The following is a 111,579-nucleotide window of genomic DNA, read 5'->3' as shown; positions in this document are numbered from 1 at the left end:
CTAATTCAATTTCGTTCTTGGAATCAGATCCATTAGAGCGGGCAAATCGAACTAATCTTATTAACTGATGGCAATTCCCATGCATAGGAAATTATTTAAACAGCATACTATTAATTATGAAATGGAAGGAAAATGCAGCTCTGTTTATGCAACTAACCATTAAGTACATAAGTGCTGAGTGAGTCAGTGCAGTGGAGAAAACCAAAATCCTGTGTATACATACACTGACCAGGCATAACATTATGACCACTTGCCTAATATTGTGTTGGTCCCCCTTTTACTGCCAGAACAGCCCTGACCCATCATGCACTGTGTATTCTGACACCTTTCTATCTATTAATAGATTAAAATTATGAAATAAATTTGCGTATCAGTGATAATATGAAGATAACACTTTTTTAAGAGCTCATTATGGAAAATACTGACCATGAATTAATGACCTTAATTCAGATCTTTTTAGTTTTTAGGTAGTGGTACATATACAATACACTGACCACTCAACCAGGCAGAGCAGTGGAAACATCAGTGAGGCAGATGGTAAACAACGCAGGCTGAAAAAATTTTATACTAGATGAAGGCAATTTTACACTTAACCGCACATTGTTAGGACCACACTGGGAAAAGATTCTATATTTTCTTGCTTTATTGGAACATTCCTCTTTTGTATGAAGTGTGCACACCTGTTTCCTAAACCCACTCACAGCCACTCCCAAAGGAATTTCTTCAACATTTTTTTCTATTATTATCTTTCACTGATTATCTTTCACTGATCCTTTGAATGAATCCTCCATTGAGACCAGCACTGTGTGAAACATCACATTCAGTTACACATGACTATTCACTTCCATTCAGGACACCGAGGGGCAGTTTACAGCCTATCAGTGATGATCGCCAACTGACAGACGCTGATCTACACTCATTTTTGGATGCATCTCCCATTTTATTATCAGCCTGGAAAATGTTGCTAAAGATATAGTCATTTGTAACCTTTATGTAGGTGAATTGTGCTCAGTAACTGAAGACTTCATGTTGTCTATACACCGACCAGGCACAACATTATGACCACTTAATATTGTGTTTGTGCTGCCAAAACAGCCCTGACCCGTCCTGCACTGTGTATTCTGACCCCTTTCTATCAGAACCAGCATTAACTTCTTCAGCAATTTGAGCAACAGTAGCTCATCTGTTGGATCGGACCACACGGGCCAGCCTTCACTCCCCACGTGCATCAATGAGCCTTGGCCGTCCATGACCCTGTCGCCGGTTCACCACTGTTCCTTCCTTGGACCACTGTTGATAGATACTGACCACTGCAGACCGGGAACACCCCACAAGAGCCGCAGTTTTGGAGATGCTCTGATCCAGTGTAATCCTTACGCTTGTCCATTTTTCCTGCTTCTAACACATCAACTTTGAGGACAAAATGTTCACTTGCTGCCTAATATATCCCACCCACTAACAGGGGCCATGATTAGATCATCAGTCTTATTCACGTCACCTTTCAGTGGTCATAATGTTATGCCTGATCAGTGTGAATGACAGGAATGGCAAAAAACACAATAGTGTTTGAATGTGTGATATTCCACCTTATTGACAAGAATATAGGGCTTGTTATGGAGTAGAAAAACCTGACAGAACACATACACTGTCTACACACAAGTCACCCTTCGGTTTATTCAGACATGCACTGTTATTACAACATTTTTTATTTACAGACATTTGAAGCACTCTTGAGATAGGCTCATGCAAGGTTTTATGAGCTTCACTTTGATCAATACTGAATAGCTCCTGGCATTCCTGAATAGCACAGTTAAGCCATATTAACTACAAGCATGCTTCTGGCTTTTAGATGCACCCGAAAGAGCGATTGACCATTCTATGACATCTGATAGCTGGACAGTGCTGTTTATGCTTGTGGAGGTGTAGCCCAATGAATTCGTCACACAGTGGTCACATCCATCACATGGCAGGCTCCATGTTGGGACCAATTCTGCTGAGGACCCTGAGATAAAGGTCAAACGCTCAGGCTCTGTTGTGTTGTTAGTATGCATGACTATTTCAGACAAATTGGACTACACAATAGATATAAAAGAACATTTCAGAACACTTTTAGTATTTTATCTACAGAGTAATGTGAAAGTGCTTGACATTTCTAATCAATAAGCCTAGGACAAGCCCAGGGCATATATCAGTAGACATATTTATTGTTTCACAAAGGCAATGTTCTCTCTCTCTCTCTCTCTCTCTCTCTCTCTCTCTCTGTCTGTCTCTCTCTCTCTCTCTGTCTCACTCTCTCTCTGCCCCCCCTTTGCTCTCCCTCTCTCTCTCTCTCTCTCTCTCTCTCTGCCCCCCCTTCTCTCTCTGTCTCTCTCTCTCTCTCTCTCTGCCTCTCTGTCTCTCTCTCTCTCTCTTTCTGCCTCCCCCTTCTCTCTCTCTCTCTCTCTCTCTCTCTCTCTCTCTCTCTCTCTGACCTTAATAAAACACACTTATCTTTTGTTTATACAGGGAATACTCATCATTAGTGATTAGTGTCACTTAAATCGCTCTCACTTAAAGTCATTGTGAGGCTGCACAGGGTTATTTATTATTTTACTTCTAAATGTTCAAAATGCATGTTCACTCATGTCAAGCTTTAGTGGCAGGTGCTTCCACATTTGGCAATCTACATGAAAATGAGCAACAATTAATTTATAAAAATAGATCTTGTGTTCATGTGTTATTATATAAAAAGAATCGACTATTTAATATATTTCTATGTGGGGATGCTATATACTTTTAATTTTAACACGTATTTTAAACACAAAACATTTCATAATCAGTGTATTTCCTGAAAAATATATATTTTTAAACGATCAGCATGTTTATAATTAATATCTGATGAAGCCTGTTGAAGAGAATAACAGCACTGTGACAAGGTAGAGAGAACGTGTTTTAATGGATGTTGGATCCCTCCTCCATGGAGAACAATTCCAGCTTGTTTATCTTTGTCAAAAATCCAGATTGTTGAATGTTATCCCTGTTTATCAAGCCAGAGATGACAGTGTCAAAGAACAAATTCCTGAGGAGCCATTGTGAGTAAACATCTGACCATCACAGCCATATATGGACCTTCTCCAGACTGTTGCCACAAACTTGGAAGCATACAGCTATACAATATGAGTTTATATGCTGTAGTATTTACAGTTTCACTGACTATCTGTCCAGAATATGCAAGTTCTCTAGAGCTAGCTGCAGCTCAGACTGTGCATCAGTTACCTTTCCTATCAGCTTGCTCATTGGTCATTCTGATGTAGCTTATAGTTAATCACAGCGTAATAAACTGAAGTCTGTCACTGTCAATATGGAAAGGTCATGAAACCAATTAAGCCATCGCCTATATTGAGCCTGGGATATTGCCTCATCCACTCTATATCCTTCTTCACACAACTGTAGTAACAGTGATTTGGCTGAGAGAGTGACAGGTGTCAAAATGCAAAGTGGATCCAATTCATAAAGCTGCTTATTGATTCCATTGACCATCGCACCTTGATATTTTGCACCACATTCTTTGATACACTCGTTCTTCCATCATCTCCTTTTCTATTACGTCACTGAGGAACACTTTGTACTCTTTGTGGAATGATTCCGTTCTCTTAAGTTTCCTTTTTCAGCTCGGAAGACGTTGCATGGTGGTTATCGGGCGTTAGCACGTCGTCTTTATTAAAGGTTAATGTTAAGCATATAATGCTCATCTGTTAGATTTGAGTTGGACTCGTTTCCAATTTTAAGAATCCTCTTGTCCATTAGTGACTTTTCACATCTTTTCTCCGAAGCTTTTTCTTCAGAATCATGATTATACGGATTAATCAGCGAATTTTAGCAGTAGGTTTCCTAAAATCGGTTTATGTTAGCAGAATAACACTGATTATTGGAAATTTCTCTCTTGACGTTTTTTTTTTACTTTTGTTACTCAGATTATATGGAAGAATTAAGATCAGGATTTTCAGATTGGATGACGAGTTTATTCGCCTCGTGTCCTTCATTGCAGAACAGTAACAGTTTTTATTGCAGGTCATTCTAATGCCCTTTCTGTACTGTATAACTTTTACTTCCATGGCAGAACACTATAAAGAAAAGCAGAAAAATGTTTTTGGAATTAATCTCCAGAGTGCTCTTGTAGCAAAGCTTTGGCTAAAGCCCTTTCATAATTGCTGTCTGGGGTGATATAAAGACAACTCCTGACAAGATGTCAGGGAAGGCTCTAGGGTATTGTTCAAGAAAATGTGTAGACTCTCAGCACTGCTATCAGTTTAAAGTTCAATGCCATACTCTTCAAACTGTTCTGGACTTTAAAATGTTGCCAATATCAGGATTTCTCTCTGGGGAAGGCTAAAAAGCTTGATGCTGCTTCACTAGCAAAGATGTTATTTTGACATTGGAGGATTTTTGATATACATTACGTGTATCAGACTGATTAGGAAGCTGTTCAGACATCCATCAGTACTGGAATAGGATTGAGCTGGATGCCGTCCTGGAAGTGAACACTTGGGGTTTGTCCCATAGACAAAGGGCATTAGAGATTTCATCTGAAAAAATAAAGGCATTCACTGTCTGAAGCATACTTGTTCATTGATATCTCAGCTAAATAGGCATTCATGGCATCTTCACCATCACTTCGCAGGTTCAAAGTAGGTGGCTTTACTGATAGGTTTGTTCCAGGTCTTCTTTGATATTCCACATTAAAACTTCCAGTTCAGCTCAAAAGGCTTCCAGCTCTGTGGTCAGTTCCTGAACTTTATTTAGTGCGTGTCTCTCCTTATTCAGTGCCTCCTCTTATCTTCAAGGTCATGTTTTTCTTTCAGTGCAGCCACCATGCCCATGCACCCCACTTTGAATTCTGCTTCCACTTGTAGCCTCGCAGATGAAAATGAAAGCGTCCTTGACCTAGATTACCTACTAGAGACCTGAGACATACTGGCTATAGATCTCCAGAAACTTCAATTTCTTGCGGTTCAGCAACCTTATATACTCTAGACAGAGCTTCAGAGAGAGAAAGGCATTAAAAACTGACCTTTTAGATTTAAAACATTCAGATTTGTCTCCTCTGATTTGAAATCATCAGCAAATTTACTCCAACTTTTCTTTATTTCCTGCACACATCTTCCATAAGCCCAGGCATTATATTCTTTCTATTGGTTAAGTGTGCAAGCTTTGTTCATCAAGCATTTCTTAATGTAAATTAATCTACATTCTCATCTGAATCCAGAACTATGTTTGAGAGGTATAACTTTACTTAATCTTCAAATTGTTTTTTTTCCCCTAATTCAGAATATGGATGAACAATGATGCAGATGTAACGAACAGGCTCCGGATCCGGATCTCCGTTTTAAGCTCGATCGCCCGCAGTAGCAGATCAGACCCAAACACAAGGATCCAGCACATGCAAAAACTAACACATCTCACATTAAACATAAAAGAAACAAACCATAGCTATGACATGAAAACTTAGAAAACCTCAACAAAACATGACTATGCTATAAAAACCTGGATAACACGGCGTCCGGCCTTATGGCACACACTGTCAACAGTTGTAAAGATAATGACTGACCAAGATAGCAGGGCAAACATATATAGAGCAGCACATCAAGGGAAAACAAGGGACAGGTGAGAAAGGTAGAAAACACATTAGGAAAGGGCGTGGCACTGCTTACATGGGAATAACACAGTGATACATAAATAAACCTTTTGTCAGGACCCCCTGGTGGTCTGGCAAGGAACTGTCCCAGTAACTCCTGGCAGCAGAATACTACACATTCTATGTACAGTGGTAAGAAAAATTATGTGAACCTTTTGAAATTTCATGGTTTTTAATATTTGATATCAAATTTCTGATCTCATCTTCATCTCAAGTCAAGTCAAGTCACACTATCAGCTACTGATATTTCTTATGAGCATGAGCATTGTTCATATCCATGAAGGGTGTGGTGATGACTGTGGGTCACTTCAAAAAAGTACGTTTTTTCTGTGGACAAATGGACGCAGAGTAATAGCTACTGAGCTTGCACACCAAGTATATTTTCTGGATACAAGAAAAGGAAATTATGTGAAAGCAATGGGACTTCACTCCCTCACTGTACATCTGAGCTCGTGATTTTTGGACGACACCCCATAACTCATCTGCACCGAAATAATCGAGACTGTGAGCAGCAAATGACTCACACTATGATACCTTTCTCTTCTCTCAGCAGCAAGCAAGACATAATCTCCTTGTGTTTGTACATCTGCATGTAAAAAGCAGTAAAATAGCACACAAACGCATAAACCAGCCAAACAAAAGAAGGTTCCTTTCTTTTTTTGGAAAAATTGAGACCACCAGCAGCAACCATTACCATTAAAATCAACTATACAGAAATAATCTGAACAATCTGAGCATAAGCATCATCATTTGTGTATGTATATATATATATATATATATATATATATATATATATATATATATACACACAAGAGATTGAAGGAGAAGTACAGTGGCCGAGAAGTGCAAAACACAATAAAAAATCCAAAAACACAAGGACAATTCGGACAAAGCGGAAAAGGTAGGTATAGTCTGCGAATGGAATTCTTCCCTCTGATTGGACGAGACATCGGTCACTCAGGATCTCCAGGAAGTCCAACAGTAGCTGCAGCAGTAGAAAGTGGATTGGTGTGTGTATGAACACAGCTCTGCTCTTATAGCGCTCCTTACATCCTTTAATCTGGAATAGTTTTCTCTTCCAAACGTACCTGGTGTGTTTTTAGAGATCGCAAACTAATCTTTACTCCATGATACGCTATCAGTATCTCCAACATCACACCATATGAACGTCCTTCATCACAGTAGCGCTGAATGAACTCCATTTTCTTTATAAATATAAATATATGTGTTTGTTATTGTCTTTAAAAGATTTAAAGTTGCACTATCGGGGAAAAATAATGGTTTAAAGTGAAGGCAGAACTCCACACATGTACAAGAAATACAGTTAGATACACAATTTCCTACTTCCTGTATATCCTGAGTGATCGATGTCTCGCCCAATGAGCGGTAAGAATTCCATGTGATCTATGTATTTGTTTTGCATGTTTTCAGTGTGTTTTTACTGTGTAAACAGGTTTCCTTTCACCTTCCAGAAACATGCCAGTAGGTTCATTGGCTACTCTAAACTGAGCTTAAGCGGTGCACTATAATAATATAATAACACCTCATTCTGAAAGAAAATGAATGAATCACTGAATGACGTATTATAGTAAATTGCAGTCTTCTTCAAGGCACCAAGACTTCATTAGTGAGTGTTTGTCTGACTCCTTTGTCCCCTTATTCTTCCTGAGTACTAGCACTATATGTCAACCATTGTGTGGCAAATAAATGCATGTAATTATAATGCTTGAACAAGGAACCAACCATTAATTTTCTACTTGGCCCCCTCTATATAATTGTATATATATTTAATTATATAGAGGTCACAGAAAGTGACATATAATCTATAGTCGTGCATTCAGCTTCAGTAACCACTTTATCCTGCTCAGGGTCACAGAGGACCAGACCTTATCTTGTCAGTCCTTTGCAGGGCAACATGTACACTCATTAATTTAATCCAATTACCAGCAATGGTGAAGTGGGGAGAAAAATCCAGCAGTGACCCATATGAGCATGGAGAGAACATGGAAAACTCTGGTCAATCTGTAAAACCCAAGCTCAGGATCAACTTGGAAAGCCTGGAGTTGTGAAGCAGCAACACTACCCACTGCTTCACCGTACCACCTGACTCCTCTATAAGCAGTAAAACATTATATGCAAATGAACTATACACAATAAAACATACTTTTTCATTGTACAATTAGCAGCTTATACCATAATCAATGCAGTAAATAATGAATGGTTGAGTAGCCTTTTTTTTGTCACAGGATTTGAGTGCAGGGTCAGCCATGATGCCACGCCCCTGAAGGAGGGTGGGTTGGAGGGCCTAACTCAAGGCTGGGACTTGATCAACCCCGTTGATTGATCTTCCAATCACCAACCCAGAGGCTTAACCACTTGAGCTACCACCACCCCAAAGGTTTTCACATATCCCACCTTATTTGGAAGGGAAGTCAGGGTCATGGTCATCCTTGATACAGCACCCCAGGAGCAGGGAGGGTTAAGGGCCTTGCTAAAGGGCCCAACAGCAGCACCCCTGACCATCCAATCAGTGACCCAGAGCCTTAACTGCTTGAACCACCACTTCTCTAAACGAGAAAGGGGATCAGAAATTATGCAGTCGATATTCCCACATTTGGGGAATTCACAAAGGTCAGCACAGCCTGAGTGCAATGTCTAAGCCTCGCTTTGGGCAAACCACCTCCTTGATCATGGTATTGCCCCTGCCAGATAAGAATGGGTCAATTCCATCCTCCTTATTTTGAACATCGCTATTTCACAGAGCAAAGATGGACAGAGAAACAGCAAAGCTATTAGTCTTAAGTGTGAAAGTCAATCGGGGTTTCATTTGTTTTTGCTCTCGAAAGATATGAGTTGCATTGGATCTGATAGCACTTAGTGTTTGAGTGTGTGTGTGTGTGTGTGTGTGAGAGAGAGAGAGACTAGAAAGTGTTTAGACTCATAAGAAAAAAAAACAAGTAAAAAATTCATTTTTTTCATTTTCCCTGGAGCAGAGTTCATGTGTACTTCAGAAGACCAAAGCAGTGGTCATCTTCACCTTGTCTGTGGACCTGTTCTGGATACTTCCTTAACCATCTTTACCTAAATCAGTGGAGGATCAATGTTGCACTGCATATAGGCTTTTAATACATATTGAAATATGCTTTCAAATCTGAATGTCTCTGACCCAAATGTAATGAGGCTGTGACACAGATAGTGGTGCTTTGGATTCAGCAGGAGCGCTGGGAAGGTGTGAGCTCAGAAATCAATGTTAACACTCAGATACGCCACCTGATCTGAGGTAATTACAGGTGCAAATTTGTAACCTACAGTTTGTTGCGGAGGAAATATTAATGTCAATACAACACCATCAATGCTGGATTTTCTGTTCTGTCCCCAGGTGAAAGAAATAGTACTCATCAAAAGACACATCATGTCCAGACAAATTCTCTCCGCTTTAGCTGATTTCAGGAGGTTTTTTGACGGACAGACGGACGGACGGACGGACAGACGGACGGACGGATGGGCAGAAGAAAGGAAGGAAGCCTTGCTCAAGGGCCCAGCGGTGGCAGCTTCAGGGATATTGTTCCTCTGGTTACTCCTTGCCTTTGCCATTCAGTTCGTTAATGAAAAGTCAAAGAGCAGAATAGCAAGTGAATAATTTGTGTAGTATAATTAATGAATTTAAGAGTGACTTTAAATACACCTTTGTTCTTTTATTTTATTTCTACTCACAAATGACCGATTTTAGAAAAGTGCCTCAAGAGGGAGAAGAAATATGATAAGAAATTGAAGAAAGTCTTTCATGAGGAGAATAAATTCAGGGATGGTGTGTCACGTCTATCTTGCTGGAGAAAATGTTCCTTGTGTTTTAGCTGAAAATAATTAAAAAGCAGCTCTGTAGCTAATCAAGCTAATTGGTCAAAATCAGCACAGTAATGGGCAGCTAAAGTGGACAAAGCTTGAACTCTAATTTAAGTAGGAAGCAAGATATCGTTCAGAAATTGTAGTAATGAGTAAGAATAATTGTGTTGTACAATAATGTGAGCAATACAATACAAAGTGAGCATAAAAAGCTAAAGCCACCTACCCCTTACCTTGCTATATCTGTAACTGTTCCTAACGTATCGTAACAATTTCCAAATATTCCAATAAATTGAATCGTATTTTTAATAAAATAACAACACAGGAAACCTCTACAGCATTTTAACACACAATCTCAAGGTTTCAGACAATTTCAATGTGTTTAATTGTTATTATTATAATATATAATATTATATCAAATCCAGTAAGTTTCCATATCTGAATATTAGGAACAATAAAGATTAAGACAGAATAGTGTTAGTTACAGTGTTAGTGTTGAAATAACTAACAAAAGGCATTTTATGTGGCTAGGACAACCTACATTAAGTAGCTCTGTGTTGTTTTATGTAGCACCAGGGTTCTTTTTTTCAGGGTCCATTGTTGCATTTCACTATGCACTGCATCAGCTATATACACCGATCAGCCATAACATTATGACCACTGAGGGGTGAAGTGAATAACACTGATGATCTCCTCATCATGACCCCTGTTAGTGGGTGGGATATATTAGACAGCAAGTCAACATTTTGTCCTCAAAGTTGATGTTAGAAGCAGGAAAAATGGACAAGTGTAAGGATTTGAGCAAATTTGATTAAAAGGGCCAAATTGTGATGTCTAGACCACTGGATCAGAGCATCTCCAAAACTGCAGCTCTTGTGGGGTGTTCCCGGTCTGCAGTGGTCAGTATCTATCAAAAGTATTCTTTAAGTCCTGTAAGTTGCGAAGTGAGGCCCATGGAGCTGGCAGCTTACAGGACTTAAAGGATCTGCTGCTAACATCTTGGTGCCAGATTCCACAGCACACCTTCAGGGATCTAATGGAGTCTATGCCTCGATGGGTCAGGGCTGTTTTGGCAGCAAAAGGGGGACCAATACAATATTAAGCAGGTGGTCATAATGTTATGGCTGATTAGCATATGGTTGACCTGACAAAAGAAGCTTTTAGACTTAATTTGACTTGACTAATCATGCAAACAAACAAAAAAAACATTCTCTGTGACAGAGGGCAGTTTTAAAGTGTATTATTCACACTGCTTTTGCAACAATAACACAAACACTGTGTTTTACAAAAGTACAGAGGGACTGTAGCATTGTCATGTGGCTACTGTTAAAACAAAGAATTAGAAGCCCATAAAATGCTTTTTTGTCAAAGTAAAGATCTAATAAAAGTACTTTTAACAGCAAAAATCTTCTTCTTCTTGTTCTTCTTCTTTCAGCTTTTCCCTTCAGGGGTCTCCACAGCGAATCATCTCTCTCCACCTATCCCTATCTTCTGCGTCCTCAACACCCACTAGTTTCATATCCTCATTTATTCCATCCATATACCTCCTCTTTGGCCTTCCTCTTTGCCTCCTGCCTGGCAGCTCCATGTCCAACATTCTCCTACCAATATACTCACTCTCCCTCCTCTGGACAAGTCCAAACCATCTTAATCTGTCCTCCCTAACTTTGTCCCCCAAACATCCAACATCAGCTGTCCCTCTGATGTACTCATTCCTAATCCTGTCCAACCGTGTCACTCCCAAAGAGAACCTCAACATCTTCAGCTCTGCTACCTCCAGCTCTGACTCCTGTCTCTTCCTCAGTGACACTGCCTCTAAACCCTACAGCATGGCTGGTCTCACCACTGTCTTGTACAACAGCAAAAAATGTTGACATGGTCCAAACCTTAAACACTTGCGTGTCTTAAAATGTTGTGATTTTCAGGGGAAAAAAATAGCACTCGAGGTGATTTATATGACTCAGACAGCATGTAGCACTGATTCCATGTCCCTGACCTTTAACTCCTAGCATTCTCCTGCATATATTGACCTTCACTTGGAAAATCACTCATTTGTTAATATGCCAAAAAGGGACAACAGTGGCATTCAGCGACTGACGAGACTAAAGACGGATTCAGGTTTGTGTGCTAAAGCTGAAAGGCCATCAGATATCAAATATGGAATCCCATCTCTCTTGTGGGGAGGCAACATCCTGTAGCTATTTAAACTCTGCTACAGTACTAAAACCAAGCTTCTTAATTTACACTAATATCATTTAGGGCATAGCTGACCATTCAAAATGGAGGACAAGGGGAAACAAAAAGCATTCTAAAGACCATGCTTATTGTTCTGTATGTGAGGGATATTTGGTATATTTTCAGCAGTAATAAAGATTATAACAATTATCCAGAAAGAGAGAAAGTACAGTGGGATTGTGGGTAGAGTTTTATGCATGTTCTTCCCTTCAAAAAACACAAATAAACAAAAGTACAATACCAATCATGACGTCTGCTCATAATAATCACTACATGCTGGTCTCTCTTTTCTCTTCCATGTAAAGACATAAGATGTGACATGAAATATCACCTGGAGTTTTTAAATAGGCCTTTCATACAATAGTGCAGCACTGCTTTAGAAAATAAGACTTACAGAGTGCTTATAAAGCCCTTATGAAGGAACCCATAAAAGATAAAATGTATTATGTTTTTTTTTTATGAATACAAAATGTCCTGATGAAATACTTTTGAAGCGTTAAAAAGTGCAGGAGAATTTTAAGCACAAGCGATCAGAATGGGTGTGTGATTAGTTAGGCGTTGTAGTGTATAGATCAGCATGCACACTAGAATGTTAATCGTAAAAGTCTTATCTTTTAACCACTGGAAAACAAACACACACACACCAAAAATCATTATACACACATACACACACCCCAAAAATCATTATACACACATACACACACCCCAAAAATCATTACACACACTCACGCGCACACACATACACACACTCACATACACACACACACCCCCCCACACACACACACATATATATATATATATATATATACACCCCAAAAATCATTACACACACACATACTCACACACACACAGAAACAAAAACGCATATTCATACAGTTGTGCTCAGAATTATTCATACCCCTTGGACAAATCATCATCATCATCATCATCATCATCATCGTCTCCTGCTTATCCATAGCCGGGTCACGGGGGCAGCAGTCTAAACTGACAAATCAACACTTTTAAATTTTTTTATTGTTAAAAACTACTTTGGCGAAACTTCCATTGTATTCAATATATATTAGTTGCTAAGTACAACCCTACATATGTGTTAGCTAAACTTTATTTGTATACCAGTAGATATGTTCAGAGATTCTCTTTTGAGCCTGTTCAAAATGAATCATACCCTATTCCCAATTCCTTCTTTTGTGAAAGTGCACGTGGTTTCACACTCCAGTGACTATAATCAATTTAATCAATTTATGTGTAATCAATTAAGGCCTAATAATGTTAAATGGTAACACCTTTGAACATGAAGTTCAAGATGTTCAACACATCAACACATTCAAAAACCTGGATGGGCGTGGCAGGAAGCGCAAAGTATGCGCTAGAGGCGCTAGAAAGATCTGCCGCGATACAAACAACAACCCCCGTATCACCAGCAAAGCTTTAATAGACACCCTCAACCAAGCAGGGGAGACGGTATCAAGATCCACCCTTCAGAGAAATCTGCAACGATGTGGTCTCCATGGACATCACCCCAGAAAGGCACTACTACCCAGAGACACCGGGATGTCCATCTGGCCTTTACGAGGAGTCACCTAGATAGAGATCCGAAATTCTGGTCATCCATCCTCTGGTCAGATGAAACTAAACTTGAGCTCTTTGGACATATGGGTGTTGCATATGTTTGGCGTAAGAAAGTACAAGCCTTCAATCCTAAGAATACCATCCCACCGGTCAAGCATGGCGGTGGTCACATCATGCTATGGGGATGCTTCTCTGCCAGTAGTACAGGTAACCTTGTTAAGATAGATGGTATCATGAAAAAGGAGGACTATGTCAAAATTCTTGATGAAAACCTGGTGGCGTCAGCACACAAGCTCAACCTGGATCTACCAGCAGGATAATGACCCGAAGCATATGGCTTGAGTGGTCAAGCAATGGTTCCGCAGCAGACCTGTAGAAATCTTGTGGAGACCTACTAGAAGCGTTTGCAGGCCGTCATTAAGAACAAAGGCTTTTCTATTGATTATTGAACCATTGTAATATAAAGGGTATGAATAATTCTGAACATGGTGATTTTTGAATATTTGTCAATAAAAACCTATGAAATGTCATATTTCTTGAAATATGACATTATTATTTCTTCAGTTGTTTGTCACATATTAAATATATGAAAGTGTTATAAAACTCATTCATCACAGAAGACAACTCAAAAACACTATAAAAACACCAAGGGTATGAATCATTTTAAGCACAACTGTGTGTGTGTGTGTGTGTGTGTGTTACAGTATTAAAATGTTTGACCATGAAACAATCTGAGATCATGTTGTCATTCTCACTGAACCCTTGGAGGTGAATGAGAGTCTCAGTGAGAGTTTCAGTTTGAGATCTCACCATATGAATACAGCATGATGGACCATTATCTCCAAATGACTTCTTTACACTGCACTATTCCACCAGCCATTACACTCCCACACACTCCTCTGTCACTCCAAACGTTTCTGATCATTTCAGTAAGCTCGAAGCCTGAGCAATAACATGTATCTTCCCTTCATCCCCTTGTGTAAACACTGCACCAGGGCTCATTTCACTAGCACTAATTTGTATTTTAAATGACTTTTAAGTGTTTGGTGAAGACAGGAACACCGGAAGTATCTTAGGTGTAGCACTTCATCACAAAAATATACCACTCACTGAAACATGGCCACAGATATCTTACTCATATCAAGACCACATCAGTTTTGATAAGCAAATCCAATCCATTAATCACTGCAAAAGCAGTATCATGACTGCAAACATGAAGGACAAGTGAATTGCCCTACTCCTCACTCTAGACCAGGGATCCTCAAATCTGGCCCACGAGATCCAGTTCTACATCACTCTCATGTTTCTACTGTCCATCTTATCATCTAGGCTCTCTCAGAATATTGCCCATGTGCCACATTTGATGATGCAACAGCGGGAAAGGAACAGAAACACAACCATTCCTTCAGCTACAAGGAGGATTGAGTGTGGATTGTTTTTTTTTTTTTTTCATTTCACTCTCACAATGCCTTTGACCTTTTGCCAACCTGAACATGCAGTTTCTGAGGTGGGATTCACTAATTAGTGAATATAAAGCAGGGTTCCTCAAATCTTGCCCTGGAGGGCCAGTGCACTGCACAGTTTAGCTCCAACCCTGATCAGACTCCTGTGATTTTCTAATGATCCTGAAGACACTGATCAGTGTGCTCAGGTGTGTTTGATTAAGGTTAGAGCTAAACTCTGCAGGAAAGTGGATCTCCTGGGCCAGATTTCAGGGATCCCTGATTGTCATAATCCCTGCTCCGCTGCCTCACACGGACCCTGCTACTCCAGTTCCTGGTTTTCTCCTGCGCTCTCTCTCCCCCTCCGTCTCGTGCCTGCTCACGCTGCCACTCTAATTGACTGATGACTTTCACCTGTGCACCCCTCTCTCCCATATAAGCAGCTACCCTGGGCTTGTTTCTCTGTCAGATTGTGCTTTGTGCCTGAGAACCAACACTATACTACACTACACCATACCATACCATACCATACCATACCATACCATACCATACCATACCATACCAGAACCAGAACCAGAACCAGAACCCCTGTAGGCATCTGAACCTTGCTACATTTCTGACATATCTTCTGCCTGATCTCTGCCAGCCATGAGTACCTGATTAGACCCTGGAACTGTTTCTAGATTAAGACTTGGATCCTGTTTATACCTGAAAACCTGTTCTGTCCAATATCTGGTTCTGACCCTGCCTGTATTATTAGATCTGGATTCTCTCTGCCTGTCTGTCTGCTGGAATCTGTCTGCCTGCCTGAATCTGTCTGCCTGTTTTCTGCCTGCCTCTCTGTTACCATAGCCATCAGAACATCTCTCTCTTCTGTCTGCCCTCTTGGATCCCCTTAGCACTCACTCACTCAACCCCAGCGTGATTGCACTACCATTTCTGGATTCTCTTTAACAAACTGACGAGCTTCTGCAGTCCACCTGCACGCTGAAGAGTCCTCACCCTGAAGACCATTCTTTTTTTAATAACATTTTACCTTTTGTCTTTATTTCACTCCTGGTGTTATCACTGAGTCCTCAAACCACCACTCATGTGATAAACACCTTTTGTATCATATTTGATACATCAAGCCTATATGGCAATTTACTGACCTCAACAATGGTTATTTTAGAATAAAAGCATAAGCTGTATTTGGAACATTTTCAAACATGTATTTTGGTTATTCTTGGGTTTGCTTTTCACAACCTTTTTATTTCACCTTGCAGAAGACAAAACTGTTTCTGTCCTTGTTCAGGCAAAGATGGACTTTAGATTTCCCACAGAAGACATGAGTTGTATACATCATGTTTTTCAGGATAGATAGTATCAGTGGTGCAGAGGTCTCAGAAACTTGTGTAGCAAATGATATAATTGGCTTTATGTCAAATGATTCAAAATTGTATCACCTCTCAGAAATTGCATGATTTATTTACACAGATCAGGCATAACATTATGACCACCTGTCTAATATTGTGTTGGTCCCCCTTCTGCTGCCAAAACAACCCTGACCCTTCATGGCATGGGCTCCACTAGATCCTTGAAGGTGTGCTATGGTATCTGGCACTAAGATGTTAGCAGCAACTTGCAGGACTTCAAGAATACTTACAGGACTTAAAGGACACTTTTGATAGATACTGACCACTGCAGACTGGGAACACCCCACAAGAGCTGCAGTTTTGGAGATGCTCTGATCCAGTGGTCTAGACATCACAATTTGGCACTTTTTGGTCAAACTCGCTCAAATCCTTGCGCTTGTCCATTTTCCTGCTTCTAACATCAACTTTGAGGACAAAATGTTGACTTGCTGCCTAATATATCCCACCCACTAACAGGTGCCATGATGAGGAGATCATCAGTCTTATCCACTTCACCTGGCACTGGTCATAATGTTATGGCTGATGGTTGTATTTTGAGCTTGTTTTAACCACAAAACTTGTCAGACTTTAAAACAAATTATGTGCAAAAAAGGCAAAATAATTCCTACCTCATTTAATAACTAGTTCTTGTTTAGTCATCACAGTGGCTCTCATCTCAGCAAGCTGCCAAGACGGGTTGCAAATGTTTAAAGTTTCTCATGTCAGCATTGTAGCATTCTTTCATCTCAGACATAATGCTCTGTGTTGATGTGTAGAGTCTCTGATGCTTCTAACGTATGCATTGTTTTCACTCCCATCGCCTCCTTTATGCATAATCTTCAGTGAGAAAGCAACACCGTAACAGTGCTCATAGCTTATCTTTGGCCGAACACCAGCCTTTTACCATTCTCATTACACCAGAGCTGAAGTGTGGACTTTTCAATAAGACTTCTTTTGAATAGTTACAAAACCTACTGTAGAAGTTTATTTCTAAATCCTTGAATGTTTAGGCTTTGTAACTTGAAATAAACCTTTTCCATGTTGTTCCCATGAGCTGCTAGGGAGGGTTTTTCAAGAAATACATACACTATACATGACCTTGAGGCATGGAGAGGAGAGGATGGCGGAGAAGTGAGTAGACCTGACGTGCTAAATTGCTTTATACATGTTTTAAATGAAGCTTCGACATCTAGGTTTTTGTTTGTCTCTTTAGTGAACATTTTCATACCTACCCCTTCATATTACCTTAAATTAATATTTAAAATAAATCTATTTCCATGGCAGTATTTGAATTGGAGCACGGAAATCGAAGAAAACTAAATGAAGTGATTTTCCATAAAATGATGCTAGGTTAATGCTCTCATTATGCAAAGCAAGTTTTATCTCTCTGACAAACTAGATAGATAGAATTATTTATAACAAATTATATTTATTTTTTTATTATGACTGTGACCAATAGGATTCATATTTAATTGAATATAATATTTGCACTCTTTCACTTTACTTAAGGACAAAACCCTCAGAAGTAATACACTTGAGTGGAGCAAAACCAAAAATGCTGATTCTTCTGATCTGAGAAAACTACTGATATTGGATTATTGCAACTTTTTTAGATACTGACCACTGCAGACCGGGAACACCCCACAAGAGCTGCAGTTTTGGAGATGCTCTGATCCAGTGGTCTAGCCATCACAATTTGGCCCTTTTGGTCAAACTCACTCAAATCCTTACACTTGTCCATTTTTCCTGCTTCTAACATCAACTTTGAGGACAAAATGTTGACTTGCTGCCTAATATATCCCACCCACTAACAGGTGCCATGATGAGGAGATCATCACTTCACCTGTCAGTGCTCAGAATGTTATGGCTTATTGGTGTATAATGTCAACAGGAAACTGGTGTGCAGGATGAGATCTCTCACATGTCAGCCATCCCAACATTTCACAATTCTAGTAATGTGGGCTTGCTTCTTTCTCTCCCTCAGACACCACTGCTTCATGGATGGCAGCTCATCAGCTGAAACTCAATCCCAGCAAAACTAAATTCCTGTTCATCCCAGGTGCTTCATCCCCAGGTAGAGATCTTGCGATCTCCTCAGACAACTCGCTGTCCTTTTCCTCACAAATTGCTAATTTGACACACTCATATCGGAATCTCCTTTACAATATCATAAAGTTTCAGCCATTTTTATCCACACGGCCCACTCAGGTGCTTATTCAGTCTCTTGATAATGACTGAAATAATGCAAACCTCTGCTGGCAGGTCTACCTCTGAGAGCAAATGATCCAAAATGCAGCTGCACAACATATTTTCAACCTTTTAAAGATCTCCCAGATCACCCTATTGCTGCACTTCCTGTAGCTACACAGAATTAGAATTAAAACACTAATGCTTGCCTGCAAAGCAAAAAAAAACAGACCATTATCCTCTTACCTCAAAGCTTTTATCACACTATGCACTACACCACACACCTTCTAAATCCTCCAGCACCGATCAGCTGGTCCTACTACCTCTCAGGGTACAAGCAAGGTATGCTTCAAGACTCATCTCTGTTCCAGGAACGAGGTGGTGGAATGAACTTCCTATCAGTGTCAGAATAGCTGACTCACTGGCTATCAGCAAGCAACGGATGAAGACCTACCTCTTCCTAAAATATTTAAACTAGCTCTTGTTTTTTCTTGTTTGCTTTATTAAATAATAATGTTTGTATGTGTGCTCTATTACCTCCCAACAGAGTTGGGACTAATGGTATCCTTAGTCTGTGACCTTATGAACCAGTATTGATGTATTTGTATGTCGTTCTGGATTAATGGCGTAAATGTGAACGAAATAAACCTTTTCAGTGTTCTTCCATTAAATGTTCAGATTTTAAGATTGTAACTTGAAATAAACCTTTTCTTTGTTGTTCCCATGAGTTGCTAGGAAGAGTTTTTCTATTTGAGAATGATTAAGAATTACATGAACTTAAGGCATGCATGTACATGACATTGCCAAAAGTATTGGGACGTCTGCCTTTCCATGCACATGAATGTATGTATGGAGTTGTCCCGCCCTTTGCAGCTTCAACTCTTTGTTTGAGTGTGTTTATGGGAATTTCTGACCATTCATCTAGAAGCGCATTTGTGAGGTCAGACACTGATGATGGGTGACAAGGCCTGGCTCACATTTGACAGACTAAGAAAGTATGAACAAGGAAAATAATGTCAACAGGAAACTGGTGGGCAGGATAGAGTCTCTCACATATGTCAGCCATCACAACATTTCACAGTTCGAGTATTGTGGGTTTGAGTGGTGAATGTAATAAGCAGTGAGCTTGTACCATGTCCATATCTCATCTTTTTCTGTCCATTATTACTGCTTATTTTCCACAATGAGATCTAGATGCATTTGCTGCACAAAATGTCACAAAAGGCACAATATGGCTATCTCTGAACCATCAGATTGGAATAAATGTGAAAAAACAACTATACAATTAGACAGAAACCACTGAACAGAAATTGAAGCTAAAACAAAATCTCTCTATTATATATAAATAATACTATAGCATTAGCACCTTACTGATAATATGTGATTTCTGTGATCTAGAATGCAGTGACAGAATAAAATTAGTATATTCAGAGATAGCATTATAGCCTTAATACACTCAGTGCCACATTTACCCATTTTGTGTATACATGGTAGGGTTGAGAGCAGGAATTGCAATAATGCTATTCATTTTCTATGTTCTGTATTCAGGCAGTGGTGGTTTCAGTAGTTGAGGCTCTGGGTTGTTGATTGGAGTTTTTAGGCAATATAGCAAGGCCCTTAACCCTCTCTGCTCCAGGGGTGTTGTATTATACCTGCCCCTGCTCTCTGACCAGAACCAGACCTGACTCAGCTGGGATACGCAAAGTAAAGGACTTCAAGAATACTTACAGGACTTAAAGGACACTTGATAGATACTGACCACTGCAGACCGGGAACACCCCACAAGAGCTGCAGTTTTGGAGATGCTCTGATCCAGTGGTCTAGCCATCACAATTTGGCACTTTTTGGTCAAACTCGCTCAAATCCTTACACTTGTCCATTTTTCCTGCTTATAACACATCAACCTTGAGGACAAAATGTTGACTTGCTGCCTAATATATCCCACCCACTAACAGGTGCCATGATGAGGAGATCATCAGTCTTATTCACTTCACCTCTCAGTGGTCATAATGTTATACCTGATCGGTGTATATTACTATAAAGCTGATTTGTGACAATGTCCATTGTTTAAAGTGCTCATTTGAAGTTAAATTTAATTAAACCTGCCATCCACTCATAAGAAACATCTGTTTAACATATTAATTAATTAATATGTTAAACAGATGTTTAATTAATATTATATTATAATAATAATAATATTATATTATAATAATTATATTAATATTAATTAATATAATATTAATTAATATTAATTCCATTTATTTGGCCCTTATATAACTCATTAATGATAATGCTACTTTCTGTTTGGCCATAAGAGAAGAGGTTCCCTATTGTTTTATACCTTATGTAATCTCAACAAGTTTTTCTACCACTCAGATGCCTGTTTTTCTCTCTCTCTCTCTCTCTCTCTCTCTCTCTCTCTCTCGCTTCCATCCATTCTTCTGCTAACCAATTTTTCTTATAATGCTGACGTGTGGCAAAGTCTATTTTCAAAATGCTTCAAAATTAAACCAAATTGGACTGAAACCAGAGAAACAGTACCATATGTGTGGAAATGGTTGTTAGAATGTTAGATGACGGCATATGTAAATCCATGAGCTAAATACGGATTGCATCAGCTTACAATCAGTTGTATTTTTGGAATGTTTTTATGGTTATCTTAGCAAGATTATGCACTGCAGCGTTCAGTTTACACACAAAGATTTATTACACGACAGGAGCATTTCAATTCAACATGTTTTTTCGACACTGTAGGGGTTTTTATGTCCTTTCCATTTGCATTCATACAGGTGCAAGATTACATTGTGCAAGACACAGGACAAAAACTGGTTTAATACATTTAATTCATAACAAAATATGCACAAGAAACTCAAATCACATTTTTTTAGAACAGACAGAGCAGTGCATGGAGAGGAGCAATGGGCAACTTCATCCACCACTGCTCTCTGTAAAATAGCACACTTAAGAAAGAGAGTGCAAGTATGCTTGAGAAACCCATTCTCATCTGGGTCACCGGAATTTAATATATATAGTCAAGAGTAATTGTGTAACCAGGAATTTAACCATTGGTGAATTTAACCATTTCTAATTCCAGGAATGACTCTTTAAACACCCCAATAATATACCATGTAATAAATGTAAGATTTCTACACAGACTGCTTATAGTAAACATAAACAGTATAGCAGTAGAATAAATTGTGTTTCCTGTGAACACAAATAATCTAAATCCAAACAGATAAGATATTTAACCATATCATTGTATACATGTTGCTTCTAATGCAGTAAAAAAAAAAGAGTCATGAGCAGGTCATGAGGCTGAATTACGGATTGTGTGAAATGTGCACTAGGAACTGCAGCACTACAGCTCAATGATGTATCCCAATCTCATCCCAGTCTCATCGTAATACTTCCTTTAGTGCACCTGGCAGTCCACAGAAAAGTCTGGCATCACACACACACACACACACACATCTACAGACAATCCTGGTTAATGATGCCATTATGGCCAGTATTAAGTGGGTGAAATAAGTGAATGGAGAGCTGGGGGAAGGAGAACATATTGCACTAGTTTTTTCCTCAGAGCAAAAAAAAAGCTGATTTTAGTGCCATTCAAAATGAAAAGGATTCACTAGCATGGAAGACATAGATAGATAGATAGATAGATAGATAGATAGATAGATAGATAGATAGATAGATAGATAGATAGATAGATAGATAGATAGATAGATAGATAGATAGATAGATAGATCCATCGATCAATCAGAGCATCTCCAAAACTGCAGCTCTTGTGGGGTGTTCCCGGTCTGCAGTGGTCCAAGGAAAGAACAGTGGTGAACTGGAGACAGGGTCATGGGCGGTCAAGGCTCATTGATACACGTGGGGAGAGAAGGCTGGCCCGTGTGATCCGACCCGACAGACGAGCTAATGTTGCTCAAATTGCTGTAGAAGTTAATGCTGGTTCTGATAGAAAGGTGTTACCTTAAAGAATACACAGTGCAGGATGGGTCAGGGCTGTTTTGGCAGCAGAAGGGGGACCAACAGGATAATGTTATGCCTGATCGGTGTTTATACATATATGCATAGACAAACTAGGGTCATCTATGAATTATGCACATTTATAATTATATTATTATGAGGAGAAGATGTAGCAGAATGTACAGAACAGGGCAGAACCGTGGAGTGATTACAGGCACTGGATCAGAGCATCTCCGATGGTCCTGTATCTCTTCCTGGATGGAAGAAGGTTAAAGAGTTTGAACAGGGTGGGGGGAATCCTTTATGATTTTGTGTGTGGTGAAGAGACTCAGTGGCAGGAAGTTGGGTACCGTTGATGCGTCAATCGGTTTTCACCACCCTTTTCTTTCACACACTGTGGAGCTGCCATACCACACTGTGATGGAGCTGAAGATGCTCCCAATGATGCAATGACTACAGTATATACAGAAGAATGAAAACAGAATGTGGTCCTTTACATTTGTTTTGTTTCACTAGTATTAGTGAATTATGCATGCTCTGGAAAACTGGTGGTAAAACAAAGGATACTATAATGCCAAGCTTATGGCTGATGTTAATTGTGGTAGCCATGCATCCTGCGTAGAAAAAGTAAGGCACTGTATGTGAAATATTGCATACTTATGTAATATTCTATAGTCATTTACGAACTACTGTTTGTGAAGCTATAAAATCTATAAAATGCCTGTCAAGGTAAATCAACTGACTCTAGGTTTATCTCCATCTGGCACATATCCGAAAACTTGATCAAACTATAATGTTATAGTTTCGTTTTTAATTGCTAGTTTAAGTACTTCAGGAAGATGTTTGTCTTTAGACATTGTTTGAAGACAGCTGTTCAGACTTCTAGGGAAGTTCATTCCACCACCTAGGTGCCAGAACAGTGAAGAATCTTGATAAATTGATAAAAACTTTCTTGTACCCTGAGAGATGGGGGGATCAGTCAAGCAGTGCTGGAGAATTGGACACACAGATGCATTGTGGATCATTTGCAGAGGTTGAATGGCGGTCAGAGGCAGACCTGCCAGGATTGATTTGCAGTAGTCCAGTCTCTAAATGACTGGACAAGCGCCTGAGTGGCTTTTGTGGTTAGAAATGGACAAATTCTTCTGATATCGTAAAAGAGAAATCGACATGAGTGGGTCAGATTGGCAATGTCTGAGGAAACGGACAGTTGATTGTCCATGGTTACAGCCTAAAGGTGAGATCAGGAAATTGTCCAGGGAGATTGCAAAATCCTAACATGAACGTCGCATGGGATGAACAGCAGTTCAGTTTTGTTGGGATTCATTTTACTTTTTTGGAACTGTGTAAACACCCCTGCCAAGGACCAGAGAATAAATATCATCCTTCTGCACAAACTGTAAAGTCAATACAATAAATTGAGTTTTTTTATGATCATCAATGAAATCTAAATCTCAGACTGTTCAATAATGCACCCAGGCACAACATTCTGTATATGTTTCTTCTACTGCTGTAAAGAGGTTCATCAGAAGGTCATGATGCTGGACTGCATATTGTGTGAAATATCCATTACGTGGGACGCAGTTCAATGATGCATCCCGATCCAAGCCTTCTCTTGTCACTGTAATATTCCCTTTAGTGCAAGTGGAGGCCAATAAATATTCCTGATCATCGTAAAAAATCATCTTTTCCAGTAAGCCTACAAATGCTAAAATACTAAATGTCAAAAATATCCAAATTACTCTAGTGTATATCTCTACATTAGTGTTTGTAGTTAACCTGGAGACCCACTTGAGAATTCTTGTGTCTTTTGTCCTGGGAGAAAAAGTAGAGAGACTTTAGCAGACATACTTGTCCAGCTCCAATCTCAATGCTGTCTAAGAGAAACTAGAGAGATAATAAAGAAACCTCTTTCACCTGCCAGACGGACATCCACTGATGTGCAATCCAGAGGTTATTACTTTTACTCCAGATGTACAGTCCCCTCCAGATGTATTGTAAGGGAAAGATCAATTCCTCTGTTTTTGGTGTACAGTGAAGACATTTAAGGTTGATGTCCCACCCTTTGCAGCTTTAACTTTAGCTTTGCAGGTTTAGGAGTGTGTTTATGGGAATTTTTGACCATTCCTCTAGACGTGCATTTGTGAGGTCAGGCACTGATGTTGGACGGTCATGTTGGAACAGGAAGGGGTCATCCCCAAACTGTTCTCACAAAGTTGGGAGCATGAAATTGTCCAAAATGTCTTGGTATGAAGCTGAAGCATTAAGAGTTCCTTTCACTGGAACTAAGTGGTCAAGCCCAAAAACAACACCTGAATTCAATGATTTAGCGGGATGTCCCAAAACTTTTGGCAATATAGCGTTTCTCCTTTGGTAGATAACACTTAATATTTGGTTGAATATCCCTTGCATGCAACAACTGCATCAAGCTGATGACCCACTGACCTGATCACCAACCTGATGCCTTCGTCTTTTGCGATGCTTGTGTGTTTCTCCTTTCTGCTCTTCAGGAGCTGAAATGCATCTTCGGTTTGGTTAAGGTATGTTGATTTGCTTGGTCAGTCTAGAACCTTCCACTATTTTTCAGTTGATAAAGTCCTTGTTGTGTTGGCAGTGGGTCATTGTAGTTTAGATGAATTTCACTGCAAATTGCCAGATAGTGATTATGTGGAATTCTGAATTCGTTCTGCTGCTAACATCATGTTTTCATGGGATTAATAAAGATGAGTGAGTCTGTTCCAGAAGCAGCAATGCCTGCCTTAGCCATGACACTACCTCCACTGTGCCTGACCCATGAGCTCATATGTTTTAGATCCTCCTTTTTTTCCTCCACACTTTGGCCTTGCCATCATTTTGGAAGTGGTTAATCTTTTGTGGCTCATCTCTATATTTCTTTGCTAATTCCAATCTGGCCGTTCGATTCTTAACGCTGATGTGTGGTTTGCATCTTGTGGTATGGCCTCTATATTTCTGCTCTTCGGAAAGCGGATTTTGATATCTTCACCCTTCCCTGTGGAGGTTGTTGTTGATCACTGACTGTCATGTTTGGATTTTTCTTTTTCAGTTCTGACAGTGTTTCTGTTATCAACTGCTGTTGTTTTCCTTGGCTGACCTTTTCACTGTCTGGATGGTTTCTTTCCTTATGATGACATTCCAAATGTTGTATTGACCATGCCTGATGCTTTTGCAATGGCCCTGGTTGATTTTCCATTGAGAAAACAATGCACTGTTAAACATGCCACATTAGTAAAATTATCTAACTACCTCCTCTAGAGAAGTGGCAGCTCACTGGTTAAAACTGTGACTGCTAATCGAAAGCTTGAGAGATCAATTCCTGCCAATGCTGGGCCCTTGAGCAAGGCCTTTAATTCTCAGCTGCTCAGTTGTATAAAGGAGATAAATGTAAGTTGCTCTGGATAAGGGTGTCTGCTAAGTGCCATAAATGTATCCAACTTCAGCATTTCTTTTGTTTTGACTGCCTTGTTTTGAATGCCTGTACTAGCTACCCATAATTGCATTATTATTTCCAAGACTAATAAATACCATCTCACCACACACAACCTTGGGCTTCTCTTGGACAACCAACTATCCTTCGCATTTTATACCATTGAGTCATGCAGGGTTGTCTTTACATCATCTGAAAGATTTAGCCATTTCTATCCACAGGGGCCCATCAGCTGATTGTTCAGTCCATTATCATTTTGGGACTGGGCTACTGTAATTTGCTGCTGTTATACACACCACCTAAGCACTGTAAATGATCCACAATGCAGCTGCCTGGCTTTGTTCTCAACCCAAGTTCTCCTTTTGCTATGCTCCCTCTGAACAGATCCAATTACAATTCAATTAAGCCCACTCTTGTACCCATCTATCAGGATGCAAGGAAGACATGTATGAAGGATCTCCTCTGTTCTGGCACCCAAGTTGAATAAACTTCCATCATGAGTCAGTTGTCAGCCTTAAACAAAGACTAAAATCCTAGCTTTTCACAAAACACTTTAATTGGCACTTTGTTTGCCTATTGTTTAAAAAAAATCCCTGTCTGTTCAGGCTGAATAAACGCCCCATTTGGATGCGCTTTTTTATGCATTCTACAAAGCAGTTTTGTAAGCAGCTCTGGATAAAGCCATCCTCTAAATACTGTAAATGTGAATATGATGATAATCCTTTTTAGACGCGTGGGTTTTCTGTTGGAGTGTTATATTGTTCCTCGCAAGACGTAGGACTATATTTTCATTATCAGAGCAAAATTAATACATAATGTCAGCTCATATATTTTTAGTATCTTTATGCCTATTTTATTGTAAGTGGTATGTGGTAGAGAGTGGCTTTAATGTAGACAGGTGTACTGTTGGGGTTGTGATGTTGGATGTGGTTAGGGGTGCTTCTAACATTACATTAGCGCAGATAAGCTCATCTCAGTCCTCAATGCAGTGTCATGACATACACAGTAAAATGATTAGATTTCGCTTAAAGGTTTAGTGGTAGAGAGATCCAGCAGGCTGAAAGAACTTGGACATGACGACAACAGATCTGCCAGCAAATTCCATTTATCTTCTAAAAGACTTTAATAATAGAATAGTTAATATCTTAAATAGCTATGATTGCTTAATTCATTTCACTTGACCTATTTAGTCTTTTGTCCATTAAGTCTGGGAAAAAGCTTGTTTCAAACAAATTGTGAATGTTTGCTAACATTAAAGCAACACATGCCTTAGGATTTAGAATTCTGTCTGCCGGGAGTAGATGGAATGAACCATCCTTCACTGTCCAATTCTGTTCTGGAGAGAGGGAAAGATGCTATCATAGAGTAGGCTTGAAGAGACAGCCATTTATCATTGGACTTTCTAATTGACTTAGCCACATGTCTGGCAGAAAAGGAAAAACAACTTGGAATAAGAATAATCTCCTTCAAAAAACTACACTGACCACACTAGAGCACCAGTAATGCTTCTATAGTGTGCATTCTCCTGACATCAACCATTGTCCCATTTCCCTCAGTAATTGGGTGGATAACACTTATTGAACCAACCTCTCACTAATGCAATGAGTTCACAAAAATCTGATGGTTTTTACCGAACCACTTCTTCTATTTAGGTTACCATTCAAGCTAAGCCTGCTATCTCTTAGTACTTATCGACCCCTGAGTGGCACAAAAACTTCAAAGATCATCTTCTGATCAAAGCTCAGCAACTGAAATCTAAAAGTTCATGGACATCAAGTTCAAGTTCATTTCACGTTTTGTCACCATATGTCTGGTCATCCAAATCTTAGAATTGTCCTAGCTGCAAATGCAAAACAAGATGAAGTTATAATCTGGTCTTCAAAAACTTCCCTTTTTTGAAGGCGAATGAAAGAAAAATTGTGGCTGATAAACAAAATTTCTTTTTTGACAATGAAAGAACATAATTTCAAATTTCAAATGATGCTGTTTTAAACAAAATATCTTGAAGGTGGTGGCCACCGTTCTCTACGCACTGATGCAACCGATTTCTGACGTTTCCCTCTACACGTTCCATGTCCACCGGGAATTCGGGCTATTTCCTGCCGAATAACATTCTTCAGCTGAAGCAGATTTGTGGTGATGTTTAAAAACCTCTGCCTTGAGGTATCCCCATAAAAAAAAACCACAGGGCGTTAGATCGGGCGAGCGCGCCGCCCTCGGGATGTCACCTCTAATCGAGATGAGCCGTCCGGGGAACATTGCCCTCAAACATGTTGGAACGTGTAGAGGGAAACGTCAGAAATCGGTTGCATCAGTGCATAGAGAACGGTGGCCACCACCTTCAAGATATTTTGTTTAAAACAGCATCATTTGAAATTTGAAATTATGTTCTTTCATTATCAAAAAATAAATTTTGTTTATCAGCCACAATTTTTCTTTCATTTGCCTTCAAAAAAGGGAACTTTTTGCGCCCCACCCTGTATGACTAATCATACATTGGAACACCCCTCCAAATCATTGAGTTCAGGTGTTGTTTTTCAGGGGTTGGTCTCGGCCCCTTAGTTCCAGTGAAAGAAACTCTTAATGCTTCAGCTTCATACCAAGACATTTTGGACAATTTCATGCTTTGTGGGAACAGTTTGGGGATGACTCCTTCCTGTTCCAACATGACCATAAAGAAATGGATGAGCGAGTTTGGTGTGGAGGAACTTGACTGACCTTCAACCCCATAGAACACCTTTGGGAGAAATTAGAGCGGAGACTGCGAGCCAGGCCTTCTCGTTCAACATCAGTGCATATCAGAGTATAAACCTATTAAACCAGTATCGATGTATTTATTGAAAGGACTTTTGGAAAAGGACATCTGCCAAATGCAGTAAATGTAAATGTGAATAATTATATGTGGGTGGATTGACCTCGGTTAAGGTTGCATACTCATTTGCTCTATAAGAATTGTGTTTTGAAATAAAACATTAAATTACTTGTAAGTTATAGTTTAATTTACAGTAAGGCAGTAGCGTAGCTATGGGTGGGCCTGGGCCCACCCACCTGTCAGTCAGGCCCACCCAGTTGGTTGCTACAGAAAAGATTGCTTTGACTACGGCGATTGCTGGATACCTTTGTCCGTATTAGGTTTTTTGGCACGTCATATGTTACTGCTGTGAGTCAATTTTTGTACTTTCTGCGCGAGAGCGCCCTCCGGTTTCGAGGCAGAATGAAACGTCTCTACGCTCATGCCGCCCCTCTCCCTCCACACCGAGCACATTTCACAAAGGGTCACCGAAGTTTAGTTGCACATTAAACTAAAATGGAACAGAGCAACTTACTAAAGTTTGTGTCAAAAAGACGTTGTGTGCAGCCGGAGGAGAAAGATAATCCCGATGTTCAGGAGCCATGAAGCTCGAGTAGTAAGGAGCTCTGCTAGCAGCACTTTATTCTCCAGCCTGTACCTCCCCTACACACCAGTGAGCCAATCTACATTTTCCTACTATGTAGTTGTATAGTCATTGTTGTTGATTTCATGTGGTTTATATGGCCGTTGAGCCATATATCGGACAGTTTATATACTGTCCTGCTGATTTGATAATGGTGTTGCGGCGCGTCTGTCAGATGTGCGCACGCGAGTGTGTATGTGTGTGTGGTGTGGCCGCCGTGCTCATGCTGTTCTTATTGTTATTTTCTTAACATTGCTTACAATGACATACAAGCTTATGCTCTCATTAAATGGTGGTTTGCATTCAAGCAGGTGTAGTTATGTTGGCTTATTTTGATAAAAGATGCAATTTAGGCTAGGCCCACCCAATTTTCTTTGGGCCCACCCACATTGTGATTCCTGGCTACGCTAGTGCAGTAAGGGCTTTAGATGTAAGTGTCCTCCTACTATTTAGCAGTCCTATCTTCAGATCAAAGCTTTGGCTGCTTCACGTAGTCTGAATTAACTTTATGTTAGTTAGATTACTAGAATAAGCATCATGTATTTTGTACATTTTGGTTGCTTTATAGTCTCAGTGATGAACCTGAGTGATTCCTCATAACAGCTAGATGTTGAGTTTAACCTTTAGAAATGCCTTTGATAAGGAAATGCCAAGATTCTAAGTCCACTTGACAAAGGCACGATCAGAGGTAGTGAATCAATGAGTTGCAGCAAGATTGCAAAGAAATATTAGGGTTAGGGTTAGTGTTGAGGTTAGATTTACAAAAACCCTGTGGCAGGTGAAGGACTGACAGGGTTAGTCTGTTGACTTCAAAAGAATGACCTGGGAACAAAAGTAAGAGGATATTTTTATTTTAAGAATTTCCTGAACTTATTGTTGGACAGAACATTGCATTAACTGCCATTAATTACCTCTTGCTCTAGTTCTCCTAATTCCATTTATACATCATTACACGATCCTGCTAAACCTTCCTTTTGTTAGACCCTGATTGCCAGTGCCTAAATCTATCTTTCTAAGCCACAATTAATCCATGAGACAAAAGAGAATCCCCAAGCAGACATCCAAAGGCGTTCACAGAATTAATTTTCACTTCTAGAATTTTGTGAAGACAAAGGAGCTACCAAAAGAAGTTTAAACTTTACTCCAGTGTATCCATTATTAAAAAGTAGAAAGAATGTGGCACAACTGCTACTCTGTCAAGAGGAGGACATCCACCATAAGACCATAAGTGGCCTGTAAGGAGGGCAAACAAGTGAGGTTCACATTAGCTGGAGAGATCTATGGCTCAGATGGGAGAAGTGGTTCATATCGCAACCGTAAACCAGACAATGCTGAATGGTGAGAATAAAGCTCCTGCTATAAAAGAAACAGTGGGTAATATGGTGATTTTCCGAGAAGAATGGAAATGTCAGGATCCAGATGACAGAAGGACATCTCAGAGGATGTGCAGGTGTAATTGCAGTCAAAGTTTGTTCCACTTCTTCCAAGTTTTGACCATTTTTATGCAAACAAAAAATATCTGCTTTACTGTGTAAATCAAGAGGGTGTTTAGTGCCAGGCACAGTATCACTGTATTGAACTGTATCATTTAAATGCAGTCTCATGATTATGAAGGTAATTAATGATTTACACACATATGAAATGTTACTTATGGTTATTGGCTAAGGCTTGTTCAAATTCTTGTAGCTTTTGCATGAGATTAGATGACCATATTCTCTATATATGAGATAGAAGTCTCTTCAATATCATAACACACCCTAATCTTGAAGTTGAGTCATGCCAACATGTTAGGTTTCTCTATTCATCTGAGCAGCTTCGTCAGTCTGAGGGAAGTTGGAGGATTCCACAAGAAGATCAAGGTCCACAGGTCCACCAGGAAAGCCGACTCTTCACTTTCACAGACAACAAACCCTAATACCATGTTGCACATCACAGTGAACTCCTTGTTTCCTTGTAAAACACGGTTTGAGTCAATTGCATGTAACATAAATTTAGAAATGTCAAGAAGTTGAACCAATTACTTCCATCCCAACAGCATTTGCCACAGAGTCACGAACTGGCAGTGTAGTGCCTTGCAATTTAATTTTCTCTCTCTCCCAAAGATGATGCTAAGAATTTCAAAATGCTAGATAATAAACTTGACATGACTCTCCACACAATGAATCAGGCTGTAAACAGGCCATGTTCGAATGAGGTTTTGAGCTCAATGAATTCATCATCAACATTTTTACAATTTAAATCCAAACCACAGCTTTGTTTATGACAAGATGCTCTGATTGTGTGTCAGTGTTCAGTATGAGTCTCAGATTACGGCATCATTTCCATTTTGATATTCAGCTTTAATGGGCACTCAGCTCCAGTGACAATATAGTTTCTCTTGTTGTAAATCCTTGTGATTAGGTTTACTGGGATTTGATTAAAAACTGTTCTGGTTTTCAAAAAGATAATATTAAAGCCACCTGCATAATATTGTGTTGGTCCCCCTTGTGCCATCGAAACAGCTCTGACCCGTGGAGGCATGAACTCCACAAGATCTCTGAAGCTATGCTGTGGTATCTGGCACCAAGACCTTAGCAGAGTCTTTATGTCAGCTAGTTATGATATGGGACCTCCAAGGATCAGACTTGTTTGTCCAGCATGTCCCACAAATGCGTGATCAGACTGAGATATGGGAAATTCGTGGGCCAAGTCAACATCTTTTCATGTTCCTCACACAATTTCTTGGCAGTATGGCAGGACACATTGACCTGCAGAATGAGGGGTGTACTTGATATGCAACAATGATTAGGTGAAATGGAAGAACAGGATTCAATCGATCTATGCAATGCTTTCAAGCTTATCATGTTTTAGAATTTCCAACAAATATTACGCCTTTAATCTATCAACAAAATATTTACTTCTCAAATTTCAAACAATAATGCTATTGATATGTTTTCTAGGTCAGAGGGACAGCTTATGTTGGACGTTTGGGGGACAGAGTTAGGGAGGACAGATTAAGATGGTTTGGACATGTTCAGAGAAGGGAGAGTGAGTATATTGGTAGGAGAATGTTGGACATGGAGCTGCCAGGCAGGAGGCAAAGAGGAAGGCCAAAGAGGAGGTATATGGATGGAATTGATGAGGATATTCATCAATATCAGAGGCTAGTGGGTGTAAGTGTTGAGGATGCAGAAGATAGGGATAGGTGGAGAGAGATGATTCGCTGTGGAGACCCCTGAAGGGAAAAGCCCAAAGAAGAAGATATGTTTGCTAGGTGTGAGGAAGCGGATGAGGAGGATGATCTTTTACTACCATCTGGTGGTAAAACTTGATAATTGCAACACAATACCAGAGAACATGGATTGGCTGAGATTTAAAAGTTCAGCACTGACAAAACACCTCCTATTTTAACTAATTAAAAGATTCCTTAACACACATCATATGGCCAGAGGTCAGGTACTGATGTGAGGAGGCCTGGGGTGCTGTCAGCATTAAAAATCATCCAAAAGTGTTCCTTAAGGTTGAGGTCAGTTATCTGTGCAGGCCCTTCATGTCCCATGGCAAACCATGTCTTCGTGGACATCACTTTTGTACAGTGTACATAAGCTATAATACACCAATCAGGAACAACATTATGACCACCCGCCTAATATTGTGTTGGTCCACCTTTTGCTGCCGAAACAGCCCTGACCTGTCGAGGCATGGACTAAACTAGATCACTGAAGGTGTGCTGTGGTGTCTGGCACCAAGATGTTAGCACCCATGGAGGCCCCATTTTGCAACTTATGGGACTTAAATGATACTTGTTATAGATACTGACCACTGCAGACCAGGAACACCCCACAAGAGCTGCAGTTTTGGAGATCCTCTGATCCAGTGGTCTAGCCATCACAGTTTGGCCCTTCGTCAAACTCAAAGCTCAAATCCTTACGCTTGTCCATTTTTCTTATTCACTTCACCTTTCTCTGCTCAGAATGTTATGCCTGATTGGTGTATATGGTCTATGCAATTCATAGACCTTTTCTACATCATGCTGTGATTGGTCCATACTGATAGATAGATAGATACAGTGCCTTGCAAAAGTATTCACCCCCCCTTGGCATTTTTCATGTTTTGTTGCCTCACAGCCTAGAAATAAAATGGATTGTTTGCATCATTTCATTTACAGAACATGCCTACAACATTGAAGATGTGATTTTTTTTATTGTGAAGCAAACAACAAATCACAGAAAACGTCAGCGTGCATAACTATTCAACCCCCTAAAGTCAGTACTTTGTAGAGTCACCTTTTGCGGCAATTACAGCTGCAAGTCACTTTGGATAAGTCTCTATGAGCTTGCCACATCTTGCCACTGGGATTTTTGCCCATTCCTCAAGGCAAAACTGCTCCAGCTCCTTCATGTTGGATGGTTTCCGCTTGTGAACAGCAATCTTCAAGTCTGACCACAGATTCTCAATTGGATTGAGGTCTGGGCTTTGACTAGGCCATTCCAACACATTTAAATGTTTCCCCTTAAACCACTCGGGTGTTGCTTTAGCAGTATGCTTTGGGTCATTGTCCTGCTGGAAGGTGAACCTCCGTCCCAGTCTCAAATCACAAGCAGACTGAAACAGGTTTTGCTCAAGAATATCCCTGTATATAGCGCCATCCATCTTTCCCTCGACTCGGATCAGTTTCCCAGTCCCTGCTGCTGAAAAATGGTGTTCTTGGGGTCACATACATAGCTTTTTCCTTGGTGACCGAAAAGTTCAATTTTTGTTTCATCTGACCAGAGCACCTTCTCCATACATTTCGGGAGTCGCCCACATGTCTTTTGGCAAACTCAAAACGTGCCTTCTTATTTTTAACACCAAGTAATGGCTTTTTTTCTGGCTTCTCTTCCATAAATCCCAGCTCTTTGGAGTGTACGGCTTATTGTGATCCCATGCACAGATACACCAGTCTCTGCTGTGGAACTCTGCAGCTCCTTCAGGGTTACCTTTGGTCTCTGTGCTGCCTCTCTGATTAATGCCCTCCTTGCCCGGTCTGTGAGTTTTGGTGGGCGGCCCTCTCTTGGCAGGTTTGTTGTGGTACCATGTTCTTTCCATTTGAAGATGATGGATTTGATGGTGCTCCGGGGGATCATCAAACATTTGGATATTTTTTTATAACCCAACCCTGACTTGCACTTCTCAACAACTTTGTCCCTGACTTGTTTGGAGAGCTCCTTCATGGTGTGATGCCTCTTGCTTAGAGGCCTCTGGCGTCTTTCAGAAACGGTGTGTTTATACTGACAGATCATGTGACACTTAGATTGCACACAGGTGGACTTCATTTCACTAATTATGTGACTTCTGAAGGTCATTGGTTGCACTAGAACTTTTGAGGGGCTTCATAGCAAAGGGGGTGAATACATATGCACATGCCAATTTTCAGATTTTTAATTTTTAAAAATTCTTTTTTATATATATTTTTCTCATTTCACTTCACCAACTTAGACTATTTTGTGCAGATCCATCACATAAAATTCAGATAAAAAAAACATGTAAATTACAGGTTATAATGTAACAAAACATATAGATAGATAGATAGATAGATAGATAGATAGATAGATAGATAGATAGATAGATAGATAGATAGATAGATAGATAGATAGATAGATAGATAGATAGATGCAACTTTATTGTCATTGCATTGTACAGGTTCTAGCACCAGAAGTGCAAATAGCAGAATTGTGCAAATGAACAAGTGCAGATAAGTACAGTATGAAAATATATGTACATCAATAAATAAAGCCAAAAATGTGTTATTGATCTCTTTAGATCGAATAATGCTTATTAACCCTATTATCTTTGTGCTTTGCACAAGCCTTTAAGTAGCACTGGCTGCAATGTTTAGTTGTTAATTCCAGAAGTACAGAATCTCATCAATTGTCTGTGTTAAAACAGCCAAAGACACAAATAATGAATTCATGAACCAGCTCATTTTGTATGTTGAATAATTTGTGTTGTAAAAAACGCTAAGATTAGTGCTGCTGTCCATGGTGCTGACAGAGCAAAGGACAAATGCAGTAAAAAAGAGCACAATGTACACGATACACGATAATTATTTTTCATTTCATTTCATTATCTGTACTGCTTATCCGATCTATCCTCAGGTCACGGGGAGCCTGTGCCTATCTCAGGAGTCATCGGGCATCAAGGCAGAATACACCCTGGACGGAGTGCCAACCCATCGCAGGACACACACACACACTCATTCACTCACGCAATTACACACAATAATTATTTACATATATTATTTTAGTGATCAGATTTCACTGATGCTTATCCAAAGCATAACAACTATAGGACAGGACATAACTGAGCAGCTGAGTGGTAAGAGTCTTGTTCAAAGGCCCAACAGTGGCAGCTGTTACTGGTGCTGAGATCACAACTTTCCAATCAGCAACTCAAAGCTTTAACCCATGATTTACCAGTGCCATGGAAAGCAGTTGTACATGTCTTGGTTATTCCAAGTACTTTTGGGTTCTCACTCTCATTTTGAGAGGGGAACTACTGCTAGAGACAATGACTGAGGTGAAAGGAGTGGATAATGAGTTTCTCCAGATTTTTCCTCATTCTAGTTGAAGAAGTACTGTACTGGTCTGTGGGTAGAAGGTTGCTAACAGCCAGTGAATTTCTCTACAAATCTCACAATGAAAGTAGATTCTATTCTATAATTTCTTTAGTTCTGTTTAGTTTTTCATGGCCTGTGCAGACATTTGATCACTCAGATATGCTATCAAATCGATGTACTCTAAATCTATATAATAAATTGTATGTCAACTATAGCAACAGCTTTATTATCTAACAATTGATTAATAATCAATTTGATCAAGCACTGATTAGGGTATTGCATTATAGAGATAAAGCTGCAGGATTTGATCATGTTGGCAGTGAAGAGGTCATTTGATACAGAAAGTAAACTCTTACTGTGCAGTGTAGGAAAACATATTTTGAGGTCACTCTAAAATCTATTGTAACATATATTGCTCTTTGAATAATAACGTATATATCCCAGCTCTCGCCACCAAATGATGATCAAAACAGATGGTTATCAGGAACTGTGAACTAGCTGACAGCTGGGGGTCGGCCCCGGGGATTTTTCGCCTATTCAGTGCTTTATTTAAGAGTATTACCTCTAGGCTTTTGTATTGTCACACCTTCCAGGCCTGCCTACTCAAGGCCTTTAAAAATGCAACATATGTGCATTTTCACTGGACCCGATGACTACAGTACCACTGCAGTGTGTTCTGATCTCCAATAAAAGGTTCCTGCCGAGCACTACTTCCGAGTCCCCTAGTCTGCTTTGGTGAATTCACAACAGTAGTTAATTGGAATCATTTGGGAAGGCTGACTAGAATCCTATTTGAGTGGTTAGAGTAGGTGATTTTTATTTTTTTGCTCATATTATAAACTATTAAAGTTTATATGAAATTCTGAAATTATAACTTTCTATAACTGCTAATTTATATCCATATGTTATAGTATTATGTGAAAGTGAAAATTACAGTGAACACTTTCCTTTGCCTCCTGCCTGGCAGCTCCATGTCCAACATTCTCCTACCAATATACTCACTCTCCCTCCTCTGGACATGTCCAAACCATCTTAATCTGGCCTCCCTAACTTTGTCCCCCAAACGTCCAACATGAGCTGTCCCTCTGATGTACTCGTTCCTAATCCTGTCCAACCATGTCACTCCCAAAGAGAACCTCAACATCTTCAGCTCTGCTACCAGCTTTGACTCCTGTCTCCTCCTCAGTGACACTGTCTCTAAATCATACAGCATGGCCGGTCTCACCACTGTCTTGTACACAAAATTACAGTGAACACAAACACATTATTTATGATTCCTAGCTAACAGATTAGGATCATTAACAAAACAAACCTATGATTTTATACTTCCTAAAACAAGTTTAGAAACAGTCTGAGACCTTTTTGAAAATCTGGGATTTTTTTTCCATTTAAAATTGTAAATAAACAGAATGTTGTAGAATGTTTTGTTCAACATCTTAAATATTTAATATCTATGATTCTGCACTATTTAAAGGTATTCATTTAGCAGACACTTTTATCTAAAGAGACTTACAAATTAGCAGTTAGCATGATTGTCTCGCACCTCAAGGGTTTTGGTTTTGATTCCCACCTCAGCCCTGAGTGCAAGGGCTTGCATATACAGTATCTCCTCCCCATATCTCCTCAGGGTACTACAGTTTCCTCCCCAATCTAAAGACATACGTTTTAGGCTGACAGGTATTGTGTGTGACCTGTGATGGGTTCTCATTCCATCTAGGGTGTTCCCTTGCGATAGACTCCATGCTCCATAGGATAACTGCTACAGAAAATGGATGGATGGATGGATGGATTGATTATTATTCTAAACAAACTGACCACGACAGTGGAGCAGCAGGTAACATTTCCACATTACAACTTCATTGTCTCTATTTCAAACCTGAGCTGTTCTCCTTAGTTGTATTGTGTATTTCCACTTAATGAATGAATTATGTAAACAAGTTTGGAGGGTTGAAATATTTTGCATTCATGGATGAAGCAGTGAGCTTAAATCAGTATATATATATATATATATATATATCATCAATACATCAGTACACGAATCAAATCAACCATATACATTTCTTATAAGAAAGAGACAACATGGAATAAGGCGGAGTATCAATTATTATATGGAACGTCATCTTGAGGGGCAAGACGATCATATCGACGTCATCACGGAGTGCAAGATAATCATATCGACGTCATCATGAGGAGCAGGTGGTGGTGGCGCTGATGGAAGCCGAATACAAACCAAAATCTAACCAGCATGCATTGTGCCCAGGCAACCAGACATCTTGTTGACTTATTACTAATGAACACAGTCAAGCTTCTCTGAAATTATTCTTATTGAAATAAATTTTAACCTTTTTTTCATACCAGTACTGCGTTTATCAAGACGCCAGGCTTTCCCTCAACATTTAGGACGGCGCATTTCACACTTAAACGCTCTCCGGTGCACTCTCACTTTCTGCTCACCTTACGTTCCCCTTTAAGGAGACGTGACGTAATATTACGCGTCTGCATTCGTGTCAGCTGTGGACGTTTTCCCTCTCACGGATTGCAAACAAATCTCACGCACAAGGAAGGCGTCGCGTCCCCCAGCCTTCCCTTCCCTTCGCTCTGCGCGCTTTCGGTGCAGTCCGCGCCCGAGCAGCGCGAGGGGAAACGCGACAACTGATCATAAATGAGACAGGAGGAAATCCTGCAGCGAAAGTAAACAGGTATGCAGAACGTGTCGCCAAGTGATGAAAACAAGGAAACCGGTGATATGATGCTGCATGATTTCTGCCTCTAGGACACACGAAGGACTGTGTAAAGGACGCATGGAGCAAATGCAACAAAGTGGATATTTCTTTTTTGCCACATTGTATGTATGCATGTAGCCTTGCCTAGTTTGATGTGATCAGGGCTGTGAGCTCGGGTTTAGGAAGTGTCGGATGCAGCTGTGACTGCGCACTACAGATGTTTGGGTGCAGAGGGTATGCGGCGTGTGAGTGCGGGTTGGTGTGTTGTTTTCGAGGTGCCGCACGTGCAATGCGTGTATTTCCTATACGTTCATACGGATCATTGTACTGATGGCTGGACGCGTGCGGTTTTTTTGTGCCTTCTGGCTCGTGACAGGTGCAGGAAGCTTGCGTGTTAGGGCCTGGTGTGACCTTGTACAATTTGTCGCACCCGTGATCTTTAAGTATTATCAAGACCCTTGGTGTCAAGGCATAGCTGCACCATCTAGTTGTTTGGTGAAATCAATCACAGAGAAGATTCTGTGCTTCTTATATTTCTCGAGACATTCAGAACAATTTGTCCCATTCAAGCCATTTGCAGGCTTGTGTATTATGGTTGTGTTACTTTTCTACAATGTTGTATTAGTTTACTTTCTACCATCACTCAGCAACTTGCAAATACACCGATCAGGCATAACATTATGACCAGTGAGAGGTGAAGTGAATAAGACTGATGATCTCATCATGGCACCTGTTAGTGGGTGGGATATATTAGGGAGCGTGTGAACATTTTGTCCTCAAAGCTGATGTGTTAGAAGCAAGAAAAATGGACAAGCGTAAGGATTTGAGCTTTGAGTTTGATGAAGGGCCGAATTGTGATGGCTAGACCACTGGATCAGAGCATCTCCAAAACTGCAGCTCTTGTGGGGTGTTCCCGGTCTGCAGTGGTCAGTATCTATCAAAAGTGGTCCAAGAAAGGAACAGTGGTGAACTGGGGACAGGGTCATGGACGGCCGAGGCTCAGTGATGCACGTGGGGAGAGAAGGCTGGCCCGTGTGATCTGATCCAACAGACGAGCTACTGTTGCTCAAATTGTTGAAGAAGTCAATGCTGGTTCTGATAGAAAGGTGTCAGAATACACAGTGCAGGACGGGCTTATAACACAATATTAAGCAGGTGGCCATAATGTTATGCTTGATTGGTGTATATTTGACCAGTTTGACCAGCTCTGCTAGTGTTTTGGTAGCTGGTCAAACTAAGGTTTTTTTAAAGATTTTTCCGCAGGTAGATCTATTATTTTCTTTCTCTTTTCTCATGTTGAGACCCAATCATTACACTTTGGGTTTATCACATTCTGGATTAGTAGCCGTCACCATGGAGACTTCTTTCACCCTGTTGGTGTGCAGCTTCATGTGTTTTTGTTTTTCTGTGTTCAGTATATTCCAGTGCAATCCATGGCAAAAAAGCACCATTTCTCTCTAGTGATTGTTTATACTACAATATCTATGCAACAATACTATTAAGAGCAGCTTATAATTGGGCTAAAAGGGTCATGTCCCTTGTGTTTCATAGTTAAAAATACACCCATATATATCATTTTTGCCACCCTCAAGGTTATATGCGGTTAGCTAGCTGGATTTAAATGGAAGTGATGGTTTAGATGAAAACCAGAGCATAATAAGAGAATACACGGTATGGTAGGAGGAATTAAGGCTTGGCTGATTATATATGAGGAGCTGAGACTATAGATTCATCAGTGATAGTCATGCCAGGTGAGAACACAGAATTAAACACCTTCTAGGTTTCTGTGCACTGGGATTAGGAATTTTTTCCAGATATTTTCACAGATACATACATAACACAGAGGGCATGGTTGCTTTTTGGTTAGCTAGTCCACAGACATGTGCTGTAGGCTGAGTGGCATGTCTAAGTTGTCTGTAGTGTGTGGTGTGAGTGTGTGTTCAGTTGTGCCCCTGCAATGAGTTGCCACCTCAGCCAGGGTGTCCCACATTGTGTGACTAGACACCAGATCCCAACCATCCTATGTAGGATAACCGGTTCAGAATACAGATGGATGGATGGATGGATGGATGGACATCCATAACACATTATCAGCAACAATTGGGCAAGTAGGCACAATATAGTCCTGGTAATAATTAATGTAATGTTAGATGGAATATCTATCTTGCATATTTTGGACAACAGGTTTACAGGGTTTGGTTTCCAAAGGAAACAGCATGAACTCAGTAGGTCAGTAGATATTACAATGTTAGCTTTCCCTTTTAATGATCACAACCCATCTAATAATAGTGGATACTATACTATGCTATTTGTGAACATTTGCATATAACAGCAGTCAATTGGCCAGTTATTTAAGAGACTTCAGAAGTAGGATAAAAGGTACACTATTGCCAAAAGTTTTGGGATGTCGGTTTAGGAGTGTGTTTATGTGAATTTTTGACCATTCCTCTAGAAGTGCATTTTTTGAGGTCAGGCACTGATGATGCATGAGAAGTTCCTCCACACCAAACTCACTCATCCATGTATTTATGGACCTTGCTTTGGTCACTGGTGTGCAGTCATGTTGGAACAGGAAGGGGTCATCCCCAAACTGTTCCTATAAAGTTGGGAGCATGAAATTGTCCAAAATGTCTTGGTATGAAGCTGAAGCATTAAGAGTTCCTTTCACTGGAACTAAGGGGCCGAGCACAACCCCTGAAAAACAACACCTGAACTCAATGATTTGGAGGGGTGTCCCAAAACCTTTGGCAATATAGTGTATATTTCTGTTAGATTGTTCTGTGATGGATTATTTTTGTGGTAGTGTCTCATAAGGACATCATCAATGATAAAAGACGATACAAATGTGAACTGAGTAGATATGCTATCACCGTCATGTCTTGAGCTGCCTATTAGGAAACCTTTTAAATGTTAATTAGCCTTATAACTGGTGATGGAGACCAGGTGCATTAACATCAAATGAACATGTTTCCTGTTAGGAATCTGTTTTGTTATTAGGAAACCACTGACAGATATGAAAGCAAAGTTAGCAAAAAAAATATATTAAAGCTAATATTGTTGAATATTAGTGGGTGATGTTTAAAATGTCACTGCCTTGACTGGTTTTAGCTGGTCCCTCACTGGTCCAACAGCGATTCAATGCAGTTTAGTTGCATAGCAGTTATAATAATGGACATTGTCTCAAATCAGCTTTACAGAAGTATAAAAAATGTATTTAAAGTTACGTTACTTTACTGTTTATCTCTAATGAGAAGCCTAAAGTGATGGCGGTGAGGGGAAAAACTCCCTGAGATGATATGATGAAGAAACCTTGAGAGGAACCAGGCTCAGAAGGGAACCTCATCTGGGTGACACTGGACAGTAAATAATGTCAATGTAAAATAATGTCCTTTCTACAACAGCAACCAAGAGCTCTTGAGGAACTAATAAGTCATTGTAGTTTCTGAGTTCATTATAGACACTAATTCCTTCCTGCCCGAAAACTGACCGATGCAACAACAGTTCAGAGATGGTGTGATAGTCTACGAGTGTTTTGATCCACAGCAGTCCCCTGGGTCATGGGCTGTCCACGCAGATCTGTCCCCATCAGTGACCACCACAAATCACTATACATATACAAATTATGTAAACAGTATGGCCAAACGTTTGTGGACAGTCATTGTTGCCATAATGTTGGAAGCATACATAGGATATATGATGTCTCAGTATACTCTAGCATTACAATTTCCCTTCACTGGAACTAAGAGGCCCAAACCTGTTCCACCATGACAGTGCCTCTGTGCATAAAGAAAGGTCCACAAAGACATGGTGTGCCGGGGTTGGAGTACTAAAACTCAAGTGTCCTGGACACAACCCTGACCTCAACCCCACTGAACACTGAATTGGAGCACCGACTGCACTCCTTTCCAGACATCAGTGCCCAACCTCACTAATGGTTGAATGAGCACCAGTCCCCAAAACCATGTTCCCAAATTAACCCTTCCCAAAATAGCAGAGGTTATTATAAAAAAGCATTTCAGAACGCACAACACTTAGCAGAAGACAGTTTTATGCTGATGCAGACACTAATAGACCGGCATATTTATGCTGAACCGGTACATTCAGTCAAATCTGCTTAGTTTAATATATGTTTATATGAAAGAGAGTGTCAGTTGTTTATGGTATGCAGTATTGCTGATATTATCATTACATGTTCAGTATGAGTGTAATCACTTTAGCCTTATCCCTTCTGCAAGTCATAAATAATTAAAACACAAGCATGCTCATCGGCAAATTCACTGTGGTCTGTCTAACACCCCACTAAGGTCAGGTTAGCTCTAGTGCTTATCCTCCATTAAATGGCTTTATCTGGCTCCCAGGGTCTAGCTATTGCTATCATTGTTTATAATGTGTAATAGAAGCTGAAGGGAAGAAGGTGAAATACTGACTGATGGATATTCAAGTTCATATACAAAGCTTAGTTCAGGGCAGCCAGTTCTGTGCCTTACGGACCAACCAGAGGACAACCCAGGACCAGTAAAAGGAGGATGATGCAGCACTTTTTAACATGTAGTGATGAATGATGACCTTGGAAGATAGCAATAATGTCTGTATTTTTTTCTTGCAAGGGCTTGGCTGGAAAAAAAAGCTATGGGTCAAAGCTCTCTTTATTGCTGTTAATTTGTGTGAATATTTATGAACGTGTATATCTGTGTGTGTGTGTGTGTGTGTGTATTTGAGTTTGTGCATACAGTATTAGGGGGGTGGGGGGGTGCTTAGGAAGGTGTTAGAGAGTGACTCACTTTTTCTCTGCATGGTATTGAGTCGTGTTCAAGGGAGTCCCAGGGTGCATCACTGCAGTTAGTGCACTCTGATTAGACTGGTACATACTGTATAATAATATAAAATGATATTTTCAGAAATATGCTCTATTAGACGTCCTTCGAGGTCATGCTGTGGTCTGTACAATGCAAAACCAAACCCGATACAAAGAAAATCCTCCCTGTGTCAGTTGTGCTGTTATATGGCACACAGAAGTCTACAATATAATATTTTAGTAAAACTACCAAGGAAAAGCAAATATACTGCCAAGGTACTGCTTGTTAGAACAGCCATACATCTGACAACCAATTTCTAATCTTTACTGGCTTCCCTGGTAAACATTTGTGTTGATATTCATGAAGTTAAACACATACACGCATGTAATTTTTCAGACAAATTGCAATGTGTGTGATATTTTTAAAAGAATTCAAGGTCAGGTTTTGACTTGGAGTGGCTAAATGCTCTGTGGTTTAGATAACCGAGAGAATGCATAGTCATCAAGTGAACGTGTTTTAGCATTTTGGCACAGTTAAGGCAAACCCTTGCAGAAAATTCTGTACAATACAGTGTGGAGAGGCGTGTGCTTTCCCTGACGCATGCTTCCACTTTCAGCTTTATACAGCAAGGTGTGTCATGTTTTTCTGCATCTATAAAGGTTTTCACAAATTTTCATATGTGCTTTATTAGTTACTTTATTTACTGACCAGTGTCACCCAAATGAGGATGAGTTTCCCTTTCTGAGCCTGGCTTCAATTTTATTATTACCATGTTTTTTTTGCCCTTTTCTTACAGATTTCTTTCTGTTGTCTCTCTTGTTGAGATGTCTCTGGATCTAGTGAAAGGAACTCTTAATGCTTCAGCTTCATACCAAGACATTTTGGACAATTTCATGCTTTTTGGGAACAGTTTGGGGATGACCCCTTCCTGTTCCAACACCAGTGCACAAAGCAAGGTCATGTCTATAAAGACATGGATGAGTGAGTTTGGTGTGGAGGAACTTGACTGGCCTGCACAGAGTCCTGACCTTAACCCCATAGAACACCTTTGGGATGAATTAGAGCGGAGACTGTGAGCCAGACCTTCTCGTCCAACATCAGTGCCTGACCACACAAATGCACTTCTAGAGGAACGGTCAAAAATTCCCATAAACACACTCCTAAACCTTGTGGAAAGCCTTCCCAGAAGAGTTGAAGCTGTTATAGCTGCAAAGGGCGGGACAACTCCATATTACATTCATGTGCATGTAAAGGCAGATGTCCCAAAACTTTTGGCAATATAGCGTATTTTTTTCAAACCAAACACTACAATATTTTACATTTCTTTCTACATTCAAAAGTTTTAACAGAAGTTGTAATTTGTAGCTATTTATAGCACAAAATGTTGCATGAATACAGTGGTTAGGGACCGGTTAAGGGTTGGGATGATCAATGGCTTCTTGTTTATGGGAAATTGCACCACTTAATGGCTGTTGTGTCTGTAGCTTTTGTTTCTGGACATAAGAAACAATTCATGTGCATGTAAAGGCAGGTGTCCCAAAACTTTTGGCAATGTAGTGTATTTTTGCCAGATATATGGGGATACACTGAGAAGTTGTTCTGAAAACTGTATAAACAATTCCCAATTGCTTCCACTTTGTTATGACACCACTAACAGTTAAACAGCTAAAACAGAACGTGGAATAGTTAGTAGTGAGGAAATTTCACGAATGGCCTTATTGCACAGGTGGGAACCTATCACAGTACCACACTTGAATTCACTGAGCTCCTGAGAGTGACCCATTCTTTAACAAATGTTTATAGAAGCAGTCTGCATGCCTAGGTGATTTTATAAACCTGTGGACATGGAATTGATTTGGAGGGGTGTCTCAAAAAGTTTGCTAATCTAGTGAAGTACACAGTTATAGAAGGGATTTTTTTTTTCATCACATTATCCAGTGTTACTCCCAGCAGAAATGAGGTTCCCTTTTGAGTCTGGTTTCTCTCTTATTTCATTTTTTTTAAATGAGTTTGAGATTTTATAAATTGTCACTTTTTCCAAGCAGCCAGATCATTGTCTCCTGTATGTTTAGACTGACCTCTGATTCATATATGCGGTTTTGCTGATTTTTCCATTTGCTGCTGTTGATGTGTCTTTGAATGAATGTGTTGCTCTGTTAGAGACAGATTGGTATTGTGTACATACTTAAGCACAGTGACAAAATCTACATCTGCCATACATCTGCTCAATATTTTTCTGAAACTCAGCAATTCTGAATGGTGTGTTGCTTTGTCTGCCCCAAGGGCTGGTTTGAGGTAAGGTGTTCGAGCTCAGCGTGGAGAAACAAGGGAGGGAAGATAGGAGCGAGACCCTGAGCTGCAGAGAGTGTGCTACCTCGCCTCCATGTCTTCACCTGTCAATAAAAGATCTACGCCTGGGACCCGCAGGTAGGGTGCTTGAGTTTTGTTTTCTTTTTGGCTAGAATAATCTGTCTCCTGTCACATTCCTGACGCAACTCAACTGCACCCTTTTACTTTATCCTTACATTTATTCCTGTTTCTTCCTGCTTTCCTGTATATCTCTCAACATATTTTTATTTGGCCATGCAAAACGAGACACGCTATATGCTTTATATTATATATATTTATATTATATGCATAGAATCAATCAGGGTCAGAATATCTGTATATTGCATCTTGAAGACACAATTATTCATTTTTTCAGATGATATAAGTGCTGTGCTAAAGATAATGAGTCTCGTTCATTCTCTTTCTCTCTGCTTGGCTATGTCATCTCTTTAACTTTGTTGGTTTTAACCCTGTTTTCACTTCTTGGTCTCTTTCTCCTTCAAGAAGATGGATGATGGCCTTAAGCTGCCATGCTGAGTAAAAGATTTTAAAGCCAGCACACCCAACACAAATCCTTTGCGATTGCTTCTCATATAAGATGCATTAATGGAATTACTAACTAGATTAGCGGAATTTGTCCTAGGAGATTTTTTATGTGATTAGAACAGAAACGACAACAGATTGAAATATATATTATTGATAATATTCTGTCTTGGAGTTGCTGTTGGTGTGATTGTCTTCAAGTTACTAAGGTATGTTTAAACATGCTTCTGTCTGCAAAAGTGATTGTAAATCTTTTGCAGTTATAAATATTCGTGGAAAAGTGTTTGTAGAAGTAATTCTAGAGTCAAGCATTAGAAGCAGTAACATCTTTGCTTCTGGTAGAGCCCAGCTCTCTGCCTCTCTGTCTTGTCTCTCTCCTCAGATTCAATCCTCTGAAGGCCCTGCAGCCCAAATGGCGCTTGCAGCAAATACTGTCCTCTCCTGCTGCAGCCCCTCCGTGAGCCTCAGATTCAATACCCTATGTAGGGCATGGTTATAGTAGAGAGCACTACTGTTAGTAGTTATAGAAAACTGCAATCCACCCATGAAGCCAGATCCAACCTTTAACTATCCCATAACTCATATTACACCGATCAGGTATAACATTCTGAGCACTGAGAGGTGAAGTGAATAAGACTGATGATCTCCTCATCATGGCACCTGTTAGTGGGTGGGATATATTAGGCAGCAAGTCAACATTTTGTCCTCAAAGTTGATGTTAGAAGCAGGAAAAATGGACAAGAGTAGCAGAAGAAGAATAACAGAAGAATGCCAGTGATGCCACAGCTCTGTATGGTCATGGCCATGCTCACTGATCTCTTTCCCCTGTCAACAATAGCAACACTAGTTAGTAATGGGCACCTGTGAATTCATGTATGTGGAAGAGTGTAAACAGCTCTTTTCTTTTACTGGGCTATGCTGTCCAGTGACACATCATATGCAGCAGTCTGAAAAGATGCTATGCTTCATCTTTATTGGCTAGTTGCTATTGTATGATTAGGGTGAGCTAGGAAAAGGAAAGTGACCAAAATTGTGAGGAAAATATATAAAATCAGCATGTTTCCAATCTTCAGCTACACTGTAAACAATATTTATAGAAATGTACACCCAAAACCCTTTACATGTAGGGATCCTCCTGCTGGCTGGTGCGTCTGTACAGACGTGAATAGCAATTAGGATGTAGACCCGCTGTAACGAAGGAGTTGGAGTGGAATCCATTATGCATTGAGTTTATTGAAGGAATAAACACAGCAAAGTATTTCAAACCGTGTGCAAGGTCAGGGTCAAATACAAGCAATGACCAAAAACCCAAAAAGACAAAGATCACAGTACAAACAAATCCAATTCACAAATCCAACAGAAAATAGGGCAAAAGGTAAAAAAAAACAGCAGCAATAGAGCAAAGGAACAAAAGGCTTAGTAATGCAGACAGAGCTAACAATACTTCACACAGTGCTGCATGCTGAATGGGTTTAAATATGCTAAGAGACATGAAGTGCAATGATAAACTGGAAGTGTCTCAAAACTTGGGCGAAAACCCCCTCTGGCAGTTAGAAGGGGAAGTGGTCAGGGGCACCATTAGGAGTCTGCTAATGAGCACATTTAAGCTTATTTAAAACAGCTTCAAAGAATGGAAATCTCAAGGCAATATCAAATTGTCAGCAATTCAGTCCAGCTCATTCATTAGTGCACATACTGTCTGTACACAATCACTGTAATATAGATACACTATACTGCCAAAGGTTTTGGGACACCCTGCCAAATCATTGAACTCAGGTGTTGTTTTCTCAGGGGTTGGACTCGCCCCCTTAGTTCCAGTGAAAGGAACTCTTAATGCTTCAGCTTCATCCCAAGACATTTTTGACAATTTCATACTGTGTGGGAACAGTTTGGGGATGACCCCTTCCTGTTCCAACATGACTGCACACCAGTGACCAAAGCAAGGTCCATAAAGACATGGATGAGTGAGTTTGGTGTGGAGGAACTTGACTGGCCTGCACAGAGTCCTGACCTCAACCCCATAGAACACCTTTGGGATGAATTAGAGTGGAGACTGTGAGCCAGACCTTCTCGTCCAACATCAGTGCCTGACCTCAGTAATGCACTTTTAGAGGAATGGTCAAAAATTCCCATAAACACACTCCTAAACCTTGTGGAAAGCCTTCCCAGAAGAGTTGAAGCTGTTATAGCTGCAAAGGGCGGGACAACTCCATATTACATTCATGTGCATGTTGAGGCAGATGTCCCAAAACTTTTGGCAATATAGTGTATTTTTTCAAACCAAACAATATTTTAGATTTCTTTCTACATCGAAAAGTTTTAATAGAAGTTGTGATTCTTTAGTTATTTGTAGCACAAAATGTTGCATGAATACAGTGGTTAGGGACCGGTTAAGGGTTGGGATGATCAATGGCTTCTTGCTTATGGGAAATTGCACCACTTAGTGGCTGTTGTGTCTGTAGCTTTTCTTTCTGGACATAAGATCTGTGTGACAGAGATACTGAATTTTAGCAAAAATCTAAAATAGTACCCAGAGAGTACACAACTTCACTTTTTATCATTTTTTGCTTCTACTTCTGCACAACTAAATCTAGCATCTCTTTCACCACACAGCATCATTAGTACTGCGCTTGAACCAGTCCATCTTATAGAACACAGTATGATGGACGTAGGCTGGTGTCCACTGTCCCCCACTGTCTCTCTCTCTCTCTCTCTATCTGCTATCAGTAATGATACCAGATTTCTAATGTCTGCATTATGTTATATCCATTATGCTTTTTTGTTTTTTTTTGTATGTTTGTGTTTGTTTTTCTATCTATCTCCATACCCATCCATACAGCCTTGGAAAAAGAATGTTGAAGAAAAAGGCATGTATTCTGAATAAAACTGCTTTTGAATGGTTTGTTGCTGTGATAAAATCATTGTGGGTTGGGAGATGAAGCTACTCTGTGGCTCGTAGGCTTTTGGCATTTGAAACACTTTTCAACTACACTGATAACTGCTGGGTCTTCGTGGTGTATATGCAAATTATCTGGCAACCTGTGCTTGTATCAATGCTTCTTTAGTTCAGTAAACAGGACCACAGTTCCTAGTCTCTCAACCTAAAAATGAGCATTGCTTCCATTCCTGTCCAATCTGGGGATTTATTTCCCCCCGGAGGGAAAAATTAAAGAGCATTTATCCTTTAAGCTTCGCTTAATTCACTGTTGGTAGGATTTGCCTAGTGTTTGCCTGCTGCTTCGTTTAATATTTTCTGCTTTTGGGGAGGACGCTTAAGGTGAGAAGTGCTTCGGTGACATCTAAGTACTGACAGATTTTCATGTCAAAGAGCAAGGTTCCTGAGAAAACCGAATCCTCACTTAAAATGTAATGACCACTTTATTAGAACACTGTACACCTTGTCTTTCATTCATTTATCCAATTAGCCAATCATTTGGCAGCGCCACATTGAGTTCCACTCCTTTCAGCCAAGAACAGGAATATGAGGCTACACTGAGTCAATAAAAATGAGTAATTGAAGACCAGATAATGTTTTTTTATGGCTGCATTCACTGCAGTGAGGTCAATATTTAGCTGTTCCTTCTTCCCACACATCTTTTTGTTAACTGTATCCTATTGGAGTAAAACCATATGACCCAATTTTAGAGCAGATTTGTTTGTAAGGGAACATCACTGATATTTTAGAAAAGCATTTTTGTAACGGTATGAAGAGGCAGAACCATACCTTTTCATTCAAATGTTAAAATTGTGTTAAATGTGATATACATGCATGAGTAACTTATCTAGATGTTTAACCATCACAGGAGTAAAACTCTCACTGGACAGTTAATATAGACTTTCTGGCTTTTTTTTTTATTAAGGTCAAGAATTGATTTTTAAAAACACTTTACTTTGCTTGAAGCTTGTACAAAATAGGTGTCTGGGAAAATAAATAAATAAATCCATATAATAAGACTACTTAGTTTAAAACCGAATAATGGATCACGTACTCTTTGCAGGTGTGTGGGTGTTATGTGTAGTCCCATGCAGTTCTGTGTAGTCCCGTGAGTAACGATCTGTTCTTGTATGTGGGTCAGTTTTGACTATTGCAGGTTTATAGAGCTAGACTACACACCCATGGAGGCAGGCATTATGGTCTCTATGAGGCAGAGCCGAGGATTTGTGACACCCAGGTCTCCAGAGCGCCACTGTCGGTCAGAGCATCATCCATCGATTGTCCATTCTTTCTGTCTTAACCTATCCTGTGTTCTTTTACTCTCTCTGGCATTCCTCTGGCATGACTTATCTTATCTTTTGTGAATTTGAATGGATTGCATATCCAGGACATATAGTCTATATATCACATTATGATGTATATCATATTGCACTATATATATTAATGACTGGACTGCTTGCTCAGGCTTTACCATCTGTCTTAAGGTTAATTTCAGTTCATATTCTAAAAGATTATTTCTTTCTTGGTGATTTTTGCTAAATCATAGCACAGAAATCAGCTTGTTTTTCATTTTTCTTGCTTACCAATGTTTTTCTGTCTTCAGCCCGTGTCGAGTAAATCGCCCTGTGTTGTGGCATGTTAATGATTTTAGTGTAGACAGGCATGTTTTGTTGTCAAGCTGTGCAAGTTTGTAGTTTTTTGCCTTTTTTATTTTTATAATTAGTGACTATGATCATCACAAAATGCTCTTAATCATTGCCCTATGTTATACACCGATCAGCCATAACATTATGACCATCTCCTCATCATGGCACCTGTTAGTGGGTGGGATATATTAGGCAGCAAGTCAACATTTCAAAGTTGATGTGTTAGAAGCAGGAAAAATGGACAAGTGTAAGGATTTGAGCTTTGAGTTTGACCAAGGGCCAAATTGTGATGGCTAGACCACTGGATCAGAGCATCCCCAAAACAGCAGCTCTTGTGGGGTGTTCCCGGTCTGCAGTGGTCAGTATCTATCAAAAGTATCCTTTAAGTCCTGAAAGTTGCGACTTTAAGGATCTGCTGCTAACATCTTGCTGCCAGATACCACAGCACACCAGAAGTCCGTGCCTCAAGGACCGTTTTGGCGAGGGAGGTGGTCATAATGTTATGCTTGGTCGGTGTATATATTTTCATTATACAGAAGCTGCTTTAACGTTTTACATTTCCGCCCTATGCTGTAGGCGGAGTCCAGCACCTGTCAGTAACCGTGATCCCTATGGCAATGCTTCTCTCAGCAGCAGCAGCAACTCAGGATCATGCAAGGGGAGTGACTGCAGCCCCACCTCCAGGTTGGATGCATATGAGAAATTAAATGCGTTCAGATTAGAGGTGAAGTTATATGAAAGGTTCATGGCATGATAATTGTACAACCCAATATTATGTGCTCCCAACACCTCACATAGAAAGAGAATGGCTTAACTAACAACTTTCTTTCCATTCTCCGACTTCCCAGGCGTCACATGAAGTACACGTCCTGCACGGATAATCACGGAATTAAACCACCTCCTCCTGAGCAGTACCTGACCCCTCTGCAGCAGAAAGAGGTGTGCATCAGACATCTGAGGGCAAGGCTCAAAGAGACAGTTGAACGACTGCAGGACAGGTAAAATCTTTATTCATTAATTTCTCATTCTTTATTCATTAACCATGGTACAGACTCACACAACTGCCAGGACACTATTATTCTGTAATCAGTGTCTCTAAACGAACTCAAATGTCTGTTCCTGCTGATTTAACCCAGTAACAGGCAGTTCAATAATATAGTTACACACATTTATCATTGTAATTCCAATATATAGTATTCCTAAATATGCAACTTTTCCCTTTATTTCCCCTTTATAGGGATTGTAATAAGTGTTTCTGAAATAATACATCCACAATTGGCTGCTTTCATTTTTTTTTTAAATATAGCTTGGAAATCAGCTTGAATAAAAAAAATAATAAACATACCTTATTTTTCATTTGCACTTTTGACAAGATTACGGTATAATATTACATGTATGCCCCAATATTTATGTAGGAGTTGTGTTACTACCCTGACCGAGAAGTGCACAATAACAAATAAAAACACAAAATAAATAAAAAAAACTAAATAAATCAGAAAACACAATAACAAATCAGAAAAGAAAATAACAAATAAAAAACTAAATAACAAATAAAAACACAAAATAACAAAACAAAAAACACAATATCAAATCCGAAAACACAATAACAAATCAGAACACACAATATCAAATCTGAAAACACAAAACAAACAAAATAACAAATCAGAACACACAATAACAAACACAATAACAAATCAGAACACACAATAACAAACACAATAATAATCAGAAAATAGAAGAAAACATTAAGAGGGGTAAGAATTCCTTTTGTAAACTGTACCTACCTTTTCCAGGTTGACTGAATTGTTATTGTCTTTTCTCATTTATTATTTTATTTTGCAATTCTCAGCCACCTTATTGTTACTGTGTGGTTCCTTAGTCGCTAGCCTGAAGTGACTCCCCAGGACTCAGCTCTAAAGTGGATTTATCAGCAGTTTCACAAGCAAATATATATATATATATATATAAAATATTCTATATATACAAAATGTACAAAAAAAGATGTTATGTGAATTAAGACCATATCGCACATATGCTATTGCACATGGTATGATATTAACGTGCATACTGTAAATATTATGATTAAAAATGTGGTAAAAAAAAATCATGAACAATTGTGAACAAGAGTATTTTCACGTGCCCAGTGCCAGAAGACCTTAAGGGATTGGGCCTAAACTGTGTGAAATCCACTTATCAGTGAAGCTAATCATTCTCGCCTCACTCCTTTGCCTCATTTTTTCCCTCTTATGCATTGCTGTCTATCATTATCTTTCTTTCTGTCTGATACACAGACATCTATCTTTGTAATGTTTTCATCCCTGCTGACATCAAGCACTTTGAATTGCTTTTATAAATGAGTTCTACAAATAAACTTGACTTGCTTCTTTCTCATGTACTCAGAGACACCGAGATAGATGAGTTGCGGACTCAGTTGTCCCGGATGCAGGAGGATTGGATCGAGGAGGAATGCCATCGTGTTGAGGCCCAACTAGCCTTGAAGGAGGCACGTCGGGAGATCCAGCAGCTGAAGCAGGTCATTGATGTTGTACGCTCCAGCCTGGGTGAGGCAGACTCGGGAGTGCAGAAGTGCTTCCAAGACATCAATGTGCAGAACCACAAGTTGGAGACCCTGCTGCAAAGCATGGAGCTGGCACAAGCCGGAGTGGCAAAAGTTACGGAGGCCCCAAATGGAGGTGGGGCGGTGGGGGCAGGGCCGTGGGTTGGTGAGGGGTCGGTGGGCTCTTGTGAAGGCTCACCGGCCCGCTCAGTAACCCGCAGCTCTACCTACACTAAACTGAGTGAGATGGCACCACCCGAACGCAATGAAAGTGGCAGTGGCTCAGACGTGCCGTGCTGCCTGTCGGCCGAGGGTACTCAAGACAGTGGCTTTGTGTGCTGTGGGGAGATGGATGGGGGTGGAGCCACACGGGCTGAGCTGCTGCTGGAGGCTGCTTGCCTATCAGAGGAAACCGCATCGCTGCTGAGTGCTTGCTCACGCTTGCCCCACTCAGCAACATATGAGGCACTGTGCTGTGGAGAGACACGTATGTTGCCACTGCGTTGCAGCCTGGGTAGAACTGCCGGAAGAGAAGTAGCCTTGAGCATCAGCAACCCCTGCCTGTCGCATCACCACCTGTACCTGCACCACCTGCGAGAACAAGCAATTCAGACAGAATATGATTCTGGACCAGCCTCAGCCCCAGTCCATGGAGCTGCTTTTGGCTCTGACTTGGACACTATTGCTGAGGTTCGCACTTTCCGCTCTCAGGCCTGCAGCCCCACCTCCACCTGGCTGTCAGATGAGGGTGACGATCTAGACTCCGTCACCACCGAGTCCGTCATCACGGCCACAACTGGTGGGAAAGGTGTTTTCACAGAGACACAGGTCTCCACTGAGTCAGCCCTGGCGCAAGGTGCCACCGAGTCTGCTGTGATGATGACTGTTGATGATTCTTTGTCTGTGTTACCCACTGCAAAAGCTGTGCCAGAGACTGATCCTGCAAAAAATCCATCCCCAGGCCCTGACTATGCCTCCTGCCATGTGCCAGTGACACCATCAGTGGAGAACCGAGACCCCATCCCACAGACCACCCAGCCACAACGTGTAGCCTCTGAGGCCAACATCAGTGGGGTCACTGTTGTAGAGGTGAATGAGGATAATGATGAAAATCAAGAAGAAGGAGCAGAGAGTACAACAAGCTCTGGCTGTGGGGTGCCTGTAAAGAGCTACTGGAGCCGCCATTTTTTAGTGGATCTCTTGGCTGTGGCAGTGCCAGTGGTACCCACAGTGGCGTGGCTGTGTCGAGGCCCACGGCGTGCAGACCAGCCCATGTACCACATTGGGGCATTGCTGCGCGGTTGTTGCACTGTAGCCCTGCACTCCCTGCGCCGAGGGGGGGGTCTGCGCCATTACCCTGCAGGGGGAGGGGGGCCAGGAGGCATAAATATATGAGATCAAACCTTGAGCACCAGAGAGATCCTCAAGCTGCTCACAGTGCAGTTTTCAGATCGGACTAGCAGATTGCGGGGTGCTAAAGCAGAGCAGTTGACGGCAGGTCAGGAGGCAAGATTAGCACAGCACCCTGGTCATAAGATAAATCCTAACCATCACAGCTCTAGTCCTGATATCGTATATAGTCCTGATATAGGATGAAAGAAAGTGGGAGAAGTGTTTTACCAATAAATCTTTATTGAAAACTTGTCGGTCCTTTCTGGTTTTATAAAACGGTAAACCCTTTAATTTCGAAACCTCATATGTTACCCTGTTTTCCGCAATTAGTCGGCAGGACCGGAAGCTGCTGGTGAGGAGCGAGGAAAATAAAATGTCTTCCTGTCTCCTGAGCCCATGATGTACTCTTCTGGTCAAATTCAATAAGGTGGGGCTTGAAAAAACTATATGTGAGTGTTAATACATGTGAGTTTGTGTTTGTGTTGTGTTATCGTGCACTGTAGTTAAAGCACCTGAACAACTGGGCATGATCATTGCTGCAGCAGTTGTAGGTGCATGGTTAGTTCTACCCATTAGAGTACTGCTAATCTATTTATAAGCTTCACATAGACATAGACTGGTGTTCAAGGTGGCTTCTCCTGCTAGAATGTAATCCATAGGCAAAAAAAGTACATACAACATATTAGCTTTATTGTGGTATTCTAAACCAAAATGAGTATAAGTGCAAATTTACTTTCAGAGGACTCTAAATGGGTTAAGAATCAAAGCATTGAGGGATGCATGGAGAACAAGCAATCATACAATGTTTATAGTAATAATAATGCTACGTAATTATGACCAGAATTTAAGAACATGTCTGCGTGAGAGTTTTGTAGAGGTACATTTCATTCATGTTTCTTTTGCACTTGTCAATGTTAGTAGTCCCTGTACTCTAGCTATACTGGTAGAGTCTCATTTCTTTGTGTTACTGGAGTGTCCCCCATGGAAATGGTCCTTTTGACTGAATCAGCTCTATATGGCGAGGCATTTCCTGATATCACTTGCACTACAATTCACTTTATCACAAATTTACTTGAAGTTTAGTGTGTATGCAATGTTTAATGTTCCTATTTCAGATATTCACAGAGCTCCCAGGCTGTACCCCGCTGACCCAGTCATGTACACTTCTGGACTGTAGGTGTGTACATATTCTTAATAATGTACAAACAAGTGCAGCCGTAAGTGCTAATCTGAAATAAATCACTGGGATAGTGAGTTAATATAACTAGAAATTGCTGTTTTATTCTTGTGAATGTCCTGTATCTTTGATTACAAGCATCATTAGTTGCCTTTTAGCTGTACGGCTCCCGTGTGCGGAGTCACAGCCGTCAGCTGGCTTTTATGTATTGCGATGTACGTTCACATGTACACTGTGTAGCTAACACGTTTTTTCTAGCTGTTCTTGTTTTGTTATTCCTTCTAAAACCCACATGACAATCTTTGTGTTGTACATTATGTATTGAAAATGTTCACAGACCTGGCTGTTTTAGCACTCGTGTATGATTGTATGACACTGAACATGTGGCATATATATATATTTCATTTGGTTTTAAGAATGTATCATTTCTATTCTATTTTAGGTTGCGATAATGTTTTAGATAATGATCGCGTGGCCTTTGTGTATTATTTGTACCGAAACGGTCAAAGGATGTTCATGGAATGCCATTTTGGTCCATTTTGGACAGCAATCCATTACCTCTAATTTCTTAGCTTCTAAAGAGCCATGTAAAATGATCTTCGATGCTGGTGATAGCAGATTGAAAGCAAGAGGTTGAATTACCTTGAACGTTTTCCGTAAAGCCATATTCTGCTAAAGGATCGTATGTTAAACCGATATTCTCGTCCGAGTCACGTACACGATTTAATGAAGTACACCTCGTGTGGTAGCGAGGGGCCTTCAGTTTGTGTGAGGGATTGTGCGCATTATTCCATTGCAGTCTTTTGTTCCTTGGAATGTCTCTGAATTCTAACAGGTCTACGAATCCAAATGAACCCCCAGACAAACTCTTATTCACATTGTATATGTAACAATGGGGCCAGATTTTAGCAAACCAAATCACAGGATCATGAAGTAATTGTTAAGACACACTATTCACCTTATATCGATAACACCACAAAGCTTTGCTTACATAATATTTGGAATTGTTACACTTGGGCATAGTATACCAGATATTCCCTAGTTACTTGAAGCTGAGTTTTAACGCCTTTTATTTATGTCAAAAAAGCGGAACGTCATCATGTGAGTCACGATACGTGTGAATGATAGCGCTCTATATTTTTTTAGCTATGCGTTAACGATGTTACACTTCCACACAGTGTGTAAAAATGAGGTAAAATGAGGAACAATAAAATTGTTTCTTTCAATGTTTGTAATGTCCTTTATGTCAAAAAAACATATATATGAAGTCTATTCCCAACTGTAAATCAGCTATTTTAATAGTGATCAAAGAGTGTACAGGAATCCTTGTTCACGGCTCTCACCATTTCATTTTCATTTGCTACTCTGTATTAAAAAAAGACTCTATATTAAACAGCATGGTGAAAATACTCCCTTCTTTTTTTGCATTCCGATGACTTTCACTGTTCTCCTCAATACACTGCGTCCCATCATGGTCACTCCCTCTCAGCAGGGCAGTCCAGTCTGTTCAGGGGTTGCGCTCGTCAAAACATGACACCGTTTTATACTACTAGAATTATTTATTTTGTTTTTATTACAAGTAGGTTTGAGGCTATATTTGAATACACTGTCATAGAATTTACATATTGGCAGAATGTGATTTATACATTTCAAAAAAGACAACTAAAATGAACAGATATATATTTTTTTATATCCTAACATAACAAAAACTAATCAAATCAACCTTGGTTACAGTCTGGCAGTGCAAGTCCTTCTTGGCACGTAGGTGTGAATGCTAAGTTCTTAACAGGTGAGACTGTGCATAGTGGGTAATGTATAAGAGTACTGAACTCCAATGCCCACAATCCTTATCTGTCTTTCGGAAGCCCGGGAATAAAATCTATACCTATTGATTTTCTTTGCCGACTAACTATTCAGAAGGTGCAAGTTTAAAGAGAAAAACAAACCGATAAAACTCAAAAGCCAGTAATACTCAGGGATAGGTCACGGATTATTATTGTTACATATAAAATACAATGAAACAATTCAACAGTAATAAGGAAGATAGAAAAAAATAGATATACAAGAACATCTAAAGTAGAAAAAGGCAACATTTCTTTTGTTATACATGAAAATGATTGAAAGAAAGGATTAATTCTAACACAGACCAGCCATGTGCTAGAAGGGCCTGATGGAGATTGCAGATGTTCTGGTGTGAGAGGCTCAAACCTCCGGCACAGAGTGATCCATTGCTGACCTCAGCAGGCCACTTGACATCCTGCAGCAAGCAGAATGGAATTAGCATTGATTGCACCACTCGATTTATAATTTATTTCAACACAACAAACCAGTACATTTTCACTTTGTTTTCAGTTTCTGTTCATTTTCATATACTTCTTCTGCAGCCTTTTAGGAAAATTCATCATCAAAACGGCCAAAACCTCAATCCTCAGGTACAAGCAAATCTCTAAAACTGTGTAATGAGCGTCAAGCACATATTGTTTCCCTCATATCTGCAAAGATCCCCTACTTTTAATTCCCTATACCCCCTTAACACATGCTTTTCACTGCACTTTAAAAACAAAAAGGTCAGTAGGTACACTTATATTGCCAAAAGTTTTGGGACACCCCTCCAAATCATTGAATTCAGGTGTTGTTTGTCAGGGGTCCAGCTTGGCTTCTTAGTTCCAGTGAAAGGAACTCTTAATGCTTCAGCTTCATACCAAGACATTTTGGACAATTTCATGCTCCCAGCTTTGTGGGAACCGTTTGGGGATGAGAGTTTGGTGTAGAGGAACTTGACTGTCCTGACCTCTGTCAACCCCATAGAACACCTCCGAGATGAATTAGAGTGGAGACTGTGAGCCAGGCCTTCTCGTCCAACATCAGTGCCTGACCTCACAAATGCGCTTCTAGTGGAACGGTCAAAATTCCCATAAACACACTCCTTATGGAAAGCCTTCCCAGAAGAGTTGAAGCTGTTATAGCTCCAAAGGGTGGGACAACTCCATATTACATTCATGTGCATATAAAGGCAGCCGTCCCAAAACTTTTGGCAATATAGTGTAGCATCAGAGGATTCTTATTTTAGGCTTCTATGCATAATAAGGTGCTGCATGTTCAATATAACCTGCCGTGAAAGAATTACTACTGGTATTACTGCACTAACCTCTTAATCATATGCTCATAGATGATCTTGGGCATGATGGTGATGGTCATGGCACTGGGAGATGTGTTCAGGATGTCTTTAATCTGAGGATCCTGCAGACACATGAAACATAACCAATAAAATCCTGTCAGTACAATACAGTAAGAAAAAAACTATAATAAACAAAAACATTTACTCTGGTAAAGTACCTGATGTCTTCATTTTTCACAGTAAAAATGACATTGTTTGTTGGAGTTAATCCACATGAATCTAGAATGATTCTACAAGTCTACATCAGACAGAGACGGGTCATTTGTAAAAGAATAATATTCTATTTTAAGGGCTTCTATTTTATCTAACTTCACAGTTAATATTATGTAACAAAAGCTGCCATGGGCAAAAGGGATGAATTGGCCTGATTTCTAGGCCAACTATATGCTGCGGTAGTCAGACTATTGACATGCCGAGGTGGACGATATGGCCTTCAAGTAATAAATAAATCAATCAATCAATAAATAAAATGTAACACTTTAATCCTTACTCCTGGAATTTTCTAATCAGCCATTCATGTGGCAGCAGCACAATGCATAGAATCATGCAGATGCAGGTTAAGAGCTTCAAGAGTCTGTGTAAACTACTGAGACTCTTAAGCAAAAATCCCAGTAAATCAGCAGCTTCTGAATTACTCAAACTGTCGGTTACAATCAACAATTACAGGGGTTGGACAATGAAACTGAAACGCCTGGTTTTAGACCACAATAATTCATTAGTATGGTGTAGGGCCTCCTTTTGCGGCCAATACAGCATCAATTCGTCTTGGGAATGACAGATACAAGTCCTGCACAGTGGCCAGAGGGATTTTGAGCCATTCTTCTTGCAGAATAGTGGCCAGGTCACTACGTGATGCTGGTGGAGGAAAACGTTTCCTGACTCGCTCCTCCAAAACACCCCAAAGTGGCTCAATAATATTTAGATCTGGTGACTGTGCAGGCCATGGGAGATGTTCAACTTCACTTTCATGTTCATCAAACCACTCTGTCACCAGTCTTGCTGTGTGTATTGGTGCATTATCATCCTGATACACGGCACCGCCTTCAGGATACAATGTTTGAACCATTGGGTGCACATGGTCCTCCAGAATGGTTCGGTAGTCCTTGGCAGTGACGCGCCCATCTAGCACAAGTATTGGGCCTAGGGAATGCCATGATATTGCAGCCCAAACCATCACTGATCCACCCCCATGCTTCACTCTGAGCATGCAACAGTCTGGGTGGTACGCTTCTTTGGGGCTTCTCCACACCGTAACTCTCCCGGATGTGGGAAAGACAGTGAAGGTGGACTCATCAGAGAAAAATACATGTTTCACATTGTCCACAGCCCAAGATTTTCGCTGCTGGCACCATTGAAACCGACGATTGGCATTGGCACGAGTGACCAAAGGTTTGGCCCGGCCATGTACATTGACCCTGTGGAGCTCCCGACGGACAGTTTTGGTGGAAACAGGAGAGTTGAGGTGCACGTTTAATTCTGCAGTGAGTTGGGCAGCTGTGGTTTTATGTTTTTTGGATACAATCCGGGTTAGCACCCGGACATCCCTTTCAGACAGCTTCCTCTAGCGTCCACAGTTACTCCTGTTGGATGTGGTTCGTCCTTCTTGCTGGTATGCTGACATTACCCTGGATACCGTGGCTCTTGATACATCACAAAGACTTGCTGTCTTAGTCACAGATGCGCCAGCAAGACGTGCACCAACAATTTGTCCTCTTTTGAACTCTGATACGTCTCCCATAATGTTGTGTGCATTGCAATATTTTAAGCAAAACTGTGCTATTACTCTGCTAATTAAACCTTCACACTCTGCTCTTACTGGTGGAATGTGCAATCAATGAAGATTGGCCACCAGGCTGGTCAAATTTAGCCATGAACCCTCCAACACTAAATTGGCCAGTGTTTCAGTTTCATTGTCCAACCCCTGTAGGTCACAGAGACTTTTTCTTCATTCTGATGTTTGATGCGAACATTAACTGAAGCGCCTGACCTGTATCTGCATGATTTTATTGCGCTAATGATCAGTATAAGTGTTCCTATTAAAGTTGACAGTGAGTGTAGGAAACATTCAAAGCCATGACAAATAATAATAAATACATTAGGCTTCCTTTTTTTTTTTACCATTTGGATAGGTATTATGACCTTAGCTAACCAAATCTTTTTTGTCATCGTGAGTACCACTTGACGATGCTCCAGCTCTGGATGCCTGAGGAACTACATACGGTTTGGCTTAGCTGCACATCAGTGTTCTCAGACTCATGCAATGCTGACACTCCTTTATACACACACTGCTGCTATTATTTTATGTTGTGAAATAAATTTGATTTGTTTAACCTTTTGTGGGTTGCATATTATTCTAATAGACGTTGCTGGTTTGGAATCTGTGTTCTGTATCCAAAAAACTTCAACACCCCTGACGTAGCTCTCCTTTTAGGAACTAAGTCGTCCTCGAAGCCAGCGTGTACTGCTCTCTAGCACAATTCACAGAGCTTGCTTATGTTGTGATACAAATAAAATCCTATTGAATGCATTCGTATACTGGTATTACTGTGAACAATATTATATTGCCCGTCCAAAGCTTGCAAAATGGAGAGGGACAAAAGTATGAATAAGTTTGCTGTTGCTCCATTTATATGCCACCTTATCAAGTACATTTGTATATAGTTACTAACTAGACCTTCTTCATTTTGAACTATACAGGACTTTTCTTTTCTTAATAAGCTATACATTCGTTTCTGTACATAACAAGTACCAAACAAAACAGCTCATGAATGTAAATATGAACAGGGGGCTTGTTAATGTTATTCAGTGTAACAAACATGTTAATGCAGTTTAACCCTTCAGTCACTTCTTGCTCGGTTACCTTGAGTCCGATGACATTTTGCCCATTGATCTCACAAATGTAGTGATCAGTGAGAAGGCCATTGCGGGCAGCAGAACCGTCCTTCACCAGGGAGGTGATACGACCAGACTTAAAGATGAAGCCAACATGGCCAGAGCTGTCCTTATGCATGGTGATTGTGCGCTGGAAGGGCCTATGAGCAATAACACACAAACAAAAAATGTCAGCCAGGAAAGTAATAGTGTAGAAGTAGAAGTGATAGATCTCTGCATGATACTGTACTAAACTTGCCTACTCACATTAAAGTGTCCTCAAAGCTGTGAAATATATACTGTTCATGATCATAAACATGGGTATATCTTGCATGATAAAAAGGTGTCCACATGGTGGAGCCAGAGCCAACATACTGGATGTTAAGATACAAAGCAACACATAATCCTTGCTTGGTAAATCATGTTTAACTAAAATTTACAAGACATCATGGAGATACCTTTAACACTCATTTTTGTGCATCACTGAAAAGGGACAAAACCTGAATCTACTCGATTTAACCACTTTGGCATCTGTTGCTGACCTTTAATCTATAGAACCTAACTGATTAACTGTCCATTACTTATTTGAAGTGTGTTAAAGCAGGGAAAACACAAGGATGTGCAGGACAAGGGATATTCTAGAAGCAGGATTGTGAACCTGTGAGCTGTGAGGTTATGGAGACGAAAGGCAGGCAACAAATGATGCACTGATGTCCGGCATGAGCAACACTGTCTCTGGAAAGCAAGAAGTCTAAATTATACGCTCACTTTATGAGATACTTTATTCTTGGTAGGCCATTTGCTCTTAAAACAGCCATAGATTTGTGTTGCATGGATTCCAAAAAATGTTGGTAACATTCCTTTGAGATTCTGGTCAATGTTGACGTTATTTTATCTGCAGATTTTTCAGGTGGACTTTCATGCTGCAAATCTCGCATTCTATCACATCCCAAAGGTTCAGATCCAGTAACTTGGAAAGCCATTGAAGAACACTGAACTCATTGTTATGTTCATGAAACCAGTTTGAAATGACTTTACTGAACTGGCAGTTTGCACCATCCTATTTAAACTCTAAAGAATGCGTGTGAAAATAAGCAGTTCCAGAAATACTCAAACCAGTCCATTTGGCATTAACAATCAGGCCGCAGTCAAAATCACTGAAATCAGATTTTTGTGCTGGTTGAACATTTCTTGAAGCTGCTGGCCTGTAATTTATACATTGAACTTCTGCCACACGATTGGCTGATTAGATAATTGCATGCATTTTAGTAGATTAGTTCAAACTGGCTGTTTTATATTTATATCTTATGTATTTTGCATAGTTGACAATAGTTGACTCATCACTGTGTCAACAAAATAAAAACAAAAACTAGTGAGTCGTTATGGTTTGTTATTAAAAGTAAAACATAATATCTCACACTAATTATACAGAGTGGAAGGTTTATTGAATGGACTGACCTATCACGGACCACGAGCTCAATGCGCAGTTCAGCTGCTGCCTTCAGAGCCTTGTGGGCTTTGTCAGTGCTCCAGCCTGCGCAGTTCTGCCCATTGATCTGCAGTACCTGGTCTCCAAAACGCAGACCAGCCAGAGATGCAGGTGAATTCGCCTGCACCAGCTGAATAAACACACCCTAGAGGGGGGAAAAGGGGGGGAGAAGGTTTGATAAGTGACTGTTGTTTCTGTTGAAAAGAGAGCTAGAGGTAGAGGTAGAGAGAGAGAGAGATACAGAGAGACAGAGAGAGAGAGAGAGAGAGAGAGAGAGAGACAGAGAGACAGAGAGAGATGGGTAGAGAGGTAGATAGAGAAATAGACAGAGGTAGAGGTAGCGGTAGAGAGAGAGGTAGAAGTAGAGAAAGAGAGAGAGGTAGAGAAGTAGAGAGATAGGTAGAGAGGTAGATAGAGAAATAGCGAGAGCCAGCCAGCCAGATGAGGAAAATTCTTGTGTATTTACTCACGTTGTCAATTTCTCTTAGCCGCAGGCCAACTTTGCCATCCTGGTCCTTGCAGAGTATGACCTCCCGAAGGCCTGGACGAATCTCGGCTCTCCTGATGCCCACATCAGCACCTGTAACCGGTCGCACCATGCCTCCTACACCTGATCCTACTGCAACTTGCTGCAGGGGGGGGGGGGGGGGGAGCAAGGCACTGTTATAGCAAACATGAAGAGACTGATGACGTTACTGACCTTTCTACTAAAAAGAGCAGATGAGGCCAACCATTACATTACATACATTCATAGAATACATCTGTTTATTTCTCATATGTTTCTCTCTGTACTGATCTCCTACAGCACTTTTTTCATTACTTCTGGTATATTTGTACATACTGATCACTGAGCATACATTATTTGTGTATTTTTTTTTTTTATTATTTCAATTGGCCTTAATTTTTCAATAATCAGATTTAACATTAGTTTACTGAGTGCACTTCATAACTACGGCTCATTTTATACTCTGTGGAGTAGTGCCAAAAATGTGAGTTCATGTATGATGTATCATCATGTGAAAGTCAGCGGTAAGGTTTCATCTTCATTATTGGTCATGGGGCTTAATTTGTGTTTAGATCCTAACCCTATGGGAGAGCAGATCTTTGAGTGAAAGATCCCAGGCAGAGAAATACCAAGTAAGCTGATGAAAATAACACCAAGATCAGTGCAGATGGGAAGATGTGTTGTCATGATACAACTGTGCACTGCAGCAGAGCCATCATTAAAGATGACCAAAGCCAGTAGCAGCAGATACTGGATGTGTGGGTCTGAGTATTGCGTTTAATGTGGGTGTAAACACCCACGCACCCATGTCTGCTAATCTCACATGATCTAGGTGTAGGAGTCAGTCCAGGGTTGGGAGATATCACCAAAATAACATATCACCATATCATATAATTGAAGGGATGAAAGTATTCAGCTGGATTTTAATAAGCAACTTACATGAGAAAAGTATAACTAATCGGCAATATAATTTTTTGTGAAGTCTGCCTTTTCAGATATTCACTCAGAAAAAGATATGATGTCTTTCTCCCTTTGCAGCAACTCAAAGTTTAAACATACAGATATTAAAACTCACATCAATGGTGGAAGAAGCGTAGGACACTCATCCAAAACACTGGGAAATATTCTGGTGAGTATTGTCCAAGGGAACTCAATACAAAACTAATCAGGTTTAAGTTAACGTAAGTTTTCCAGCTTTTAATTTTGCAATGAGCAATTTTTAATACGTAAATGTAGACATACTTTTGATAACGGATTCTTTAAAAAAAGCCTATCTGTATATGAAATTTCTGTGTACTTAATTTCCGAGTGTACAGTATTGCAAAACATGGGACGAGGAGACGGCTTATCTGAGTCACATGCACCACGTCATATGTACTTCCCTTCCCTTGTTTTTATGATCAGTTAGTTGTCATAAGACTAAGAAATCTGGATTTAAGTTGAATGGTTAAGGGTTCGCCAATTTACATTTCTGAGTGTGTTAATAATCTGAAACAATGCATCACTACCAGTCACAAACTTCATAATTACACACGTTAATGTACATGAACAAATCATAAAACACATTAGCGCCGAGACGTATACATGAAATGAAGCTTAAGCACAGCTGAGATAATAACCCTGATAAGTATATGGCTTTCAGAATATCAAACCTACACACAGGATGGATATTGCAGCCCAAATTACAGCACAGCAAACACTCACACACACACTTACATTATCAGCAGCTGGGACAAGAGCAAGGTTCTTCTGCACCTCATCACTGGTGAGACTGAGTCCCATGTAGTCTCCTAGCTCCTCCAGGTTTGGGTACAGACCTTGAAGAATCAGAGAAGTAACAACTTTATCCCTGACTTCCCACTATCACTACCACTCTGCACTTGCTTAGGGGCCATGCTGGAATAATTTTGTACAGTATAATGTTCACAGGTACGATCACGACTGAAGACTGATTAAGGCCACGACTACACTAATTCGGATAAATTCAAAAACGGAAACATTTTCGTCTAAGAGCGCTCCGGGCCCACAGTTTTATTTTCAATCGTTTCCCAGAAGTTGGTCGATCACACTGAAACGTCTGGAAACGCCTACGTCCCTGTACTGACCGTGAGCAATAGGTAAGAGGCTTACACCTGCATCCTCTCAATTTTCCTCTTTAAAACGTCACGGCGATATGTTCGAGAATTGGTCACATGACTAAAAACATTCCACATGAAACAGCGTTTTCTAAATGTATCCACTTTAAAGAACGCTTTCCAAAAGATTTTCGTTCTTGTTGACTAAAAAACGCTGTCTCAGTGTGGACAGAAAGACCAAAACGGAGAGAAAAATATGTGTTTTTAAACGTATTGGTGTGGATATGGTCCAACACTGACGCTGGGTGATGCACTCGTGCCTGTTTGTTTACCCGATAGCGGCGATCGGCTTGGGATGGCAGTTCCCGGGTCGTATGGTCAGACGTAGGAGCAAATTTTTTGTTAGCTGTGCTTCATAATCTTAATTATGTTTTCTCTTCATAATCGATTAAGTCATTTCTTGTTAGCTACACACGGGGTTTTAAAAATAAATAAAAAAAGATCGGGCATTTTGTGAAGCTTGTGTATAACAAACTGGAAAAGTTCTTTGTGGATCCCTAAAGCCCTGCAGTTCTTGGTCAGTTGAAGAAAGGCCAAAGTTTCAATGCTTATCCAGCATTCCCACATGATCCACATGATTACAATTCTAATAGTGTAGCAGACTGACATTTAGCGAAGAGCCTTTGTCAGATTTATAAAAGGACCTGAGCAAAACATTAACAGCGCTGAATGAATAATTAACATCTTGGGTCACGTGGGAGGAACTGATGAGTGGAGCACACAGTGTTATTATGGGCGCTGAAAGAGAGGGAAACACAGCTCGACAGAACAACAGGGAGAATAAATGGAGGGGAAAAAGAAAGAGAGAGGCTGGGAAGAAATGGCATCATCCCCCTTCTTCCTTAGTCCAGCAGTACCAACACTAAACTAAAAAAAAAAAAAAGGTGGGGGGGAAAGCCCTCTTGGGCTGCCAATGAAGTCTCCATGACTACATAGAGTTACTTCAGCTTAGGGTAAACAAAAGCTCCATAGTCCCTAATGGTAACCAATCCTGAGAGAGAGAGAGAGAGAGAGAGAGAGAAACAGACAGAGGAACAGACAAAAAAAAAGAGAGAGAGAGAGAGAGAGAGACAGAGAGAGAGAGAGAGAGAAATAAAGAACTCCCTTTCCTCCCCTCATATTCACACATTCCTGTACTCTCACTCTGTCTGGGTTTCTTAAGTGACACACGTCTTAAAGACTGAGGAAGTGGAAAAATACAAACCTACACAAACAAAAACATGCAATTATTATCCTTGAGGCATTGTTAATCCATTCCTGCATAACCACTGCGCAACAATTTCAGGGCTTTTATCTCATTCAGCCCGCACCACAAAGTTTTCCGGCACAAGAAAACAAAAAAGAAGGGGGACGGAGGACAAAAATGGCAAGCATGCATTCAGCTGGAATAAAAAAACAAAAAAAAAACAAGGGAAGATAGACCAGACTTACTTGAGCTTGGCATGGCTTGCACGGCAGGCTGGTAGGTGCCCTCGGTGATGGCTGGGGCAGAGGAGGTGGACTGGGCAAATTGGGCCTGTGCCTACCAGAGAAGGTATTCATTTAGTTACAACATGTATAAATTCAATTCAATATTCAGGAACACCACTCCCAATGTCCAGCCATTTCCTCTCTAAACCATTATTGCAATGTTTGAGTCACACTTCATTACCTTAATGACCTTGTCCACCTTCAGGTCCTCCAGAGATGGATACAGCGACATCCTGCAAAGAAGAAGAAAAATAAATAAATAAATAAATAAAAAGAGTTAGCACCAATAAGCAACGAACGTAGTCTTCACATGAGCTTTATTAAAAGGCATAGTGTTCACTCGGGTGTGCGTGTTGTTATTTAGCTGTACACCAAAACCTCAAGATCTCTCAGCTCACTAGTTCACCCACGTATCCTGAGCGTCCTGCACAGCCTCTCGCGCAGATTACACCACAGATGGTCCTTGCACTTACAAAACAATAAACCACCCTCTTCCTGTTTCCGTGTTCTCTACACAACCACGTGCACACACAACCGCATCAAACGCATCCCCCAGGGAGCCAATTATTTACCACCAGTGATAATCTTTTAAGGTCTGACACAGTTTTGTGGTCACCGTTTGATTCATTCTGTACATTTTTCCTGTACTTTTGATGAATTGCCATAATAACACAGACATGATGCTGTGGGTCTGACATTGTCGATAATACAGAAAACACACTCACACTGGTTCATTTCATTGATTTCCAAACTTTAACCCACAAAGCCAGATCACAAGAATATTTTTACCTAAACCCCAGCAAAATTCATAGTTACTGGTTTCTGGAGAGCTAATGAAGTTTCTTTAAGATTACATGCAAATCACTTCCTTTGCATAACAGGAGAAACACGGCTCAGGCTTAAGTGGTACTATTTTAATGCTAGTTTAAACACTAATACTTTAGTACTACTACTACTAAATACTCCACAGATTTGGGCCAAGACACAATGTGTGACATCACTACGCTGCCCACTTTGAGTCATGTATGTCGAGGGCCACGATAAACAGAAAAGGTTGTTTATCTCTTTATAAAGTTAATAATAGTTCAAATAGTCCATGTCTATTTGCACAGCCATATACGATGAATCCTATGAATTAGGCTCATGCACTGTAATGATATTACTCTCTGTATATGATTTTATATGGTCTGAAGATTATTTACACGTAATTTTTTCATAAAATCGCGTCACTCAGAGATAAGTTTCAGCTGTGATGCTAATGATAGGTTGATATTAATGCACTCGTCCTAACATGTTATTGTTCCTACATTTAGGAGTCACTGGTATCCATACTTTTTTATAACAGTCAAGGTTTCCTAGCACAGCAAAGTCATACATTTGGTGTTAATAGCTTTCTGGTGACAAGCTGCAATGAAATAAGTGAGGAAAAGGATACACTATACAGACAAAAAGTTTGTGGACACCTGACCATCGCATCCATATGTGGCACAAAGCTTTGAAATGAAGCATTACAATTTCCTTGGTGTTATCCCAAACATGTTTCGACATGCCAATGCCTCTGGAAACCAAGTGAGGGCCATGAAGAAGGTTTGCAAAGGTTGGTATAAGCCACCTCAAATCCACTGAATGAACACCCACAGGCACGCAAAATCTATTGGTTCTACTGGAGATTTCCCAGAAGAATGGAATGTTATTATAACAATTAAAGAGGGACGGGATGGTTAAAAAGCACATATAGGTGTGAGGGTCAGGTGTCCACATCCTGTTGGCCATACAGTGTAATTACCCCCAATCAGGCATAACATTATGACCACCCGCCTAATATCGTGTGTCCTCCTTTTTGCTGCCAAAACAGCCCTGACCCGTCGAGGCATGGACTCCACTAGATCCCTGTAGGTGTGCTGTGGCACCAAGATGTTTATCAGCAGATCCTTTAAGTCCTGTTACAGGACTTTAAGGATACTTTTGATAGATACTGACCATTGCAGACCAGGAACACCCCCCAAGAGCTACAGTTCTGGAGATGCTATGATCCAGTGGTCTAGCTGGTTGTCTAGCGGTCTTGCGCTCTTTCTGTTTTTGAGTCTTTCAGGTTTCATTGGTTTGTGATAAAAATGACCCAAAAAGAACAAACAGGCCTACAATTATCCATCAAATCCATTCCCGAACAATGTTAATTATTTAAACAGTTGTGCGAATGGACAACATGCATTAAGAAAAAGTGATTCTTTCACTTTAGGTTTGCAAAAAAAAGGAACTTCGAGCTGCTCCTCTATAGTTTACTGAAATATTTAGGTCAGTTATGGTGTAATGAACAAAGCCTCAGCCAAATACACTGACTCATACAGAGCAGATCCATCTGACCAAGAACGAAATGAAAGTTCATAAGGAAAGACCTTATTCATCGGATCATATGACCTACAGCAGTAAAGTACATTTTAGGATCAGCATCACAGTGAAACTCCTAATAACAGGTAAAGAAAAAGGGACACAATGAATACAAAAAAGTGAAGCAACACGCAACGAGCTTACCCTCCTAGGTCAACAGTCATATTTTACGTCAAGATAAGCTGAAAGAAAACAAATGACAGCACTAGACGAGTAATTTGGAGAGAACAGAACACTCACATCTGTGTTCTGTACATAGTTTATTACCTAATCTGTATATTTTGCTCTCCATATTCAAATAGTTTTAGCACACTAGCTATAAAACCAAACCAAACAAAACAGATCCACACAGGAATAGAAACCCTGAATGACACACAGTTACGCCATCGGAAAAAGAGAAGCACAAGCACTAAGTGTCATTACACTGGCTATCATGAGATCCATAGCTTTACAACTTTGCTACTGGGTAAAGATACACATTTTACAAGTGGCTGAATAATTCACTAGCTTCCTAACAAATTAGAGAAGAAATAAAGGTGTACATCGGTATGACTTTATATCTCTGAATATAGTGTCCTCTGAACTCTTTCAAAAACCTCCTGTTTCATTTCCTCTTCACACTCATCAGAAAGCATCACATGATGGCATTCTCATGGCACCTGACCCTTCAGGACCTGAATCTCTTCTTTCTTTTCGCCCCATTTTTAACACAGCAGCACAATGGCACAGCATGTAATGTTGCCACCTCAAGTCTGAGCTCTGGCTGCTGTCTGTATGTAGTCTCTTAGGCATGTTCTCCATGTGGGATTCCTCCAGGATCTTCGGTAAAACATTTTGCTATGAGGACTGGCTTCTTCTTTAATTATCCCCAGGGAGTGTGAAAGAGAAAGAGAGAATGTGTATACGAGCATGGTGTCCCACTGAGGGTGTGTTCCTGGGATAGGCTCTGGTACCACCGCAACCCTGACCAGGACAAAGCAATTACTATAGATGAATAAACAGGAATGAACAAACAAATGGTACACAGTGTAGCTTCAATGCTTCGTCAGTACTAATGGTAAATGACATGAAGGAAGCCAGCACTTACTCATTAGCTTTCAAACCCTTATCCCTAATGCCTAAGCTTCTATGTGCACTTAGGCCTCTGGTAGGTTGTGCACATGAGACGGCTTACTAGCTTACTGCATTCTTGTTTTGGGGTTCGTGACCTGGGACACATAATACACCTGGGATTGGGAATTCTATCCAGGTATTTAAATCTGGTGATTTGTCCACCGCTGATCTCCCAGCAGCATCGTATTAGAAGACGAAGACTTGACGATCACACGGATATCTTTCTTGAATTTAAACCATATTCTAACTGCAAAGTTTTCCACACACAGAACATTCCACAACAAAACCTTTCCATTTAATCACCACTCAGATTCAGGTAAGCATTTGTGGGAAAAACTGGAATGTGCGTCAGAGAGCCAGCAACTCCACCTCATCTCATTCCGAGATCTCGGTTTTAAATGGAAAGCATCGGCGCATAACAACAATACCCTTAGTGTATCGACTGTCCATTCGAGTGCATTATCCTGAAATGCTTGTGTCTTAAGTACTGCGATGATTCAGCAGCCAGCTGTCTGAGGTCTATACCGCCATTTTATAGATTCACACAAGAAGTGCATTATCAGCAGTACCTCAATTTCTCCTATAATCTGACTCAGGAAGTGCACGAGAGCACAAACAGGAAGCTCATCAGAAAAGAGACGCAGTTGATGACCATCATCTGAGACCACTTGCCTGGCATTATCACCAACAGATGAAAGGTTTAGTGATACGGTAGATTTGGATTTTTGATATAGATTCTCTGCTTCAATGCACTGAACAAAGACAAAAAAGTATTTCAGATATATAATAACAAAATAATATCCATTATTTATTTTTGGCACACACTAGACTCGAGTCATCAAAACAGCTAAGGTTCACTTAAGTAGGTGAGGAGACACAAAAACACACTACTCTTAACCTACGACTTATTCATTACTATTTAGTAACCAATACTATCGTCATTTGTAGGAACCCTTGGAGGTCCAGAGGCAGGATCCTGCCCTCTCATAGCCATGGCCTAGCTTCAATTTGGAATAGACTTCTCAGTGCCGAACCCAAGCCATTATAAAAATGAGCTGTTTGCGCCAGGAAGGGCATCCGGCACAAAACCTGTGCCAAAGATAATTGCCTGATAATTTGTGGCTATGGTGAGTAGCTATATATAATTATAGATATATATTATAAATATAGCTATTATAACTATATGTAGCTACTTTTAAATGATACCAACTGCACCAACTATCTCATATTTGATCATATTTTCAGTATGTATTTTTCTTGCTAATGTCTGTAAATATACCTATCAGGCATAACATTATGTCCACTTGCCGTCCCATCAGCCACTAGATCCCTGAAGGTGAACCAGCATTAACTTCTTCAGCAATTTGAGCAACAGTAGCTCGTCTGTTGGATCGGATCACACGGGCCAGCCTTCACTCCCCACATGCATCAGTGAGCCTCGGCCGCCCATGACCCTGTCGCCGGTTCACCACTGTTTCTTCCTTGGACCACTTTTGATCGATACTGACCACTGCAGACTGGGAACACCCCACAAGAGCTGCAGTTTTGGAGATGCTCTGATCCAGTGGTCTAGCCATCACAATTTGGCCCTTTGTCAAACTCAAAGCTCAAATCCTTACACTTGTCCATTTTTCCTGCTCCTAACATCAACTTTGAGGACAAAATGTTGACTTGCTGCCTCATATATCCCACCCACTAACAGGGGCCATGATGAGGAGATCACCAGCCTTATTCATTTCACCGGTCACTGCTCAGAATGTTGGGAACTGAAGAAACATCGGACCACATGTGCTACAGGACGTCTCATCATACATGATTTGTATCGATTTATTGAGAAAATCTCACATTCAGTAGTTGCTTGCCGCTGTCACTGAATACGATTTCAGTGACAGCAGCAAGAAACTATTGAATGTGAGAAGCATAATTATTTTGACCAAAGTATTGTACTTGGTCTAGTATTTCCGATTGTGTATGTTGGTATGGGTGTTGTGGGTTTTTCTTGCTCCTTTCAGAACAGGTGTCTTGACCAGGAGGCTTAGCCACTTATCACACTGACCTTATCCAAAATGCCACATTTGAAGGACGAGCATTGTGTTCACTTGGAATAACAACGATTCTGGGATGATATAAAACACAAATATTGACTGCTGCAAATTCATCTGCATCATGCCGCCTTGTGCAATATCAGTATTGTAATGAACATTAAACATTAAAAATACTGCCCCACCCTAAGGTCCATTTCGACACTGAACCTGAGCCATTCATGACGTATGTTTTTTTCCATGGCAGAGGACCAAGACTAACTAAGAACAGTTTTAGATGTGATAGCGTCCCATAAGAACAGTGTCTGAGAGTGACCGGATCTGATGATGTCACCCGGGGAAAGTCCCGTCCGCACATTCTCAGGAGATTCTCTGAGATCAACTCCTTACCTCTGGGACGTCTAGAGCTGAGCCACATGACTTTATTCCGCATTTCCGTTTTTATTACGGAGCTCGTGCCACAACCCTTTCCTGATCTTCACCTGACAAAAAAAAACATCTCCAAACCACTTTGTCCATCTAAACTCTGAAAAACACACACCGAATCCAAATCAAAACCTGTTAGAGTCGCCTAGCTGTTAGATATGCGGCTGCTTTTATCCTGTTGTTGTTGTTGTTGTTGTTGTTTACACGACGTAACTTTTTTAAAGGGATGTCGTCGTGCAATACTGGCACTGTTACACATCACTGCTGAGTAATAACCTTACACATTTAAGCAAATTTTCTTTCTGAAACGTTAACTGAATATTTACATTTGGTTAGGAAATATAAGCTGATAAGTAACGTTACTTCTTACTAAATTAGTTCGCTAGCTAGACTCCTTTTAAAACAAAACTTATACAGCAAATTTTTGTCGGAGAGAAAAAAAACGTTATTTACCACACGCACACAATACTATATAGATATTGTAATTTAAAATAATATAAAACTTATATAATATAATATAAAACTTATATTATATATAGATATAAGCTCTTTGTTCTACCTAGCAGGCTATTTCGAGTTTCTGCTCCGCTAGCTGTATTTACTAGCTAACTAGCTGCCCAGTTATCGCTAGCTTAGCGTTAACGTTAGCTATCTCATCATGAAGTCAAATAAATCAAAATATCTTACGTTTATGGTCCTAAATAGCTGACTCCAGATGAAAAACGTGGAACGACGTGGATATTAGACGAGGTAAAACGTAGACAAAGCCCGATTCAGTGTTTTTGTGTCTGCCCAGATGAGGAATGGAAAGTCCACCGTTAACTTCCTGCTCGGTGTGTGACGCGCGTGCGCGTGTGCGTGTGTGTGTGTCGACTGGTCCGTCGGAGCCTAAAATAAGCACGTTACTCACTGCTGTAAAGACATTAACTTTGTAACTTCACTGATCGAATGATTCGTCATATATAAGCACTGTTAGTTCGACTGGACGAACCACATTTGAAGCCAGCTCCTAAATATTACAGCAGATGAAACTAAGGTTTTAGGCGTTCACTACGTTAGGTGCGTCATACACTTATTTTTGTGGACACACACACACACACACACACATACACACGAATAATTGTGTAAATGAAATGAACATTACAGCATTGCAGCCAAGGGTGTTTTCAGTTCACTCAGAGGTGTGATTTACTAACATAGATAGATAGACTATATTGCCTAAAGTTTTGGGACACCCCTCTAAATTCAGGGGTTGGGCTCGGCCCCTTAGTTCCAGTGAAAGGAACTCTTAATGCTTCAGCTTCATACCAGGACATTTTGGACAATTTCATGCTTTTTGTGAGAACAGTTTGGGGATGACTCCTTCCTGTTCCAACATGACTGTACACCAGTGACCAAAGCAAGGTCCATAAAGACATGGATGAGAGAGTATGGTGTGGAGGAACTTGACTGGCCTGCACAAAGTCCTGACCTCAACCCCACAGAACACCTTTGGGATGAATTAGAGTGGAGACTGTGAGCCAGACCTTCTCGTCCAACATCAGTGCCTGACCTCACACTTCTAGGGGAATGGTCAAAAATTCCCATAAACACACTCCTAAACCTTGTGAAAAGCCTTCCCAGAAGAGTTGAAGCTGTTATAGCTGCAAAGGGTGGGACAACTCCATATTACATTCATGTGCATGTAAAAGGCAGATGATGTATGGCTTGGATGCAGCTGCTCAGCCATGGAAACCCATTCCATGAAGCTCTCTGCGCACTGTTCTTGAGCTAATCTGAAGGCCACATGAAGTTTGGAGGTCTGTAGCGATTGACTCTGCAGAAAGTTGGTGACCTCTTCACACTATGCGCCTCAACATCCGCTGACCCCGCTCCGTCAGTTTACGTGGCCTACCACTTCGTGGCTGAGTTGCTGTCGTTCCCAAACACTTCCACGTTCTTATAATACAGCTGACAGTTGACTGTGGAATATTTAGGAGAGAGGAAATTTCACGACTGGATTTGTTGCACAGGTGGCATCCTATCACAGTTCCACGCTGGAATTCACTGAGCTCCTGAGAGCGACCCATTCTTTCACAAATGTTTGTAAAACAGTCTGCATGCCTAGGTGCTTGATTTTATATACCTGTGGCCATGGAAGTGATTGGAACACCTGATTCTGATTATTTGGACGGGTGAGCGAATACTTTTGGCAATATAGTGTAGATAGATAGATAGATAGATAGATAGATAGATAGATAGATAGATAGATAGATAGATAGATAGATAGATAGATAGATAGATAGATAGATAGATAGATAGATAGATAGATAGATAGATAGATAGATAGATAGATAGATAGATAGACTTAGAAATCTTTACAGGAAACAGCAAATTCTTAAAGTGTCTACTTTCAAATGAGCAAATATGCAATGTGACATTAAACACTTAATATGGGCTTCCCCAAAACAGACAGAAATCCCATGTTTTGCCCTCTGATTATAAGAGTGTGCCTGCTTGGTGACTGCAGGGTTTCCTGTCTCTGCCAGTGTAACAGTGTTTTATCACTCAATCAATCCTACATTTTACTAGATTAATACTTACCCAGGATTAAATGCCATAATGTTATTGTGGCAGTTGTATACAGTCCTTTACTATCAGAAAAGCTGTGGTTGTGTTGCCTGTTTACAACAATAGTCAAAGGTATTGTGTAGAGATGTGAATTGTCTGCCAACAGGGGGCTCACACCCCTCATTTTCCCACTGCCCTGCTCACTAGCAGCTAAATGGCCATCTGTAGCACCACCCATATTATAACTGTGTTTCCATTCTGTTATTTTGCACATTATATGTTTACAAGAACCCTCTTTGTTTCTCCTATTTTGCACATTGTACTGTATAACAGATGTCCCAAAACTTTTGGCTAGATAGATAGATAGATAGACAGACAGATAGATAGATACTTAATTCATCCCAGTGGGAAGTTTACTATACAGAATATTTATTTATCGCCACAGGCTTGCTCATTAGGGATAAAATAAAATAGTTTAATAATTTAATTTAATAATTTATTCTTATTTCTAGGTATTTAGTTTTTTTTAAATATATTTTTATTTTCATTTTTCCCCCTCCCCTTTCTCCGTTTCTCTTCTTTTGTAAAGCTGCTTTGAGACAATGTTCGTTGTAAAAGGAGCTATACAAAATAAATTGAATTGAATTGAACTGAATTTATTATACAAATTTATTATACAGAATGTATACTGGTCAGCACTATTTTGTGTATTTTGTGTATCTGTTCTGTACTGTCTTGTTTTGTATTGTCTTTTTGTCTCACACTAGGTTGCACATGTGGCACTTTATGTGGCTAGGACAACTTCCTTACCTCTGTGTTGTGTTATGTAGCTCTGTATTGTGTTATGTAGCTCTGTGTTGTGTTATGTAGCTCTGTGTTGTGTTATGTAGTTCTGCGTTATGTAGCTCTGTGTTGTGTTATGTAGCTCTGCGTTGTGTTATGTAGCTCTGTGTTGTGTTATGTAGCTCTGTGTTGTGTTATGTAGCTCTGTGTTGTGTTATGTAGCTCTGTATTGTGTTATGTAGCTCTATGTTGTGTTATGTAGCTCTGTGTTGTGTTATGTAGCTCTGTATTGTGTTATGTAGCTCTGTATTGTGTTATGTAGCTCTATGTTGTGTTATGTAGCTCTGTGTTGTTATGCAGCTCTGTATTGTGTTATGTAGCTCTGTGTTGTTTTATGTAGCTCTGTGTTGTGTTATGTAGCTCTGTATTGTGTTATGTAGCTCTGTGTTGTGTTATGTAGCTCTGTATTGTGTTATGTAGCTCTGTGTTGTGTTATGTAGCTCTGTGGTGTGTTATGTAGCTCTGTGGTGTGTTATGTAGCTCTGTATTGTGTTATGTAGCTCTGTATTGTGTTATGTAGCTCTGTGTTGTGTTATGTAGCTCTGTGTTGTGTTATGTAGCTCTGTGTTGTGTTATGTAGCTCTGTGTTGTGTTATGTAGCTCTGTATTGTGTTATGTAGCTCTGTGGTATGTTATGTAGCTCTGTATTGTGTTATGTAGCTCTGTACTGTGTTATGTAGCTCTGTGTTGTGTTATGTAGCTCTGTGTTGTGTTATGTAGCTCTGTGGTGTGTTATGTAGCTCTGCCTTGTGTTATGTAGCTCTGCGTTGTGTTATGTAGCTCTGTGTTGTGTTATGTAGCTCTGTGTTGTGTTTATGCAGCTCTGTGTTGTGTTATGTAGCTCTGTGTTGTGTTATGTAGCTCTGTGTTGTGTTATGTAGCTCTGTATTGTGTTATGTAGCTCTATGTTGTGTTATGTAGCTCTGTGTTGTGTTATGTAGCTCTGTATTGTGTTATGTAGCTCTGTATTGTGTTATGTAGCTCTATGTTGTGTTATGTAGCTCTGTGTTGTTATGCAGCTCTGTATTGTGTTATGTAGCTCTGTGTTGTTTTATGTAGCTCTGTGTTGTGTTATGTAGCTCTGTATTGTGTTATGTAGCTCTGTGTTGTTTTATGTAGCTCTGTGTTGTGTTATGTAGCTCTGTATTGTGTTATGTAGCTCTATGTTGTGTTATGTAGCTCTGTGTTGTGTTATGTAGCTCTGTATTGTGTTATGTAGCTCTGTATTGTGTTATGTAGCTCTATGTTGTGTTATGTAGCTCTGTGTTGTGTTATGTAGCTCTGTGTTGTGTTATGTAGCTCTGTATTGTGTTATGTAGCTCTGTGTTGTGTTATGTAGCTCTGTGGTGTGTTATGTAGCTCTGTGGTGTGTTATGTAGCTCTGTATTGTGTTATGTAGCTCTGTGTTGTGTTATGTAGCTCTGTGGTGTGTTATGTAGCTCTGCGTTGTGTTATGTAGCTCTGTGTTGTGTTATGTAGCTCTGTGGTGTGTTATGTAGCTCTGTGGTGTGTTATGTAGCTCTGTATTGTGTTATGTAGCTCTGTGTTGTGTTATGTAGCTCTGTGGTGTGTTATGTAGCTCTGTATTGTGTTATGTAGCTCTGTATTGTTTTATGTAGCTCTGTGGTGTGTTATGTAGCTCTGTATTGTGTTATGTAGCTCTGTGTTGTGTTATGTAGCTCTGTGGTGTGTTATGTAGCTCTGTATTGTGTTATGTAGCTCTGTATTGTTTTATGTAGCTCTGTGGTGTGTTATGTAGCTCTGTATTGTGTTATGTAGCTCTGTATTGTGTTATGTAGCTCTGTATTGTGTTATGTAGCTCTGTGTTGTGTTATGTAGCTCTGTGGTGTGTTATGTAGCTCTGTATTGTGTTATGTAGCTCTGTATTGTGTTATGTAGCTCTGTATTGTGTTATGTAGCTCTGTGGTGTGTTATGTAGCTCTGTATTGTGTTATGTAGCTCTATGTTGTGTTATGTAGCTCTGTGGTGTGTTATGTAGCTCTACGTTGTGTTATGTAGCTCTGTATTGTGTTATGTAGCTCTGTATTGTGTTATGTAGCTCTATGTTGTGTTATGTAGCTCTGTGTTGTTATGCAGCTCTGTATTGTGTTATGTAGCTCTGTGTTGTTTTATGTAGCTCTGTGTTGTGTTATGTAGCTCTGTATTGTGTTATGTAGCTCTGTGTTGTTTTATGTAGCTCTGTGTTGTTATGCAGCTCTGTGGTGTGTTATGTAGCTCTGCGTTGTGTTATGTAGCTCTGTGTTGTGTTATGTAGCTCTGTATTGTGTTATGTAGCTCTGTGGTGTGTTATGTAGCTCTGTATTGTGTTATGTAGCTCTGTATTGTGTTATGTAGCTCTGTGTTGTGTTATGTAGCTCTGTGGTGTGTTATGTAGCTCTGTGGTGTGTTATGTAGCTCTGTGGTGTGTTATGTAGCTCTGTGGTGTGTTATGTAGCTCTGTGTTGTGTTATGTAGCTCTGTGTTGTGTTATGTAGCTCTGTGTTGTGTTATGTAGCTCTGTATTGTGTTATGTAGCTCTATGTTGTATGTAGCTCTGTGTTGTGTTATGTAGCTCTGTATTGTGTTATGTAGCTCTGTATTGTGTTATGTAGCTCTGTATTGTGTTATGTAGCTCTGTATTGTGTTATGTAGCTCTGTATTGTGTTATGTAGCTCTGTGTTGTGTTATGTAGCTCTGTGTTGTGTTATGTAGCTCTGTATTGTGTTATGTAGCTCTGTATTGTGTTATGTAGTTCTGTATTGTGTTATGTAGCTCTGTATTGTGTTATGTAGCTCTGTGTTGTGTTATGTAGCTCTGTGTTGTGTTATGTAACCCTGTGGTGTGTTATGTAGCCCTGTGGTGTGTTATGTAGCTCTGTGGTGTGTTATGTAGCTCTATGTTGTGTTATGTAGCTCTGTGGTGTGTTATGTAGCTCTGTGGTGTGTTATGTAGCTCTGCGTTGTGTTATGTAGCTCTGTGTTGTGTTATGTAGCTCTGTATTGTGTTATGTAGCTCTGTGTTGTGTTTATGCAGCTCTGTGTTGTGTTATGTAGCTCTGTGTTGTGTTATGTAGCTCTGTATTGTGTTATGTAGCTCTGTGTTGTGTTATGTAGCTCTGTGTTGTGTTATGTAGCTCTGTGTTGTGTTATGTAGCTCTGTGGTGTGTTATGTAGCTCTGTATTGTGTTATGTAGCTCTATGTTGTGTTTATGCAGCTCTGTGTTGTGTTATGTAGCTCTGTGTTGTGTTATGTAGCTCTGTGTTGTGTTATGTAACCCTGTGGTGTGTTATGTAGCCCTGTGGTGTGTTATGTAGCTCTGTGGTGTGTTATGTAGCTCTATGTTGTGTTATGTAGCTCTGTGGTGTGTTATGTAGCTCTGTGGTGTGTTATGTAGCTCTGCGTTGTGTTATGTAGCTCTGTGTTGTGTTTATGCAGCTCTGTGTTGTGTTTATGCAGCTCTGTGTTGTGTTATGTAGCTCTGTGGTGTGTTATGTAGCTCTGTGTTGTTATGTAGCTCTGCGTTGTGTTATGTAGCTCTGTGTTGTGTTATGTAGCTCTATGTTGTGTTTATGCAGCTCTGCGTTGTGTTATGTAGCTCTGTGTTGTGTTTATGCAGCTCTGCGTTATGTTATGTAGCTCTATATTGTGTTTATGCAGCTCTGTGTTGTGTTATGTAGCTCTGTATTGTGTTTTGTAGCCTGGAGAAATGTTGTCTCATTTCACTGTGTACTGTGTCAGCTATGTATGGTTAAAATGACAGTAAAAGCTTTTTGACTTGACACAGGATACTCTACACACAGAAACCCAACAGTGTCCTGACTAATCTTATGGGAATATGGGAATAAAACTTGTTCATACTAACCGAAAATGTCTAAGTCATTTCCATTTTATTAGCTGTGTTATTCTCTCAATATTTCACTTATAAGTATGTAGACAAAAGGTCTAGAGTTGATTTGCATGTGGAATCTGTTAACGCTCAGTGCCAGTCCCAAGCCCGGATAAAATGGGAGGGTTGCATCAGGAAGGGAATCTGGAGTAAAACCTGTGCCAAATCAGAACATGTGGACCAAATGCTTTGCTGTTGCAACCCCGAACAAGGAGCAGCCGAAACAACAACAACAACAACAACAACTTTTGCTCCCTTATAAGGACCGTACGTAAAAAGTGTCATAACTCCTACAACTGATTTGGGTGTAACAAAGTCTGCTTCGAGTTTGTCATTTCAACTCTAACGTGGTAGAGAGCTAGAATAGCACATATTTTTCATTGTCTAAATATTTATGGCCTTGAATATTTGAGACCTGACAACATGCATTGTGCAAAAATACAATAGCAGCGGTTGAGGTAGTGCAAAATAGAAATAAACATGAATATAAATATAGCAGCACATGTAATAAACACAAGAGTTGAGGTAGTGCAATAAGTATTGAACAATATAAGTTATGTGTGTGTGTGTCCACACAGGTGAGAGAGAGAGAGAGAGAGAGAGAGAGAGAGAGTGAGAGTGTGTGTGTGTGAGAGAGAGAGAGTCCGTCAATGGACAGAGAAGAATGGTCACTCTGTGCTCTCGTGAAGTCAACAACCATCTCTTTAGTCTTGTCGACGTTCAGAGACAAGTTGTTGGCTCTACACCAGGCTGTTAGATGTTGCACCTCTTCTCTGTATGCTGACTCGTCGTTCTTGCTGATGAGACCCACCACGGTCGTGTCATCGGCAAACTTGATGATGTGGTTGGATCTGTGCATTGCTGCACAGTCGTGAGTCAGCAGAGTGAACAGCAATGGACTGAGCACACAGCCCTGAGGAGCTCCAGTGTACTGATCCGGACTGACTGAGGTCTCCTAGTCAGGAAATCCAGGATCTCTTAATGCAGAGATCCAGTTGCAGAGAGAGGTGTTCAGACCCAGCAGGCTCAGCTTCTCAAACAACTGCTGAGGGATGATTGTGTTGAATGCTGAACTGAAATTTATGAACAGTATTCGAACATAGGAGTCCTTAGAGTCCAGGTGTGTGAGGGCAAGATGGAGGGTTGTGGCGATGGCATTGTCTGTGGAGCGGTTAGGACGATACGCAAACTGCAAGGGGTCCAGTGAGGGTGGTAGCTGTGTTTTGATGTGCCTCATGACGAGCCTCTCAAAGCATTTCATCACGATTGGTGTAAGTGCGACGGAACGATAGTCATTGAGGCAGGAAACCGTGGACTTCTTTGGCACAGGGACGATGGTCGTTGTCTTGAAGCACGTAGGGATGATGGAGCTGCTCAGCGAGATGTTGAAGATGTCAGTGAAGACATCTGCTAGCTGCTCTGCACACTCCCTGTGCACTTTGCCAGGAATGTTGTCTGGTCCAGCAGACTTCCCTGGGTTAACTCTGCATAGAGTTCTCCACATCAGCCGCGGTGAGACAGAGCACCTGGTCATTTGGAGGAAGGACTGGCTCTATGCAGGCCAGTCAAGTTCCTCCACACTAAACCTGCTCATTCATGTCTTTATGGACCACAAAGCATGAAATTGTCCAAAATGTCTTGGTATGAAGCTAAAGCATTAAGAGTTCCTTTCACTGGAACTACTGGAACTAAGGGGCCGAGCCCAACCCCTGAAAAACAACACCTGAATTCAATGATTTATCCCAAAACCTTTGGCAATATAGTGTAAGTTTTTTATTGGTATAAATGGTAACATTTTCCCTTAAAATGACAACCTTTTTACTTGATAGTAAATGAAGAAAAAAATGATGTCCCTTTTTTAATTTCTGGCTAATTTTGTGCAGTTTTGAGATAAACATTTTTGACCTGGTGAACTGGTGGTGTTATCATTTTTGACCTCAATCTTGCAACCCAAGTGATGTAACACATGCAAGAAATGCAGCAAACACGTGCAAGCCGCATGTCTTTGTGACTACACACGACGAGATAAAACTTTATTGACTTTATAACACTACATTCCCCATTGATTTATACTCTCAGTTTTATTGTTTCTTTTCCATCCATCCATTTTCTATACCCACCTTATTCCTAATTAGGGTCACGGGGATCTGCTGGAGCCTATCCCAGCACACATTGGGCGAAAGGCAGGGTTAGCCACACATAGACCGACAACCACACACACTCACTCCTATGGGCAATTTAGAATTACCACTCAACCTAATGTACATGTTTTTGGACTGTGGGAGGAAACCGGAGTACCCGGAGTAAACTCACACAGGCACGGGGAGAACATGCAAACTCCACACAGAAAGGCCCCTGCCTGTTCGAACCCGGGATTCGAACCCAGGACTTTCTTGCTGTGAGGTAACAGTGCTAACCACTAAGCCTTTGAAAATTAAAGTCCTGCATCTGCTGCTTCTACGATTGCATTACACTTGAATGATTGAATGAATTGACCGGAATGCAAATAAGCTTCAGGAAAAAAAAAATACATATGCAACAAAGTGCTGAATTTTTGAGGGAAGATTATGACCTGGCTTTTTTTTTTTTTACACTATTTACACACTAGAATGGACCAGAACCTGGACCAGGATTGAAATAAAACCTGTGCAGCTTTGTGATAAGTATGAAAACATTTATTTTTTGAGCACATAATATAATATTCACTCTGTTATAATATTCATACAGCACTATAAGACATTTCAAGGTAGTTAAACTTAGAAACAAAAGTTCACCTTCCAGTTCAAAGAAAAAAGTTTAAAGTTAACAAAATTTAATGGGGCTTAATCTTTTTATAACAGTATAATGGTACATATAGACTATAAGCAATATAGAGTATTATTACCAACACATCTCTCTAATGAAATAGTGTACTTGACAATCTATGTGAGTGATTTCCACAGGTAGGTCACAGCACATTTACTGTATATCTTGTATAGTCTATTACCAAAAATATCTGATTATCAGTTCAGAATCCATAAATTATAAGCATACAATCCTTTATTACAAGAGTCTCTATTTCTGTCAGTCACTCACTTACAGTCACCAACAAACAACTCTTAAAAATCTGCATAGAGTGATGCCAGTATAGACCAGTCAAGTATGTTTAATTAAGATTACATTCAATTTTACCAAAACATAGCTGGCATAAATCTGTCTTAAAGACAGGGTTATACTGGATAATATACACTATATTGCCAAAAGTTTTGGGACGTCTGTCTTTACATGCACATGAATGTAATATGGAGCTGTCCCGCACTTTGCAGCTGTAACAGCTTCAACTCTGTTTATGGGAATTTTTGACCATTTCTCTAGAAGCACGGCCATTTGTGAGGTCAGGCACTGATGTTGGACAAGAAGGCCTGGCTCGCAGTCTTCGCTCTATTTCAACCCAAAGGTGTTCTATGGGGTTGAGGTCAGGACTCAAGTTCCTGTGCAGGACAGTCAAGTTCCTCCACACCAAACTCACTCATCCATGTCTTTATGGACCTTGCTTTGGTCACTGGTGTGCAGTCATGTTGGAACAGGAAGGGGTCATCCCCAAACTCTTCCCAAAAAGAGCATGAAATTATCCAAAATGTCTTGGTATGAAGCTGAAGCATTAAGAGTTCCTTCCACTGGAACTAAGGGGCCGAGTCCAACCCCTGAAAAACAACACCTGAATTTGATGATTTGGAGGGGTGTCCCAAAACTTTTGGCAATATAGTGTACCTTGAAAACACTTGAAGTTCACTTTAGAAAAAGCTATACAGATCCTGCATAGATAACTGTTGCAAGAGCTACTGAGAAAATAAAAATATTCCAGAGACCAAAAAGTGACTTGAGATCCAGCATGATGTTCAAAGAACACTCTCCTCTCTAGTCTCTGCTCTGTAGAAGAGAAGTAGAGATAACAGTCACATAATGAATGATGAATCTAGTTTAAACTCTTTCTGTGTTTTTAGTCTCAGAAGATTCTATAAGTTATGTAGTGATATGTAAAGTACAGAGTTTCTGTATTGGAACTGATACTGGTCAATGTGAAATGCAATATGTGATTTTTCAAACATTTGTGTCTGATAAAGCTATCAGAACCAATTAATATCTATATATTTATGAACCACCAAACAACCCTCCCCCACCAACACCACCACCCCCACCACCACTCTATGGGCACACTTACACTGCTTTCTGCAGTTTGACCTGGGTCTCCCAGCGTCGCTGTTCATTTATGGGGTAAAGGCAGAAGAACAGCATGCCTATCAGCAGCAGACAGATGGGCACCGGGGCAAACAGGACCTGCAATGTGGTGATCACTCTGGAGTCATGCCTACAAGCGCCAGGCTTGTACCCTGCAAAGCTGAGGAGGTGATTTGTAGGTAAAGTATTTCATTTGCTCTAAAGCAGTGAACACACAGAGATCTACCATCTTCCAGCTAAATCTATAATGCCTTATCAAGCAAAACAATGGCCTTATTGGTTAGATTTGGTGTAGCAGAGCTAGGATAGTAGCTATCTAGGACAAGGGCACAAGTGGTATAATAAAAATCTAAAACTGCCAGACTTTAAAGTTGTTGGACAGTTACAGACATGCACTATATTGCCAAAAGTTTTGGGACGACTGCCTTTACATGCACATGAATGTAATATGAGTTGTCCTGCCCTTTGCAGCTATAACAGCTTCAACAGTTTTTAACAGTGAGTTCCTTTCACTGGAACTAAGGGGCCGAGCCTCAACCCCTGAAAAACAACACCTGAGTTCCATGACCTGGAAGGGTGTCCCAAAACTTTTGGCAATATAGTCTAAGACTAATCAATTAATATTACCATACTGGCTGTTAAACTTCTAATTTTGAGGTGTAACCAGATATTAAAATGATTTCATTTTACTTGTGGTTTAGCTGCATGCAAAACATAAATATATTTTATAAGTTCAGTAAAGCATGTAATTTTCAGAACTATACACAAATGCTATATAGTTGTTACAAGCTTCTGTCCGAAATACCAGGGCATAGTAAATGTATTTATAAATAAATCCTTACTGTAGTGCAAGTGTAGAAACACCATGTGACACTCCTCCACCAAACTTGTTAAAAAATACATAGCAAGAGTAAAACATGGGCTCCAGATCGCTGCATGACGGGTTCTTCACCTTAAAGTCATCCACCACATCCGGCAGCATTGACCTGCAAACAGACAAGACAAGCAATGTAATGGGAGACAACAAGTTTCTTTATAATTACTAGGTAATACATTAAGCGGAAAAATTTGCATGGACTGGCAATTGCTAGGCATCAAACCTCTTAACAGGAATACTATGATATTTACAATAATCTCATTTATTTCACACTTTTGTCTTTCATCTGGCTAATCAGTTTTTTTTTTTTTTTTCAATTTGTTTTTGATTATTGGACCCTCTCCTAGAAGAAGATAAAAGGATGATACCCAACTTGAAGTGAACGTACCAGGGCAGTAAATAGAGGGACGCTAGACTGGCACCAGCCAAAATGCTCACCATGGCAAACATGAGAAAAGTACCCTTCACGCAGGCTATGATAATGAGAGCAGGAATGTAAGTCTGCGCAGACATAAGAGAATATAGATTATATTCATAATACACTATACATATAATACAATGTGTGTTTGGTATAATTAAAGTGTTTAGAACTTATGGCCAACCATATGTTTTATCTCATTAATGAGATCAATTTGAACTAAACTCATGCACTGTGTTCATCTTGTTAATGTACACTTGGGGAAAAAATTAGGAGACAAGAAAATCTTACTGTTAGCCCAATGAAGATAGTGGTCTTCTTGCCCAGTCTGACCAGTAACATCTGCCAAAATGGAACAGACAAAGTGGCTGCCACCTGCACACAAAATGAGTTAATATTAATTCATACTTTATATACAATAGTCATACTGTTCTACAACTAATCTATATTCATATATATATATATATATATATATATATATATATACTTAAGGGGCAAAAATTACCAAAATCATTACCTCCATTTTTACCTAAGGGAAGCTACAGTGTATCAGTAACAAGAGATAAATTAATCTTATACACCATATTGCCAAAAGTTTTGGGACACCCTTCCAGGTGTTGTTTATCAGGGGTTGAGCTCGACCCCTTAGTTCTTAATGCTTCAGCTTCATACCAAGACATTTTGGACAATTTCATGCTCTTTGTGGGAACAGTTTGGGGATGACCCCTTCATGTTCCAACATGACTGCACACCAGTGCACAAAGCAAGGTCCATAAAGACATGGATGAGTGAGTTTGGTGTGGAGGAACTTGACTGGCCTGCACAGAGTCCTGACCTCAACCCCATAGAACACCTTAGAGATGAATTAGAGCGGAGACTGTGAGCCAGGCCAAAACTGGGACGTCTGCCTTTACATGCACGTGAATGTAATATGGAGTTGTCCCGCCCTTTTCAGCTATAACAGCTTCAACTCTTCTGGGAAGGCTTTCCACAAGGTTTAGAAGTGTGTTTATGGGAATTTTTGATCATTCCTCTAGAAGCACATATATGAGGTCAGGCACTGATGTTGGATGAGAAAACCTGGCTCACAGTCTCCGCTCTAATTCCCCTGAAAAACAACTCCAGAATTCAATGATCTGGAGGGGTGTCCCAAAACATTTGGCAATACTATATATTTCTATGAGTAAATAATGAGGATTTTGCTATGCAAACTGGTGTAATAGATTCTATGGTTATTTCATAGGCTTAGACCTTTATTACCTCAATAACACAGACCTAACTATAACACACACCCTGTAAAATGCTCGGGCTCAAGTACTAAATGTGTAGACAAAGACAGAAGAAGGTGGTCATGCAGGCTTGTTATTTCTGAAAATTAATGACATTGAGTAGGGCCATATCAAGCTCAATGTGAAAGAAAAAGTAATGGTTTCCCATTGCATAGTAGTGCTTTCCTTAAATAGGACATAGGACTCATCTGATTAGACCTACTATGTTCCTACACTCATGTTGGAACTCCAACCAACCACACCGGATATTGGACATTACAGGACTGTGGCACACAATAAACACACAATGTACATCTGCACGTTTGCACATTTCAAGACTGTGCACAAATACAACACATAACATACATGTTGCACAGTCTGCTCCCGTTACATACAGAGGTCTTTGCACATCTGCACTTTAAAGCTGGACAATATCACTGCTCTCATCACCTCATTCCACTTCATGACCACCCAGTACTGCTGCTGTCTGCATCTTGGTCACTATTGCACACTACACACTTCACTCTATATAATTTTTGCAATAATTTTGTACTGCTGCTGTCTGCACCTTGGACACTATTGCACTACACTCTATTCACTTTACACTTTATATAACTATATATAAATTTATAAGGTTACATAACTTTGCATCACAGCTGTTGTATTTTATACTTCCTGTATGTACACTTTACACAGCTGTTGTATTTTACACTTCCTGTATGTACACTTTACACAGCTGTTGTATTTTACACTTCCTGTATGTACATTTTACACTTTTACACATATACATATTCTTATTTTATATACTATACATACCCTACTTTATTTATATTTATTATATTTTATTGTTTGTTATTCTATTATATTTTTTGCTACTGTGAACTTGTTTTTATATTTTTATATTTCATATTTTAGTATACTTTGTATTTCGTATTTTTGTATTTTATTTTTATATTTTTTATCTTGTCTTTGTTCTGTCCTTATCCCTTTTCCTTTTCCTAGGGTCATAACAGTGGTGTAAGCATTTCACTGCATATCACACTGTGTACCATTATGTATGTGAATAATACAATTTGAATTTGAATTTAATTAATACATGAACAATGCGGGATAAACACTATTTCCTGCCTTTTTTTAAAAAAAAATGAGCTGATCAAAAACAATGTGAGACATGTGAGTCAATCATCTATGACACTCATGCATTAGACAGTATTATTTCAGCCCTGTTGTTATACATAATTATGATCATACAAATAGACACGACCTATTTGTTGTTCAGTCAATCTTCAATCATTGGTCCCGAATGGTATACAAACAAAAGGATAAACCACCTTGAAGATCAGTGAGCTGTCTATGGGAGAAACAAAAGCCATTTTGTTTCAGAAACGAGAGGAAAGCAGCCATTGCCAAAGCATTGGGCATAGCCATTAAAGCCTTTAGTAATGCCCTGAAAGAAACCACCGGTGTACTAAAAATCAGATATCAAACAGGTTGGCCATATAAAACAGCAGTTGACGACAAACAACCTCCAGAGGGCAGAAATCTAGAAGCCATATCACAAAATGCAGACAACACATCAGCAGTAAAAATCATCCAAAATTTATACTCATCAACCAAAATATAAAAGCTCATCAGTCAAGCATGGATTAGGGAGTGTCAAGTTTACAGAAGTCTGCCAATTTACAGAGAAATACATCCAGTCAAATTGGGATGAACATTCATCATGCAGCAAGACAATGACCCAAACCACACTGTCGACATGACAAACAAGTTTGAGCAGCATTTCACCTCCTGAACAGGAGACTAAAGGCGAATAAAGAAAGCTGCAGTATGAGCCAGGAAAGAAAAATACAACAGTGTGATAACGTCACTGGGTCAGCAGCTTGATGCAGTTATTGGAAGACAGGGATATTTTACCAAACATTAAGTGAAATTTACTTTAATTTACTTTAAGACTATGTGCCACGCTTTAGCTCATCAAAAAATTGCATGGTCTGGCACCAAGGTGCCATGTTCCAAGCTGGTTATCGTATCTATTTGTTAATATCAGGAAGTATCTTTTAATAAGAAACTCGCTTGTCTTCAGTGTTTAGCAAAAACAAAAGCGGTTCCGATATTTTCAGAGGGGACTCAACCAGATGAGCAATTTCTTTTAATGTTCATCCAATGGTCAGCTTTATCTTTGACTCTGATGCTTTGTCCATGGTACAGGGAAATGTAAACTGATGTATAAGTATACAGTGATAACACTTACCAGTAATATGAGCACAAGGTGCTGGAAGTGAGCCCCCATTCCTGCTGCATGTGTACAGAAGAGTGCTAGGTTTCCCTGGGCCATCTAAAGAAAGGAAGGAAGTAAAGGAGGGAAGGAAGGAAGGAAGGAAGGAAGGAAGGAAGGAAGGAAGGATAGGAAGGGGAGGAAGGAAGGAAGGAAGGAAGGAAGGAAGGAAGGAGGGATGGATGGATGGATGGATGGATGAAAAGAAGAAAGAAAGGAAGGAAGTAAAGGAAGGTAGGAAGGGGAAGAAGGGGAGGAAGGAAGGAAGGAGGGATGGATGGATATATGAATGGATGGATGGAAAGAAGAAAGTAACAATATTTGTTATATCCTTTTATAAACCTTTTAAATATATAACAATATTTGTAAACATTCATGTGATAGTTTGTTAACTTTGCAGACTCTGGCTTGTGAGTGTCATGTATCGTAATGCTATATTCAAAAACAGGTTCGGACCTGAAAAGCAACCGAAGAAAAGAGAAATCCCAACACGAGTCGAACATATGGACTATGTCTCACAACCATTTTCATACCGGTCAAGTATGACACTTGTATTCGATCCAGCTTACTCAGTGGAGCTGATGAAGAAACACACAAGAAGATTCAAGATTATATTGAAAGATTCCCATGAATACCAACTACAGGAGATGGCATGATGCTGCTACAGATATTTAACAAAATTGGTTATTTTTAATGAAAAAGTTTTTTCATTATTGTTTCACTTACCCAGTTGCTCCTTCACTCCAAGGAACAGCACAAGGCAGCACAGGAAGTATAAACCTCCTAACACCAATGCAGCAATCAAATAAGCTCTTCTCTGTGGAATTACAACACACACTGACACTACTCTTTCAAATCATAGGTATAAATCATTGCTAATCAATGACTGATAGCATTACTATAAATGATGTAAATGTGAATGTAAGTTGTGTAAAGGTGTAACCAATGTCCTTTAACACCTGAAAGAAGCTAGTCTATGTTGTACCACTAGGCGTCAAATAGAGCAACAAACATGAGTGGATGTTCTGACTGTTCAGACTGTGTTGGTTTCTGCTTAACCAGCAATTACGTCTGGTTTAATGTATTGAAACTAATCTCACTTCTACTAAAACATCTCTGTGCGCAGACTGCATTTTGTCTCACTCATTCATGTGGCAGATACAAGCATCGGCCACGTAAAGACGTGAAGGAATGTAAATTTTATGGAAATGTGGTGCAAATGCAAATGGACCTGTTACAGTACTGTTTAAGTGGATGCGGGTGAGAGGATGCGAAACCTGTTAGAGGATGCACAAGTGGTGTCAGTTATTATGGTAAATGACAGGTATACCTCAATATCTTTATTGCGGAAGCGCTTACACAACCTGTTCTCTATCTTCCCCACTCATTGCTACCTGTATATAGCCTCACACACTTCCACACTCTTTGCTGGATTGTTGTGTTGCCCCTCTGCCTGACTTTCAAGCTTCGTTAAACCCTCATCTGCTTCCCCGCTCTGCATTTGGGTCCGTACGGCCACATGACAAATAGTTATTTTGGATGGAAAACAGTACAGACATATGGCACATACATGTCAGACATCATTGTTTGCACAATAATTGCACTGGAATGATGTTCATAAATGGTTAATATCAAACAAAACCCTCTGGCATTCCACCAAGCATGCTGCACTGTATACTTGTATAGATCATATAAAATGAAATGAATTCCTGGCTGTTTACAGTGCAGAGAATGAAACTTTAGCAATGTTTGCCAATTTCAGGGTGTGCCACTAAATGACAAGCAAAGACAAGTATTCTCCAGGGTGTGCAAGGAGTTGTATACAAAACATACTGACAATCCTTAAGCTTTAGATATCTTTGTGTTTACTTGATCTTAATCCTGGCTCTGCAGGGGGTGGCTGAGGTGGGCTGGGCCCATCCTGTCACTTGGCTGCCATACCTATCTTAGAGGGAAAGTGAGATGCGTTCTTATAGTATATATATATATATATATATATATATATATATATATATATATATATATATATATATATATATATATACATAAATATATATATATATATATATATATGTGTGTGTGTGTGTGTGTGTGTGTGTATCGGTCATTCGTTTTCGTTGTAAGTGTATGACGTTTACCATCTGAACATATAAATTAAACATAAATGTAACATCCAAAATCATATGTTGATCCCGGTACACATACTTTGTTGCACTTTGTTGTACATTGTTTGTACATATAGGCTTCACAGCCTTCTGTTTGATCAGTTTCAATACCAGTGATAATGTTTGTGCGTTGTTAGGGATTTATTTATTCACTGGTATTCAGTTGTTACTGTACCAGTTATCTTATAGGGTTAGGGTTTCAACACATTTTTGTCATTATCCCCTTGCAGTGGTTTGTAAACATGATAAAGAGATTGCATGGAAAGTAAACTAGACCTACACACACACACACTTGCCATCTCTCCAAACACACAACACTGCTCTTGCCCCCTCTGACATTTACCACCACCCCCCTTCCCCGTTACCAGGAACTGGAACCAGGCCTAGCATCGATGTTTGTATACATGTTTTTTATTTTTAAACCAGTGTATTTATCTCCCCCTTGCTGCATCTCTTCTTTGTAATCTGTTTTCTACAAAATCCATTTCAATTCTCATGTGAATGAATTGAATTGTCTGTCCAATTCATGACATTTGTCATCAGGAAACCCAAACATGTGTTCATTTCATTCTATTCTTTATATATTGCACTTTTAATAATGGATGGATTAATAATGGATGTTGTCACAGGCCGGCTGTGACAACAGTAAAGAAAAACTCCCTGAGACGGCATAAGGAAAAAAACCTGAAACCCAAACAGATCATTGTGAGAGACTGGAAGTCTCATGGAAAGCCATCAATTTATGGGTAACACTAAGATCTATGACCAAATATGACCAATATTGTGTTGGTCCCCCTTTCGCTGTCAAAACAGCCCTGACTCGTCGAGGCATGGACTCCACTAGATCCCTGAAAATGTGCTGTGGTATTTGGCACCAAGATGTTAGCAGCAGATCCTTTAAGTCCTGTAACTTTCAGGACTTAAAGGACACTTTTAATAGATACTGACCACTGCAGATCAGGAACATCCCACAAGAGCTGCAGTTTTGGAGATGCTCTGATCCAGTGGTCTGGCCATCACAATTTGGTCAAACTCAAAGCTCAAATCCTTACGCTTGTCCATTTTTCCTGCTTCTAACACATCAACTTTGAGAACAAAATGTTCACTTGCTGCCTAATATATCCCACCCACTAACAGGTGCCATGATGAGGAGATCATTGTGCTATTCACTTCACCGGTCACTGTTCAGAATGTTATGCCTGATCGGTGAATATATATATAAAAACACTTTGTGCTAAGGGAATGTAAATATGTAAATGTAAATGGCATGTACCATTAGGGTATACTTGAATGGGACAAGAGCATAATAGAATTTCAAAGAACTTCTGGATAAGGATGTCTGTCAAATGGCGTAAATGTAAATGTGCATGTAAATGTAAATGTAAATGCCAGAACAGTACACCATGTGATGAGTTACTGTTTGCCTGTCTCACCGTATCCTGCAGTGTGGCAGTGAAAGAAGCTGTAGAGTTGTTGTACAGCACAGATGAGTAGTTTCCAGTGAGTGCAATGCTCTCGTTGAGCTTGCTACAGGCTTGCACTTTTTTAGCATGATACACCCCCACAATCTGTCCCTGAATGGTGGCTCCTGCCAATGTTGCAAACATCTCCATTCCCATTCCTGCAGGATGAAAAGAGGTAAACCAACAAAACACACGTTACAAATACTGCCAGTGTAAGCACATTTTTTACTGTACAAATAGCTAATCTACAGATACGTATGAGTGACCATACATCTTGAATATATATAGACATGTATATAAATAGATATAGTTTCTGTGGAATAGAACATCAGCTGAATCAAGTAAATCAGCAGAGCAGGACATTTCTCCCTTAGTACAGGAAACAGGAAATGCACATAAACTCGGGTTTCATAGAATATATTCTATATAATATATTTATCCACTTCTATTTTTATAGATATTGCTTCAACTGCTAGCACTATAGCATGACATACTCGCTCCCTCCCAGTCAGAGAGAATTTTACTCCCTAGATGCATGACCAGTGATGGCTGTGACATCATTAGGATTCACTCTAATCATTAGAATTCAGCTCACTGACCATTAAGTGAATGCATTTCTCTCGCACTACTCCGGAGCTGCCAAGCATTGAGTGTGTGTATGGTGCCCCATGATGCTCTAGTCTCACCATTCAGGGTGCCTCTTACCCTCTACAAGGTTCTACACCTATTATGATTGATTAGGATGAATGAATTATTAAAAGAACCCAGAGGACCGCCATAATTTACATCCTCTCTGTCGGCCAGGATTAGAGGTTGAGGAGCGGGTTCAAGGATTTAACAAATCATTAAAAGTTTTAAAGCACACTGATTTTAATCATTGTACATGCGACTACTTTATGTTCCACAATTAAATAATAGTCCATACTTTTGCTATGAGACCAGGGGAGTGAAAAATGATTGTGGATGTTGTATCTTACTGTAGCCAGTGGCTGAGTCCCGGTCTTTTTGATCACCACCCAAAAACATGTTTAGGGAAGTGTAGGGCACATGGTAGCACTGAGAGAGGAAAGACAAAACAGTTTAAATGGATCATGGAAGTACAGTAATGTGTCCAGCTTTTCTTGCTGTTCTTGCAGATCTTATACAATAAATAGGTTGACAAATTGTCTTCAGAAATAAACAGCAGAACATTTACAGTGTTCTATGAGATCATTACTATTCGTAGCATTGGATATGTGGAAGCACAAAGGAGCGTCACCTAGAATGTTAGTTTTCCAGATTTAAATGAAATTTTTTAAATGATATCACATCATTTTACACTAATATACAGTAAGTTATATAAAGGGTACCCAATTGACCTTATTGTCAAACACCTTAAGTTACCATTAGTGGCCATTAGCTTATTATTAGATACGATAATCAGGTGATACAAACACGCTATCTTTTATTCAACTGTACACAACTACAACCTAACCAAGCCCAGTAGAATGGGCACAGGAACGTAATACGTGTAATACGTGTAATACAGTAATACGTGTCATGATTATAGTGATGGTCTTACACTCATTAAGGTGTCAAAGAGACAGCACCAGCCAAAATACCAGCAAAAGCTGAAGATAGGAGACATGTTGTTCTGGGGGGTGTACCACTGCATGATGTAGGCAATCACTCCCATAGGCATGGAGTACACAATCCTGGTAGAGAAGAAGAAAATGAACAGAACAACAATCCATGCAAGGAAGTCTACAGGAGATAACAGTAAACACATTTACTGCTACATGCACCAAACTTGGTCTGCTTCAAGTTGCTCTTACTTTTCCAAAGTGGCCCATAGAATTCCATTAAAAAAAAAAAATTCGTCAATTTTTCAAGCTACTTCCACCAAACTCTGCAGGCTCCTTCAGACTATGGGGACTATATACCACAGCATACACATGACGTATCAAAATGTACAGCACAATGAGGAGTTCTTCCGTAACTTCCTTACGAGCGTTCTGGTGACGTCACGTGCAAGTCAACTCCGGAAATACGTGGAATTGCAAAATTACCTCAACGTACGCACGTGACGTATCAAAATGCTCGTCACAATGAGGAGAACTGGGTCATGTGTATTCAGGTGATGTCACACACACACCTACCCACTCGGCTCCGAAAGAACTGGAACTCTATCTGCCCACTTGCCTCCAAAAAGCATTGGACGTTACAACTGCTTGCTTCATCAAGCCAGATGAAAGTTTGTTGCGACGAACTATAAAAATCTAGTTTAAATTAAATTTAAGTTGCATAATAAAGGTTCTATCCTTAAAAGTTCTATGTAAAACCATATAAAAGAGAATTTCCGTTTCACAAAAGGTTCCAAATAGAACATGTACAACATCTCAAGTCCTTCTAATGTTTTGCATGCTGCCCTCTTCCTTACCAGGGAATAAGCTTGCCTATGCGAGTGCGTCCACTCTTGCTGACCGTGTAGCCCACTAAAGGGTCCGTGATCGCATCCCAGGCTCGGCCAAGGAAAAGATTTACAGACACGTAGAAAGGGGTCATCTGAAAAATAGAAATGTATCCTGAGATTAAGAACAATCTCAATGAAGTACTTAATATTCAGAGGTGTTTACCTTAAATGTGTACTTTATGTATATCTTAGGTATGTAGGTATAAAGTATTTATAGCTAAGTCAGTCATGCTTAGTCATTTCTGCTTATGGACATACCCTTAGATATCTTACTGTGTTTTTACGAAAATAAAAAGTTAAGGTATACTGTAAACTGTTTACAGCCAGTCTGAATTGAATTCATGAGCAGACTAAATACATATACTGTATAATGTCCAAATCCCAGACCTTTTAAAATCTTTTTTTTTTAAATATTGATGAGCAATATATGTTTACCACAAACAAAAACTTTATTAATGAAATTTCCCACAGGGTTACAAAGGAAGATAACATGATAAGTACCAAAGACAAAGCTGAAACGCTTTAATGTTAACATGTTAGGACTAATGAAGCTTCAAAGTTGGTCTGCTTTGTTGCTTATTGCACCATGTATAAAGTGACCACAGTGGCAGGGCGTGTGTTTACATCAGCATGACTACTATGATATACTTTATGTGATAAAGATAACTGAATGCCTACTCACACACATGTTAACGAATAGATTTTCCTAATGCATTTTGAGAAATAGGTTAAATTGTTTAGTCCTAAATTTTAACACATTATTTTGTCCTGCCCATACAAGTAATAGTGTTTAACATATTAAACGGGTTTGAAGCGCTTACCGCGAGTTTCTTGCCTGTTTCGGCGTTTTTTATTCGTTTTATATTAGTTTATATAGTCTAATTTTTTCTCTTTTTGCCTGAATATTTTACGCTGTCAGGTTTCGTTTTCTAAATCTTTACTTGCATATTACAGTAAATTGTTCAGTAAATTGCCGGATTAACATAAAACTAGATGATAGTGAATGCACAGCCAGCACCTTTGATCTGAAGCTAGGACTGTTAAATATAAGATCTCTGTCAACTAAAACACTTATTATTAATGAACTGATTACTGATCAGGAGTTCAGCGTTCTTTGTTTAACAGAAACATGGATTAAACAAAACGAGTATGTAGCATTAAATGAAGCTTGTCCGCCTGGTTATAGCTATATACATCAACCGCGTCTAACAGGCAGGGGAGGAGGTGTCGCAGTTATTCATAATAATAAGCTAGGCGCCACACAAAAACCCAGACATCAATTCAACACATTTAAAGTTCTTTATACTAACCTAACGTATGCAAGTACTAATAATAAGTTCACAGAGTCAATTCCACTAATTGTTATTTACAGACCCCCAGGGCCATACTCTGAATTCCTCAGTGAATTTGGAGACTTTACTTCAAACCTTGTTGTTTCTTTAGACAAAGCATTAATAGTAGGAGACTTCAACATTCATTTTGATAAGCCAGAAGACCCTCTGAGAACAGCAGTTGTGTCCATCTTAGATTCATTAGGTGTTAATCAAAATGTAATTACCAATAGCCTCCCAGAATTATCTCGCATGATTTGTTTGCCATCTGACACCACAGAACTTGATCAGGCGACCGATTACCTGGAGTCAATGTTTCGGAACACCCTAGACACTGTAGCTCCACTTAAATGGAAAATAATTAAAGAGAAGGAACTAGCACCCTGGTACAACGACCAAACACGAGCTTTAAAACAATCAGCTAGGAAACTAGACCGTAAATGGCGTCAAACTAAATTAGCAGTATTCCAGATTGCGTTCCTTTCTGCCCTAATCGAAAATAACAAAAACAATCCTAAATTTTTATTTAGCACTGTAGCAAAACTAACTAGGAGTAAAACCACTGTAGAAAAGCGCACACCATCTACATTTAGCAGCAATGACTTCATGAATTTCTTCAATGAAAAAACTGACAATATCAGGCAAAAAATTCAGTCTATTAATTTAAAACCAAATTATTTGTTAGATAATCCTTTAGATAATATAGCTATTTCTGATCAGAGCTTAGAATGCTTCACTCCACTTCAAGAGCCTGATCTAATTTCGCTAATTTCTTCTTCAGAACTCTCTACCTGCATACTAGATCCTTTACCCACGTCTTTCCTTAAACAGATATTACCAGTAGCTACTGAACCCCTTCTAAAAATCATTAGTTCTTCCCTAAGCACTGGCTATGTGCCTAAATCCTTTAAGCTAGCAGTTATCAAACCCTTGATTAAAAAACCGGACCTCGACCCCGGTCAGCTGTCTAACTATAGACCGATATCAAACCTGCCCTTTATCTCCAAGATCCTAGAAAAGGCTGTAGCAGTTATGTTCATACCTGCATAGAAATAACATTTATGAAATGTATCAGTCAGGATTTATGCCTCATCATAGCACAGAGACAGCACTGGTTAAAGTGGTCAATGACCTGTTACTGGCTTCTGATCAGGCTAGAACATGTTTTTGGTGTTAAAGGAACAGCCCTCTCCTGGCTCAGGTCTTATCTGACTGACCGATATCAGTTTGTAGATCTAGATGGTGACTTCTCTATGCATACCATGCTCTATGCATGTTCGGTGTTCCACAAGGTTCTGTTTTAGGCCCACTGCTTTTTTCCCCTATATATGCTACCCCTTGGTGCAATTATTCATAAACATGGTATTAGCTTCCACTGTTATGCAGATGACACACAGCTATATGTTTCAGCTAAATCAGATGAGAGACACCAGCTTATTAAGATAGAAGAATGTGTAAAGGACATTAGACATTTGATGGTCACTAACTTCCTCCTGCTTAATTCGGACAAGACAGAGGTGCTTGTACTAGGACCACAGGCAGTTAGAAGTGAGCTTTCTGATTACAGAGTAACGGTGGATGGTCTTTCGGTTTCATCTTGTCCAGCAGTAAAAGATCTTGGTGTGATTATTGACTCTGGTCTTTCGTTTGAAGCTCATGTAGATAATATCACTCGGGTAGCTTTCTTCCATCTCAAAAATATCGCTAAGATAAGAAATATGATGTGACTTCATGATGCAGAGAAACTAGTTCATGCTTTTGTTACCTCTAGGTTGGATTATTGTAATGCCTTACTGTCTGGATGTTCCAGTAGGAGCATAAACAAGCTCCAGTTAGTCCAGAATACAGCAGCTAGAGTCCTAACCAGAACCAGAAGATATGAACACATCACTCCTATTTTATCCACACTACATTGGCTCCCAGTCAAATTTCGCATTGATTATAAAATCCTGTTACTGACCTTTAAAGCACTAAATGGTCTCGCGCCGCAGTACCTGAGCGATCTTTTAATCTTTTATGATCCGCCACGCCTACTCCGATCAAAGGGTGCTGGTTACTTGGTAGTACCTCAAGTAGCAAAGGCTACAGCAGGGGGCAGAGCTTTCTCTTTCAAAGCCCCAAAGTTATGGAACAGCCTTCCAATTAGTGTTCGGGATTCAGACACAGTCTCAATGTTTAAGTCTAGGCTGAAGACACATTTGTTTAGTCAAGCTTTTAATGTATAGTTTTCTTAGGTAAAGGAGCAAATCTGGAAGGTTCATGGTCATAGAGTGTTTGGTGTACTGGGATGTTTGGATGCTGTCATCTTACCACCCTCACAAGTCGCTCAGGTTTGTTGACTGTGAAGTGGTTGGACGCTTTATGTCCCAGGAAGCCTTCATGTCTGTCACCTTCTGGCTCTCCCTTTTAGTTATGCTGTCATAGCTAGTCTTGCTGGAGTCCCTGCCCGCACTTTACACATAATCTACATTGACTTAAACATCACATGATCAGAATCATACTTAATATCTTTCTCTTTCTCTCTCTACCTTCTCTGTCGAGCTATACACCCCACTCCTGAGCTCCCAGTGTTTGCCAGTTTCCAGTGCGACCGCTGCCCTACCCCTGGTCGGAGTCTCGTCACTCGTTGGTGCCCACTGATGCTGTGGATGGATCTGTGTGGACCAGGAGACAGCCATGGACAGAGCCACTTGGGGACTTTCATACAGTCACAGATCTGCCATTTCATCTGTCAGCTTGTGACAGCAAAGAATTAGTGTCTATAATGACCTTAGAAACTACACTGACCTAATAGTTCCTCATGGGTCATTGATTGCTGTTGTAGAAAGGACATTAATCAGTTACAGTTACATTATTTACTGTTTAGTGTCACCCAAATGAGGATGGGTTCGCCACCGTTGCCACAGGCTTACTCATTAGGGATAAAATAGTTTAATTATTAAATTTAATGATTTACTCTTATTTCTAGTTATTTAGTTATTTTTACTTATTCATTTATTTTATTTTAATTTATTTTTTTCCCCTTGTAAGAAACTACAGACTGCCTCAACCCATATTCCACTCCACAGTACACATCTGAAAGAGCTCATTCCCAAAAAAGGCTTACATATCATATAGAAATTTCTTTAATTCAAACCAGTTTATCTATTTTGGTATTTTACACTGGCTTAAAGCAGCCTTACCAAACATTTAGAACACTTAATCCAATTAATTATTAGTCTGGGAGTGGCAGCAGGACATCAAGAACCGTCCCGGAACAAAGGGTATATGTGACCGTGATTAGCATTTAGTGGCGCCCGACCATTTGGGTGATAACACCTAGAACAATACCTAGGCAAGGTGTACATGGTGTATGTGAACGTGATTACCATTGAAAGACATCTGGCTAGATGACAGTATCATCCAGCCCTTTGAGAATACACAGTTCTTACACTAATTTACATTTAAAGTGTAACTCATTTAAATTACACACGCGAAACACCGTATAAAAGGTTTGAGCAGGATGTGTCCTGCGTTCTTTTTGACTCCGATGAACCCAAAGTACTTTATGCATTTTGTCACTGCGACTCTTTACACCAAAAACTAAATCTTCACCTGGAAAACAAAGAGAGAACAAAAAAAACAACTGATTTCACAAATGAGTGTTAAACTAGCAGATCTCTATCAGACAGGAAGTCTGCTGTGCTGCAATGTCTGCTCTAAAAGAAGAATATCAACATCTGACCTGCACAACATCCAGTAGGAAGATCTGCATGAAAAAGCCCTTGGCGTTACTTGTCATTTGATAGGGCATCCCTCCAATGGCATAGCACAGTTTCCTTGGAAGTGGAATGCCTGACCCTTTCTGCAAAAGAAAAACATCTGTGCAGTAAGCTACATCTGGATTCTTACAGACCAGACAAACAGTGAAGTATTGGAAGAATTCTATCTGCATATAGAAACTTATACTGAAAAGAATATCAGAAAGACCAAACGTTTAATATAATTAAAATGATTCCAGAAATGTCTGATATAAATCCTTGTCAAATTTATTTAATATACACACACACACACACACACACACACACACACATATATATATATATATATATATATATATATATATATATATATATATATATATATGGGGGTATAATGATCCTTTTTAGTCAAAGAGCAAAACAAATATTTACAAACATTTGATTTACTCAGGTTCTTTGTTACAGCTGGTCTGGGAGTGTGTATTAATAAATTACCTGTTGGTCATGGTTCGGCTCCTCGGAGCACGCGATCTCCACGCGCTGTGGGTGAGAATCCCGGCGCATCTTCACGCGCCTCGACAGCAGACGAAACACTTCTTGGATTGCAGAAGGGAAGGGATCGACGCCTTAAAAACACGTAATCCCGTGATTCGATCGTGAAACTACACAAAAAGAAAAAGATGTGCAAAAGTCGGCTCAAAGTTTGCTGACGATTCCGAAGCGATTTTTTCTTCTTGACTCTTTAAAGTGAAAGGGGGAAACACACACACACACACACACGGTCGTTTTTATTTACACACTAAACGTGCAGTCGCAAGCGGAAACCTCATGCAAAGTAGGTGGCTAAACTTTGAGAGCTGATTCCTCACGCACCCTGATGTGGTGCTCATATATGCCCTTCTCCATGGGTTTACGCCCACTTATTCCTTCCCTGCTATAGGAGTGACAGATATGCCCTGTTTTTTTTGTTTTTTTAAGATAAAGCCAGTCCTCTGTTGCGCAATTTCCCGTTAGAGTTCGTGAGGCATGATTCTAACTTACAGATGCAAAGTGCATCAATTGCTGTGTGCTATACTAAGAAGTTCAATAAACATCAGCCTTCTTGCTCAACATCTGTGCCAACATCCCAGTCCTTGTGGGCAAATCCCCACAGCCAGTTCACACTCAATGCAAATACAAGGCAATTTAAATTCCAACCTGCAGCTTGGTTTTATTTGCCCAGGGTGAACCTGGAAAAAAATATATTATTGGAACAGCCCATATTCAGCAATATTCTCAGATTCACAGCATACCTTCAGAGCTGCACACACGAGCTCACAATTAACTAAAACCAACAAGCCACCCCCTATCTGAATCATACACTATATTGCATCTTTGAATTCAGGTATTGTTTTTCTGGGGTTGGGCTCGTCCCCTTAGTGCCAGTGAAAGGAACTCTTAATGCTTCAGCTTCATACCAGGACATTTTGGACAATTTCATGCTCTTTGTGGGAACAGTTTGGGGATGACCCCTTCCTCCAACATGACTGCACACCAGTGCACAAAGAAAGCTCCATAAAGACATGGATGAGTGAGTTTGATGTGGAGGAACTTGACTGACCTGCACAGAGTCCTGACCTCAACCCCAAAGAACACCCTTGGGATGAATTAGAGCGGAGACTGCGAGCCAGACCTTCTCGTCATCACATCAGTGACTGACCTCACAAATGTGCTTCTAGAGGAATGGTCAAATATTCCCATAAACACACTCCTAAACAATGTGGAAAGCCTTCCCAGAAGAGTTGAAACTGTTATAGCTGCAAAGGGCGGGACAACTCCATATTACATTCATGTGTATGTAAAGGTAGATGTCCCAAAACTTTTGGAAATTTAGTGTACTTACCACATAGATATACAAACAAATAGACAGACAAACAGATAGATGCATATTCATGCTGTTATCTAATCATGTGCCAGCATAAATTCATGCAGGTAAAGGCCAGGTATCAAGGCCAGATGTTCTAGCTAAACTAGTTAAATTATTTGACTAAAATAGTCATAAAAAAAAAAAGTCATTCGTTCATAAAAAACCACAACACTACATTCCCTCCAAAATGGGAGCTAAGAAAGAGAAAGGTGAGGGAACTAAAATCACAATTATTCAGACAGCAGCCACTGAAGCATTGTTCCGAGTGACTGACGCCATCATTAAGCATGAGAAGTCCTTTTAAGATTATAAAACTAATGGTCCATGATTTGATACAGCAGCTTTGGAAGGACTTTGTGGACTTTCTCACTGCATTTAGATGAATCTACAAACATAAGTGATACAGCCTGGTTGTGCATTTTTGTTAACAATACTGCCCATGAAAGAACACATGCAGGGAGTAGACATTTTTCAGACATCTTTCAAAATCTTTATTGAGAAAACCCAGGTCCCAGTATGCAATCACCACGGACAGTGTGCCTGCAATGGTGGGCCGCTCTAATGGATTTATTGGCAAGTGCAGGGAGGATGATGCTTTCCCCAACTTCCTTAATTACCGCTGCATAATACATCGACTATCATTATCTGCAAAAATGCTAAATATGATAAATAAGAGATAATGGATGTGGCAAAGTTCTATGAGTTTTGACGAGAGATGGCTTAGTAGTAGGAAATTCCTACAGAGGTTTTGAGAGCTCTGTGTGCAGATAAAGGAGTTTCTCCTTGTCAGGAAACATGCAGAATGCAAGCAACAGAAAGAAGACTCCATATTTAAAAAAAAATAGATTTCAATTTTATTTAACAAAATGTTAAATTAAACTTAATTAAGAGCTTTAAGGAAAAGCAGAGAAAGATGGCACCGCAGATGGCAGCCACAGTGTTTCGGTGCGCTCTGATTCTGAAAAGACAAAACCGTGGACACAATGATCTGCTCAGTAAATGCTTTCAAAGAAAAACGCAACATGTGCTCAAAGCTGCATTAAGAAACTTTCAAAATGTTGCAGCAGAGCTGGAGACGCATTGGAAGTCATGTGCGGAACTTGACAGTACGTGCTATACAGATCAGATTGAAAATTGATTTTGACAAACAGTTTCAAGACTGATGATCATTTGGAAGTCTGCTTGAGGTAACCCTGGCTACTCCATTCAGTGCAAGCAGTTAGAGTAAGTGTGACATAGTGAATGTATGTAAGTCAAAGAACCATACCACAATGTCTTGTTTAAGATTACATTATTTATTGATTTATTTTCATCATTTTTTTCAGTCACATGGAAGGTGCACATTCTAGTGTGACTTATGTTTATTATTTTGGTGTTTTTGGTTTGTAAAAAAAGAAAGGGTTGGTTAGTGTTGTCATTGGGCTATTTGAATTTGAGGGGAGACTTGTGCGAGTTCTCTCCTCATTTTGTTTGTCTGTATTTTCTTTCCCTTTGTTCTTTGTTGTTAGAAATTTGCATTGGAGGCAGGGGCGTCATAAGTGGGGGGAAAAGGGTGACTGAGTGCATAGGGCCCTGGCATCAGTGGCATGTGAGGGGCCCTGGCTGCCCTGCCCTCAAAGATCCTCAAATAGTATTATTGTTATTGTGAAATTGAGTGTATAGTGCTTGTGCTTGCACGCAGTATTCTGATCCTTGCTGTTTTAGCAAGATTCGGCACACCCACGCGTTTGTGTGGACACCTCCTATAGGAACAGGGTGCACGCAAATTTGAATGATTTAATTGGTCATTCAAGAACAAAGCCAAATGATAATTGGCTCTGAGGGAGCACCGGAGCGTGGATTCGGCAGTCAGAACTAAGCGAGCACCGAGCGGGCAAGTCGAGACAGATGCCGCGATATGCACAATGTCCAAACAAAAATTGGGCTATCAAAAAAGAAAGAGAGTGTAAAGAGGAGCCGGAGGCCGCAGGAGTCGAATCCATAAGCGGATCTTTATTAATAATAATCACACAGGCAAAATCGCAGTCAAAAAACAAACGTGAGTCAAAAACCGGAAAACCACTGGGACGAGAAAACAAAACCGAAAGCACAAAACGAAGCGCGTAGTCAGAGAAACAGGCAGGGTCATGCACAGAAATCAATATCGGAGGCAAGGCAAGAATCAGATGTGGAAAACAGGCAAGGATCATACACAAAATCACTCTCAAACACAGAAACGCTCAGTAGGTCACATGAGGACAATACTTCGCGTAAAACAATGCGTGCGTGGGGTATTTATGTCCGTGGGAAACCAGTCAGTGAGTCACGTGAGCAATTAGTATTCCGGAGAGGGTTTGTGTTGGGATGTTACATAGCCCCCCCTCCCTCTATGAACACCTCCAGGTGTTCTATGGCGTGGTCTCCCCCGAGGGCAGGGGCCGGGACGATCTGAGTGAGCTGAGTGGAATTCCTCCATTAAGGAGGGGTCGAGGATGTCAGCAGAGTCCACCCAGGAGCGTTCCTCAGGACCATAGCCTTCCCAATCGACCAGATACTGTAGGCGGTTGCGGATGCGGCGAGAGTTCAGGAGGGTACGTACTCAATAGGCCGGGGCCCCGTCAATGTCCAGCGGGGGCGGAGGCTCATCCTGACTGGGGATGTTAGATGGGGGATCATAGGCAGGCTTAAGAAGAGAGACATGAAAGGTGGGAGAAATACGGTATGCGGGTGGCAGCTGTAAACGGTAGGAGACTGGGTTGACCTGGCGGATGATGGTGAATGGCCGATGAAACGTGGGCTCAGCTTGCGACAAGGGAGCTGGAGCTTCAAGTTACGGGTAGATAACCAGACCTGCTGCCCTACCCTGTAGGTGGGTTGTGGACGGCGGCGGCGATCCGCCATATCTTTCTGCCGTCTAATAGCCCTTTGTAACCGGACATGAGCTCTTTCCCATACCTCTTGGCTGCGTCTGGACCAGTCATCTACAGCGGGGACCGAGGAGGGCTCCCCAGACCAGGGAAACAATGGCGGTTCATATCCTAAGACACATTGGAATGGCGTGAGACCCGTGGACGAGTGGGTGAGGGAGTTCTGGGCGTATTCGGCCTAGGGAAGAAACTCGCTCCAGCGGTGTTGTTGGCGACTACAGTAGGAGTGGAGAAACCTCCCCATTTTCCTGATTAACCCGTCCGAGGCTGGGAGATCCATCAGATAGTCCACCGCGATGTGCGACCAGGGACGGTGTGGGATGGGCAGTGGTTCAAGCAGACCCTCGGGAAGCTGGCGGCTAATGCGTGACTGGGCACAGGTGGAGCAAGATCTCACATAATCCCCAACGTCGGAACTGAGAGAGGGCCACCAGAAACGGCGCTGGGTGAGTTCTGTGGTGTGGCAAATACCCGGATGGCCACTGCTGGGCGCCTCGTGCACCCACTGTAAAACGCTAGGACGAAGAGTGACAGGCACATAAAGCTTGGTTGCAGGGCAGGCTGCAGGTGGAGCTTCCTCCACATGAGCTCTCCTGATTTCCTCTGTCGGAACTCAGAGCCCCCTCCGAGTGGACATATCACAGGGTGGAATTTTAGTTTGTATCTATTTCTCTTAGCTTTCCCAATGAACTCCACAAGCTATAAAACTTAGCCAATATAAAAGAGATCTCACTCAACAGATGAGAAGAAGCAAGTTTCTTTATTCAGCCATGCAGTCAATAACATGCATTTCTGAAGAGAGCAGCTGGTCTGAAGAACCCCGAAAAAGTCCCCTCTACTTATACCCCAGGCGCCCCGGGGCACCTCCTTTTTTCTAATTTAAATATTTCCAGCAATTTCCCATTATATTCAGTGTATCGCTTCCTTAGTTTACATATGTTCCCATAATAATGGGAACATATCCCAGTTCCCATTATTTTCACATTTGTCCCGATACCGCCCCTAAATTGATACCATCCTCCCCTCGATGACGTCAATTTTCCTCCTCTCTAGTTCCCCTTATTTTTAGGCTAAGTCAACAATTTTTAGAAAAAATTGGCGCTTACTTATAGGCGCCACTTCCTCATTGACTTCATTTGACCGTCACCTCTCAAAGGTGCTTCCTCAGCTCACCCTGACCTCGCGTGTTACCCTCCACAACAATGTGTAAGTACCTTGCTCTCTTCCTCTATGTCATGATGACTTTTCCCTCTACTTACTTGATCTAAGTTTTATTTTACTATATTTAAAATAAGCTGTGCCATTAAGCTGCCTCATATCCTTCTCTCTTTTCATCACTGTTGGTTGCTGGTATTCCTATGCTATTGTCTCCTCTACCCGCCTATCACTGTCATGTCACAGTGACCTGGTCTACTTCCCACACTGTGTTCCTTTTGCCTTAGTATTCGCTCTCTTTTGCTGATTACATAGTCACGCAATAGGCACTTCACCCATCTTCACTCATCTCTCCCCATTTCCCATTTTTCCTTCTAGCTCAGTCAGCCCGCCGCGCTATCTTCCGGAGAAGTCCCAGGGGTGCTCTGCGACGCTATCGCCAGTATCAGCTATCCTGTCTGGCCATTGAACTTACTGGTTTCCTGGAACACCTATCTGAATCCTCTATTCCTGAGTCTCCCTACCTCGCTCACCATATCGTGAGAGATACCGTCTGTCTTGATCAGAGCACCCAATTTCACCCCACAACCTGTGATCAGTCTACTCAGACCTTCTACTGGCACTGGACATGCACCACCTCTCAAGGCGTCCAGACTGAGGATTTCCCTGTTGAGATCTCCTCTAATGATTCTTCCTCTGACTCTTCTTCATCTCCTAATTCCCCTGACATTCCCCGACTTTCTCCTGAATTTGTGCCTATGCCTTACAGTGTTCATGATATTCCTCAGTCTTCTCCTGACTATTCGCCCCCAACTTCTCCCACTGATTACTCTCCAACTTCTCCTCAGGATCCCGAGATCCCGTCTTCTACAACTGACCCTCCGGTCCCACTGATCCCATTGGATAGGCTGGCTGACTGAGTTGTAACTCCTAATGTTTCAATAAATCTCTCCTCTTCTCTGTTTCTTCAGTCCCAGTGTGGTTATTACGCTAGCATGCTACCATTAATAATTCTGTATGATTATTATAAAGACTATGATTGTCATAAGGCTATATCTGATTATTATAGCTATTATTAATCAAAGCTAACTACTTAATCAATGGCTAAATAATTCTTGATAGATACACACTACTCTTAGGCAGAATATTGCTAAGTCAGAGCTTAGAGCATTGAGTACATTATGTCTTAAGCTACTTTTAAAGCTAGGTATATAATTCAAAGCTGGGTATATTATTTTTCTCCGACACCTCCATTAGGTTCCATTGTACAGGGGCCAGGATAACAGAGGGCGGCAGAATGGGATCAGACTGAGATTGCGAGTCTTTTATCTCTACCTGGCGAGAGAGCGCGTCAGCTTTGCCGTTCTTGGAGCCTGGACGGTAGGTGACAGAGAAGTTAAAGCAGGTGAAGAAGAGGGCCCAGTGGGCCTGACGGGGGTTGAGACACTTGGCACCACGTAAATATTCGAGGTTACGGTGATCTGTGAGAACCAGAAAGGGGTGTCGTGCCCCCTCCAGCCAGTGGCGCCACTCTTCCAGGGCGGTTTTAATCGAGAGGAGTTCACGGTTGCCCACATCATAATTTGCCTCTGCTGGGGTTAGTTTCCTGGAGAAGTACGCACAAGGGTGGAGTTTCCTGGAATCTGGCTGGCGTTGCGACAGGACGGCCCCAATCCCCGAGCTGAGAAAGGGGGTGTCTGGATCAGGATGGCGTAGGATCGGGGCTGTGGTGAAACTGGTTTTGAGTTCTTTAAAAGCGGCACGTGCTCGGTCTGTCCATAACAGTCTCTTAGGCTTTCCTTTAAGAAGGGAGGTTAGCGGACCGGCGATCATGCTATAGTTCCTGATAAAGCGCCTGTAGAAATTAGCAAACCCCAGGAAGCATTGTAAATCCTTAACTGTGATGGGTTCGGGCCATTCGGAGACAGCTCAGACCTTGGCTTGATCCATCTCCACCTTCCCCGGTGAGAGCACATAACCTAGGAAGGTGATGGTAGTACGGTGAAACTCACATTTTTCCAACTTAGCATAGAGGTGATGCTGTAGAAGGCGGGACAGAATGAGGCGTACATGGTTGGTGTGGTCTTCGAGGGAGGAGGAGTAAATCAAAATATCATATGACGAATTTGTTTAACATGTCTCTGAAAATCTCATTAACTAGAGACTGGAACACGGCAGGGGCATTTGTGAGACCATAGGGCATGACAAGGTACTCGTAGTGTCCCCGGGTCGTGTGGAATGCCGTCTTCCATTCATCCCCCTCCCTGATATGCACGAGGTTGTAAGCGCTCCATAAATCCAGCTTGGTAAAAAACGTGGCCCCTCGAAGTTGTTCCAGAGCTGCGGGCACCAGAGGGAGAGGATATGGGTAACGGATGGTGATGTTATTCAAGCCTCTATAGTCAATACAAGGGCGAATACCTCCGTCCTTCTTTTCCACAAAAAAGAAACTGGGAGCAACAGGTGATGTAGAGGGGCGAATGAACCCAGAGGCTAGTGCTTCCTCAATATAATCCTCCATGGCTTGGCTCTCTGGCAGTGATAGAGGGTAGATCCGGCTTTTGGGTGGCATGGCATTGGGTAGCAGTTCTATGGCACAATCCCAAGGACGATGCGGTGGAAGATGAGAGGCCCTCTCCTTACTGAACACCTCGCGCAGGTCCTCATACTCCTTGGGTATTCTGACCGCGTAATTGGGTTCGGGGCTTTCTACTGTTGTAGTGAAGCACGGACGTGGTGAGGTGGGAGAGAAACAATGGCGCTGGCAGTGAAGAGACCAGTGTGTCAGTTCCCCATCTCTCCAGGAAATGCGAGCCTCATGCTGTTGAAGCCAGGGTAGGCCCAAAACGATGGGGTTAGCAGGTGAGGAAATGACGAAGAACGTGGTCCTCTCATGGTGAAAGAGCCCGATTTGGAGGTCAAGGAGTTGAGTCTGACGGTAAAGGAATGCCTTCCCAATAGGTTGGTTGTTGATGGCCGTCACTCGTAGAGGAGGGATGCATGGTGTAGTGGGAAGGTGTAACTTCTCTACAAGGCCGCTATCGATGATGTTGACGGCCGCGCCAGAGTCTAGCAGCACTGAGACAGGAAACATATGATCAGCATAGTGCAGTATGGACGATAAAGACACCTTAGCAGAGTTTTTAATCTCTCCCACCTGAGATGTGGTTGGTTTCTCAGGGCAGCATGATACTTGGTGACCTGGATGACCGCAGTAGTAGCACAGGCGCATGTCGGTACGGCGCTGGCGTTCTTTCTCTGACACTCTGGCTCAACCCAGTTGCATGGGCTCAGAAGTATCCTCTGGGGCAGTTGGGACATCCTGGTAGCGGCGTGGCGGAAGACGAGAGGAAGCAGTGACACGGTGCTGGCGTCGCAGGTTGTCGAGTCGGATCGCCATTCCGATGAATTGGGACAGCGTGGTGTTTGGATCTCGGCACGCCATTTCCGCCTGTAGAGCTGGATTCAAACCACCTCGGAAAACGGCCAGGAGAGCTGTATCATTCCACCCGGATTGGGCTGCGAGGGTACGAAATTTTATGGCGTAATCAGCAGCGCTATCCGGGCCTTGGCGTAACTCCATCAGCTGCAAAGAAATGTCCTTGCCCCCTGCTGGATACTCAAAAACCTCGTGGATCTGACCAGCGAAATAGTCGGCCGAAGTCTTGATCTGTGGATCTGCATCCCACACTGCCGATGCTCAGTCCAGAGCTCTGCCCGTGAGGAGAGACAGCATGAACGCGCCCTTGGTTGTTTCGCTGCTATATAATTCTGGCTGATGCACAAAGTAATTATCACACTGGCGAAGAAATCCCCGGCAACGATCAGCTGATCCATCAAATTTTTCTGGCAGCGCCATTTGATGAGTTAAACTACATGCAGCAGGAGCAGGTGGCTGAGAAACAGGAGGAGCAGCGTTCGATACCTGGGCTTGAGGCTGTCGTTGTTGCAGCTGCGCATTGGCGGCCTGTAGTTCCGCGAGCTGGTCTTGATATGCGCGGATCATATGTCCTTGGAGGATGATTCTCAGCTGGCAAAGTATCCTGTAAAGAGGAGCCGGAGGCCGCAGGAGTCGAATCCATAAGCGGATCTTTATTAATAATAATCACACAGGCAAAATCGCAGTCAAAAAACAAATGTGAGTCAAAAACCGGAAAACCACTGGGACGAGAAAACAAAACCGAAAGCACAAAAGGAAGCACGTAGTCAGAGAAACAGGCAGGGTCATGCACGAAAATCAATATCGGAGGCAAGGCAAGAATTGGAAGTGGAAAACAGGCAAGGATCATACACAAAATCACTCTCAAACACAGAAACGCTCAGTAGGTCACATGAGGACGATACTTCGCGTAAAACAATGCGTGCGTGGGGTATTTATGTCCGTGGGAAACCAGTCAGTGAGTCACGTGAGCAATTAGTATTCCGGAGAGAGTTGTTTGTGGTGGGATGTTACAGAGAGAGAGAGGAAAGGTAACAAAAACAAAATGAAGGGAAACAACAAGTTTTTTTCCCCCTAAGAGAGCAGGTGAGAACGTGTGTTTTGTGATAAGAGAAACATCACAAAGAGTGATGTTACGAAGCTAGCAATTAAAAATCTTAGCTTACTCTAAACTTTGAAAAAACATGTAAAGTGT

At 40.6% G+C, this 111,579-nt stretch overlaps 3 protein-coding genes and 1 pseudogene across 6 annotated transcripts; 1 reads left to right on the top strand and 3 right to left on the bottom strand.

The window, feature by feature from the left end:
- Nucleotides 1-8,255: 8,255 nt before the first annotated feature.
- On the bottom strand, nt 8,256-8,391 carry LOC131366465 (U1 spliceosomal RNA; annotated as a pseudogene).
- Nucleotides 8,392-38,261: 29,870 nt separating this feature from the next.
- On the top strand, nt 38,262-57,288 carry snphb (syntaphilin b). 4 transcript variants are annotated; one of them, XM_058409740.1, is made up of 7 exons: nt 38,262-38,474; nt 45,578-45,721; nt 46,548-46,622; nt 50,242-50,358; nt 51,323-51,430; nt 51,595-51,744; nt 53,147-57,288. In XM_058409740.1, the coding sequence occupies exons 2-7, from the start codon at nt 45,678-45,680 to the stop codon at nt 54,696-54,698; spliced, it is 2,046 nt and encodes a 681-aa protein (XP_058265723.1). In that variant the 5' UTR covers nt 38,262-38,474; nt 45,578-45,677; the 3' UTR covers nt 54,699-57,288. The 4 variants fall into 4 exon arrangements, with proteins under 4 accessions (XP_058265723.1, XP_058265724.1, XP_058265725.1 ...); XM_058409741.1 differs by lacking the exon at nt 46,548-46,622 and having other exon boundaries at nt 38,265-38,474; XM_058409742.1 differs by lacking the exon at nt 50,242-50,358 and having other exon boundaries at nt 38,265-38,474.
- Nucleotides 57,289-57,426: 138 nt separating this feature from the next.
- Nucleotides 57,427-74,462, bottom strand: sdcbp2 (syndecan binding protein (syntenin) 2). The gene is made up of 9 exons (XM_058409744.1): nt 74,177-74,462; nt 67,702-67,753; nt 67,482-67,572; nt 65,632-65,732; nt 63,881-64,039; nt 63,380-63,555; nt 61,911-62,082; nt 59,021-59,112; nt 57,427-58,129 (listed from the first exon to the last, which is right to left on the bottom strand). The coding sequence occupies exons 2-9, from the start codon at nt 67,750-67,752 to the stop codon at nt 58,075-58,077; spliced, it is 897 nt and encodes a 298-aa protein (XP_058265727.1). The 5' UTR covers nt 67,753; nt 74,177-74,462; the 3' UTR covers nt 57,427-58,074.
- Nucleotides 74,463-83,475: 9,013 nt separating this feature from the next.
- Nucleotides 83,476-101,880, bottom strand: LOC131365536 (sodium-dependent lysophosphatidylcholine symporter 1). The gene is made up of 14 exons (XM_058409143.1): nt 101,474-101,880; nt 100,963-101,082; nt 95,875-95,999; nt 95,017-95,149; nt 94,433-94,511; nt 93,426-93,613; nt 90,554-90,644; nt 90,284-90,405; nt 89,804-89,887; nt 86,573-86,656; nt 86,252-86,364; nt 85,829-85,972; nt 84,970-85,146; nt 83,476-84,677 (listed from the first exon to the last, which is right to left on the bottom strand). Exons 1-14 carry the CDS (start codon nt 101,540-101,542, stop codon nt 84,647-84,649), a joined length of 1,560 nt encoding a protein of 519 aa, XP_058265126.1. The 5' UTR covers nt 101,543-101,880; the 3' UTR covers nt 83,476-84,646.
- Between the last annotated feature and the right edge of the window lie 9,699 nt (nt 101,881-111,579).

The sequence above is a fragment of the Hemibagrus wyckioides genome, linkage group LG15, assembly GCF_019097595.1.
Source record: "Hemibagrus wyckioides isolate EC202008001 linkage group LG15, SWU_Hwy_1.0, whole genome shotgun sequence".
NCBI classification, from domain to species: Eukaryota; Metazoa; Chordata; class Actinopteri; order Siluriformes; family Bagridae; genus Hemibagrus; species Hemibagrus wyckioides.
This window is presented reverse-complemented; position numbering and strand designations above follow the sequence as displayed.

Bases quoted from the DNA above. Each gene is read 5' to 3' on its own strand.
- snphb (XM_058409740.1), top strand. From the start codon at position 45,678: ATGTCTTCACCTGTCAATAAAAGATCTACGCCTGGGACCCGCAG. The intron at 50,359-51,322 runs GTCAGAGCATCA...CCTATGCTGTAG, and splicing joins TCTCCAGAGCGCCACTGTCG to GCGGAGTCCAGCACCTGTCA. The intron at 51,431-51,594 runs GTTGGATGCATA...CCGACTTCCCAG, and splicing joins GACTGCAGCCCCACCTCCAG to GCGTCACATGAAGTACACGT.
- sdcbp2 (XM_058409744.1), bottom strand. From the start codon at position 67,752: ATGTCGCTGTATCCATCTCTGGAGGACCTGAAGGTGGACAAGGTCATT. The intron at 67,573-67,701 runs GTAATGAAGTGT...CTTCTCTGGTAG, and splicing joins AGGTGGACAAGGTCATTAAG to GCACAGGCCCAATTTGCCCA. The intron at 62,083-63,379 runs GTCAGTCCATTC...TATTGCTCATAG, and splicing joins GAGCTCGTGGTCCGTGATAG to GCCCTTCCAGCGCACAATCA.
- LOC131365536 (XM_058409143.1), bottom strand. From the start codon at position 101,542: ATGCGCCGGGATTCTCACCCACAGCGCGTGGAGATCGCGTGCTCCGAG. The intron at 96,000-100,962 runs GTCAGATGTTGA...TCTATTTTTCAG, and splicing joins TCCTACTGGATGTTGTGCAG to ATGACCCCTTTCTACGTGTC. The intron at 86,365-86,572 runs GTAAGATTTTCT...ATGTCTGCGCAG, and splicing joins CTATCTTCATTGGGCTAACA to ACTTACATTCCTGCTCTCAT.